The following is a 117731-nucleotide window of genomic DNA, read 5'->3' on the forward strand; positions in this document are numbered from 1 at the left end:
TTTTGAAACAATCAATTGTAGAGCATGCTATTGTTTAGAAGCAGTTTATAAATGTTTTTAGTTACAGAAATATGTAATTTTTCAGTTGATTCAGTTGTTAAATACATTTAGTGCAAGTTTTCCACGGATATTAAGCTTATATCACTTTTGGAAGCGGTCACAATTATGAAACAATTTTCATCATATTATGGATCAAAATAAAAATACACTTTTTTCATCGAATTCACTCAATGAACTTTATTCAAATTATGTAATAACATAAACATAACATTTTTCAAATCGTATGAAAGACCTTGTGTGGCTTTTGGTCTGTCTTTAGATGCCAGCCGTCCTTCTTCGAAGACACCTACCGATCAGCTTTTGGGAATGCTTTTCGCGATTTCATGACAGATATTTTGTCCTGGAAAAAGAAGCATAGGCTCCGAAAGGACTAGTATAGGATGAAGTTTTTTTTTCCGAATTGTTATTAATGATGTAGGTACAGTGGACTCTCGGAAAAGTTAATCGATGCAAGAGTTTAATTTAATCCCTGCTATGATGCGACTTTGTATAAAACAGTGGAAAGGCGACAATGAACCGAAAAAATGAAAAATAAACATAGAAGGAAAACGCGCGTATTGACCGAAAGCCTTGTTCTTCGAGCTTTTCAGAAATTCAAACTCTCTAAAAAGTTAAGGGAAAAATTAACGTTTTAGATTGTTGCATGAGAGCTAACATTCGCTTAACTTTTGCGATGAACCGTTGCGTATGAACCATCATAGCGTTTTACTGCCTTATGTAGCTTTCCTATACTGCGTAGTTCAGAAACAGAATTTTCCAAAAACTCAGCTCTGTGCAGCTTTCGATTCTGCTTGAAAAATGTTTGTAATAGGTGCTAAACTGTTTGAATTTGTAAAAATTACATTGGAATCAAAGTGATCCATAATTGTGAAAAATTACCTTGTTTTGGTCCCTATTATGGATCACTTACAAAATTACTTATTTTTACAGGAAAATCATTGGCAACCACCAACATTTCGGTGAATCGTAAAGAACTTAGCTTGATCTTTATGTACCAGTCATTTATTGCTCGAAAATTGGTGATTATGTCACATAGCAACCTTATGAATGAGGAACGTACTGCTTATGCTGATTGAAACAAACGACAGACATTTTGATAGATTCTCGATAACAACTTTGTACGCTCATTGAAAAAGCATCAATGTCGGGATTTAAATGATGTTTTATGTGGTAAAAGCTAGTTAATATCGTATATTTTGTTGCAAAAATGCTACAAACCTTCAAACAGTTTGTTTAACTGAATTATTTAACTTGAAACACAAAAGTGTTCCATAATTGTGGGTGATCCATAATTGTGAAGGGAGTGTACTAGGTTCGCCGCAGAGACCCCGAATGTGTGGTTTGTCCTTCGGTTTTGTACAACGTTGTTCTGCACACCACCAAAAATGGTTCTTCGATTCTCTTCAAGCAAAATCCGTATTTCGAAATACGACTCCGCAGGCCGTACTTCCTTTTAGTTTTGCGGCTAGCGTTGCCATTCTCTGTTGCCAGTAAGCCAAGGTACACGGAGTCGTCGACTATCTCAAGCTTATTTTCGTTGATTATCACGGTACTAACTAAGCGGCATCTCCAATCCAATATTCGCTGCCTAGTGTTTTATTCTGGTGTACTGATATCCTACTGTCTCGAAAATTTTCTACCGACAGCATCCACATTATCATCGGTGAAGCAGATCGTCTCTCCATCCGTCCGTTTATTGTGAAGGCCGCAAGCTGAAAATTTGATTCGTTGTAGACCGACCTTCGGTGAAGCCGGCCTAATAGTTTCGACGGAAGATGACTTGGGAAGGAGCTCGGCAGTTCTCTCCTTAGGACACTAAGACCGTGTAAAATTTAAAAACCTCTTCATCTTGCTTGATATTACGTCGTAAAATCTTCCACGAACTCTTCTAAGACCGAGTCATCAACATAGCTCATAACTGCGCGTGCTGTTACCTTCAAACAACTTAGAGTATCGTCGAGCACCAAAGATCCCAATAAACCAGGAGTAAAATTACCCTCTATGGCTAATCTTTAACTGTAGTCACTGTAACTGATAGTCCTTTTAGTTGTCAGCGTGTGAGCATACCGTTGGATGACCATACATGTTAAAAATATCCTTGCTTTCTAACTTTTGTCATCTATAAGCTTCTAGTTAGCAGCAAGACTTAGATAACCATAAAATTAGAAGAATTGTGCTCTAGTTACGACTGAACGAAGGACTACGTTAGCCAGGACTTTGCTTCAAAGCCTTGAATATGATGGCCCCGAAAAGGTCAGTTTAGTTTGAATGAAAAGGTGTCCACGTTTTTGGGTTGACGGGGTATTGGTCAATGGTCGATTATCATCATCATCATCAGCAGCAGCATAGAGCCGGGGTGGCTCGTGCTGTTTGGGCCACTTGTCAATTTCCCAGTCGTCTCAGGAGTCGCAAATCACTTTCGACCTGGTCAAGCCATCTTGCGCATTGAGCCCCTTTGTTCCTGGTGCCGATGGGGTGGTTGAAGAGAACTGTCTTCGTCGCACTGTCGTTCGGTGTCCTTATGACGTGTCCGGGCCACCATAGCCTACCGACTCTGGAAGAGAGTCAGCATAAGGTTTCTGAAAGGTCCTGTTTTGTATAATCGGGTTCGGCAGCAGTTACATAATGAAGCCAACCCAAGCATTAATTTAAGTTTTATTGCGTTTTTCTACTGGTGGAACTGACCAAAGACCAATTTCATAAAACCGCTAGAACTTTGTGATGACCGCTACGTTTAGAGCGGAGATAGGATAGGAAGAGAGATAGGTGACATCTAACTATGCGTGGACGGGGTCAAAGGATTGCCAATTAAATAGATAAATGTACTTGCAACAGAATTTATTACCGGAAAATTTAGTTTACGTTTACATCAAGGTTTTGAACATCAAAATCGACGATTAGCCCTTTTCACGTTTCGGGCGAATTCTTCTTCCAGCTCGAATGAGATGCCTCCTGGGGTGATACACGTACTTAGTTGACCGGGCCATAGCAACGTAAGGATTCTTCGCTTCGGCTGTCATTTGGCGCCATGCTGCCGCTCCTTGCCGAACAACTTCGACTGCTGATAGGTTGCAATTTCTTGACCGAAAATACCGGAGAAAGTTCAAATACGGATTCCTTGTCCGTTTGCCTCCGTAACAGGTGGACGTGGATGTGGATGTGGGGCACACACACTTCGAATTCATTGCTTCCTAGCTTGTTGGTGTATGAAAAATAAATGGCACCTTTTTCTTCACAGCAGCACCGGCTACTTAGATTGTGCTTGCGATGTTTTTTTTGGTAAGGTTTTGGTTCTGATGAATTTGATGAATAAAATATTGAAAATGCATTTAAAGTACTCTCCTCATAAGAATGGTTTGGTATCATAAGAATTGATCTTTCTGAGATATTTCTTGTTACATGGCCGAAGTCTCAGAATTTTCAATTCAATTTTAGGAAAAGAAACTCATTCGCATGGCGCAAGATAGCTAGGTTGTTTCAATTATGCGTTCTTTTTTAGCGCAAATTCGTTGAAACGAATCATGGAGTAGACTGACGTCAATCGCTCTCGAAAATCTCTGCAACTCATCGTCATCTTAAGAAGGTTGTTTTTTTTATCTCCGTGTTATTAATCGAAACTCTTTTTCCTGTTCCACAGGGCACTCACGCGTTACATCAAGCTGATGAGTTTGGTCAGAAAATACTCCCGCCAGAATGCGTCCGCAGCGGACATCTTCGCCGAATATGTCGCCAAACAGCCCGACAAGGCGTGCTACATCTTCGAAGGGAAAGAGTGGTCCTTCCGAGAGGTCAGTGACTACTCGAACCGGGTTGCGAACGTATTCCACACCCATGGCTACAAGCACGGTGATGTCGTCGGTCTTCTGCTGGAAAACCGACCCGAGTTCATAGCGATTTGGTTGGGTCTCTCGAGGCTGGGCGTTATCACTCCGCTAATCAACATCAATCTTCGCAAGAATGCACTGCTTCACAGCATAACCGTGGCCAAGTGCAATGCACTGATCTACGGTGAATCGCTTTCGGAGGCAGTTTCCGAAGTTAGCGAAACCCTTCCATCGTCGACGGCTTTCTACCAGTTGAACGATACCGCCCAGCAAACGGTCCTACCCAACTCGAAAGATATGACCACTTTGCTGCAGTCGGCTTCCAAGGAAACACCAACAACCGGAGTGAAGAAACCTAACCATCACGATCAGCTGGTGTACATCTATACGTCCGGAACCACGGGTCTGCCGAAAGCTGCCGTAATTACACATGCCAGGTAAGCCGCCCTCGCGATATGCTCCAGCAACTATTTTCCTAACCGACAAAATTTAACCGCAGATTCGTGTTCATCACGGCAGCCATCCACATCGTGGCCGGATTCCGCAGTGACGACATATTCTACACTCCTCTGCCGATGTATCACACAGCCGGTGGTATGATGAGCTGCGGGCAGGCACTGCTGTTCGGTGCGACCGTTGTGATTAGGAAAAAATTCTCTGCGTCGCAATACTTTGCGGACTGCCAGAAGTATAACTGCACCGTCGGTCAGTACATTGGTGAAATGTGCCGCTACATTCTGGCTACTCCGGAGTCTGCGACCGATAAAGCGCACAAAGTACGGCTGATGTTCGGCAATGGACTGCGGCCGCAGATTTGGTCGCAATTCGTCGAACGGTTCAACATTCCCCGGGTCGCCGAGTTCTACGGTGCCACCGAAGGCAATGCTAATATTGGTAGGTTTTTTTATTCGATTTCGAAACACTGAATCAGCGTTAATTTGCGATTGTTTTAATTCCAGTCAACATCGACAACACTCCGGGAGCAATTGGTTTTGTGTCCCGTATTATTCCATCCATCTATCCCATCTCGATCATCCGAGCGGATCCGGCTACTGGAGAACCCATTCGTGGTAAGGACGGACTGTGCCAGGTATGTTAACTCCTTACCAACCTAACCGTGAAACAAATGCTTAAAGTTTACTTTATTGTTTCGTAGCTATGCAAACCGAACGAACCGGGAGTTTTCATCGGTAAGATCATACCGAGCAACCCTAGCAGGGCATTTTTGGGTTACGTGGACAAGTCCGCATCGGAGCGGAAAATTGTACGTAACATCTTCCGCAAGGGGGATTCAGCGTTTCTTTCCGGCGATCTGCTGGAAGCCGACGAACGGGGCAACCTGTTTTTCAAAGATCGTACCGGAGATACCTTCCGCTGGAAGGGAGAGAACGTATCCACCAGCGAGGTCGAAGCGGAAGTAAGCAATGCGGCTGGCTATCGAGATACCGTGGTTTACGGTGTGGAGGTACCGAACATGGAAGGTAGGGCGGGCATGACTGCCATTCTAGATCCCGAACGTCAGGTGGATCTGGTCAAATTAGCACAAACATTGAGGGAAACGCTCCCTTCGTATGCACGGCCACAGTTTGTTCGTTTGCTAACCAAAGTGGACATGACTGGGACGTTCAAGCTGAAAAAACTCGACCTGCAAAAAGAGGAATTCGATCCAAATGTTATTGACGATGCTCTCTTTTATCTATCATCGAAAGGCACCTACGAAAGTCTGACAAAAGAGGTCTTTGAGCAGATAAAACGGAATGAAATTCGGTTCTAATGGTACCAGGTTCCAGATTTTTTTTTCTGTTCTTATCCCGCCCACATCCTAACCTGCCAATCGTAGCACTTTTCCAATGTAAGTTGGTTTTTGATTTGTTTTTCGTTTCATCAGAACAACTGTGATATTGAGTGAAAGTGACCGAAGCAGGTCATCTGGCTTCGCCGAATAAGAAAGTTTATCTTCCCGATTCCGATTGGTTCTTGCACGCAACCGCAAGTGCAACAGTGAAGAATGTGTATAAGCAATCTAATTAGTGCGTGGTAAATGGAATTTTGACTAATACATAACAGGCTTTAGTTTGCCACTTCCTCCCAACTTTCAATAGGCCTTATGCCGATGGACTGAACTATTTTAGCGTCGTTTTTCTGCTTTCTCGTTGGAAAACTTAATTGAGACCTGACCTGTCTAAGATAAAGGCAGAATTTGGAACTCATTGTCTAAAACCGATGGATTCTTTGGCTACTTCTGAAGAGTAGATATTTTTCTAAGTCTTTTTAGGCTCTCTGTTTTGTGAGAATTGTCATTCCTCGGTGCTAGTCGCTTGAAAAAAGGATGGTTCGTCTTCTGATCTATCACTTCGAAATTCGATATTGCCTGTTTAATGTTTTTCTTTGTTCTAAATAAATTCAACTGGTATACTTCGAAAGCAATCTAACTAACAGGAAAGGCCAGACAGCGGCGCTAGGTGAATAAAGTTTTTTTTTTCTTATAATTACTTATATGTACGTTTTATTGTAAATATTCCTAAGGACAGGCTGGAAAGGGACCGAATTACTTATTATACTATAGCAAATGATTTTTATACACAGTTATTAAGTGTTTAGCTTCGTTCTCTGCTTAGGGAGGAATAACTCGTTACTAGACTAGATAGTGTTGCATTTAAGTTGAGAACACTCAATAACAAATCCGACAAAGATTGAGAAATAAAGCTATCTTTACTCTTTTATTACACACGCTACTATCAAATCATTCCAATCGTATGTATCATATGTATAACGAATTAGGTCACAATCACACTTCTTTCTGATGATTGGCGACTATATCGCATTTTGAACATATTTGTGTAACTTGTAACACTAGTCAACTTTAGGTAATTAGTATGAAACGAATGTTAACTGGTTTAATGATCTTGTTCAAAACATAAAATATTTTTCATTGGACGCACAACTTACGGTTGAACGGAAAAAATAAATAAATAATCTGGGTTATCATTTACATTTAGTACTTGTTCACATTCGTCAATTTCCTTGAAAATAGTTGATATAGCATCATTTATTGTAAAAGGTTGATTTGAAATATAATTGCCTTTCGACTAATATACGAACAATGAGTTAAAATTATGACAGTCACAATAACATCAATTAGCTAACGTCCTCTGCAATTTAATAGTTCTTTTTGATATTCTGTTAATCAGTTATCAGTTCACATTTGACAGCAATACAATCGCGAGTATGTAAACAATTGCAAGCTACTAATTCCTGCACCTAGTAGAATTAAATTTGATTAGTTTTCTTTTTATTTAATTCCTGGTTTCGTATTCTACTAAGACGCTCCAAAAACTTCAGTCAAGCAACTAATTGTAAAGCAACGGATTAAACGCCCGATTTTCGGATCAGACAGTCGCTAATTCTTCCTCACTTTTAAAATTGCTGCATCACGTCACATGCATGAGTATTCCGTCAACTCTTTTTTCATTTAAGACATAAGTTTTGTATAAATTCTTGCGGTATGTTGATACAATCTGGCGACAGGCAGAGTTGGTCGCTTACTTTTTTATAACTGTTCACTTTCAGGACATCAAAGATATTTGATTTATCACGGTCCTAAGAAGTTTTGTTACGACGAGAGGATTCTATCACTCTTTCTGGCGTACTTCTCAAAAATACTGGCAACAATTCTCTTTAGACTTTATTACTTCCGCTGCGCTATAACGAATCACTGAATATATTCTCGTTCTTTCTTGTACTAAGCTAGTAGTCACACGTGTTTGTCTTTACTACGTCACTGAGCCCCCGTTTCCAGTCCTTTTAGGTTAACCTTCAACAGGTTATGGGCCCAGCATTTGGGGACAGTGGAATCTAGAAAGTTTTAATGTGCACGACGCCGATCGATAAAGTGAAGTTTTTCGGAACCCGGTTTGGGAGTTGAAAACAAAAATGGATTTTTCAAAGATAGGTGTCGCCTGGCTAAATAATCGGAACTACCGTTCGTGGGCGTTCACAGTTCAAATGTTCATGATGAGGGAAGGAACGTGGAAGTACGTTTCTCCTGGTACAGCTCCTGATCCGGTCACCACGGAATGGACCGAAGGTGACGAGAAGGCCAGAGCAACGATTGCATTACTGGTAGAAGATGGCCAGCACAGCCTCATCATGATGAAAACGATGGCGAAAACCACGTGGGAGGCGCTGAAAACGCACCGTCACAAAGCGATCCTGACGGGGAACGTTGCGTTGCTAAAGGAGATATATAACACTAACTTCCGGGAAGGCCAAAACATGGAGGAATTCATTTACGGGATGGAGGAGCTCTATTTTCGTCTAGAAAATGAGGGGGAAAAACTCTCGGAATACATGCAAGTCGCCATGATTCTACGCAGTCTCCCTAAGGCCTTCGACGCCTTCACCACCGCGCTGGAGAGCCGGTCGGATGCGGACCTCAAGATGGAACCGGTTAGGACGAAACTAATCGATGAAAACGAGAAGCTGTTCGGTGGAAAATCTTTGGAGGAGCGATTGTTGAAGGTGGAATATGGATCGAAGCTTGCCGCTGCCGGTGCTGCTGTGTGTTTCTTTTGCCAAAAACCAGGACACAACAAGCGTTACTGCAATGAGTTTCTGGCGCAAAAGAACGGCGGAGGAAGTGGCGAGAAAAAGAAGAATAAGTCGAAACAGGAACAAAAAGTGAAACAAGTACGCGGAAACGACTCAATGCCGTTCACGTTTATGGTGCGGCAAAATATGAATGCAAATCGATCTCGAACGTGGCTGATCGACTGTGGGGCGACGTCACATATGTGCAATGACAGTAGTGCGTTTCTCCGAATGGAGACTGGTTCTCATGCAAGTGTAATTGTCGCGGACGGTACCGAAAATCGCGTTGACGGCGCCGGAGACTGTTTGATCGATTGTGTTGCTGACAATAGTAAAACCGTTCAGTTGACATTGACTGGTGTACTGTACGTCCCTTCCCTGGACGGAAATATGATTTCGGTCAGTAAACTTTTATCGAAAGGTGTGCGGGCAGAATTCGATGAATCCGGCTGTAAACTGGTGAACGGGAAAACAGTGTTCGCCGTTGGTGACAGCAAAAACGATATGTACTTTGTGCGACCGTTTGCTGCAGGTGAAAACGCGAGAACATACGAAGGATTGCCAACACACATAGCACCGCCGCCTCGGCCACAGGAATCCGAAAGTGCTGGACGAGATAAACCGAAAGGGTTTGGCAACAGGTATGAAGGTGACGGATTGTGGCATTTGCTGGACCTGCAAGTGTTGCATTCAGGGCAAAATGGTTCGTCCTTCATTTTCCGAAAGTTGCCGAAAAGACCTCATCGAAAGTCCTGGACATTGTACACACGGATGTTTGTGGACCTATGAAGGTGACTCCAGGGGGTTGCCGCTATTACATGTCCATGATTGACGACCATAGCCGGTACACTTTTATCTATTTTCTGAAGGAAAAGTCGGATGTGGAACAACGTACCCGGGAGTACGTCAGAATGGTGGAGAACCAGTTTGCCCGAAAGCCGCGGGTTATCCGCTCCGATCAAGGAGGCGAGTACTCCAGCAATGCACCTCGACGTTTCTATGCGGAAGAGGGCATCAGGGCGGAATACACAGCAGCATACTCTCCGCAACAAAATAGCATTTCTGAACGAAAAAATCGGTCCCTGGGCGACGTGGGCCGATGCATGCTGTTGGTCGCTGGTATGCCGAAACGATTTTGGGCCGAAGCAATCAACACTGCCTGTTACTTACAAAACCGCTTGCCTTCAACAGCAGTAGGATGCACACCTTACGAGATCTGGTTCGGGAGTAAGCCCGATCTAAATCATCTTCGACTATTTGGGTGCAGTGCATATGTTTTGGTTCCAGCAGTAAAGCACAAGAATCTGGACAAAAAAGGCATTGAAATGACATTTGTTGGCTATTCAGGAGAGCATGAGGCCTACAGGATGCTCAACCCTGCCACCGGTCAGATCGAGATAAGTCGAGATGTTAGGTTCTTGGAGATCGAAAACGGGTCGATCGGTAACGGTAACGGACGGTAACGGTTACAGCCAACTGGATCCAGTGGTAGAAGAAGAAGCAGAAATACCACTGCATCTGGGACGTTCTCAGAGAACTACCGCTGGAGTGCCACCGGTGAGATACATAGAAGAAGCCAACATGGTGCAGCATAGCCCAACCGAACCCAAAACTTTTCATGAAGCTATTTCCAGTCCGCCAAGTGGAAATTATATACGATAATATCCGATTAAGCGCGACTCGCTCCGTACTGTTATGCGATTTCGTGCTGAAAATCGTATGTATGTCTGTTATTATCATGATATACAATAGAAAACCAAGTTGGTCTACTTTATCAAGGCTTAGTTACGACTTCGAATTTGTTAAGAGATATTTACGGTAATTTCCGTACATTGATATACGAGTTGGTGCTAGCCGGGGTACATTTTTATACTCATCTACGTCGATGACGTCATTGTTATCTGTGCTACGGAGAACGAATTCGATGAGGTTGTTCGAAGCCTGAGCAGTAAATTCAAGATCACTGTTATGGGTGACTTATCCTTCTTTCTCGGCATCCAAATTCGAGCAGTAAATGGACAGTACCGCATCAACCAGAAGGCCCCTCCTGAATCGTGTCCTGGAGCGGTTCGGAATGCAGGTTGCGAAAGCGTCGAAAATCCCGATGGATCCCGGCTTTCTCAAACAAACGGAGGAGAAGACCAGACGACTCCAAAATGCAGAGCAATATCAGAGTCTCATAGGGGCTTTGTTATATGCAGCCATGATTTCAAGGCCGGATATATCGATTGCTACTTCGATTCCCGGCCGGCGAGTGACAGCACCGACGGAAGCAGACTGGAGCGAGGCCAAGCGGGTACTGCGTTACCTAAAAGGTACCATCGACACAAAGTTATGCCTGGGCAACGATTACGGGAAACTCGAATGCTACGTAGACGCCGACTGGGCCGGCGACGTCAGCGACCGGAAGTCTAGTATAGTATGAGTGCAAAAGCGCAAGTGGATACAGTTTATACTGATTTGAAAGTCGCTTTTGATACCGTTAATCATACTATTCTTTTAACCAAGTTGGAGAAACTTGGGTGTACCACAAGATTGTGCAGATGGTTGGAAACTTACCTTACGGATAGGCAACTTTTTGTACAACTTGGCAACTGCCGGTCTGCCGCGTTTACAAATGGTTCTGGTGTGCCACAGGGTAGCAATTTGGGACCATTTCTATTCTATATCTACATAATTGATGCAGCGTTACTACTCAGTGAAGGTGGACGGCTTTTCTTCGCTGATGATCTGAACATCTATCTTGAAGTCAGAAGAATCGAGGACTGCAGAATGTTGCAGAAGCTTCTGGACTTGTTTAGTGGCTGGTACGTAAGGAATCAATTGTTACTGAGTGTGGAGAAATGTAGCATCATCAGTTTCCATCGCACTAGAAGCGCAATAGAGTTCGATTACGAAATTTCCGGATCCAAATTGAATAGGGTAGAACAGGTGAAGGATCTTGGAGTATTACTTGACGAGAAACTCACCATGAAGTCCTACACTTCTGCCATCGTTGACAAGTCCAATCGTAGTCTGGTGAATTCAATGAACCGATCTGCTTCAAAGCTCTCTATTGCTCTATTGTACGGTCAACGCTGGAATTTGCGAGCATCGATATGCACTTCGTCATCTTCCGTGGAGGGATCAGCAAAACTTAACACCGTACGAAGACCGCTGTCGTCTGTTGGGTTTAAGCACGCTAAGTCGACGTAGACAGGTTTTGCAATCTTCGTCTGCAAACTTTTAACTGGCGAATATGATGCAGCGGACATCCTATCGCAAATCGGACTCTACGCACCCTCAAGAGTTTTACGACCCAGAATGATTCTACAGGAAGACTCCTATTCAACGCGTTATGCTACCAACTCTCCCATCGCTTCCATGACCAGACAATTCAACTGCTTTGCTGACCTTTTTAATTTTGACGAACCATCAACGCGTTTACAGCCAACGAATTCTTGCACTTGACAGTGTAAATACTAACAATTAAGCAACTTTTAAGTATTAATTTTAACCCAAATTGTCCGAGGAATTATATGAATAAAATAAAAAATAAAATAAAATAAAATAAAAAATGGCACCCTCCGTACATGCTGCCGGTTGTAAAAAAAATCGGAAAGCTAACCAATTGGGATTTCAGGTAAGAAAGTAGCTGAAAGTTGCTCAAAAGGAGACTCGGAAACTTGTAGTTTATTTCTCTTGGCGCAACTATCGGTTGGCTGTGGGATAGAATAAAAACCAGTTAACTGTTAACACCCGGGTCGATACCGTGAAAGATATGGACATTCTTCTTGCTAGCAAACTTTGTTTTGCGCAGCACGTCGCAGTTACTACTGCTAAAGCTTATGCTGTACTAGGCTTGATCAAACGGAATACACAACAGTTCCAGGATGTCTGCTGCCTATAAGTAAGTCCCGATACTGTTCGAGTGTACGCAGTATTCTTGAGTACGGGGTGCTTGTATGGGCGCCCTACCATGCAGTTTAAATCAACTGGATCGAACGAATCCAGCGTAATTTCATCCGGTACGCTCTTCGAATGCTGCCTTGGAATGACTCAGTCCGTTTGCCTCCCTGAGAGCACTGTTGCGGCCTAATACGTCTGCCCACTTTGGCAAATAGGAGGAGTATGTTGCAACGACTATTTATCTTCGACCTCCTGCAAAACAATGCCGATTGCCCGGAGATGTTAGGACAGCTTCGACTCAACGTTCCGCCAAGGCGTACCCGACGAGCGGACTTCTTTAGACTTTCAATGCACCGTACTTTGTTTGCCAGGAATAATCCTATTGATGTGTGTTGTCGTGAGTTTAATGTTGTATCTGACTGTTTTGACTATAATGTGACAAGAACTACTTTTAAACTTAGAATTAGTATATATTAGACCTGTCTGTACGATACCTTCGAAGATCAGTATTAATAAATTAAATTAAACAGTGTTACTAGCAGTTTTGTTTATAACGGAAGTGCGTGGTCTTACGACATTCAAAGGCAAGGAGGCGTACAGACCTACATTTATGATCCAGGTCGTTTTAGTTCGTCAAATTGTAAATTAATGTATGAAATCTTATTAAAAACTGGGACTCGAGTGTTATTAGGTTTACTGGCAGCTAATTTTCCAAGCTTTAAAAGCTAGACAGTTTTGTCTGGGGATGGTATATTTTTTGCACGTGTCTACTGCTACTGCCGGGTGATGCCGCCAACAACTCGGAGAGTTCATGCTGTTCTTGAAATGTTTCACCGGCGAGTTCACTCGCGTGACGTTACACGTCACGCTGTGAAGCACATCAGGTAAATAAACATTATATCAAACATCAAGCTGTACAGAAATGTCAAAAGTTTTTATCGACAGCAGAAGCAAAAAAGAAAATCAAATCACACCATGCAACTCGCTTTGTGTCATCGTAGGTTTTTCTGTTTTGAGCAGAGTTGAAGGAAAAAAACGAGCAGTGATTCATTGCTGTGAAGTTCAGTGAAAGCAAAACTTTTAACCCATAATAGTTCCTTTATTTTCTAGTCATATAGGTTTTATCGAGTATTATTTCCGATAGTGCCACGATTTCCATTACGCTGCCTGCGTTTCGTTTCGTTTTTTTTCGTCGATTGAGCTAGACGCGAAAACACAAACCAGTCACTCTTATCACAAGTGTGAATTTATAATGGTTCTATTGTTTTGAGTAATAGCAGTTTTTCGTTGGTTCTGTGATAAAGAATTGTGCTTCGGTAGGGTAAATACCAGCAGCTGGTAAAAAATACACGACCTCTACGCCGTTCGGCAAAAGAAGAATGTTCCAACACAGCCCGAAGGCTTCGGCTCTGATGAACTGAACATGTTTCGCAATTATTGCCAATCGATCGAGCACGGTGGTGGCAGTTTGCTAAAGCAAAATTAAGCAAGTCGTTTATTGGTGGCTTTACTGCGTGAAAAAGGGTTGTTACCCACGTGCCTGAGCGACAATGTTCGCGTCGCTGAAAAACAAGATCAAGGAGGAAACCGGAAGCGATGTTACATCACTGCCCTCAAGAAGCTCGGGTCAAGGCGGGTCATCAACGGGCGGACAGCGCTTCCAACGAAGTAGACCGGAATCTTTTACCAGTATGGCCTCGATGGATGAGCTGAGTTTGTTCGAGCAAAAGGAAGCTGAGCTGAGTGCCACTAGGATACAGTTGCAGGAGCTAGCCTGCCAGTTTAATGAGCTTCGCGAGCAAGCACGTGCGCTCGAGGATGATAAAGTGCGTCTGGAGGATGCTAACAAGTTGCTGGAGGAGTCGTTGAAAGTCGCTCAGGTGCAGAAAGATTTACTTTGCGAAGAACAGGATAAAATACAAAACCTACAGCAGCAGGATATCTCGAAACTTCGAAGTATGCTTTTGTTCCGAGAACAGGAAGCAGTGGATCGAATTTCCCACCAGAAGGCGGCCGAACAGCAGGTTGAAAGTCTGAAGCAAGAACTGAACCGAGTGAGAGATATTGAGCCTATGGTGGAAGATTTGCAGGTAAGTTCGAATTAATGCGTACATTACCCTACGGTGATAAATGTTTTTATTATAGGATGAGTTGGAAAATCTCCGACATTCATCCTCGGTAGAGAAAAACAATCTTTTGTCGACCCTAGCCGCCGTTAATGAGGAGAACCGACATCTGAACAGTCGCATTCAGGTGTTGGAAGAAAGTCGCGCTTCGCTCACCTCCGGTGATACGGATGAAAGGGTGAAATCGCTCTTGCAGGAGCGAAAGTTACTGGAGCAACGCTTGGAGGAAGCTCATCTGCATCTGTCCGACATCAAAAGCAGCTGGAGCAATCAAAATTTGACGTTGGAAACGCAGGTGAACCGATTGTCGCGTCAAGTGGCGGAAGAAACCACCGAAAAGCACAAAGCTCTCAAGCAGAGGGACGACCTAATCGAGAAGTGCAAACAGCTGGAATTCGAGCTGGAAAAAACCCGAGATGAAATTGCGCAGAGAGACAACAAGGTACGGTTGAACTAAATGGGCGGAAAGTTTTTTTTTGACGGATGTTCTGTTTTAGATAAAACTGATGAGTGAAGAGGTAGACGAATTGAATTCTGCATTGCGGGAGGCTCGCGAACAGCACGAGGAAGAAGTTACATTTATGAACAGCAAACTCGTAAGTAGAAACAAGTGATATGCAAGTACTATTCACACGCCAGCACCAATACACGCCACGCACACACAGAACCACGTCCGAGGAAAACATGGGCCGAAACTAACAAGCACAGGGCGTTTATAAAAGGTGGTAAAATGAGTCAGGTTCGACGCTTAATTTACCTTATCAGTGGTTCGCATTAATTGGTACGGTGCTGCATATTCAGGTTGTTCTTATCTGAGGCCGGGTTTTGTTTTCTGCTGCTTTCGTTTCGGACATTTTTCCTGCAATTTAGCATTTTATTTTGTGATGTATAGTAGACTTAAAGTCTTAAATCAGACTGCGCTGGTGGTATGGATCGAATTTTAACTAACAAGGGCAATGTCTACCTATTTTAGTCATACAATTGCTTGTTTTGTATTAAGCTATATACTACCTGTTACCAAAAACAACTAAGTACAACAATAATAAAGTATTTTGCTGTTATGTTTATGTTCTGTTTGTTTCATTTTTGGTTTACTCACACTCACTTTTCGGTTTTTGCCTTTCTTCTACTTTCGCTACTTATGGTTTCGTTTCGTAAACAAATCGCACTTTTAAAGCATGAAAAGTTTGTTTTGATTTGTGTTGCGGAAGATTCATTCATTGCTGCGACTGAAATATTTCATGTTCATCAGTACGGCTGTTGCGCTAGGCTCGATGCGCCGTACAGTAGAGGACGTAGTCAAAACTTTCAAAATCGACAGTAATTTTGCTTCTTATGCTCTAGCATGAATAAGTTTTAAACTAAAATTTAGCATTTAATGCTTTCCCATTGGAGCAGATGGATTCCAAGTTTAAACCAGGCTGAGTAAACGAGTTCCGCGTTTGTTGGATGGACAGAAAACCGATAAACGTAAATCCTTAAAGTTCTGAAAATAAATTGCTCAATCTTGGAAATATGCTATCTCTTGCATATATTTCACATCTAATACTACGGGTGAACCGGTTAATGTTTTAACAAAAGCAATGTGACTAACTGACGACTGACGAGGGAACCGCATCTTCTCCTTTAACGAGAATGTTACATTCACTGGCGTTCCCATCCATAGACAGAAGGTCGGACACCGACCTTTCATCAGTAGCATGTTTTGACCCAGAAAAATCAAGTATTCGTAGAATGGCGGACCTATTTTTACGCAATCAATTTAACTATTGCGAAAATATCGGTTGATCAGACTAAAAACTCTGAGTTTTCTGGTTAAACCATGAGAGTTTTGACGTAGGACTACGTCTTATGGCAAGGTTTAGGGCAGAGTGTCATTCCAAAATAAAAAAAACATTCATTTTCGACTCGAAAATAGGCGAAAAAATTGCTGGTAACTTAACTTGTTAGAAAGAGATTGTCAACGTAAACTAAATGGCGTTTATTGCGTCCGAAGTACATTTTAATTGTTCTGTAAACATAACTGAGATGGATTTTTAAAACAATAAACAATTATAACTTTTGAGGATACAAACAGATACAGACAATCACAATTGACAATTGCTTTTAAAGGTTTTTTGTTGTACTTTTAAGTAGGAGTTGTTTGATCTGCCACCATTTGCCACCTTGGGAAATATTTAGGCTCAAAGAAGTACTATTTTTTCACCAAAAAAGCGCAAAATCTTCGAAACTTCAGAAAATAACGTATAATAATGTTCTATAAAAACGTTTATTTTAGCAAGATAAACCACTTTTTAGAACTCAATGAACACCTAAAAGTTAACCGGAATAAGTCAGGCTTTAAAACTATTTTGAAGGTTTGTCCACGAATAACGCTTCATAGATAATATCCATGACAAGTATGGTGTCATTGACAAAGGTGTTTGTATTGATATTTACTACAACTTTGCCGAAAAAGCGTGTAGGGCGCTATATCTCTGCATATTAGCGTTGATAGGAGGAAATGCTTATCAACTTAGGAACTATATTGGCTTGTTCATTATGCCTGATTTTTGTTTTCAGGTATAATAAATTCAAATTTGTCACGAGGTTTTCGAGTCACTTTAAATCTCGCATGTGCATAATATTTTTAGATATAAATTATCAAATTATTGTTGTATATGAGCACCAATGGCATTATATTAAATTTATTAAGAGGTATTTTTTAAAGGTATCTTTATTTTCGTAATTACTGGCTTTACCAGAAAATTTTTGAATAGTCAGGTTAGTCTCATATAACTCCCCCATCTACTAACAACAATTCCTTTCCCGAAATACTTGTGAAGATGCAGAGGATTCCCTGGTCTTTAGTAGCAACAAGTATTGGACTAACATTCCTTCCCATCCCTCCAGGACCCGCATTCGGACGTGGCCGGCGTCGGTATTGATCAGCATGCAGGGACCTGATAAGGTTGCACAATGAGGAATAGCGTGCTGTCCCAAGTATGCTCTTTCCAGCCATCATTTTGCAATTTTCATCGGTTCTGGTCAATAACGGAGTAGCAGCACACGGGCGGTATCCTATGCTTATGCTTATGCTTATGTTTATATTTACTACAACTTTGCCGAAAGTACCAAACCTGTATCTCAAAATTACGAGAAAATAAATTTCCATGTGCCTAGTTAATTTTCATTCAAAATGTAAAAAAAAGTTTGTTTCAAAGCCTAATATTTTCTGAGGTATAAACAAAAGAATCTCAGTGGATTTGACACAAACGAGATTTTGTTTATAAAATAGAGGTGACGTCCATGCATCGATTATGGAGAAAAGCATATTTTATCAGCAGTCAGTCAAATAAACAAAAACAACATGGCAATTAAATTTCAACTTATTAAGATCAAGCATACCTACACGGATTTAGATTCATAAATATACGGACTTTGGTTAATTTTAAACATGGTGTACGGATTTTGAATCATACATGAAAAAGTGTGCGGATTTTGAACCAAGAGCTGTACATTTTGTCTTCGATTTTTTAAAACTAGGATTAATTTTAGCTTCTTGTGATTCTAAATAATGTTAAAAAAGCAACATACTGTCAAAAGAAAATGTGATGAATTGCATATTACAATTCCATAATTTTATATTGACCATTTTAAATTGTCTAGTTCTTAGGTGAACGGATTTCGAAACGGCACGGTACTAACCGGGGCGGAGGTATAGTGAGTCTCGGCACTATAAGATGGCAACCCATCGCGAGACTCGGTAGTGTAGTCCCAGTACGGCAACACACCTAAATTAAATCACACTAACAAAATTCAAGCACATTCGGAGCGGAATCTTCGGCATCGACCTAGGCGACGGAACAAAGACGACGAATGGAGACTTTGTAGTGTTGGATGGAATGCAGGATCGCGTGATAGATTGGAGGGCGATCAACGAGAGAATGTGTGTATTGAGGATAAAGGGCCGTTTCTTCAATCATAGCATCATTAACGTGCACTGCCCACACGAAGGTAGACCCGACGATGAGAAAGAAGCGTTCTACGCGAGGCTGGAGGCATCTTGCGACAGCTGCTCGTCACGGGACATCCAGATCGTCATCGGGGATATGAACGCCCAGGTCGGTAGGAAAGAAACGTATAGACCGGTGTTAGGACCCCATAGCCTGCACACCGACACGAACGATAACGGCCAACGATGTATGAACTTCGCAGCTTCCCAAGGCCTGGTGATCCGAAGCACCTTTTTCCCGCGCAAGGATATCCACAAAGCCCTGACAAGATCACCTGACCAACGTACAATGAACCAAATTGACCACGTTCTCATAGAGGGCCGGTTTTTCTCTAACATCAGGAACGTACGCTCCCGACGGGGTACGGATATTGATTCTGATCATTACCTAGTAGCAGTACTTGTGCGCTCAAAGCTGTCCACCGTATACTGGACACGTCAAAGCCGCTCTCCTCGGCTGAACATCAGGCAGCTAGATAACCCACAAGCTGCCGAGAACTACGCGTGAGTACTGAATGAAACATTGCCTTCTTCCGAGGAGTTAGGTGCTTCAAACCTCGAAGACAGTTGGGGCAGAATACGCTCGGCCATCGAAGAGGCCGCTACTGCGTCACCTGGTAGTGAGCCTCGGTGTACACAAAATGATTGGTATGATGGGGAATGTCAACAAGCGGTGGAGGGAAAAAAACTGCTTGGAAAAATTATCTAAGCATTACTACTAGAGAGAACCTGGCCAAATACCGACAAGCTACGAACCAGTTGACCACGATCCTGAGAAGGAAAAAGCACCAAAAGGTGGACAGAGATCGTGAAGAATTAGAACAACTATTCCGAGCTAATGACACGCACAAGTTTTATGAGAAGGTGAACCTTGGAAGGGCTACACACCGAAACCTGACATGTGTAGGGACGAGGGAGGGAATCTAATTACAAACGAGCGCGAGGTGGTCGACAGATGGAAGCAGCTCTTCGTTGAACACCTTAATGGCGAAGTCGCAAAAGGAGGCGGAACGGAAATTAACCTAGGAGCGCCCATGGAAGATAGTAATGTCCTAGCACCTGACCTGACCTGGGTTATTTCGAGGTTTTGGGAGGACGAAAAGCTACCGGAGGAATGGATGGAAGGAGTGGTTTGTCCCATCTACAAAAAGGGTGATCGACTAGACTGCTGCAACTATTGCGGTATTACACTGGTAAACGCCGCCTACAAGGTACTCTCCCTACTACGCAACTACGGACCAAATTTTTACTATCCGATAGATCTTACAGAAATGTCGGAAGTACAACGTGCCCACGCATCACATCTTTTTGATTTCAAAGCAGCATACGATACAGTCGATCGAGACAAGCTATGGCAGATAATACACGAACACGGTTTTCCGGACAAACTGACGCGACTGATCAGAGCTACATTGGATCGAGTGATGTGTTTCGGACGCATCTCTGGAACACTTTCGAGTCAAGGTGACGGTTTATCCTGCATACTGTTCAACATCGCTCTTGAGGGGTGATCCGACGAGCGGGCATCGAAACGAGAGGCACGATTTTTACCAAGGGTAGCCAACTTCTAGGCTTTGCAGATGACTTCGATATCATAGCCAGGAACTTTGCGACGGTGGAGTCAATCTACGCCAGACTGAAAGCGAAGTCTAGGAGAATTGGGCTAAAAATAAATGCGTCGAAGACCAAATACATGAAAGGAAGAGGCTCAAAGGAAACAAATGCTCGCCTCCCACGGACGGTAACCGTTGACGGCGACGAACCAGAAGTGGTAGAGGAGTTCGTGTATTTGGGATCGCTTGTGACCGCGGACAACAACACTAGTAAGGAGATCCAGCGGCGCATCCAAGCGGGAAATAGGGCCTACTTTGCCCTTCGTAAAACGCTACGATCAGCAAGTGTACGCCGCCGCACGAAGTTAACAATGTACAAAACCCTTATTAGACCGGTAGTTCTTTATGTACTTGAAGCCGTGACGCTGGTCACGGAGGACATACGTGGTCTTGCCGTGTTCGAGCGGAAAGTGCTGCGGACGATATTTGGCGGAGTACAAACTGAAAGCGGAGAGTGGCGGAGGCGTATGAATCACGAGCTACAGGCACTGCTAGGGGAGACTCCCATCGTACATCTAGCGAAAGTTAGCAGGCTACGGTGGGCCGGACACGTCGTAAGGATGCCGGACGACAGTGCGACGAAAATAGTCCTCTTCAAAAACCCCGCCGGCACCAGGAACAGGGGGGCCCACCGTGCACGATGGCTCGACCAGGTCGAAAGCGATTTGCGACTTCTGAGACGAATAGGAAATTGGCGACGAGTGGCCCAAGACCGAGTTGAATGGAGACGAGTGCTTGAAACAGCACGAGCCACCCAGGCTCTATGCTGCTGAAGAAGAAGAAGAAGTGCTCCCTATTGAAAAAGTAAAAAATGAAGTATTGTCCAACTAGAAAACCGCGCTTCATGATTTATTGGAAGCGTGTTTTAAGAACGCTCAACGTTTTAACGTGTCTTTAGAAAAAAAAGTGACAAATTCTCCTCGTCCCAACAGGTCGAAAAATTCATTACGACGATAAAATTTATACTAATTTGATGTCTTTGCTTGGGAAGTACAGACGAAAAAGGAAAAAAATCCCTTCGTCACAAGCCTAACAGATCGAAGATTTTTTACGCACGATGATTGATAATTGGTAAAATAATTTCAACGTGAGCAAGGGTTGGAAATAAAAACAATCTTTAATTTTTGTAAGGTAACAGGACGGCAGTAGTTTTGTTCTTGATTTTGTTAAATCATTTCCAAATGCACATTTTTGCCATAGTAACTATGACGTTTTTTCGTGGTTTGATTTAAATATCTATATAAAGGCTAAATTTACAAATTTAATGCATGCTATCATCTTCATAAGAAATCATTAGAAAAAAGCATCAGCTAAAGGGTATTTCGCTGATACCACTGGGCTGTAAACAGCAAAATTTTAGATGTGAATGCCCAGTGTTTGTTAAATTTTCTCCCCCACTGGGTTTACGGCAATACGTTTATTTTTTGCTGTGTTGAAAGGCAGAAGGAGTCCTTGCTGGTACCTAATTCAACAATTCATGCCCGTGGACCAAACCACGTAGCACAAAGGGATTCTTATGAAAATGTTAGTAAAACTTCATAAAATATTCACAGATGGCACTAGGGGTAGTCCGTCTCCTGTTGCTCTCCAGAAAAAGCAGCAAAAAAGGAAAAATGAGACAGATGGAGAAAAATGGAAAAGAGCACGAAGGAAAACGTGACACAAACTGTATAAACGTTACATAAAGAGGAAAGACGCGAGAGAGGAAACGTGACAAAAAGGAGAAAATACGAGTGCAAGAAAGTGGAGAAACAGAAAAAACGGACAAAAAATGGGAATGTGACTGAAAAAGATGAAAAGAAGCACATAATAACAAAAAGAGTGGAACAGATGAACCAGAAAAACGCACGAAAAACGGGATAGAACGTTCAAAAGCAAAATGAAGAAAAAAGTCGGAAGTGAAAAATCGATACAGAACAGAATTTGATAAAAAAAAAAGAAAAGCGGCGAAACTGGCCAGAAAACGGAGAAAAACAAAAAAAGAAAGACGAAAAATGGAACATGGAAAATTTGGGAATCAACAAAAGGGCAAAAAACAGAACAGGAAAGCAAAAAAAAGAGTAAGACGAAGAGGGAACAGCGGGCAGAAAAATTGTAAAACGTGACAAGATAGGGAATACGGAACGAAAAACAGCAGAAACCGAAAGGGAAAAGAAAATTTGCGAGAGAAAGGGATAAGAAAACCGATGGGGGAAACAAGAAAATCAAGCAAGACGGCTTATAAAAGAAAGACATATGAGACAAAAAAATGAGAAAATAATAATAAGAAAAAAGTAACAAGGAAGAGAGAAAGACGAAAAAGGAAAACTGTACAGTGTGACATATATATATTCGAACAAAAATCATTTTATGCTTGCAGCGGCATACACAATTAATACAATCAAACTAAGACCATGGGTGTGTGTGGCATCATGACTTAACTCTTACTAGACGTAGTTTCATTTTCGTATTATGTCTCGTTCGGTGTGCACGTACCAGAGTTTGAGTTACGGTCGTTGATAATAAATAAATTGTTGAACTGTGCTACATGCGGCACTATTTTTCGTGACCTCAAACATCACGACCTAAAAAGAAGATTTGTATACTATACACTAAAAAGATTTGTCGAGACGGGATCTGTTGAAAACCGTTAAAAAACCGAAGGAAAACTGCAGAGACCAAAAAGGTTGTTCGAGAATGAATTCGTGCGACCGGTCCGCACTGAAAATGGCAGTTCAGCTGAATATCAAAGGGAAATCTCTTCGTCGAACTTTAAATATGGATCTGAATATAAAAACATTCGAAAAATTTAAAATCTATGGATTAACGGAAGTAACAAAACAAAACACGGCAGGAAAGACGCTAACTGCTGCTCCGTCGGCACGGTGATTCTGAAGTGATCTTTTCTGGTGAGAAGTTGTTTGTTCTTCACACCCCGCATCATGCTCAAAATGATCGGTTGCGGTCGGTTTTGATCACGGACATTGCACAAACGGAATGTTCCACGATACCAAAATTCATCAACGGTCATAGTATGGGGAGGCATTTCTAAGAAAGGAAAACTTACTCTTGTATTTACTGACAAGGGTGTGAAAGTTAATGCAAAATACTATCTGGAAATGGTCTTAGAACACAATTTGATACCTTACGTTCGGGGAATGTATGGTGAAGAAGATTACGGCTTTCAACAGGATGGAACACTGCAAATGGCCTCCAAGTTTCCCTGATTTGAACCCAATGGGGTTTTGTAAATGGCGTACATACAGCCGAAGCTCAAGGATTATAAATATCATAATTTGGATGAATATAAGTTAGTTATCAACCAGATATGGGATGATATTACGATGGAAGTGGTGCGTGCCGCATGTAACGACTTTAAAAAGCGTTTGAAGCGTGTTATCCAGGCAAAAGGCGATTCAACAGAGTAATGATTGTTTGTTGCGTTTTGTATCTGTGGCTAAACAATTTCTAAAAGTAGAATTCGAAATTCAGCATTTATTTACAAAACTACATGACTTTGTTTTTGTTCGAATACATATGTGTCACCCTGTAGGTGAAAGGAAAAGATAAAGACAAAAACAAAATTAAAAAGAAAGATGAAAAGAGGGTCAATTATCAAAAATAGGAAAACGGCACAGACGAAAACGAGAAGAAGAGGAGATAAAAAAGAGTTAGAAATATACGAAAACTGGATATGAAAAGAGGGGAAAAAGAGAAAAGAACAAGCTGAATACGGGAAAAAAGCACGAGGGAAAATAGAACTTAAAATAGGAAAAATTAAAAATTAAAAAATAAGAAAAACGAAACTGGAAATATGGGTCAGAAAAAAGAAACACGAGAGAAATGAGGACAAAAGGAAGGAAGTGGAACTCTGACTCAAAAATACTCAAAAATGGAAAAATGATACTTAAGTAACATATCAATGAGATAGTAATGTAATAAAACGTGGCTTGTCTAAGGTCATTCAAATAACACAGAAATGATAAAAAATAACCTCGAATAGGTATAAAAATAATATAATAGAGAATGGGTCATTCCACGTCAAGTGTCCGAGTACCATGATAATCGCCCTTCCCGGATTTAAACCAAATTTTGTCAGATTGTTCGTTTCAGCTCAGCAAGAATAAACCCTAAATTTGATGCCGGTTGGATGCCCCCTCGACTCATTGAAAATGTCTCTTATTTTCTTTTGCTTATATCTCTGGAAATATTAGGTTTAGAAAGACAATCTTGTCATGTTTCCAAAGGAAATTGAACATGGAATCCGAAAAAAAACTAGCAGTGCTGCCAAATATTTTTAAAGTCGCTTTTAAAACTAAAATTGCATTTTTCTCCCAATGAGTACAATTTGATGTCAAAAATTCCAACTCCATCGTGTTCCTCAGATTTTTTCACATAAGAATCACTCAAAATCACGAAGCGTTCTTTGCCGATCCAGAGTTAGACTAAAAACTAATATTTTTTTTGGATTTCTTGGGTAATTTTCTTTGGAAAGATGATATTATTCTCTTTCTAAATTTAGTATTTTCAAAGATATAAGCAGAAAAATAAGAGGATTTTACAAAAACGTGTCTTTGCTTCATAAATGGAAGTACTCCCATTCACCGAGGAGACGTCCGGCACCCAACTTAGGGTTTTTGCTTGCTGACTTGAAACGAACAATTTGACGAAATTTGGTTCAAATCCGAGTAGGTCGATTACAAGTTTGTGCCTTTTCTCGGTCACTTGACCCATGTACAGTTGTTACATTCCATTTTCAAAACTTGATCATGTTTTTTATACGACTGACTTCATAGTCAGCCGTTAAAAGCTGTTAGATGCGTGTCGTGCCGCGCGGCCAACTCCGATTTGCCGTTCTTTTGCCGTTTTTCGTCATCTTAATGCTGTTATTTCGACGTCTTCTTTCGTCTTTATCTCATCTCTCTGTCGCGTATTTTTGGAGTCTTTTTCTCGATGGTAAAAAGAACTTTCTGTCGCCTATTCGTCGTTTTTTGACGTCTGTTTTTGGCATTTGTCGCATTGTTTCGGCGATTTTTTGTCATTTTACCATCTTTTTTTATGCTGTTGTGGTTTCTTTTTGTCTTTTTCATCGTCTTTTATCATCGTTTTGCTTGTTTTTGTTGTCTTTTCGTTTCTTTTTTTTGCTGCTTTTGCGTCGCTTTCTGTTGTCGAAAATGTTGTTTATTTTTGCTGTTTGTTTTGTTTATCAGTCATGTTTGTTTCAATTATGGCATCTTTTTGATGTGTTTTCTTGCTATTTTCACCGTGTTTTTGTCGTCTTTCGGTGACGAGAAACAAAACCGCGAAAACGAACAAAAGTAACAAAAAAAAAAAAAGAAAAATATATACATAAAATGGCACAGTTTGGCTTAATTTCATGCCAATTTAGTTCTGACTCTTTACTTCGAATTGAACTGCAAGTTGGACTATAAATTGTACCTAAAATTAAACTGGAACTTCCAGTCTGGAAGCTAAAATTAAGCTCGAATTGAATTTTGACTTGAAATTGCATTTGTAATTAGAAATGAGATAGGACTTGAAATGGGGTTAATAGTTGGACCTGTAATATTAAGGCTTTAACTGGACTCGCAAATGCGCTCGAAATTGCCCGAAATGTTATTTAAAGTTGGACAAAATAAAACCTGAAATGTTGCATGACATTGAACTTGAAATCGGCATAAACTGGATATGAATTCGGACTTAAGTTAGGATTCATTTAGACTAGAAGCATTCGGTACTTCTCATTGAGCAGAAAGTTGGATGCAAAAATAAATAATACGAAAATAACGATGAAAACTAGTTGAAAGTTTAAACAAAAGAGATGGAAAAATGGCAAAAAAACATTTGAAGAAATCTCATCGAAACATAAGCAATCGATAAGCGATAAATATAAGTTTTACAGATTATTTCGTTTTCAATAGACAAATTGGATTTTATTTTGACGTTGACGAACAAAATGAGAGCAGACTTTACCTTCGACATGTGCCATAGATCCCTATACCTGAAATTCGTCATTGATGGTAGCTGGTTTCCTCCTTGTTTTTCAGGAACACTTGCAGGTGGATCTGAACAGTATCAAAGTGAACCTGTCCGAGACGGAGCAACGACTGCTGGACTCACTGGAAGGTTCCGACAGGTCTTTGTGTGGTTACAAGTCACAGATCGGCCTGCTGGAGGAGAATGTCCGTGACCTGAGCAGTCAGCTGGCAGTGTAAGTTCTAAACTGAACCTCTCGCACGGGACGTAATCATGTGTTTGAACTGATATCTATTTTTTTTTGGTAGAGAGAAACAGGAAAAGGTCGCCATCCTCATGCAAAACGCTGAACTTTCACAGAAAGAGGAAATTTTACGCCAGGAACTTCGTCAGGAGCAGGATGAATCGCAGGAGTTGCTTGAACAAACAGCGCTACTGCAAAGAGAATTGGACAAAAAGTAGGTCTTTTGTAGTAAGCAAATCTTCCATTAAATCGGATCTAAACGAATTTCAGAATTAACACTGTTAACGAGCTTCGCAAACAAATCGACGAGCTGATGAGCACAAACCTTGAGCAGAACGCAAAACTGGCTTCCCTAGATAATTTGCACTCGGAGTTAATCGATAAGAATAAGGTATACGACTTGTTTGACTTCAATGCTGTTCATGCTTCATACCAAAGCTAATTTTTCACGCAGATTATAAAAATTCTCAACCAACGGTTGGTAGACATGAAGAAAACGTTGCAGGAGGAAATCAATAGTAACAACAACAATGGAGGTAGTGCCACCGGAAACACCGGTAACTATTACCATAGCCATTCTGAAAAAGATTTGGACCACAGTGGATTCAAAGACAAATCGGAAACACCCGCCGTCGGGGTTGGCAGACAGCATGCAAACGGTGCCATAAGTCACAGCCGCAGCAGCAGTAGTGGTAGCTATCTTCATGCCAACCACAATGGGACACAAAAGAGTGCCACTGGCCCTGCCAGGGGAACAGTCGTGATGGATGAAGTGAACTTCCGTTACATGAAACATGTGATAATCAAGTTTCTTACCAGTAGAGAGGTAAGTTTGCTCCAGTTGATTTTGATTCTCCTTAGATTCTAGCGGTCTTCCTACCCTTGAACAGGTTGAAGCCCGGCAATTGGTGAAAGCTGTTTCGACACTGCTGCAGTTGACATACGAGGAGGAAAAGCTGCTGCAGGAAACGCTTGCATGGAAGAAAAGCTGGTTCGGGAGCCGCCCCGGGCAACATTCACAAATCTCAGTATCAACGATACCACCAAGCTAAGAACAGCCCTGAATCATTTTGATAAAACGATTACTATTCTATACATACATGCAGACACAGACGCATTACATACCTAAACACATTATGCTTAATTCGTATAAAAAGAAATGTTTTACGATCACGTGCAAAAGTTTCTCCCACTTAACAAAATAGTCCCAGTTCCGAAAACAATGAAAGCAAAAAAAAACAAACAGATTAGACACTTAAATATTACAATAGAAACAATCATTTGCATAAATAGAAATAGATCACCCCTAAGTAGCGCATATAGAATTCCGAAGTCGACGACTTAATATATCAAAGTAGTTTATTCGAGAAATAGAATCTTATTGCTCTAGCATTACCGGAGGGCTTCGCCAAATGATACATTGTTAGCTGGAGTGCACCTTATGCTTAGTCGTCCGAGTCTTTGTTTTGTTAACGAAAATGTGTTATTTGAACCGATTAGGTTCTGTTCAACCACTGAACTTAGTTGCAATTCAGGTTAAATAGATGAGTTTGATATTATTTTTAGATTTCAACATATACATCGGTACGTTTTGTTTCGGTTAAGTTTTTAGGAAGTTTATGTTCGACGAAATATTTCCGAACTCACTGGTGAGTTTCGATTGAAGCTGTGATTTTTCGTTGCACCGATTGACGTTTCACATATGACTGCATTTCAAAGTTAGTAAACAACAGGTCCCACTAGGCTTCCTTCTCATAGTAGCTAAAAAATAAACAAATTGTAACCTAGTGAGAATTTATACACCGCATTGGAGAATAAATACATTCAAGTAATTTTTTTGCCATGATTGAGAAGACGACACCCCATTAGCCATAAATACGATAGCCATACGGACGGTTGCCATACGTACGAATGCCATAAAGACGAATGCCATAATGTATGTTTGCCATAATGGACGGAAGCCATAAAGACGAATGCCATAATGTATGTTGGCCATAATGGACGGGAGCCATAATGTACGTTTGCCATAATTCATATATTCGGCTTTTTTGGTATGGTGGCCCAGAGCATTTCGACCAGTTCAAAGTTTTAAGAACCAGCATGAGCATGTTGCAAGAGATCAGTCAGATTCTACCAAGTAACAAATTTCTGATTTTGAGAAAGAATTTAACGTTTGCTACTCTGCATTGTTTTTGGTTTTCAATATTTCGAAATCATCTCATATCTCTGGCTGTAATATTTATATAATCTGACAGAGGTGGGCATAATTCCGCTAATCCGCTAACAGCTAATTAACTCAGCTAACATTTTGGTTAGCGGTTAGCGTTTTCGCTAATTTTTATAACCGTTAGTGTTTTTGTTAGCTTCCGCTAAATTTGTATACCGCTAAATAAACCGCTAACTTTTTTTGCAGAAGGAAAATTTGTAAGAAATATCGCACAGGCTTCGGTCGAAGGATTCCAAATTCCAAACTTTTGTATGTACTTTACCAGCCAAGAGCCGGGGTGGCTCTTGCCGTATCAAGAATTCCTCTCCATTGTACTTCTGGGTCCTAGGCTACTCGTTTCCAATTTGTTACGCGTCTCGGCACATGCAAGTTGGCTTCAACCTGGTTAAACCATCTAACTCGTTTGGCCCCTCTATTCCTATTGCCGGTGGAGCTCTTGAAGAGAACGTATTTTACGTTCGGTATCCTTGCGATGTGGCCGGCCCACCGTAGTCTCCCAACTTTTTCCCAAATAGTGACTACAACTCATATGTCTATGCCACTCTCCGCTATCCGTTTGTACTCCGCCAAAAATAGTCCGCAACATCTTTCGTTCAAATACGGCAAGTGCACTTCCGTAAACAAAGTTGTTGTCTCAAGTCCGTAGAGGACTACTTTTGTACGCGGACTCAAATAAATCGATATTTAAAAACTTCGAGGCCTCTTACATTCACTGAAAACATCAAGGGAGATTTTTCGATTTTCTCGGACATCACTCGTTTTATAAATGCATAAGTGCTCGGCCAAATTTCAACGCAATAAATTTTTCACAACAACCAAGGAAAATTATTATCTACAAAATATTTTTTTACAAATTTTCTACCTTCTGATTCTGTTTCCTTTTATTTTGATTTCATTGTATTTTTACTAAAAACTTGAAGTTTTATTACTAGATGCGCCACTACTGGTACGGTATAAATAACTTTTTATTAAGCAATCCAGAGAAAATATTATTTGGAAAGCATTTACATAAATTTTCACAGCAATGGAAAACTCCAATAAAAAATCGAGGAATCTATGTCATGGAACATGGAAATGTTTTGTACCCTTTTAATGTGATAATATGCGAAGTGATAATGTTCTTTAAACATTTGTCATGAATACCTGCAATTCTTTGCACGGAATTATCTCAAGAATTTTTTCTTAGACCTTTGAAACAAAAATTTTCTTTTATTGCCGAAATCAGCGCTTATCAAAGTAATGCTGATTCTACAGTGCTAACGAATTTAGCTGTTAGCGGTTAGCGTTAGCTTCCGCTAAATTGTTGGTTGATTTAGCGGTTAGCGGTTATCGAAGCTAACGTTCTGATTTAGCGGATTAGCTGTTAGCGAAGCTAAAATTTCGGTTAGCGGTGCCCACCTCTGTAATCTGATTAGAGTAAAATGTAGCCTAGGAAATTGTCAGTCGCTTGGTGTCATTAACCCATTGTTTTAAATTTTGCGGCTTGGTTCGGTCTGACTTAACACCGAACAATTTATTCAGTCAAAAAAAAGCGGCTTTTATTTTATAAAGGGTATCTCGATGCGAGGACTAGGGAAAACTAACTAGAGGACGGTAAACCTAGGAAAACGAATAGACCTAGACAGATGAGATTTCTGCGGGGGGGCTGCCCCCCCGCAGTGGCCGGCGCTTCCGACGGCGGGTCACCGGCGAACACTCGCCGTTGCCTGCGGCCGGCTCGCCCTGAATCATCTAGGAAACGTTAAATATATGGATTATCGCAAACGTACATTATGGCTCCCGTCGGAAGTGCCGGCCACTGCGGGGGGACAGCCCCCCGCAGAAATCACATCTGTCTAAGTCTATTCGCAAAGCCGCTTTTTTAATCTGAATCAGTTAGGCCTTTTGCGACTTGGTCGCGCTGGTCCTTTAAGCTTTGAACTGGTCGAAGTGTAGTTCTGGGTTTCCAAACCAAAAATATGAATTATGGCAAACGTATATTATGGCAAACGTACATTATGGCTTCCGTCCATTATGGCAAACATACATTATGGCATTCGTCTGTATGGCTTCCGTCTATTATGGCAAACATACATTATGGCAATCGTCTATATGGCATTCGTACGTATGGCAACCGTCCGTATGGCTATCGTATTTATGGCTCTCGTCCGGTCACCGATTGAGAATTGTTTTCCTTTTGTCGTCTTGTCGTATTGTTGAAGGATCAATCAACCCATACTAACAAAAAATAACAGAAACTTTGGCTTGAGAATGATGAAAGTTTACCTTTAAAAATTTACCATAGCTTATTCTTCGTCTTTGCTTTGAGGCTTGCCTGTAAGTCGTTAGCGAAGAAAGCGTTTTTACTCAAATTGTTTCATATGCATATTTTGTCGTTTAGAATTCAATAGGGTCTTTTTCTAATTCCCGTCGTAATAAGGAAAGTCATTCTAATTTTCATCATTTGCTGGATGGATTTAATGAATACTCCAAAAGTTCTTGTGCTGATTTGACTAAAACACACTTACCTTTCGATCAGCCACGTAGCCAGAAGGGGGGGCCCGGGGGCCCAATTTTGATTTTAACTGTTTTATGTGTATATTTTTTCGTTTAGAACCACAATACATTAAATGTATTATAATATATTATAGTTATAACCAATAAGATATGCATATAATGTATTAGGAGCCAAGATATGACTCCTGGCCCCCACCTCTGGCTACGTGGCTGCTTTCGATCCGTGTACTTTGAAATCACTGAAAAGCGACTATTGAAGCATATTTTTGAAATTACGCAACTGACTTCATTGCTAAAATTCGTCGTACCGTTTCAAAATCCGTCCATCAAAATTTTTCATCGTCCGAATTAAAAATAACAACAATGTTTACGAAGCTAACGCGCATGTATTTGTGTAGGACGGCATGACAAATGTTATTCTACAAAATTTCTGCAGGACAGGCAAGTTTTTCTGGCTGTAGAATAACGACAATGCCTTGCGTAAGTTATTTTCATTTATGAATGACGGAAATTAAAACGACTAGTCGACATTGTCTTCTTCGTCGCACGAAAAAACGTAGGAAATTTGGCTGGTAGGAATTCTTTAATGATAAAAAGCATTTAAATAGATCAGCTTACTTTGATTGATCGCATATGATAGACAACAAACTAAAATATTAGGGAATAACAAGTTTTGCATTGTGTGTTATAAAAATGCTGATAGTTTTAATAATTTGTGTTGGATAGGATGAAAATAGGCAATCACGACGAAGCAGCAACAGACCTAAAGTAAGGTTCATTAATGCATTATGTTCTAAACGACAAAAAGTTCATTTTAACACCTGTTTTCTCGTCCATTTTCAAGCCAATTTCTAAGGGGGGGGGGGTGACAAAAACTTTGAAAATGATTTACAATGGCCTAACTAGCGTTTCTCGATTGGTCGGTTAGCGAATTAGCGGTGCCCAACAGTGCATATACGTCTGTAATAAATGCTGTATGGCGGCGAACGGAACCCAGAACAGAAAAAGCTTTGGCAGCAGTTAATGCTACATGCTCATTGAATCGCAGTTTGTTATCTAAAATCACACCTAAGTCACGTATAGGGTTGCCAAGTGGCCGGCCCGACCGGTTTTTCACCTGCAAAGCCGGTGGCCGGTCAATCCTGCAAAAAGGTCGGTTTTCTGACATATGAAGCCGGATTGGTATTTTTTGCCGGATTTGTTAAATTTTCTGATAAATTTATTAGCAATTCTGAGTAGTGGATCATTGAAGATAACCAGTTTTGCAGTGACAATACTTTACTTCTGATGGTAATTAAATTGTCCACCAGCACCAGAAGCAACTAGTTGTCACTCTGAAACTAGCTATGCTATCTTCAATAATCCATTTAATGTTCGTTGTGGTTTCGATTCCGGCGACTACATAAATAATATGTGAATAACGCACATTACACATTCCAGGCAAATCCTCTAATAACATGCTGCGACAACCCGTCCCCCCCCCGCATTTTTTGAAGGCAGAACCGACCGGCCGGTTTTTGTAATTTTGAGACTGGGCAACCCTAGTCACGTATGGAATTTACCCGTTCGAGAACGGCCGAGCCAATCTTGTATGGGAACTCAGTAATAGTTAGGCAGCGAGTAAAAGATATTAGTTTACATTTCTTGATGTTTACAGCCATACCGTTTTCGTCACACCACAACAAGAGTTGATCGATGTCGCTTTGTAAGGCGGCGCAATCTTGGGCGGATGATATCACCCGAAAGGTCGGTTTTGAGGTCGTCAGCGAAGAATGAGTTTTCGGGTGATATCCGACATGCGAGCTCGTTTACGTATAGAGTAAAAATATGCGGGCCCAGTACACTCCCTTGAGGAACTCCTGAAGTGACGTTGAATGTTGTTGAGGTTTCATGCTCAACCTGTACAAAAGCTTTTCGTCCGGTGAGGTATGATTCCAGCCACTCAACTATCCAACTCGGGAACAAGGTCGAAAGCCTTCGAAAAATCTACGTAAAATGATTCTACTTGGCGACGGGATTCAACTGCAGGGAACAACGTGTTTGGTATAAGCCATTAGGTTTGTAGTTGTAGAACGACGTTCGACGAAACCATGCTGAAACTCGCTGATCAAAGGTTTTGTGGCATTGCTCAGGAAACGATGGACAATTGTTTCGGAGACTTTAGCAAGGCAATAAAGTATCGATATTCCACGATAGTTATCAACGAGTTGAATGCCTGATCCTGATTTGCGAATTGGAACCATTTTAGCAGTCTTCCAAATGGACGGAAGCGTACGGTCAGCAAGGGAACGATTGAAAATCAGAGATATCGGGGCAGCCAGTTCTTGCGCACAGTTCTTGATGATAGATGGAGTCAATGCATCCACTCCAGGAAATCCATCTACTCCAGGATGATTTCAAGTCCAACTTCAATTAAAATTTCAAGGTCAATTTTGAAATCCAATGTAAAATTATGTTTTGTGGATTCATTTTTTTGGTGGAAAACTATGTGCTCTCACATGAAAATTTTGTGAGAATATTTATTTCCTGTTTGTCAATTTATAGTCTTTTTATGTTAATATTTTTTTGAAACGATGGTTCTACAATTGATGGAGGGACGGTAGGGAAAGGTAATGAAAATTATTTGTGGATGGAGAGGAAAGAGTGGAAAGGAAGGGGGAAGGGGTTATAGGTAGCTACGCTTATCAAGTTGTGACTCCTACCTTTTGTCCAATGCTGGAAGGTGCATGGGTCGAACCAAGCTATAATCAGAGATTATAACCGGATTTGAACCCACAACACCCGCCAGGGCGTATGGCTGAAACCCGTGTACCTTTGAACCATAGAGGCGCTGGACAAAAGGAGACTGCGCAACCCGCCTTATTAATGTAGCGACGTATCTGGTTTTGGGGTAATTTTAGACACACAAATTGTGCCTCTTCCTCCGTCAACTGTAGAAATCACCGACCGGGCAGTTTTAGTCTAACTTGTTTTTACTTTCAGGACGATGAGTTTGGTCAAGTCTTTTTATGATAAAAATTTTCATGGTAACATTTTTTGTTGTTCGTGAGTTTTGGCTGAAACACTCGGTTTTCCTGAATTTTTAACTAGTTCAAAGATTTATATGCATCAAACAGTGCAGGAGGAAAAACGGGACAAAGATGTAGAAAAGTGGAAAAGAAAAGAAGAAAATGCGGATGCTGGAAAATGGAAAAACGCGAACAGAAATAAAAGAAATTAATAGTAAAAGAAGAAAAACAGAACCTGATAGGAAAGGAGGATAACCGGCACTTCCAAAAAGGAAGAATGGAACAGATAAAAATAAAATGAAATGAAGCGGAACGGAACACAAAAGGAGGAAACAGCGGTCAGAAAAAAGAAAAAAAACGAGAAAAAAAAGTAAAAACGTAACAGAAGCCGTGGAAAAATGAAAGAGAAAAAGATGACAAACGTGGTAAGAAAGAGAAGACGCAACATAAACAAGAGAAACCAAAAAGAAAACGAAGTATAGCACAAACAGCAAAAATAGGAGACAACAGGAAAAACGGCCCAGAGAAAAAGGTAAGAAGGTGGAAATAAGAGTGAAAGACGAAAAACGGGAGATAAAAAAGGAAAACCAGAGAGCAAAGGGAAAAAGGCTGCCTATATTTTTGGCGTGACAGAAAGGCAGAACAACGGATTATCAAAAAGAGAAAAAACGGAACAGGCAAAGACAAAAAACGAGAAGGATGTTACTTTTACTTTGTTACTTGGTAACTGGTAACTTGTCCAGAGCTGCTCAGCGGTGTGGTGGTGAGGGAGGAGGGATAGCGAAGGTTCGGGTGGCAAACCCCGGCTAAACTGCAACTCACCACTGACTCGCGGTACACTGATAGGGAACAAAGAAATGCGAATCTTCAATCGATGCAACACCAGAAGAAAGATTATTACAGGCCAATCCATGCTATTGGCTCAAAACGCTATACTAAAGTGAACCTTAAACCCCGATTAGCAAAACGACAAACAACTAACTCCTTTCGAGTTGAACTAAGCAGATTCACGAAATGGTGCAAAATGGAGCTATCTCTGTGTCTTGAGGAATACAGATTGAATTAGAATTTTTCTGTTTATTTCCCTCCCGTACACTCGTCAGTTTCCTCTTAATTACTAAGTTTTGGCTTAAATCTATTTACTTATCGTGCTGGTGTTACGGATGGCTATTTTTGTACAGGTCGTTTCACGACCAGGAAGCGTTGAATTTTCAGCAAATGCCGATCCCTGATCGGCGTATCATCTCCTACGCTCGCCGGCGTAGCGCTGGTTTCACGAACGGTCCTTTTCAGCAAATGCCGATCCCTGATCAGCCTACCACCGCCTACGCTGGCCTCGCGTAGCAATGGCATCTATGGTCTATCGCCACAATGGCGGATGTATTGATTACTGGAACAAACGGTGTCCTCTACAGAGGCTATGGCTGACGTATTGTTGGCCAAAACAAAGACTATCCTCAACAGAGGCAATGGCTGACGTATTGTTAGCCGGAACGAACACTATCCTCCACCGAGGCAATGGCTGACGTATTGTTGGCCGGAACAGAACTGTCCTCAACAGAGGTACCGGATGAGGTATTGTTCGCCGGAACAAGCACTCCGAAATAACCTTCCGGTTCAAACGTCGCCTTTGGTAGAATGTATCTGGAACCAAGATAAAAAGGTCCCTCTAGGACCTTTTCATTTATCTTTTTATAACTTTTAACTGTAGTTTCTGTTGTGTCGTCGCTTTTTACTTTTCTTAGCACTTTCAGAACACTACTTTTTACTAAGAAAGACTTTTATTCTCTATTCTTCACTTTGCACCACTATTATTTTTAAGTAAAATAAAAACTTTTTACGCGACTTACTGTCGTTCGCTGTTACGACAGAATCAAATTCTTTCAGCATAACAGCTGAGCCTTTTAAAGGATCTGTCAGTTGAGGTTCGGGAACGAAATTTTCCCGAACGTCAACAATGCCCTATTGTAATGGCAACCCTTCTTGTGATTTTGCACCGCGGCTTTGAATGCCCGATTCGTCTTTCCCTTTGTATCTGTGAGCGTACAAATATTGGTGACCACTCCGCCAAGACGCAAACCGCGCCAGGCTTGGAGTGATATCAGCTATATTGCTGTGAGTGGCAGTGGTGAATTCAGTAAAAGCGTACTAGTTAGAATGACCACTCCGCCCAGGACGCAAACCGCGCCAGGCTTGGCGTGCTATCACTCAAACCGCCATCTGCCTCTCGATAAAGCTTTCCAAAGTGAATCATCCATCCGTCCGCAGACTTGGAAGGTTATCACCCACCTCGTTGACAGCTCTCCCGGAGAGGGATGCTTTTACAAAACATCTACTTTTGAGTAAACTTTCCTCCGTGAGTGGCCTCTGCATCCAAAGACTTAGAGAGCTACCACTCCTTCTGTCAAAGTTTGCTCAGAGGTGGACTTAGGAAATAGGAATAAACTGAGCAACTAGGGACAACATTTTGGATTTTGGCGGAGCTAAAATATAAATTGTAACCAACGGTTACAAGGAAAGGAGATAAAAAGAGTTCGAAAAACACGAAAGCTAGAAACGAAGAAAAGAAAAAGGAAAGAGGAAAGATGAAAAACGGGAAATAAAATTACAAGAAACGCATGGAAAATAAGATGAAAAATAGTACTGAAAATAAAAAAAATTAAACAAGAAATGAAGCAAAACGGAACAATGAAACAGGATTGGACCGGGAAGCAGGAACAGACCGATTGGGTCGGATACACTGATTTTTAGGGTACAATTGGATTAAAAATTAAAGCTGAACTAAAGATTAGATCTGAAATTGAACCTGAAACGTAAAAAAAGCCTTGGATTTAAACATCTTGAAAACACGACAGACTTCGAAGCCGGTTATTGGCGTACAGGACAATTACGGGGTTAGTGCAATGATCCTACCGATTCTATCCAGTAAGCTAGTACTGCCTAGCCGAGATTCTAACGTACAACGACTGACTTGTCAGGCGACTATTGTACCTAGAAGCTAACTAGGCGGTTGGCTACATATTTCTTTTAAACATTATAAACCATCATTTCAAATCCATTAGTTGAAATGCAATGTGCAGTAAGAGACTCCAGTTAACCAATAAGCATTACCAATGCTATTCAAATGAAAACCAATAAGCATTTAAGTCACCCTAAATGCTACTTAAAAACTACTTTGGCGAAATTTACGGCTGCTTTACTCCTAAGCCTAACCATCTCATAGTACTGACAATGCTAATTTGCAACTGAAGAAGAATTTGAATAGAATTCTGCGTGGCAACTAACCAAAAATATGCAGTTATTCTTCTTATTTTTGATGCAGTAAACTTTTATCAAGTGAGCATGCTGAGGTTTTTGACGATTTTTTAATTAACACGGTTTTTTAATGACGATTTTTGAATTAACACGCATGACATTTTTTGGATTAATGCGGATGCAGTTTTTTGCAGTTTTATGCAGTTTTTTCAACATGCTATGTAACCCCCGTGTAAAAAATACTTGAGTATATCTGGAAAGGTAGACAGGGAGGGGGTACAGAAAATACAGAAAACGTGGATAAATTATTCTTTTCTCATACAAAAAATTATTTTATTTGCGCCTACTGATTTAGTTATACATCAACATAAACCAATGATAAATGTTCGTCTTCGAAGATATGTGTTGACGGTGCGATGAGCATCATATCTTGCATATTTTTTGCTGGAAGGATTAAGCCTTTAGAACTCAACCAAATGTGACATATTCATAAACAAAAACGTAGTACTACGTTATAATGTGACTTCTACCTTTTAGATTTTAAGATTCATAATCATTAACTAACGTTAACTACCGCACTCTTTGTCGTTGCACGAGGCGCCCCATCAAAAAGCTTCCGGTAAAGTAGACGCTAAAATGAGATCGATTAAATTTCACGTACCTACCGACATATTAAGACAAAGCTGCATGTAAGCACAATGAGTCTCTTTCAGTATTAGTCAAAAATATCGTTTTTATCGTGCATGTGGACAGCCAACCCAACCGGTTAGCATGTATGTTTGTACATATTACTAATACAAGCGATCAATCTAAGTGACCCGCGCTGGAAATTTTCATTCATTCGCAGAGAGTGTAGTGCAGAGTTAAACCTAAGCTGGCATTGTGTATGCCTCTAATGTGGTGAATTATTACTAGTTTTTGTCTCAAATTAAGTTGCATCTATTCATTGCAACGTAGTGCATCTTTTGCATTTTATCAATCGCCTCAGAAAATAGGCTCGTGTGTCGGTGATTAAAAGTTTTATTCCCACAATTCACTATTACCTATAGTAGTGCCTCATCATTGTGAATGGGCGAGGCGTAAACGACACGAAAAAAGAGAGGAAACGAAAACACAGTTTCAGCCAGCTAAGATGAGCAGCAACGGAAATAACATCGAGCTTCTGTGTATATCGGATCAACAGGTATTGCTCATCTCAGCTTAGGGTGTGTCTAGAATAAGTAAATAAAAAAAATCTCAAAACGAACTACCTTCAATAGTTTTGTTGAAAATTTTAACAGACAGATTTCAGTGAAAGTAAGGGTATGTTGTACAGCGCTGACTCATTCTGTTGATAAACATTTTTACAGCCAAATCGTTCTAGTACAACATCGTGCTTTGATGTTTTTCTTTCTGTTTTGATTTAATTATGACGAAGATGTATGTATTTATATACAAATCTAATGCTTTCAGCAAGCGCTCTCCGCCAGTCTGGCAGAAAAGAATCTGAAAAAGTTTCAGTATGCATTGCGTCGAGGTGCGGACCCGACCGTTCGTGATGACTTCACTGGATTGTCCGTGTTCGAAAAGGCATGCGAAACCGCCGGTTCTGCTAGGTTCATTGCGGAGTGTCTAATCTACGGTGTTGATACGCAACAGGTGAGTTTCATTCATGACAACCACACATTAGTTACATCGATACGTAGTAGGCTATTCCAGAAAGCACAAGGCTTGTACATTCTAACAAAACAGTACAGTTTTGACTCGTGTAATAACTTCCTACGGTGGCATTCCTTAGGGTGTTATTTACTTTATGATTTTAACCCAGTCGCGACCTATTTCGGGAGGCATGCTAATTAAAGACATTTTTCATTTGTTTATTATGCTTTGCTCATATTCGTGTAATTGAACGTTAATTTTCAGAATAAACATCGGTTCGCAGTGTTAGTGTGTATGTAATAGCATTATTTTTATTTATGAGCTTCAAGTTTGTATCAGCTTGCACGATCAATTTACTGTAAATCTCATTTAAAATGATTCATGCTTGATCAGATTTGGTCTGTGCAGTAAGTGCAAAGTTGGAAAAGCCCAACTTGGGCTAACCAAACAATTACCTTATTCAATTGGATGCAATATTGCTAGGTAATTATTCACACGCTACCGTTTATATTTCCAGCCGAACGTCAACGGAAAGTATCCAGTTCATTTTGCTGTGCTGTCGGAGGATGCAGAGCACTTTCGGGAACTGCTAAAGGAAGGATCCAATCCTAATCTGCTCTATCAGGAACAAACGGCACTGCATTTGCTCTTTGAGCGCTTAAACAACGATAACTGGAAACGTGTTTTCGTTTGCATCCAGTTGCTGATTCAAAGTGAAGCAGCCAGTGTTAACATTCCCAACGACGACAACCGGACACCGGTTGGAGTTTTTGTGAAAAACTCCAAAAATTGGCAGAAAAATTCCGAGGATTGGAGAAAAGAAATCCTACAGTATTGTTTAAAGTTTGCCACCGTAGATGTGGATACGTTTCGTAAAGGTGAATTGCGAAAGAAGATTCAAGAATATTTCCCGGATATTTCAATTCCAAGCTTCACAATGCAGACCAACCTAGCAGTTTTGGTGACGCTCATTAAAACCCTCAGTGAAGATAAATTTAATTTGGCACTCAAACAGTACAGATCCAAACAAACCAGTGATAGCGAATGGCAGAGTGATTTACAGGAATTGCTCTCGGCTGCAGTGCAATCCGGCCGCCTATCGTTTGTAAAAACACTCATAGATGACAGTTACCAATTCTCGGCGGACTCCCACTTATCGGAGCTGCTAGTTAAATGTTGCAATTTCGGTTATCATGAAATTCTGTTGTTCATTCTGTCCAAAACCGGGCACATAGCAGCATACGTAAAAGCTATAAATTCAGCACCACTACTTTCGCTAGTTATTAAGGAAATCAACACACTCAAGGACCGAGCAAAATGTCCATTCTTCAAGTGCCTCGGAATCTTATTGGATGACGATCGAATAGAAGTAGACAAGGTGGATGATAAGGGTTGCAGTGCTCTGCATTATGCTGTTAAATACAAAGTTGATGGCGCCGTAGATATGTTGCTCAAACATTCGGCCTACATCGGAACGAGTAACATGTTCAAGGAGCTACCGATATGTGAAATGAATGCGGAAATCCTGCGAGAGTATCTAGACTCGTGCGTTACTGCCAACGAAAAGCGTCCGGGAGATGACGACTATGAAATTAACATAGATTACTCCTGTCTTGTTCCACCGGTGTACAAGAAAAACTTTACAGGGGATACGAGAAAAGAGACCGGTTCGGGTGAAATCAACGACGAAATGCTGCCGATTGTATATATGGCGAACTCGGGCGATTTGAAGCCATTGTTGAAACATCCTGTGATATCGAGTTTTGTGTTAATTAAATGGTTAAGGCTTAGTATTTATTTCTACATAAATTTAGTGATTTGTACGACTTTCTTTCTGGCCTTCACCTGGTACGTTGTTGGATGTTACGGCCACAATAACGTCGATCAATGGCTCAAACTTTCGCTGAGAGTAATTTCGTTGGTCGGGACTACATACATAGCAGTGAGAGAAGTTGGTCAAATGTTGCTTCACGCGAAAATGTACTTCCGGTCAATCGAAAACTGGATGGAGCTTACGCTGATTTTGGCATCCTATACGGTTCTACTGAAGGAATTCGAACAAAGCGAGGTTCGGCAAATCATATCGGCAGTAGTAATTCTACTTTCCGCCGTGGAATTCACGCTGCTAGTCGGAATGCTGCCCATCCTGTCGATATCAACGCATATGGTTATGCTGAAGACAGTGTCGAAAAATTTCCTGAAGAGTCTCATTCTGTACTCCATAATACTGATTTCATTCGCTTTCTGTTTCTACACACTTTTTAACGTTAACAATGCTGCTAAATCGAAAGATGTGATAACCTTCCCCGACCAGTTAAATGGCGACAAAGACGAAAAGGAACCGGAAGAAGAGGACAAATTCAACACCTTCGGCGATATTGGTACAGCATTGCTTAAAACAATGGTTATGTTAACAGGTAATTTAAGTCTGAAATTTCAATTTCCATAATTCTTTATTAACGACAAACTTTTTTGCAGGTGAATTTGAAGCTGCCAATATCAAGTTTCAAACCAACGGGGTTAGCTATTTGATATTCCTGTTGTTTTTGTTTTTCGTTGCCATAGTAATATTCAATCTCATGAACGGATTAGCTGTCAGTGATACTGCGGTAATTGGGTTTATAATAAGCAATGCGTGTTGGATTATCACAAAAAAAAAAACTTAATTTCAGGCTATAAAAGCGGAAGCTGAACTGATAGGACTATCGCAAAAAGTGGATGTTATTTCTAAGTACGAAAATGCGTTGAAATTCCCCAATTCAAATGGAGTGGTGTGAGTTAAATTGCTCATATGAATGCTTATCCCTTCTCATTCTTATCCATTTACAGAACAAACCTAATCCATTACATTTTTCCGAGAACGTTTTTACAACTTTTCCCCGCATATTTACCGTACTATTACGTAATAGTAGCTCCCAATCAATCGAATGCTATATTCATACCACGACCGCAGAAGAACGTAGACTCGGAAGCTACCGCTTTGGATGTTGAAAGCCATATCGAATTGCTGCCGGAGAATGCACGAAGCAACGAACGGTTCAAGCTAAGTTTCGGTTGCTGCATTTTGCCTTCGTTCTCGAAGATGGACGCTAAAATTATGAAGTATGCAAAGGAAATTCTGCACTCACGAAACAAGAAAATCCATTCGACCGATAAGCTGGTAGCTTTCGATATGAGATTGTCAACCATCGAGCAGAAATTGGAGCAAATACTGCAGCTGATGGGAAAAGCTGTAAAGTAATCTAGGTTACATAGTTTACATCGTATTGTCAAATAAAGTTCCCCCTGAGTTTTTCTCTACAAGTATTATCGTATCAGGAAAAAAGCTGTACGTTTAAGTTTGAATCTGATTTATATTATATAAAGTGTTATTTTGCTAACAAAGTCTATTCAATTGATCAAAAGAGATATTAAAATTACTAATTCGAATGATAAACAGTGATAACATACCTTGTGTTTGCTTTGAAATCTATTTCAACGTTAATTTATTTATATTTTCATTGGTCTAAGCTCAATAAAATGCTATAAAAGTATTAAACTCGATTTTTTAAAGTCTTAGCAGAGACAAACAGACATTCTTCGCACGCTGTAACAGTCATTCTTTATTTTGTGATTGGGAATGCCTCCGTATTCGTCAAAGAGGCACTTTTTAATGAAAGGTGGGCATTATCACAGGGAAATGGAATATTAAGAATAGAAAAAAAAGAAAAAAGGAACAGAAAAAGAAAAAAATTGAAACCGGAAGACAAAAGGGATAAAGCGGTAAATAAAAACAGAAAGTGACAGAAAATGAGGAAAAGCAGGAGGAAAAACGAAACAGACGCAAACAAAAAACGGGATCGAAAAGGAGTTCAAAAGCAAAACTAAACGAAACCTGGAACCACAATAAAGAAAAAGTCGAACCTGAATCCGTGGAAAAACAAAAAGAAAAAAAGGAATCTCCAGTTCAGCGTGCAACCAGTGCTCGCCAGATCTCGCACCTCCTGGTCTTGCCATTTCACCTTGCCACCTTGTGGACTTCCGCTGGTAATATGCCTTTTGTATTGTTGACCTCTGTTGCCAGTGAGCCAAGGTACACGAACCGTCAACTAGCTCGAGCTCATTACCGTCGATTACCACGGTACAGTCCAAGCGGGTCCTGTCGCGCTCGGTCGCGCCCGCCAGCATTTACTTCGTTGTAGACGTATTTATCTTCAACCCAATCTTCTCTGCCTCACGTTGTAGTCTGGTGTACTACTCTTCCACCACCTCAAATGTTTTGCCGACAGTATCCACGTCGTCAGCAAAGCAGATAAATTGACTGGATTTAACTGAAAATCGCCCCCCCCCATTTCAATCGCCGCTCGTCTCATAACACCTTCAATTGCAATGTTGAATAACCAGCAGGAAAGACCATCCTCTTGTCGAAGTCCCCTGCGAGATTCGAATGGGTCCGACAATCCACCCGAGATTCTCACACAGCACTGGATCCCATCCATCGTAGCCTTGATAAGTCTAGAAAGCTTACCCGGAATGCCGTTTTCGTCCAGAATTTTCCATAGCTCTGGTCGGTTTACACTATCATTCGCGACTTTGAAATTAATGAACAGCCCAACTAGCACTAAATCGTACATCAATAAACGAAAATCATCGTAAATAATTGTTAAATTCGAAATCGTAACTAAAGCTTAATAAAGTCCTAATAAATATGGTGTAAAAGGTACTATGCCCCCTTAAAAAAGCAGGTGCGATAAGAGTTGTGTGGTAGCAACTGTTGCTGAATTTCTAAGTGAAATTGTGGAAAATGAGTCGTACATACGTATCCGCACTGGGCCGGCGCTAACCAATAGAGGTTTTCGTTTTCCGTCAGATCATACCCCTCCTTTTCTTATTTTTTCTTCGTAAAGTACTCCCAATACGAGTGACAATGCAGCGAAAATATATTTTTTTCGTTGACTCTAGAATTTACTACGATATTTTAAACAATGCAAATTGCAAGAATGTTGAATTTCTTTTCACCAAATCACGAATGTTGAGTTATAAAAAATTCGTTTCGGCTGCACTCTTCTCTGAAACAAAAACCATGGTATCTCGCACAATTTTGCAGAAACTTATTTACTTACTTAGGTGGCTTGCCGTCCTAAGACAAAGCCTGTTGAACAAAATTTCTCCATGTAACTCGGTTGAGGGCTACCGCTCTCCAATTCCTCGGACACCGAGTACTCTCCGCCAGATCTCGCTCCACCTGGTCTAGCCATCTTGCTCGCTGCGCACGTGGTCGTCTTGTTCTTGTTTGAGGCGAACACCAAATCCGGCATTCTTGCAACATGCCCTGCCCATCGTATCCGTCCAGCTTTAGCCACCTTCTGGATACTGGGTTCGCCATAGAGCTGTGCGAGTTCATGGTTCATCCTCCGCCTCCATACTCCGTTTTCCTGTACGCCGCCGAAGATCGTTCTTAGCACTTGTCGTTCGAAAACTCCGAGCACTCGCAGGTCCTCCTCGAGCATTGTCCATGTTTCATGCCCGTAGAGAACAACCGGTCTAATAATCGTCTTGTACAGGGTGCACTTTGTACGGGGACTTAGTCTGCTCGACCGCAATTGCTTGTGAACCCCATAGTAAGCACGACTTCCGCTGATAATACGCTTTCGAATCTCACGGCTGGTATCATTGTCCGCCGTTACCAGTGAGCCAAGGTAGACAAATTCATCGACTATCTCAAACTCATCGCCGTCGATCAATATACTACTGCCCAAGCGGTGTCGTTCGGCCTCGGTTCCGCTGACCAGCATGTACATTGTTTTAGACGTATTTACCTTTAATCCAATCTTTTCTGCTTCACGCTTTAGTCTGGTGTACTGTTCGGCCACCGCCACAGATGTTCTGCCGATAATATCCATGTCATTGGCAAATCAGACGAATTGACTAGATTTGTTGAATATCGTGTCCCGCGTGTTGATATCCGCTCGGTTCATAACACCTTGTAGCGCTATGTTGAACAGCAGGCATGAAAGACCATCACCTTGACGAAGCCCTCTGTGTGATTCGAATGAACTTGACAATCCACCCGAAATCCGAACACAGCACTATGTAGCATCCATTGTAGATTTAATCAGTTTGATGAGCTTCCTGGGGAAGCTGTTCTCGTCCATGATTTTCCATAGCTCTTTCCGGTCGATGGTATCATATGCGGCTTTGAAGTCAACGAATAAATGATGCGTGGGTACTCTGTATTCACGGCCCTTTTGGAGGATTTGCCCCAGTGTAAATATTTGATCCGTAGTAGACCGACCTTCGACGAAGCCGGCTTGATAAGTTCCCACTAATCTATTCGCAATTGGTGATAGACGGCGGAAAATGATTTGGGACAGCACTTTATAGGCGGCATTGAGAACGGTGATCGCTCGATAGTTCTCACAGTCCAACTTGTCACCCTTTTTGTAGATCGGGCAGATAACCCCATCTTTCCACTCCTCCGGTAGCTGTTCCGTATCCCAAATTCTAACAATTAGTCGGTGCAGACAAACGGCCAGCTTTTCTGGTCCCATTTTAATAAGCTCCGCTTCGATGCCATCTTTTCCAGCTGACTTGTTGTTCTTTAGCTGATGGCCTCCTTAACTTCGCCTATCGTTTGGGCTGGCACCTCTTCCCCGTTTGTTGCACCGTCGAAATCGCTTTCCCCGCCGCCATGGTTTTCCACCTGGGCGCCATTCAGGTGTTCGTCGAAGTGCTGCTTCCACCTATCCGTCACCTCACGATCGTCCGTCAGAATACTGCCAGTCTTATCCCGACACATTTCGGCTCGCGGCACAAAGCCTATGCGGGATCCGTTCAGTTTCTGCTAGAACTTTCGCGTTTCCTGAGAACGATGCAGCCGCTCCAACTCTGCATATTCCTACTCTTCCAGGTAGCGCTTTTTTCCCGAAAGATTTGGTTCCGCTGCATCTTCTTCTGTTTGTGCCTTTCCACGTTCTGTCGTGTGGCAATTTTGCAGAAAACGCATGCTTTTTGTAAGTGCCATGAAAAAGCTATTCAAATTTACCATGATTCTTGTACAAGTAATATGTTCTCAGATAATTCTACCACCTTTCAAGGTCATGTCTAGTAAATTTGACTAAGATTCTGTTATTTTTGTTATGTATCGGGGTAACGCCGAAAGTAACGCACAGTTATTTTGACCAGAACACTGCTTAAGCTAAACAGAAATCTTTTCTGCAAAAATTCACTGGTGTGTCCACTTAATTTTACCCTCTAATATGGTAACAATTACCATGATTCTTGTTTCAGTGTACGTATCAGCACTGGGCCGGCGCTAGCCAATTTGTCGCTCCTACTTTACCAACTTCGTCACAGCCGCGCTGCCACAAATGAAGTAATTTGCGGTTTCGTCACCAACGAGAATGACATTTGCTGAGGATCGCTTATGTAGGAGTGAGAGGGGAGCAAAGAGTGGAGGAGAGGATCCGGGAGTTTGGAATTTGATGTTGTTGATATTACTCCTACTGCAAACAGCCTCAGCGAGGGCCTCAGCTAATGTCAAAAAATCTTTATATGTGTGCGTGGTGGAATACTTCATATAGATATTTGTGCATGGGGGCCCATCAATTATTTTAGTTACTGTGATTTCTAGCTCTACTAATGTTGCTCAATTTCGAACTATCCCATAAACTATTTATGTTATTTAAAATATTGCTAATTGCAAGAAAAATTGTCCTATCAATAAGTGCGAAATCGCTCTTAAAAGTGCTATTTTAGCTTATATCGTTTCGGTCTCTTCGACGCACTTATTGCTTAGAATGTAACGAAAAAGTGCGCCGAAGATACCGAAACGATTTGAAGTAAAATAGCACTTTTATGAGCGATATCGCTCTGTGGATGGTACAATTTTCCTTGCAATCAGCAATATTCAGGGGCTTGCGATGGGTGCCATGTTTTTGTTGCCAACATCCTCAGCACATCTCAACAAGGTTGGCAGCAAATTTACCTGTCAGACGGGCGCTATTTCCTGCATTTCCTGCAAATAGCGCCCTTCGTTAAGTCGACTGTCAAACACCGTTCGTTAAGATAAGGATAGCACCCCGCTGGCAATATTGGACCGAGAATATAAAATACACCGGAGAAATGGCAGCGTCCCAAATTTATGCATGCACAAATATTCGTGTGTGGCAGCGCTGGCCACACCTGTATATCCTACATTGAGTCGCTGCTCTTCAATGACAGCTAAGGTAACGATTAGTAGTTACGTAGTACCAGGTGATTTCAGGGTTGGCGTGACGCGAATGCTTACCCACAGCGTGGCCAACAGTTCAGATTTGTCGGATCAAAACTTTTATATGTGAAAACCATGCAACATACCAACTTTTCCCTGATTTTTGTTTGCGTTTAAATCTTTAAATGTGACTTCGTAGAAAATTCTGCGAATTTCAGTTGGTTTTACCATCTTATGAAAATCTTGCGTGTAACGATAGCATTTTCCGTAGCGTACAATAATTTATCTTGAAAAGAATGTTGGCAACGTTGCTGTAGGGAATGCTGACCTGCCCTGTCTGCAGTGTAGAAGATAGACAGAACACGGTGCAGTCTTGTCACCGAGAAAGGAGTTTTGATTTGCCTCGTCTGCCACGAACTCGGGACCGTCGGTAGTAATTTAAAATCTGCCCATATATCGTAGAGAGTTGCGTAGTTTCTGCCGCGATAGCGTAAAGTATTCACATTCTTCCTCCGAATCAATCGTTTGCCGAAATGTCCGCAAGTGCAAGGTTGTTCTCCAAGATAAGTAGGTTTTTCGAACGAATTGTTAACTGTGCCAAATTATGTAACAATGAATATTCTAAAATTATAATGCTCAGTGCTTGAAACATTTCGACAATGTTTGGAACTGAGTAATCTTAACCGTGTGCTTGTCTTAGTATGTAAATACGTAGATATTTCATATTAATATTCGCGAGCAAATGTAGTTTTCCGCAATAATAAATTATCCACTGTGTTTGTGCTCTAGGTGGTTTCACTGGTGGTGTTCGGTTCGTCAGCTATGAATCAACACGCAAAAATCTGGCACTAAACAGCAACTCGAAAGTCATCTGCCAAGGATTTACCGGCAAGCAGGGAACGTTCCACTCGCAGCAAGCCCTGGAATATGGCACCAAGCTGGTCGGTGGTGTCTCGCCCGGTAAGGGTGGCCGTCAGCATTTAAATTTACCGGTTTTCAACTCGGTAAAGGAAGCGAAAGCTGCCACCGGTGCGGATGCGACCGTCATCTACGTGCCACCGCCGGGTGCGGCAAAGGCCATTCTCGAAGCAATCGAAGCGGAGATGCCACTCATAGTGTGCATTACCGAGGGCGTACCGCAGCACGACATGGTGAAGGTTAAGCATGCGTTGCTGGCTCAAAACAAATCTCGTCTTGTCGGACCCAACTGTCCCGGTATCATCGCTCCAGAGCAAGTAAGTATACACACACGTAATCGCTTTGTCGAGCAATGCTCGATACGATGGGTACAAAGGTCATTCGTTTTCTGATTAATTTGTAATCTCTGCGCACTGATTGTGAGTACGAGTTTTTGTTGATTGGCGGTTTCGTTTCTACTAGTGAATCGTCACTAAAACTATTTGCTATATTGTTGGCGGCTTGATAGCCACTGATTGTGTTTATTTTCGATAACGTCTTTTAGATAAAACCTGATAAAACTATTTTTGGTCATTTTTCCCGAACGTAGTTCTACGGAACAACTGGTTATGCAATATGACTGCTGTCATTTTGACCTACGTGAAGCTAAAATTTATGTCTTCGCGTCCGTATGGTTGTACAATTTCATCAACAAAACAAGTGTTTGTTTTGATGTGGGACTACGGTTTTTTTTAAATATACCTACCTATAATTAGATATGCACGAGCGTAACGGCGTTAAATATCAAACACTTTTTGCCGTCCATTGAAACATACCATTATCACTATTGTTTGTATTACGATTAAGTTTAATAAGAGAAATCAGACACGTACATACTTCAGTGTCCGTCCCGATGCGTGTGGCGTATTGTCCCATCCTACCAGAGTTAACGTGTTTCATCTTTCTGTTGCTCTTCGTTATCTATTACTATTACTGAATTGCATATGGAAAGGTCAAGACTAACTTCAACGGCTCGTAGAGTGCAATTAGACAATATTTATTATGTTTTTTCGGCACGTGTTTCACATAAAAATTTTCGGTGTTGATAATTATCGTTTCTGCTGTGTTTTTCAAGCTAAATATAACAATGTGTAAAGCGAATTCTGAATCTCGCAAAAATTTTTATTTTTTATATCTGTGCAAATCTTAAAAAAAGAGAACAACATGATAAAAATATAATTGATTGTCCCTCTTGGACTTTGATTCGAAAAATAGGAATGTGCTATTTTTTGTGAAAATGGAATGTTGCTCAGTACACTATCTTCAAAATTGGCTTGTTTGTATCTGAGAGTTTGTACTACGTGCTTGCATAAAAGCTTGTTTCGAAGCTAAAATGATCAGGGTTAATTTGGAAGTACATAGCTGATTATGTTACAGGCTTAACTTAAAGCACAAAAAGGCAAGGGATTTGTGTTATATGTAATTCCGAACACGTTGAAACACATAATCTGGAACTCGAGAATAAATGTAACATAAATATTTGACTTCGAAAGCAATGTATTAAAAAAACAAAGATGCTTGAACTTACGTGGCTTGCCGTCCTAAGACAAAGCCTGTTGAACGAGGTTTCTTCAATTAACCCTTTATAAGACCGTGGCAATTATATTGCCACCATCGAAAAATATTTGTTTTGCGTCTATAATGACATCAATATAATTATAGAAGCAAAATAAAAAATTTTTGTTGGTGGCAATATAGTTGCCACTGCCTTATAAAGGGTTAAGCGGTAGCCCACAACCGACCTCAGACACCGGATATTCTTCGCCAGATCTCGCGATTGTATGACATTAGTGCGAAAACCACTTGCCAGATTTTTTTACCAGAATGAACCTGTTCCTAGCAAACCATTGCCCAGAATGAGCCATTTCCCAGAAAACCATTCACCAGAATGGACCATACCACAGAATACCTGCATTTGCATGAATTTACCAAAAATATGAAACAATTGAGCGTTTTATTGGTTTTGAATCGATTGTCAGGTTTTCCTGGTTGACTTGCATCAAATATAATTTATTGGAAAGAAAACTTGTAATATAATCCAATCTAATCTCACACTAACGCAGCCAATTCTTGAATGCATCCTGGAAAATGACGATTACGTGAATCAAACATTTTTCTTGTTAACGGCCAGGCCAACTGCGCAGTATGTGCCGCAGAGAGAATTCCAAGGAATCAAGTGGAACCAGAAAAAATACCTAATTTTATTAAACTCCTTGAAATCAAGCGAAAGGAAGAAAGCGTGGACCTCCCGTACCAAACGCTTCCCATATACATAAATAATGATTTATTTACAGTCGTTGGGAGTATCTTTGCTAATAAGTGATACTCCGGACCCTCAGGCAGGGCCTTAAATTATCACCGAAATTCAAACAAAACAGAAAATCTTTTTTCTCAGCATACATTGTTTTTTATGCCTCTGAGTTTCGTATGTACAACTGCACAGTGATTTTTGTCATAGTATACAAGCTCAATATATCGTGAAAATAGAACAGGAGAAAGTGATTTTCAAATCCAGAAGGTGATATTCACTTCAGGTAAAAAAACAATTTTAAATGCAGTTTTAATGAAAAGAAAAATGTGTCCAACAGCTGAACGCAATAGATGCTCAACCACAATATAAATTTTTGACGTAGGACTACGTCTTTGTTTATTATACTGGGATGGGGTAGCACTTTGTGAAAACGAAAATAGAAGTGTAACGTTTGAATGAAAGATTTCAAATGCTAATAACTACTAAACTACTGAACGAAACTGAACAATTTATATGTCGTTGGATAGATAAAATGGCTAGCAATTTTATGGGGGGACTAGAGACCAATTTTAAGGAGGGCGTAAGAGGGGGGGGGGGAGCCCCCATACAAATGAAAGACAAATTTCCTCAAAACTCGAGAACTAGCTAAGCAAATGGAACCAAATTTGGCATGTGGGGGTTTTTGGAGGTAAGATTTTTTCTATAGTGTACTGAGACCCCTTATTCTTCTAAGAGGGGGGCTCCCTTTCAAATGAAACACAAATTTCCCCATAACTCGAGAACTAATCAAGCAAATAGAACCAAATTTGGAATGTGGGGGTTATTGGAGGCATGAATTTCTTTTATGATGGTTTAAGGAAAAGGACTCTCATAGAAATAAAACAGAAATTTTTGCGTATGAGCCAGAAAGGCAACAAGCTAGTTAAAGTAAGATTATTAAAACATGTCAAACTACGCATAATCATATTCAATATTTGCAATAATCTGTGGGCTGATCATTCATTACCATTTCAACCTTTATGATGCACACAAGTGATTTTTAAAAGAAATCTATATGTCTCATTGGGTGCAGGCCTTGTACTTATGAGCCCCCGTCCACGTATTTTCAAAACGACCATTGCATTCAATAAAGAATCGAATTAGAATATTCCGCTCTTCTCTTTTAAAAATTCAATTACACAATGGCACTAACAGATTCTTATACAGATGCCAGAAAGACAGTTTACATTAGTCCTTGATCTAATGCTGTGATATAGTCCTACGTCACCCTTTCGTACAACCCTTGGGGCTGTATACCTTGTAGTTTTTTTTTATTGATTTTCACTACTCAAACGTAAATATCAGTTTGTTACAATATCACAGGGCGCTGATATTCTATATTCTCGTCCATGAAGTTCATGCTGGCTGCATTTAGTTATTATGTACGCTTGATCAAAGTAAACAGATTTTCAATGCAAGGTACCCAAGTAACAATTTCAGGCTGATCAAGCACTTTTATAGCTGATTTTATTCAACCTGTGGCTGAACTATGGTTTAGAAATAAAAACCTTTTTTCAGCTCTTAAACATCTAAATCTGGTGATTTTAGCAAGCTTTAGACTTGTAAAAAGCTGCTTTCAAAGCAGTGATGAAGCTTAATAGAGGTTTTTGCGCGCTTTTAAATAGCCAATTTGCGCAATGCTGTCAATTCTATTTTTAGAACAAGAAATACTTTTGCAATATGCTCTTCCAGCCGCTTAATCAACGTCTCGTCAAACTTTATGAAGCCAAAAAAATCTATTTTTAAATTTAAAAAAATGGAACGCGTGATTTTTATTTTGCCGTGAAACATTGTCGAACGCGATATTTTTAATTTCGAATAAACTTTAATTCGTATAAGTAAGCGAGCTAATTAAAAAAATGCATGTCTTTTTTCCGGAAATTGAACCCGCCATCTTTTGATCCGTAAGCACTCACCGTTTGATCCGCCCCATTTGCATCTGCAGAGCAGACAGTGAGAATATCTTTACACAACTAAAGCCTAGCCCGCCTAGTGTGAAGCAGTCGATAATGTCGATAACTGACAAACTTTTGCTGTGAGCCGAATTGCGAAATTCTATAATCTGACACTATGTGTGCTGTGAGCCGAAAGAAAACTTGGTAGAAGTTTGTAAAGCTACTTTAACCACTTTAACACCCTTAAGAAGCCTCAAAGTAGTTTGAAAGCTGTGAGTCTAATGAAAGCTTCCACTCAACACTTTAACACCTTAAAGCAGCCGTAAAACGGTTTCATGTTTATGGCTGTTTATAAGCAGATTGTTTAGCAGAAAACTCCGCTATTAAGCTTGTTTATCAACTTTTGGGAGAGAACTGGTTTGAAAAACTTAAACTAGCTTAAACATCGCTTATTTAAACACCATTTGAGTGCTTACTTAATGCAGCTTTGATCGCCTTAAACCAACTCGTAATCAGCTATTGCTCTTGCAATTCAGCTACCGTTGTTACTTGGGCCTTCTCTGTCCGCATACGACCTTAGTTTCTACCGGTTGTCCGATTTCCACTAAGGAACGTGTCCCGGATGGTACCACGAGGAGGTAGAGATAGGAGTTGCTGAATAAGAGGCTGTGGAACCTCATGGTGGTTCTGGAGCGCATTATTCAACCATTTACCATCCATCTTTCAACATTACCGTAGATGCGAAATTTAATCAGCAAGTGGCACAAACTATCCTTCAGGGAGCTGTTTAGTGAGAAGCAGTATAGGTTATACGAAAGAACCTTTAAACCAGCCGTGGAATTTTGTTCAGCACGAATATCAAGGAGAAACATTGCCATTGGTCTTTGGTAGCGTTCCGTATAGCCCCTCAGGAGTTTGTGCGCCTGCGTTTGCGGTGGCAAAAATCTTTTAGGCAGGACGGTACTGAAGGAGCTCTTCAGTGGTGTACAGCATATTCTGTAAAGCCTTAATAGAGAGTTCATACTAGAAGAATAAATGAGTCCTCTTCACACATATATGTTAAAAAAGTTATTCAAAAAATTTAACTATTGGTTTTCAAATCCATCAGTATGTTAATTTTATAGAAACCTTCAATAGTTGTATCTTAAATTAAAATGAAGGTCTAAATTATAATTCCTCGAAAAAAATTTCCATTTGAAATTTTTTTCATGTGACGTCACACAACTTCATACCCCCCTCCCCCTTACTTCACAAATCGTCACGATTAGATGAATGGCCCCATAACCCCTACAAGTCAATAAACCTGGGAAAATTCATGCACCTAAGTTGAGGTGATCTCCCACCCCGTAGTGGCCGGCGCTTCCGACGGTGGGTCGCCGGCGAACACTCGCAGCCTACGGCCGTGTCGCCCTGAACCATCTAGGCAACACTTGCTACTAAGACGGTAAATAAATCTCACACCTTCGGGAAAATGTACCTCTTTGACACACGCAGAATATATCGGGAAAACTTACCTCCTTGACATGTCTGTCTTGCTCTACAGAGTTTGACGTCCATTAACATTAAACCCCCGATACTGCACCCAAGATCCACAACAATGGTCACTCTATAGAATTTTTATGAAGTTATTTCCCACCCAGTGCTTTTGGCGCTTTTCAGGCAAAGGCAAATGGGGTCGAAGAAAACAGTCAGGTCGGGGGAAAATAAACGAAACAGTCTATTCGAGAAAGGTGTATCACGGCTAAAAGTTTTTCGGGAAAATAGTTTACTCGAGAATATGTAAAAAAGTTTTCGGGGAAAAACAGAATGCTGCGTTAACGCATTCGTCAGCGTCAATTTGACATTGAACCCATGGGAAGACAGTAAAAATAACGCTGACGAGCGCGTTGATTCTCTTTGGCCCTTAACCTTCCGTTACTCGCGCCAACTTTTGTAACACGGATACTCGCGCGTTGTATTTTGTACAACACTCTTTATCTCGGAATATCTCGGAATCTTGGCTATATAGAAAGTTACTGTCTTCAGCAAAATTAATCAGTAGGTCAAGACCTTTCGGTTGGGGGTAGAATTTTATAAGTTTGTCACCAGGCGGGGCTAAAATGTATTGCAAATTGTACACTTTACAATTGCGGCCGTATACAGTTTGTTGCATTCGGAAAGATCATTTTATCGCTCCTAAATGAGATAACATTCTAAAGACTAGATTTTTTTACTCAGTTTTGTTGGAAAACCATGTTCAAGCATAATCGGCTGCAGCTCATTTCGTTTAACAGAATCGTACGCCGCCTTGATGTCTATAAACAAATGATGAGTCTGCAAGTAGAATTCCCGGAATTTATCGAGGATCTGTTGCAAGGTGAACATTTGGCCCGTCGTGGAGCGTCCCTCTAGAAAACCGCACTGGTATTCGCCAACAAAGGTTTCCTGCAACGGTCTCAGTCTAAGAAACAGCATTGCTGCATTTGAGTCGACGGTCCTTTTGACGTAGGACTACGTCTTACGGCAAGTTTTGAGATAGGGTGCCATTCCAAAAAATCGAAAAATGCGAGCGTCACGAAAAATGAAAGGTTTTGAGCGCTAATAGCTCAGCGGTTTTCCAATCGATTTTCAATATTCTTACACCAATCGATCGGAAAATCTTCTAAGAATTGACCCAAATGAAGAAAAGTATGGATTTTTGATGTTGAACCATTGAAAAATGGAAGATAATGAACCTATGTTGTACCAGAATTCTCGCTTCGTGATTGGTTGGAAGATTCTTTACGATGATCTAAACCTATACCAATTTGATATCTGTGCTTGGGAAGTAAGCCGAAACAAGTGACCAAGTTTCCTCATTTCAACAAGATTTCTTAGCACCGCGGTTCAACCTAGACCATTTTGATGTCCTTGCTTGGGAAGTATGCCAGAGAGAGTAACAAAGCCCCCTCGTGCCAACAGATTTCTTACGAACGCGATTAAACCTAGTCCAATTTGATGTCTGTCACCCCTATTCTGTATTTCGAACGAGTTTATGTTTCGTTCGAAACTGACATTTCGTTCGAAAAAATAGCGGCTCGAACGAAAGATCTTCATATTAAAAAACAACTCGAACGAAATATTTGCCAAGTCGATCGAAATATTTCAACTCGTTCGAAATACAGAATATGGGTGTGTGTTAGGGAAGTGTGCCAGAAAAATGACACAAGTTTGTCGTCCCAACAGATCGCTAATTCTTTACTGCGAGACGATTAAACCTCGGCGAATTTGATATCTGTGTTGGAAAAATGTGCTACAGCTGTAGTGTTCGGTTATAATACGACTCTGTATGAATACGCATGCTAAAATCTAGTCTCCAAAAACACCCACATGTAAAATTTTGTTTCATTTACTTGGTTAGTTTTCGAGTTATGCAGAAATTTGTGTTTCATTTGTATGGGAGCCCCCCCCCCTTTTAGGGGGGGCTAACCATCATAAGAACCTTCCCTGGCCCCAAAAACCCCTATATGCAAATTTTCACGCCGATCGGTTCAGTAGTTTTCGATTCTATAGGGAACATAGGCTAGGGACAGACAGACAGACGGAAATCCATTTTTATAGGTATAGATTAGCAATTTTTGACTAAACTCAATACTCGCCGTCATAATTTTTCTTGAATGATTAAGCGTTCGATTCGCTCTACAGCACCCAGTCAAAAATTCCTCAGAATGGAACTGGGCAAATAAATAGGCATTAAAACGATATGGTCATATCATGACCATAAAGCCATAAATTAAGTTTATTGAAAGGGAAATATAAAAAAAACTGTACGCTTTAACCGTTTAAGGGCATTTCATCAATCTGCACGTGTAAATAGCCTAGCTTTATTCGAGAACCGAAAATAAAATTTCATAAATCTTCGGAACCCATTGGGGGATATGTTCGGTATTGAAAAAAAGAAATTGTTTTTGTATTTCAATACTGCTCGATTTGCAGCCCAGCCCAAATGCCTTACCTTACTGATTTGTAGTTTTGTTGTCGAAAGTCAATTGAGCTTGCCTGCAGGGCCGCTTGTGTGGCTTCTTCCTAACCAATGTTAAGTGAAAACTTATTTTCGCTTTGCAATTAGCACATTTTGAAAAATCGAAGTTATACTTAGTTGATAATTTGATTGCCAGAATCGATGAAGTTATGATTCATGTAAAGAAGTACGTGACGTTCGTTCGTCCGTCAGTGTATTAGCCGCGATTCTCAACGCGACGGTCCGGAGAAAGACTCCGTTCCTATGGAATGTTCAATACAATACTGTTTTACATGTGTTAATGTGTATAGCTTTAGTTGATTCGTTGTAAACAGTACTCAATCACAGATTGGTCCAAACATGTTTAAGCTCGTCGTTTGTTGATTGTTGTGAGAAGCCAATTGAGCGTGTCCATAGGGCCGCTTGTGCTACGTTGCTAATTAATGTTAAATGAAAACTTATTTTTGCTTTGCTATTAGCACATCTTGTAAAAATAATATGCTTAGGAACTCAGATTATTGTTCAATTGGCTGAATTGATGATGCATGAATGATGTAATGAATCAATTAAAATTTACTCTTTCTCTCAATGACTACTCTACATTGCGAGTTCAATCTCGATGGTGAATCGACTGTATGAAATTCAACCTAAATATTCCCATTACAGCCAAAAATAAAGTCACCGACATTTGATGAGTGCCAACTTGAATTTTTGACTCACGTGCAACGTTTTTTTTTGTTACGACACAAAACAAAAAATCGGTAAATTCATATTCACCTTTTGTTTTGCAGTGCAAAATTGGCATCATGCCGGGCCACATTCATAAGCGTGGAAAGATCGGCGTAGTTTCCCGTTCGGGCACGTTGACCTACGAGGCGGTACATCAGACTACCGAGGTTGGCCTAGGTCAAACGCTGTGCGTCGGCATCGGTGGCGATCCGTTCAACGGGACCGATTTTATCGACTGTTTAGACGTTTTCCTGAAGGACCCCGAAACCAAAGGCATCATTCTGATCGGTGAAATCGGCGGAGTTGCCGAGGAGAAGGCGGCCGATTATTTGCTGCAGTATAACCAGGTATGGACATTGAAAGTAGTTTATTTTTCGTGTTTTTAATCCTGTTATTTTTTTTTCAAAATTCAGGGTATCAAAGCCAAACCGGTCGTCTCGTTCATAGCCGGTTTATCCGCTCCACCAGGCCGTCGCATGGGCCACGCAGGTGCTATTATCTCCGGTGGAAAAGGTGGTGCCCAGGATAAAATAAATGCATTGGAAAAGGCAGGTGTTATCGTAACTAGAAGCCCGGCCCAGATGGGCAAAGAGCTGTTGAAGGAAATGAAGAGATTAGAGCTTGTTTAAACGCAAAATAGGATATACTACTGTTGGAAACAGCGATTAGAAACTACTAAGGTAACATCCCCGATTTTTTTTCATCCGGTGCGCCATTTTTCTCCGTTGCTGATGTAATGCGATGTGTCACGTTATTGATCATGAAGCATAAATACATGTGCAAACCAAGAAGAGATTTTCAACTGGTCAAATAATATCACAAAGAGAGACAAAGACCTGACCTCACGCCACTCGTTTTTAGGTTTCTTTCCAAGTTTGTCATTTTTTTTAGTGTTTTACAACTATTCGTATACACTGACGTGCCCAGTCGTTAACAGCAGATGGGGCACCGACCTTCCAGAAATACGTTTGATCTAGAAATATCAAGTAATCGTAAAAGGGTTGTCGATCAGACTACAAACAGCAGAAATTCGGTCAGAATTGATGTTCTATTAGAGCAGTATTGGTCAAACTGCGGCCCTTCGTAATGATATGGGCGGCCCGCGGATTGATTTGAGGGATGGCGGACTTATGCCCGCACCACGCCCATGCCTGAGCACCACTGTATTAGAGGATCACAAGCGGGTTGTGAAAGCGTTTAAGCGGAATCCCAATGCTTCGATCAGGGATGTGACCAAAAAGTTGAATATGTCCAAGTCTTTCGTTCAGAGAGCCAAGGACCCGGAGCGACTGCATACGTACAAAGTGCTGGAGGCTCCAAATCCTGACGAACGGCAAAATATGGTAGGAAAGTCACGGGCCCGGAAACTGTACGCCAATGGATGATGAGACTTACGTCAAGACGGACTTTCGGCAGCTTCCGGGGCTACCGTTCTTCATCGCCAAGCACAAGTTCCGGAGGAAGTAAGGAAGCAGAAATTTTCAAAGTTTGCCAAGAAATACATGGTTTGGCAAGCGGTCTGCTTACCGGAACTAAGGCCCTTCAAATTATAGTTGGCTACTATGAAGCAGGCACTGCGGAAGCATCCGGAGAAGGCCAAATCTGAGGAAGATATGAAGAAAAAGTGGGTTTCCGTACAGAAGAAGCTGCAGCCAGATGTGGTACTGAGCCTTATGAGTGGAGTTAAGCGTAAGGTATGAGCATGCGGTTATGGTAATGAAGTTGAATGAAATAAATATGCTTAAAGCTTACTCCTTCTATAAGATATATATTATTGTCTGGATAATTTGATGTGCCTTTACAAGACAGCCGATTACGGTGCCGAAAAGGTGATGAAAAGATGACGAAAATATGATGAAAAATTGACGACCAACATGCGACAAAAATAACGTGGAAATATGATGAGAACACAATGAAACAGCAACACAGCAAAACTGCGAGAAAGGACATACGAAAAAACGGCGTTTAAAAAGTTTACAGGCAATAAAAAGAAAAAGAAAACAGTTTTGTCTTGATAACAAACAGAACCAAAGATGACAAAAAATGAAGAAACAGCGGCAATATGAAGACGCCAAAACAACAACAAAAAAACGGCAGGAAGCCATCGAAAATATGCATGAAACGACGAAAGATCGTAAAAAGACTATGAAAAAACAAACAAAAATACGACACAGAGACGACAAAGAGACAACCAATACGAAGAAAAGGCAACAAAGAGATGACGAAAACATGGCGAAACAACGGCGAAACAGTAACAATGTTATATCGAACGGACAACGATAAGACTACGAAAAGGCAGCCAATACACGACAAAAAAGACAGCGAAAAGACAGTGAAAAGACGACGGAAATATGACCAAGAAGTGAAGACAACATGAAAAAAAGACGACGGACGTCAAAAATACGGTAAAAAGACGCCAAAAAGTGACAAAAATGCCAAAAAACAATACAAAACGACGAAATTACTATAAATTGAAGCAGAAAATACAATAAAGTCAACAAAATAACTACAAGATATGCTAATAAAGACTACCTATGAAATCAAAAAGAAAAGTAAAGGCGATAACAAATGACAGAAAATCGCTGAAAAGAAACAAAAAGAGGATGGCAAGATGTCACAAAGCCAGATGACATAAATAACGGAAAACGATTAACAAACGTTAAAAAACAACAAAAAAAATCGAGGGTTGTAGTTAGCATTCACGCTCTTAACGGCCGAGGCCGAAGACTCAATCGACTCAAGCTGTTAGAGTGAGTAGGTACGATCAAATTGAAGATGCAAACAAAAAAAACGACAAAATGACGACAGCAAGAGGCGACGGAGTATGCCGTCAAACGGGGTAACTTGCAACAGCGGGGTAACATGCAACAACGCTATATCGATCCAATTGACTCTACTTTTTGATTTGTTACTTTAATTTATCTCGGTCACTAAATCTTGTTAACAGTTCAAAAAAGCCTTAGATGCTGTTATGTTGATTTTCTGCTGTTTTGGTGATTTTTAAAAAATCCCACAAGATGGTGTCAAATTCATCGTCAATTTTTCGTCAGTAAAACGTTTGTGTCGCCCACAGGCACTTCAAATAAAAGAAGCCTAACATACATTTTTTATAGTAAAATGAACAATAAGGAAACAAAATAATTGATTTATGATGACTAGTTTTGTTTACCTTACTTGTTACCACAATATTCGTAAAACAAGTACTTAAACGGGGTAACTTGCAACAGCTGGTAGATATAAAAAGCTGTGCTCCGTTACGTTCATGAGGCACGTTATCATTTAATTTTGCATCAAGCAATACTACAGCACACCTGAAGAGTATCAGATACTTTCGGTAAGTCGGAAATATGCCAGTTTTTCTCTGGATATACTGAAAATGGCCATAGACGAGCCCAAAACGAAAATAACCTCACTGAGAGAATCGACCAGCAATATGACAGTGTCTAATTATGATCGCTCGTAACGTAATGAACATTCATATATTACGTAACCGAGATATCGATGATTTTTAACTCTCTCGCTCCACATTATGACGCGATTTTGCATAGTGGATATACGACGTGTAATGCGTTGTTACACAACTCCAGTTTCCCTAAGTGCGTACCGCAATATGTGAATGGTCTTTAAAGAAGGCAGCTCTATCGGATCCAGACAAGGAATATCAACTGCATGAATAATATAAAAAGTTATTTCCGTAATTTCCTTTACGGGGCTCATAAAGTACACAAAATGATTGATTTGATGGGGAATGCCAACAAGCGGTGGAGGAGAAAAAAATGCTTGGAAAAATTATCTAAGTATTGCCACTAAAGGGAACCTGGCCAAATTCCGACGAGCTAGGAATCAGATGACCACGATCCTGAGGAGAAAAAAGCGCCAAAAGGAGGACAGAGATCGTGAAGAATTAGAGCAACTATTCCGAGCTAATGACACGCGCAAGTTTTATGAGAAGGTGAACCAAACTCGGAAGGGCTACACACCGAAACCTGACATGTGTAGGGACGAGGGAGGGAATCTAATTACAAACGAGCGCGAGGTGGTCGACAGGTGGAAGCAGTTCTTCGATGAACACCTCAATGGCGAAATCGCAGAAGGAGGCGGAACGGAAATTGGGGCGCCCATGGAAGATAGTAATGTCCTAGCACCTGATCTCCAAGAAGTCATACGAGAATTCGGGCTGCTGAAGACCAATAAAGCTGCTGGGAAAGACCGCCTACCGGCAGAGCTTTATAAACATGGCGGAGAAACGCTAGCAAAGGTTCTACACTGGGTTATTTCGAGGATTTGGGAGGAGGAAAAGCTACCGGAGGAATGAATGGAAGGAGTGGTTTGTCCCATCTACAAAAAAGGTGATCGGCTAGACTGCTGCAATTATCGCGGTATTGCGCTGGTAAACGCCGCCTACAAGATACTCTCCCAGATCCTGTTACCGATAGCACAAGGTTTCGTAGGGAATTATCATATCTTCTTTATACATCTTTATTGATTTCAAAGCAGCATACGATACAGTCGATCGAGACAAGCTATGGTAGATAATGCACGAATACGGTTTTCCGGACAAACTGACGCGACTGATGTGACTGATGTGATGTGTTTCGAACGCATCTCTGGGACACTTTCGAATCCCTTCGAGACGCGGCGAGGGTTGAGACCAGGTGATGGTTTATCCTGCATGCTGTTCAACATCGCTCTTGAGGGGATGATCTGACGAACGGACATAGAAACGAGAGGCACGATTTTTACCAAGGGTAACCACCTTCTAGACTTTGCAGATGACTTCGATATTATAGCCAGGAACTTTGTGACGGCGGAGGCAATCTACGTCAGACTGAAAGCGGAGTCTAGGAGAATTGGGCTGAAAATAAATGCATCGAAGACCAAATACATGAAAGGAAGAGGCTCAAAGGAAACAAATGCGCGCCTCCCACAGACGGAGTTCGTGTTTTTGGGATCGCTTGTGACCGTGGACAACAACACTAGTAAGGAGATCCAGCGGCGCATCCAAGCGGGAAATCGGGCCTACTTTCCCCTTCAAGCTAACAATGTACAAAATCATTATTAGACCGGTAGTTCTTTATGGATTTGAAGCCGTGACGCTGCTTACGGAGGATACACGCGCCCTTGCCGTGTTTGAGCGGAAAGTGCTGCGGACGATATTTGGCGGAGTACAAACTGAAAGCCGAGAGTGGCGGAGGCGTATGAATCACGAGCTACAGGCACTGCTTGGGGAGACTCCCATCGTACATCTAGCGAAAGTTAGCAGGCTACGGTGGGCCGGACACGTCGTAAGGATGCCGGACGACAGTGCGACGAAAATAGTCCTCTTCAACAACCCCACCGGCACCAGGAACAGGGGGGCCCAGCGTGCACGATGGCTCGACCAGGTCGAAAGTGATTTGCGACTTCTGAGACGACTAGGAGATTGGCGACGAATGGCCCGAGACCGAGTGGAATGGAGACGAGTGCTTGAAACAGCACGAGCAACCCCGGCTTTATGCTGCTGAAGAAGAAGAAGAATCGGTTGGCACTCCTCTCGTCCAGCGATCGACAACGGAAAGACATATTCTCCTGGCTCCCACACGATTCCTAACACTCGCTCGGTTTGCCTATTTCTGTCCCTACTGTAGTGTACAGCAGGATCCGGCCTTCCGTTGGCCTGTCCCGTCCATAATGTACACTGTCGGATCGTCAGCTGCATATATTTCTTGGGTGTCCCTACCGAACGCAATTCGTCGTTCGCGAAACTGGTCGATTACTACCGGCAGAGACTGCAGCATCCCCGGTCCCTTGAGCAATTCGGTGACGAGCGAAATTCCATTCGGCGAAGCTAACGCGTCCCACACCGGACGCACTTTTTCTGGTTTTCGTGGGTTTATTATCACTATAAACGGAAGATACCAGATCGCACTCTTTTTTGCTTTTGCTAGTTTCTCCTTTGTGACTCTATGCACGTAGCCCTCGCCTCGTACTCTGCTGTTTTCCGGTGGACGTTCTGTTGGACATCTGGATTCTTTCCCAGTTTTTTCTCCAACGCTTTTATTCGCCGGACCGCCATCGGATAACTGTCCGGGAACCTTTGTGCATCTTCACGCCACAGTAGGCGTGCCTTGAATCGGTCGTCGACCCGCAACGTCGTTGCAAGTAGTACCGGTGTCTTCCAGTTTTTCTGTATCTCATCAAGGTCCTCGTTGCTGACTGGTTCAATGGTATGAACGTTAACGAAACTCTCCGCAGCAACAGTGCAGTTTTCCGGTCCGTAAATGCTCCACCCCAGCTTCGACCTTTCTGCGATCGGTTGCCCAGGTCGACCCCCGCGGGTTTCTAATGGAGCGAACACGTGCAGGTTATCTAAACCTATAATCATGCGAGGCTCCTTCAATGCGTAACTAACCACCGGCAAGTTCTTCAGATGAGCGTAGCGATCCGCAATCTCCTCGTACGGCATGGATTGACTGGGCAGTTTCAACGATGCCACCGAACGAACGTTCTTCAATGGCAGCATTTTTCGGGATCCTCTAGCAGAGAGGTTGAGATCAAACTTCTTCGACCGACTCTCGTAACGTTTCACGTTATCCGTCCACGTTCCCTCCGCTTTCAAGTCGTTGACGATAAACTCCTCCACGAGCGTAGTGGACGACCCTTCGTCCAGAAAAGCGAGTACATCCATCGTACATAGTCCCGAAAATAGAGTGTAACCGGTACTACACGGAAAATTACGGCACGATTTAAGCGTCCATGGGTATGGCACTCCACGTTTAGCAACTGAACAACTCCTTCAGCCCGATGTAGCAGGGGATGGTGCTCACCGTGGCATCCAACGACGTTGCAACGCACTTTCAAATTGCAACAACTTTTGCCGTGAATATTTAAACACAGCGCGTAGAGTTTATGTTGCTCCACTATTTTCAATCGATCCGTAATGATAAGCTTTTTAAAATCACCACAAAAGCGCAACTTGTGATCTGTCCTCTTACAGGCCCAGCATGGCTTAAGAACTGTTCAATTTTCTTCGTTATTTGGTTCGAAACTATGAACATGAATGAATTCTTTGTTCTTCGGCTTACCTTTTCCAGAAGACTGTGCATCGCACAGGGTGAGCGTCGAGAACTCAGATACCTCCGACACGTCCGACACGATATCGTTCATGAAGTCAGTAAACACACGCAGCGGCGATCCTCTCTTTTCCCGTTTGAAGCGGACCCAATCCAATTTGTAGTTGGGCGGAAGTTTGTCTACCAACTCGTTCACTAACATTGGATTGTTGAGAGGATCTGATAGATGGGCAGCTTCCAGATGATCACAAAGTTGCTTCACCGTGATTCCAAATTGAATAAAGGATTCAAGGCGATCGGCTCTCGGGGCTGGAGCGCTGCGTACCTTCAGCAACAGCATCTTCAGGAGCTTTTCGGGTTTTGGAAGAACTAGCCGGCTTCTAACCGCTTCGAGTGCGCTTCCTTGTAGACTGTCCTGGAGCCGCTTCAAGTTGTCCAAATTTGAGAAACCACACGCCTGCGTTGAATACTCATAGCTGCTAATGAAGATGGGCCACAGCTGCGGTTCACCCTTGAAAATGGGTAGATTCTTGGAGAGGACTTGTCTAGCCGCTATTTGTTCCTTGGACAACGTATTTTGCTTCCTTTCTGACGGTTGTCGATTTTGTGATAGCCGCTGCTTTTTCGATGACTGCTTCTGTTGCTTGCCAGCCAACAGACGAGACAGCACTTCTCGTTCTTTACGAGACAGCTTAAACCTCCCGTGCGCTTCTTCTTCACTCTCCGAATGACACTCGACATCGTCGGATTCGTATTCGCTTGCTTCTTCGGACGAACTGCCATCTTCATCCTTCTCTTCAGCTATCTGCAAACTCGGGACATTTTCACCGAACTTTGTCTGGACGGGCCTGCTACCTGCTTTTCAGTAACGCTATTAACGCTATATTATTCATTAACGGGTACGGATGCCTTCCCACTGGTCTGCTTCTTCAGCCAAAATTTGACTTTCTGCTCGAAGGAAGGTTCAGCTTCTTTCGCGTCTTTTCTGACATCCACAACCACGCGAGCTACAACAGCTTCCGCAACAGCTTTTTTCGCCTCTGCGAATTCATTGAGCATCTCTCTGCGTCTATCTTGATATGCCTTCTCTTCAGCCAATTCTCGTTCCAGCATTTCGCGTTCCTCCTGCAACAAACGATCTTTCATCTCCTATTCTTGCCACAACTTTTTTTCTCGAAATGCCTACTCCTGAAGTCGTCGCTTTTCATTCAGAGCTCTCTCCATTTCCAGCAGCTTTTCCCGGAGTATCACTTCCTCCTCTATGGCCTTTTCTCTGGCACGCTGCTCCTTTTTCAGCTCTTTCAGGGCATCATCTAACGTTCCGCCATTCCCAAATGTAGATCCACTATCGCTTTTCGATTTCCCCGATTCGGCCGATTTTCGGTTACCACTCTTCACGGTTTTTTGCCCTATCGGAACTTGAAGCCTGTTGGCACACTTGCCGCAACTCCAATCCTGGTCCTTCACCGTTTCAGTGACGCCAGCATATGAATAGTGAGCCCATTGCTCACACGAATCGCACTGCACCAAGTGAAACTCCATATCCAATTTCAGGTCTAATCTAAATCTAATTTCATGTAAACTTTCAAGTCCAATTTCAAGTTGAATTTCTGCTCCGATTTCAGGTCCAACAGAAGTCTAATTTCATGCCTAGTTGCAACTAAAATTAGTCCTAATTTAAAGTTCAACCTTTTGTCCAATTTGGTTTGAAATTCGTGATCAATTCCTTGTCGTATTCAATTACAATTTCGTGTCAATTTTGAAATTCAATTTCAAGTCCAACTTCTCTGTCAGCAAAATTCAATTTTCAAGTTCAGCTACAAATGACAATTAAAGTACAGTTTCATGTCCAGTGTCGTGTCCAATTTGATGTTCAGATTTATGTCCAATTTCAAGTACACTTACAATTTCAATTCCAATTTAAGCCAATTCCAATTCAATTTCAAGCCTAATTTCATTCCCAATGTAATGCCTAATTTCAAGACTAAGTTGGAAGCATCACACAGTTGGCAATCGTATCCTTCGGTATCCATCTTTTGAGGTTAAATCACGATAAATTTTTTGATTTTGTTGGGATTCTTTCAACCGTTTAATAAATATCAGCGTATTCCTTCACGACTGATCAAACTGTAAATACAATTTTTATTTTAAATTTAACTTTAGCGTTTTAACTTGTTTTAAACTTACAAATTTAGTCTTCAGATCCGTTTTTATCTTCCTCGTGCAGATTAGATCCAATCTTTCTGATACGGCGATACCACAAATCAGCTGAATTGTACATAATTTTCTAATTAGATTCACTTAGGCTTAGGCTTTCAATTACTTACTAGTATGATATTTTAAGCAAATTATGTACGTCACTAACTCTTACGGCACTAACAATGACTTGCTCGTTGATTTGCTGTAAGTTTATGTCTATTATAGCACTTTTAATTAGGAATGATTAGTTTTACTTACGGAGTTTTTTAACGTAGCGGTAAGATAGGTTAAGTTAGTTCTAAGTCTCAATCTAAGCTTTACTTCTTACTCGATAAATAGATCATTTTTATATTAATAATTCAATTTGCTGTTCAACTCAACAGCGCACTATGGGCAAAAACGAGAGAAAAAAGGCAGGCTTATAAAATATAGGTGATCTTATGTAAAATTTTCCGGAGAATCGCGTGGTTTCCACCCCTTTCCTGTTTGTCGTCGGAAAGTGCCCCATTTTGCACATTTTCCCATATTTTTAACATTTTTCACTCTTGTTGCATTGTTCCAAGCAAGGTTTTGAGAAAACAAACCGGAAAAATCTACTAATTTTGTGTAAAAAAGTCCGCAGAATCGAATAGGGTTTATCTCATTTATTTTAGAGCACATTAATTTTTTTGGTTGAATTCCCTTTTGGTATGGTTGGTTTGATAACGGGAGCTCAACCAAAAAAAAAGTGCTCTAAGCTAAATGAGATAAACCCTATTCGATTCTGCGGACTATTTTACACAAAATTATTAGGTTTTTAACTTTTGTTTTCTCAAAGCCTTGCTTGGAACAGTCCAGTAAGGGTGAAAAATATTAAAAATAGGGGAAAATGAGCAAAATAGGGCACTTCCCGATGATAAACAGAAAAGGGGTCGGCACCACGCGATTCCCCGGAAAATTTTACTTAGGATAACGTATATTTTATCAGCCTGCAGGCCGTGTCTTAATTGCATATGTTTTTTCTATCGTTTTTGCCCATAGTGCAGCGGTTTGTTTACTTTCGATCTTCCTACGTGTTGCAATATGCAGTGAAACACACATCAACACAAGTTGTGTTGCCAAAAACAGTGAACTGTTCGCTTTTCGATTTTCTGCGTGCTCGGCGATTTTCATCGCAACACTGTCCAGTCAAGCAGTCCAGTCGAGCAGTCGAATCGAACAGTCCAGTCCAGCAGTTCAATCGTGCAGTTAAGTCGAGCAGTCGGGTCGAGTAGTAAGTCAAGCAAATGTGTCAAGCAGTCGAGCTGTTCAGTCAAGCAGTCAAATCGATCTGTATACAATCAAGCAGTTGAGTCGAGCAGTCTAATCGACCAGTCCAGTCGAGCAGTCTAGTCAATCAGTTGAGCAATCGTGCAGTCCAGCAGTCGACCAGTGAGGTGACTGAAAATACAACCCATTGCTACACAAGCCTGGCGTCCTGTCAGGGACCTGTTTTTAGTTACCGATAAGCCTCTTATGACGTGCTGTCAGAGACCTGGTTTTCGGTACAGACATAAGCTTCTTATATAAACAGAAGATAGATATGCTCACATTTGTCATTTCATTGGAAGAGTAGTAAATGCGAGTAACCCCCGGGTAAAAGTGAATAATTGAAAAACAAATAAAAAATTGGAAGATTGATGACCAAAGAGTGTATTGTGTTGTGGTAAGGATGTGCTACTGATAAAAAGAGATCGAAGTGGTAAAATCATGAGCAACATGTCAAAAGGTCTAATATGCAAATGAGAGATTCTCTTCTTGTTCCTACGATTTTACGTAACGATTAGCTAGCTAATAACGCCAGCAATCGTTTCAGGTAACGCACATACCTTAAAATGCATTCGCTTCGCCGTGATAGGTGTGAGAGAGGAGACACGAAAGGAATCTCCCATTTGCACATAGGACCTTTTGACATGTTGCTCGAGAAATGTCTTCAAAGTGAGCAAAGGATTCGTAATAAACAGGACAGCAGTAGTTTTGTTCTTGATTTTGTGTAATTATTTCCAAATTCACATTTTGGCCAGAGAAATTAGGCTGTTTTCTCCTTGTTTGGTTTGATCTATCTCTACTCTATACATCAGGGCTCAAATTGGTGCGATTTGAATTTACAAATCCAATACATTCTATGATCTTTTTGCGCAATGATTCGAAAAACAACAACTAAAGGCTGTTTCTTGCTGCTACTGGGATGTAAATAGCGAGTTTGAAAGACTTAGATACCCAGTGATTGATATCTTTCCATTCTCCTCCGCTGGGTTTACGATAAAACGTTTATTTTTTGCTTTGTTGAAAGGCAGAAGAAGAAGTTAGTTCACTTATGTGCTTTAAATACTCACATTTTTCTTTCAGGCTATCGGATTCCGTTGATTATTAACATGTTGATCGTTGATCGTTAATTAACATGTAGCTCTCTGATATTTATGGAATGATCTGCTTAATCTCGGAAAACTTAACTACACAGCAATTCATTCCTCTTCGTCAGCTTCCGGCGTAGTCGACTCTTCCTCTACGCTGCAGTCTACATTCTCCGCCACATCGCATCGCTGCAGTTCTTCGCTGAAGTACTGCCCGGACGGACAGTACGAGGGATACCCGTAACCGTTCAAACACTCGTAATAGGCCGCACAGTTGAACGGATTCCTAACCAGTGTACCGTCCTCAACACCGTAGCATGGACCCGGAGCGGGGCTGGGCCCTACATCGTCAGCACATTCGGCTTCGTCGGCCGGTACGCACTGTAGCTGGTTTCGATCAAAAAGCATATCTTCCGGACAGGGCGACCGGAATCCTGCATTGTTGATGCAAATGTAGAACCAGGCACAATCCGTTGGATTGGCAACTTTAGTTCCGTCTGGTATCCCGGAGCATATGTTTTCGGTAGGGGGCACGGTGGGGTTCAATCCGTGAGGACATTCGGCTTCCAACGGTGAGACACAGCTTTGCGAAAAGTCATCGAACCAAAGTCCAAACGGACAAATCTGTGCGAAGCCAACCTCATCGATGCATACGTAGAATTGATTGCAGAAGTCAGGATTCAGGACCTGGCGACCGTTTTCCAGTCCGATGCAGATACCTTCAGTCGGTGGGACGTCCGGTGGACGAGTCTCTCCATCGCAGTCTACAACGTCAACGCTCTGACAGGATTGTGACGCTTCCGAAAACCATAAATGGCTACCGCAAATCAGTGGATAGGAAATTCCATCGACACATTGGTAGTATCGATAGCAGTAAACGTCGTTGGAGAGGTACGATAGGTCTGGCACTCCGTAGCATCGTTCTTCCGGTGTTGGTGCTGCAGTCGAAGCTCCCAGCGGGCAGTAGACTGAAGCGGGAAAGTTGCACGTTTCCCGGTAGTCATCGAACCATAAACCATCCGGGCAGATCTGCGGGAAAGCTTCTTCCCCCACGCAAAGATAGTACCTATCGAATTGATCGTTTAATTAGTTCTGTGAGAATGAAACTAAACCAGAGAGATACTTACTGATTGCAGAAGCTCCAGTTTCTTTCGAAACTTCCGTCGGGAACCCCCGCACAAATTTCTGGAGTTGGAATGATTGGTCCGGGATTTCCCGGACGTAGTTCGCACTGGACGTTTTGCATTAAATCACACGTTTGACGTTCTGCATCGAACCAAAGTCCGACTCGACAAATCATTGGATAAGAGATTCCCTCTATACACTGGAAGAACCGGTAGCAATAGTAATCATTTCTAACGCTGCCATAATCGGGTATGTCTAAGCAGCGTTCGTATGGTGATGGTGTGGTTACTACCGGAGCTAGTGGACAGTATGTAAAGGAAGGTGACGAACAAATCTGGTGAAATTCGTCGAACCATAGCGAATCGGGACACACCAGAGCATAACCGATCTCATCTACGCAGACATAGAACTGATTGCACGCTCGTGGACTGGAAACCTGCCGTCCGTTGGCTCGACCGGAGCAAATTCCCGGAGTCGGTGGAACAACCGGCGGATTTGGATTGACAATGCAAAAGACTTCCTGGGAGTCGGCGCAGATTTGCCGCTCTCGGTCGAACCACAAATTACCGGCGCAATGCATCGGGAATGGTGCTCCATCGATACACTGGAAGAAACGGTAGCAGTAGTTCGGACTAGGAACGTACGTGTAGTTTGGGATACCGTCGCACAATGCCCACGGATGGGGTGCGGTTGTAGTCGTCGTGGGAGGTCCCAAGTCGCAGCTGGTTTCTGTCGGCGGCGAACAGGTTTGTTCGGCTTCATTGAACCAAAGTCCGTAGGCGCAAATCTGTGGGAATGCTACTCCGTCGACGCAGGTGTAGAACTGATTGCAGGCTCGTCGATTCGGGACCTGAACGGAGTTGGCTACTCCGGTGCACACACCCTGCGTCGGAGGTGGGCGTGTTTGTTCCTCTTCGATTGGGCATGTGACTAGCGTGGCGTTTCGGCAGCTTTGCTGCCGTTCATCGAACCACTGTTCGTTGGGACAGATCATTGGGAAAGGTGAACCACTCACACACTTGTAGTACCGGTAGCAGGAATCTGGGTCGCGTAGGTAAGCGTTCTCCGGAATTCCACGACACATGGCGTACGGATCTTCGCTGATCGGTGGACGTTCGGGTGCCAGATGGCACTGGGCGCGCCCTGCAAGCGAACATGTTTGCTGCTCAACATCGAACCACAACCCGAGAGGACAAATGATCGGCCATCCGACTTCGTGAACACAGAGGAAATATTCATTGCAGAAGGTATGGTGAGGTACTAGTAGGCCATCTTCGATGTTTTCGCACGATCCGGAGTAGTCTGGCGGTCGAACGTCGGGTGGCTGGATGCCGTCACATTCAATGTATTCCGAACGATCGCATGTCTGACGTTCCTGGTCAAACCACAGTCCGTCGTGACATACGAGAGGATATGGAGTTCCACCGATGCACTGCACGTAACGATAGCAGTAGTCTTCGTCGCGGACGAATCGATATTCAAAGACGTTTTCACACACTGCAAACGGATCGGGTGCAGGCGTTGCTGGTCCGTGCGGGCAGTTTACGTTCGCTGGATTGCTGCATATTTGATTAAGCTCGTCGAACCATAAGCCTACGGGACATATTGTTGGAACTCCGACTTGGCCGGCACATAGGTAGTACTGGTTGCAATGTAAGGGATGCTGAACGAGGACACCGTCAGCCACATTCGTGCAGATGCCTGGAGTTGGAGTAGTTGGTGGTGAAGAATCATCAAGATCGCACTCAAATGTACCCGGTTCGACACAGATCTGAGCTTCCACTGAAAACCAGAGACCGTCTCTACAGGTGATTGGGAACGGAGCACCCTCTCGGCATTGAAAGTAGCTGTAGCAAAATTCGTCGCCTGCAACGTAGGCCAAGTTTGGAACGCCATCACAGCGGCTGAAAGGAGTTGTTGTAGTCTTTGGGGGCATCGGTGGTCCCAGTGGACAATCGACAAACCCTGGTTCGCGACACGTTTGACCAGCTGCATCGAACCACAATCCCGCAGCGCATAGTTTTGACCAACCTAGCTGATTAACGCAAATGTAGTATCTATTGCATACCGTAGGGTCCGGCGTCAGATAATTGTTTGGCGTAAATTCGCATACACCCATTACTGGACTTTCATCCGGTTCGAACGGTTCCATGTCACATTCTACATCTACTTCCGATGTACACTCGCCTTTACCGGGTTCAAAAAATTCACCAGTAGGGCAAAGCATGGGGTAAGCAAATCCATGGATACACCTGTAGTAGCGATTGCAGTATTTGTCACTAGGGACAGAAACAAAATTTTCCACGTCTCGGCATCTGGAAGCTCCCACTGGACCATGCGGACAGTCCACATCTGACGCGTTGACACACAGTTGCTGCTCTGGATCAAACCACAATCCCAGCGCACAAACCACAGCCGTCCCCTGCTCTCCGATGCAGATAAAGTACGTATTGCAAAAGTCCGGATGAATCACCAGATGATTGTTCTCCACGTTTTCACAGATTCCTGGCACTGGTGCAGGCGTAGTGGGTTCTTCCACATCGCAGGTCACCAGCTCCGGACTACGACAGCTTTGCGTTTCTTCATCGAACCACAAATCACCGCTGCAGCGCATCAAATAGGCATCGCCACTGATGCATATAAAGTACCGGTAGCAGAACTCCTCATGCCGAACGAGGCTAAAGTTTGCCCGGTCTTCACACAGATCATCCTGTCCGGAAACTGCCGCTCCAAGCACTACCAACACCAGACCAACTATGGTCCATGTAACTGTGCACAGAAAGAAGAAGCACAAAACTCAGAACAAATCATAGTAGGCAGACGTGTTTTACTTACCGTTCATTTCTCGCTGCGCGATTAAAAACCCAAAAACCGAAACTGACCGTTACCTAATCGAAATTTGGTCTTAAATAGCCGACTAATGGCCTACAATTCCGCCGGAAGATGATATAAAACAATCAAACCAATGGGAAGATAAGCGACCCATCGTAAAATTCACCGTCTGGATGCACCGAATTCCGCCAAAATAAAGGTGTTTGCAAGTGATATGACCGAGTAAAAACGAATTAATCTGATTATCCAATGGCTCGAAGTCGGCACCGGAGAGATTGTGGAAGGACTTGCCCACCGTATCTGATGACGTAATAATTACCGATCGAACGCAGTCAATCATAAAGACCAAACTCGGTATCTTTATGGCGTACGTCGTAACGATACCGATTGGCCATTTTCCATTGCAAGCTTCCGATAATCCCACACACGTGCTGGAAGACTTTGCGCTGAATTTGCAATCAAATCATTATTGATTGGTGGGACCTCTTCTAGTGCTGCAGGTCCATCCAAATTTCCCCCCGGTCAGCCGAATCTGCTCGGCTGAACCGACCGACCGTCGTCGCCGTGTGGACTAATCTCACTTTATCGCTGGATGGACTCTCCAACGACGACGTCGTCGTCGTCGTTGCGTGTGGGGCGGCCGGTTCCGCACAAACATTTCGTAGGTAGTACGTACGGAAGCTAACTAATTACAAACTTTCGCTATTAAATTATCCCAGGGTTTTATACTACAACCGTGAAAGCCCGAGCGAGAACACGGTCGTTGCCCTGCTGTCGAATTATGGGTGCGGCGAGTGCGTAATTATCTGGAAAATGGGCATGGAATTGGTACGCACAATGTGTGTGTGCTTAGATTCTAATGTTACTCTAATTCGATGTTCGTTCCGGTGCCGACCGAAGTAGGTGGCAAAGGATATTTCGAATTGGTACGGGTTGCCGAAGGATTAGATTGGTGTGGCGTCCGGCAAGGTGATAGGTTTGTTCTTCCCCATCTGGCTGATTTCGTATGCGATCGCATGAATTCGATACGACGTTGGAATTAGTTCAAATATTAAAGAAGCATACGTGAGGATCAGTTTGCTGTGTGGGAGTTTTTCTTGTAACGATTCAATCGGATTGCTCTAGTCTTTGAATGTAAAAATATATTTTTTTCATAGGCCAGCTAAATGAAATACTCAACAAATATTCCAAACGTCTGTTCATACACTTGAGCCGGAAATCATTTTAGTTTTCCAATTAGCCAACATTGTAGCACACAGGAGTTAATGACTTCTTGTGGCATCGCTTCCAGTAATTTATATGATTTATTATATTTTCAGCACAAAAGGTACCGGTAATTCGTTTTTCAAAAATCACAGAAAAAGTAAAGCCTTTTGCTTTTGGAAACAGACCTTTGGCGTTTTAGTAACCAGCTGGGTTACTGCTACGATGCTGCTGACTTTTTTATAGCCTCTCCCAGTTGAGATTCGAACGTGCATCGATGCGTTATCGGCGGTGACCAGACATCCCAAATATACGAACTTATTAACCACTTCCAGTTCATCGTCATCAACAGTCACTGTAAGTGGGAGGCAAACTTTGCATTCTATGAATCCTCTTTCTACCATATATTTGGTTTTCGTCTCAGTGATTTGTAACCCAATCTTCCTTGCCTCCGTTTTAAGTCTGGCGTAGATTACCTACCCCGTCCCAAGGTTTCTAATAATGATGTCGAAGTCGTCTGTGAAGGCTGGGGGTTGGCTGCTCTTGCTGAAGATCGTCCCTCTCGCATCGACGCTCGCTCTCCGGATCACTTTGTCTGATTATGATGGTGCATTATCTGCCATAGCTGTTCGCGCTCGATTGTACCGTATGCTGCCCTGAAATTCACGAACATATGATGCCTGTGCACGTTGTACTCCCGACATTTCTAGAGGATATGTCGAAAAATAATAAATCTATCCGTAGTAGCACGGGCCGCCATAAAGTCCGCCTGATACTGCCTGATAATTACAGCAATCTAGCCGATCGCCCTTTTTTGTAGATGGGACAAACCACACCTTTCATCCGCTCCTCCGGTAGTTTCTCCTCTTCCTAAATCCTTGAAATTATCCAATAAAGTATCGTTGCTAGCGGTTCTTGGCCTTGCGGTACACCTAATAAATAAGTCATTAAGTAGACATCAACATAGTCGACATAGTCCCAATGATGGATGAGTAACTCAATCTAATAACAATCACAGTCAAGAAATTTCAAACACTTACAGTTTTCTTAGTCGTCATTTAGGGAAAAAAAACTGTATATTTATATATTTCCCATAAATGGAAGACAGTCACATCTGCAAAAACGTGCAACTTCTAAAAACGTTTTTGAAACCGCGATAATTTTTTTTTAATATTGGATCGATTTTGGAAACAAATCGTCCAAATCGTCATACAATCACTTGATGTACATAACAGAATTCTTTTACAAGCAATTTGTTCACAAGTACCTAACTTAAAATTAGATCCAAAACTTAGAAAAACTGTCGAAGTTACTGATATGCGTTTATTTGTGCTAGAATAAGCAAGAATAAACGCATAACAGTCACAGCATGCCTTGATCCTTGCGTTGCCGTTGCTTGGCAGTATTTTCAAGACCTCGTGTTGTTGTTGTTGTGATAATTCACGTGCTCGTTCAATTTAATTGTTCAAAATGTCCGTTTTGACTCAAATCTCTTCCTGGCCTTTTTTTCCTTTTATTTGTAACTAACTGACCCGACAAACTTCGTATTGCCACAAATTAAACTGTGTTGTACATAAATCGTGAATCTCGGATGGCCTTTGTTACAATATCGAGTTTTGCAAGTTTCTGTGGAGTTCACGGGTGTTTTAACATACAAATTTCCCTCACAGTAAAGTAGAAAACAACTCCCGCAATTGCTTAGCCTGATAAAATAAAGCGGATAGCATTTAAATATTCGCCATCATTATAAACCATTTCGCTGAATACCATTTTGCGGAACACCAATTCGCGAAAAACCTTACACGGGATGTACCATTGCACGGAATATATTTTCGTAGAAAGTACCATTTCGCAGGGTTGACCCAACTGAAGGAAAGTAATAGAGGTCAGTAGATCTAGGAAAATAAATAAACCTAGATAGAGGTGATCTCTACGGGGGGCTGCCCCCCGCGGTGGCCGGCGCTTCCGATGGCAGGTCGCCGGCAACACTCGAGGCCAGTGACCGTCTCGCGCTGAATTATCTAATGTTACTATTGATAGTTTTTGGTGGTTTGTTATTGATTAATGTTTTATGAAAGAGTCTAAAATTTCTCGAGTTTGATTAGTTTTTGATTTACGCAAAAAGTTCCGTTTTATTTGTATGATAGTCCTTATCCCCCTACCACAGGGGTGAGGGGTCTCAAACCATCATTAAAAAAATTCCTACCTCCAAAACCTCCCACATGCCAAATTTGGTTCCATTTGCTTGATTAGTTCTGGAGTTATGAGGAAATTTGTGTTTCATTTGTATGGGAGACCCCCCCCCCTCTTAGTGGGGGGAGGGTTCTCTAACCATCATAAGAACCTTCCGTGGCCCCAAAAACCCCTACATGCAAATTTTCACGCCGATCGGTTCAGTAGTTTTCGATTTTATAAGGAACATTCGGGCAGACAGACAGAAATCCATTTTTATAGTTATAGATTTGTTGTTTTGAGTTTATAGTGGGATCGCATGATGGGGTTTGTCCGACTCAAAAGCTGGTCGCCGCCCTGTGTGTCCGGAACACTCTCAAAACGTGTCCGAGTATGACCAATGTGATCCTGGACACTATATATGACAACAAATGAACTAGTTTTGCAATTTCGAGTACCGACTTAGAGATGTCACAAGTTGTATTTTAGTTAAATTCAGAAACTGATCCCCGTAGAGGAATCCGGAACATTCACGGACATGTTTAGATGTGGCCAATGGCGTCTTGAAAACTTTATACGACTACCAATAGTCTAGATTTGCAAATCCGTGTGCTTATAGGTATCACATGATGGGTTTGTTGTGATTCAAGGTGCTTCTATGTTCATGTTCCATATATTCCGGAACTTGTTTCGACTATAACTTCGGAACCGTACATCCGATTCAAATTCTCTTCAATAGTATTCCTCTAGGCCATAAAATCTTCCGTTTGGTAGTTGTTGCAGTCGAATCGGTCCAGACATTTGCAAAAAACAGATGCCTATTGATATATTTTTACTACTGTGACTGTTATGCGATTATTTGTAATATGGGACTGACAAAATTTGATATTTTTTTCAACATTTTGGGAACAAAGATAATTTTTTTGTTTGAAATATTGAAAGAATAGTTAATTTAAAGATGATTCCAAGGTTTATCTCAAAAGTGGTGAAAAGTCAGATGGGACTGTTATGCATTTATGGGACATAGAAAAGTTCCAACGGATCGTTTGACGTGACAAATTAAAATCAAATGCGTTTGCAACCCGATTGAAAACTCGCTGTAGACCTGTCAATGAGCTCCGTTTCGTCCGTAGTAGGTACGTTGCAAGGAACGTATCGACAGCAAACAGAGCTCTTGCGATTTTCCTTCATATCTGTAGTGTCTCCAAGTGTATTAATCGACATCGACTTTCATAACTCGGCAACTGGACCTGATTTCGCCATGGTAGACGACGGAGAGCAAAGCGTAAGAAGCGGCGCTGAACTGATTCATTCCATTGCATCCCGTTTTGGTAATATGGATGCCAGACAACGGAACCGCACTAAAGAGTCGAACGGACGAGTAAAATGCATAGCATAGTGCCTTGAGGAAATATATGTCAGTGAAGCTCTTAGCGATGCGAAATCCTAATGTTCTGGATGCCTTGTCTATAGGAAATGTGCCGTTTAAATCTAAAATAACGAGATCCTTTTACCTGGTCGACACGTTGGATTTCTGTACCACGTAGCTTGTAGTTAAAAATGACGGGTTCTCCAATACCGGCCAAGGAAATAATGGAACACTTCTCAGGATTAACGAGCATGCAGTTCAGATTGCACCAATTCGTAAAAGTCTCAAGCTCTTCATATCGTTGGCGAAGGATAAACGAGGACCTTTGAATACTTAGTTGACATTATTGAAGTACAATAGGAAGATTAACGGTCCCAAATGACTACCTTGTGGGATTCCAGATGAGGCTGGAAACGCATTTGATTGAAAACCCGCAACTGTCCCAATCAGTTTACGACCTACGAGGTACGAACTGGACCAACGCAATAATATGCCACTGATACCGAGTCTTTCAAATTTAGCAATCGTAATGGCATGATTGGCATGTTTGTCAAACATCCCAGACAAATCAGTATAGATGACATCCGTTTGAGCACTTTATAAAATGAACTTTTCACCAAATTGCTGACTGGGATTCAAAAAAAACGGTTTTTGTCCGTGGATGACAGCTGACCTGTGGGAACTCATTCGACTTAAAGACAAACTATTGAAGCGGAGTAGACGAAATCCCGAGGATTTTCAAGTCGATTCAAGTCGATTATTAACACACGTGTCAATTTTGTTACGTAAACGGAAGGCACAATGCAAACGAAATTATTTTGAAAATCTATTAGCAGGCAGTAGTCAGAAAGATGCATGGAGAATTGTGAATAGTGCGTTAGGAAAGGGACAAGAGCGCAAGCAAATTACATCAATTCATAATGGTGAGACCAAAATCACTGACATGGTGCAAATTTGCTCGTCCTTTAATAACCTCTTCTGTAGCATCGGGAGCAATTTGGCCTCCGCTATACACAGAAACCGAGACACCCATCTAAGGTTGGACTGCAAACCCACAACAAACTTCTATGTTTCTAAATCCAGCTACCATTAATGAAATCATCATTCTGATAAACAATTTGGAATCCAAGAAGTCACCTGGTCCTGACAGTATACCTCCCAACTTTGTAAAAGATCATCATAGCATATTCGCACCGTTATTAACCGATGTTTTTAATGAAATAATTTTGATTGGACAGTTTCTGTTGGGGAAGAATAAATGCTTAATGCGAGAAATGTAGATTCAGGCAAACTGAAAATTCTTGATATTAGGCCAAAAATATAGACTTAGCGAAGGTGAGAGTCGAACTCACAGCTCCCAATCTCCAGTTGAGCGTGTTGTTTAACCAATTACACCACTAAGCCGTCTATACTCTGTGGTCTTATATCAAGGTTTTGTTATGACGCTTGCCTGATTGCATTTATTCTTCCCCAACAGAAAAGTAAAAAAGCCGACTGCTATACGTCGTTGAAAAGAAAAGAAAAATGTATCCAGAATGTTTGAAAGTTGCTCGTGTGGTCCCAATTTTCAAATCCGGTGATCCGAAAGACCTGAACAATTACCGTCCAGTCTCTTGCTTATCTGTGCTCGACAAGATTATTGGAAAATTGCTTGTAAAGAGAATAAACGATAATGTGGATCATTACAGATTGCTATACGCTCATCAGTACGGGTTTCGCGAAGGCTCTAGTACGCTCAGTGCCACTTGTGATCTTGTGGAGGACATATATGATTCGTTAGATAACAGGAATATAGCTGGCACTTTGTTCATTGACCTTAAAAAAGCCTTCGCCACAATAGACCATATCCTATAAAAATTAGAACTTATTGGAATACGAGGGATAGCAAAAGCGTCACTAAACAGTTACCTCAATAACCGCTAACAGTATGTTTCAATTGGCGAACATTGAAGTGAACTGCGTCAGATACCTACTGGAGTTCCACAAGGCAGTAACTTAGGGTCTGTATTGTTCTTGCTGTTCATAAATGACATCTCCAACCTGCCGCTCAAAGGAAAACTGCGTCTTTTTGCTGATGACAACTGTGTCTGTGTCCTACCAAGGATCCTCTATTGACGCAATACAGGAGCAAATCAGGCACGATCTTCTCCTGCTACGAGGTTTCTTCAGTGCAAATTTGTTTTCGATGAACCTAGGAAAAACGAAATACATGCTGTTTCACTCTGCGTACCGACGATTACCGCCCCGTGCAATTTTGGAGATTCATGGTGAAGTTATAGAGGAAGTAGCTGAGTATACTTTTTTGGGACTAACCTTGGACTCAACGTTAAGCTGGTCAGCACACATCAACCAACTCAAAAGTATTCCAAGTAACTGGTTAACCAAATTGTACATCGCACTAATCCATTCAAGACTTCAGTACCTAATAGCAATTTGGGTCAAGCAAACAAAACCAGATTGAAGGAGCTACAAGTCATACAAAATCGCTGCCTCAAAATAGTTTTCAAAAAACCGTACCTGCTTCCCACTGAGTCGCTCTACACGGACCCCAGTGACCCGATCCTGCCGATAAGAGCTATGCATGAGATGCAGCTCATTACTTTCATGCACCAACTACTATCAACGACAACAACCCATCACAACTTGATAATCAGCAGAATCCACAGTGAACGTGCCCCAAGACAAGTCGGAAACCTTGCCCTCACAAGATGTAGAACCCAAGTTGGAAAAAAGAGGTTTACGTATGCCGCCAGTAAACACTACAATGCTCTGCCAAATACTATCAAAACCAGCAGAAGTTTAAAAAACTTCAAACTTTTAATGAAACAAACCTTCAAACAATAAATCCGTCGATTCCTCACCTAATTACATCGATGCGCTTTATTTCTTCTGCTCTTTCCATTGTCTCCTAGGTCCAACACCCGCCACCCACCACCAACAAACGCCACCCATCGATCATCGCAGCCCATCACCGTCATACCGTAATTATGTATAAAAATCCAGTGTGAAACTTACAAATGTTATTATCTCAGCACACTTCCTTAAAAGAGCTTCGCTCACTGGAAGGTGTCTCAGTTATTGTAATAATGTTTATAAAGTGAAAAGGGTTTTTATGCCTATTGAAGAAGTTGCTCGAAAGGTACAACACTTCAACAGGCTTTTCCCTGGAAAATATAGAAATAAACATTGAAATAAACAATGAATAAACAAAAAAATACCAGCAAATGTCCTTTTGCAGCTCTTGCAGCTCTACCATGCTGCATCAAATCCCTGACGGTACCAATATCTGGACACCTTCTCTAATTTATCCTCAATAAACAATAATATATACAATTTATGAGGTGTAGCTATATGGATTACTTTGCAAATATATCTAGGATCCTTTCAACATAATCGGTGGTTAAGTAGGCTGCGCGAAATAACTTTAATAAATCCAAAAGTAACGTTGGTGTCAAACAGTGCCTTTTTCTGCGAGTTTTTTCAGATTACTAAAAAGTAGTGCTTTCGCGTTTTAAGGTTTTGGGAACTTATTATTACGAAGAAACCAAATTGTTAGGCTTTGCATCAACAAAGAAGGGTAGTTTTAATTAATCGAGACGGTGTCATTGATTAAAGTGGTGAAATAAAGTGTATTTTTATAAATAATTACGCTGTCCGGACTTAAAACCATGTTTTTAAATCCGGACATGTATGATGGTAACTACCTTATGTTTTTCTTAGAAAATGAAAGGACACGTTGAACCAGGTAGAAGGTGTGGTAAGAGAAAGAGTCTCGATCCACGGAACCGTCAAAATTTTTGGAAATCCAATATACTTTAAGGCATTTAATGTAGATATACTTAATCATTTTCGTTCTCTGATTATGTAAGGGTCAGTGTAGCACTTGACTAAAATCGTACCATTAATGACACCAAAGTGGCATTAAAAGTAAAAAAATGTATAAAGTTATGATTTTTAATACTACATTTTAGAAGTGATTAGTTGTTTACTTATAGGTATACATTTCTTAGACAAAACATGACAAAGTTTTGCCTGTCCGGAAAATGATTCAAAAGTGTCCGAATATTGATGCACTAAGATGTGAGGTGTCCGGATTTATGAACAAGACAAGCCAGTTTATTTCTCTTATTTTAATGTATTTTATTGAGTTTTCGTTGTAAAATTGACGTGTTATTGCAAATTTAAGCTTTACATTTGATTATAGTACAAAGCAGTTACTAGAATCACAGTGACTCTGTGCTAGAATGTTGCGAAATTATTGTTTACGGAGCATATTAAACATATGACCTGCTTAAGTGTCCGGATATTGATGCAGCATGGTATATCAATCATAGAAAATCAAACACTTTGTAAGTATATTTCATTGAATCTCAAAATGACATGTGATCGAAATAAAACCATAAAGTAGGCCGACCAGATGTCCCAGATTTTGATAACTTGTCCCGGATGGCCAAGCGTCCCGTTTGTCGTGCCAGTTGCATGTTGAGACACTATAGGTGAGAGAGATTTTTTACTAGAAATTCCGAAGAGTTTTCCAAGACAACCGTACTCACGAAAAAATATTGAAAAAGGACATTCAGTTGAGAAAATTAAGTAATTTCGTTGTTCTAAGCGAATCTGCTCTGTTCTACAAAACCAATTTTTCAAATTAGCAAATGTTCCGCAAACATTTAGAAAAAAAATCTGATCACTTTACCATAAACATAAAAGGAAACATTGTCAAAAGTACCAGCAAAACTATGAACAAGCTATGAAACCTAAACCACCATCAGTAGTGCCTGTCAGCTGAATTAACCAAACATCTAACTCTTTCTTCTCGCCTCTCGTAAAGCCGGAAAATTACTGTCTTGTTTCCTACCGTTATGACTATGTGACACAAACATCCGACGATCGCCGCGTGCTTGCGTTTGCGGACAGAGGGATTGGGGCGAACCTCGCACGGCACGGTGAACAAAAACAATGGTCCACCGCCCATTTGCTGTGGAAACTTTCCCTGCACACACACACACACACACACACACACCAAGCGGACAGGATGAGTCTGGTTAAAGTTTCTTTCAAGCTTAGACGTTCTCCGAGACAGTAGAAATAAAATTTACCTTCGGTTCGTTGGGATACAACAGAGAAAAAACCTTGAAACATAGTTTCTTCGCGACTTTTTCACAAAAAGCTGAAGTGCATGTGTTCACTCTAGCATACTTCGAAGTAGGATACATGAGGGGAAAAGAAATTGCCCTATGTTTCTCTAGTAACGCTTTGAAGGAAGAAAAAAGATCCAGAATTGTGCTCTTACGTGCCCCCTGCACTAACCTACCCGTGTAATCTCCTGCACTTCTGGAGAACATCAGCAAATATTCCCCGCAGGGGTCCCATTCAAAAAAGTTCGCACATTTCAAAACGTTTTTTTTTATTTTCAGACGAACTTTTTCTCCACAGGAACGAAGGATTTCCAAGCGATTTGTGCAATCGACATTGAATGAAGCGAAGAAGATTTTTGACGGCAGTGAACAAAGAGGTGAACCAGGTTTTACTTTCAATAATAATCTTTCCCATCCTTCTGCCATCTGTCTTCTACGGAGGAATGTCACTGGCACTTCATTTTCCCATTGTGTCAGACTGGTTCCCATGGCAGCAACCGTCGAAAGCAGCACAGCAGCAGCAGCAGCAGCAGCGGTAAAAACTTGTCTAACTTTTATCGCGAATTGGAGCGAAGTATTTTTTTTTCTTCCTTTTTTGCCTTCCCCGGAAGTGGCACCTACCTACTCACACGAGTTCCAATTGCCAGTGAGGCAGAACCGAACAGAAAAGTGGGTGGAAAAAATCCTGAAACAATTCAGCAGGGAATGTTGTCTTCATCATTGGCCTCTTTTTCTCGTTGGTTGGTCGTTTTTTTGCCTTTTCCTTTGAAACATCTATAGAGAAGAAAAAAAAAACAAACAAGCGAGAAGGAATTCGGATGCTGTAGCGTTTCACTTGAGATGTTTGCTTGCCTGCTAGCTCCGATTGCCGTTGCCATGTAGGTATTCAAGACACTGTGAAACCTCCAGCCGAATGAAGAGATTCGATTTTATTTCCGAGAGGTGTAAGAGTAAATATATGCGCTTGAAACGATTTGTTAACAATATCCTGCCGGAATGGAACGACTGGGTGGGGTTGATGATGCGATGCCAATAGCGGAAGAACGATGATGATGATGATGATGATGCGGAAGGACGTGTGGAAGCGCAATTGATTTTATACTTGCTTGCCAGTAAAAAAAAAACTGTTTACATTTTGGAGGTTTATCTGAAATTGAAAATTGATGTTTGATGTGGCTGCCACTCGAGTGATTTGCCGATAAACGACCTGATGGTTTCGAGACGGCAAATTGAGTGGAGAGAAATCATGGGCTCTATTTGGAGCCGGATTTCCCGCTCTCCCGCTTGGATAATTTGTACTTCTCTGGATGAAATGAAGTAAAAGCTATTTGAGGTAAATCATATTCCCCTAAAATGAGACGCCTCTCTGCTTTGCTACATTGCACTATAACATAAAAGGAATTCCCAAAACGAATAAAATTTAAGACTACATTTAATTGAACTTCCAACTTTTATTCTGCTAACCACAAAATGCTTTTTAATTCTAGGATTTTTTAAAATTAGGAAAAAAATCCATCTAAATCTACTGCACTATGGTGTAGTCACTGTGGCTATTTTTCTAACCTTTGGCATATATCAGGTTTGACCGCAATTAAGTTTGAAATTTAGATTTAATATTTATGTAAGCTTTTTTTAAATATTTCCAACATTTTAATAATCGGTTAGTTCTCCAGCAACGCAAGCTCGATAACCTGGTAAATTCAATTTCGAAATTGTTCTTTTTAGTTGATCAATGTTGGTGAATGGTTGGAAAATGCGTAACACAGACGCGATAGTGGTCCTCAGTCTCTTATTCAGCAACTTTTATCCCTATCGGGTTACCAATCCCGCTGGAAACTAAGGTCGTATACCATCAGGAAAGGAGGCATAGTGTTGTCTCGATACCACCCAATAATAAATTCCTCCTACTTTTCCCCCGATTTAGTAGGTTCGCGTCGGCTGAATCGCCCGTATTTGGACCCCACGAATCGGTCGATTGTTGCAACGACGCTTTTGGGAGTTTAACAGGGCGATCTATTGATTCGTCGGTATGTTTAATCGATTGACTTAAACCGACCAAATTATCTAATCTACCTAATAGATCTAGTGATCTAATATATCTAATATTTTGATAAAATTTATCAAAACAGACGAAATAGGTGGATTGATTGATGTATGTAATCGTGTTCCCAACAAAAGCAGGCCAAATCGGTAGATGAATCGGATGAGGGGATACGAACGCCCAGGTCGGCAGGGGAGCAATGTATAGACCGGTGATCGGGCCCCATAGCTTGCACACCGACACGAAAGATAACGGCCAGCGATGCGTCATCTTTTCAGCTTCCCGAGGCTTGGTGATCAGAAGCGCTCTCTTTACCCACATAGATATCCACGAAACCACCTGGAGATCTCCTGACCGACGAACCTCGAACCAAATCGACCATATTCTTATCGAGGGCCGGTTTTTCTCGAACATCACCAACGTACGCTCCTTACGGAGTGCGGATATCGACTCGGACCATTACCATCATTAAATTTTAGGTAAAGTTTTTTGGTTGGAGTGGACCAAAAAATTCGTTTTTTCTTTATATCTTCTTTCGTGTTTATTTCTCATAAATCATGCCTTCGAGCACTTTCACACGCATAGAAAACGCACATTTTGTTAGAAGGAATCAAATCGCTATCTTCTTCGGTTCTCAAGCTACAGACATTTATGGCAGATAATGCACGAGCACGGTTTTCAGGACAAACTGACGCGGCTGATCAAAGCTAGTCTGGAACGAGTGATGTGCTACGTGCGCGTTTTGGGGACACTCTCGAGTGCTTTCGAATCGCGTAGAGGGTTGCGGCAAGGGGATGGACTGTCCTGTATGTTATTCAATGTTTGCCTACCACGGACAGTGACTATTGACGGCGATGAACTGGAAGTGGTTGATGAGTTCGTATATTTGGGATCTCTGGTCACCGCCGACAATAATACGAGTAAGGAGATCCAACGACGCATTCAAGCTGGAAATCGACCCTACTTTTCCCTTCGCAAGACGATCAAGGAGCATACGCCGCCGCACAAAGCTGACGATGTACAAAACGCTAATCAGACCGAGACCGGTAGTCCTCTACGGACTTGAGACAGTAACTTTACTTACGGAAGACATACGTGCACTTGCCGTTTTCGAACGAAAGGTGTTGCGGACTATTTTTGACGGAGTACAAACGTATTGGGGAGAGTGGCGTAGGAGTATGAACCACGAGCTGCAGACACTACTTGGGGAGATTCCCATCGTACAATTGTCGAAAGTTGGGAGACTACGGTGGGCTGGACACGTCGCAAGGATGCCGGACGACAGTGCAGTGAATTCCACCGGCACTATGAATAGAGGGGCTCAACGTGTTAGATGGCTCGACCAGGTTGAGAGCGACTTGTGTGTGTCGAGACGCGCAACGAATTGGCGTCGAGTAGCCCAGGATCAAGTACAATGGAGAGGAATTCCTTAACCCGGCACTTGGCTGGTAGAAAAAATACCAGTGACGAACAGTGGGGCCATTCTGAAAAAAGACGATCAAAAGTATTTTCTCGCCTTTCCTGACGTTTTTCAGCTTATGTGTCTTCGGTAAAGTTACTTAAAATACACTTTTACATCTTTTTACTTCTTCTTACATTTCGATATTAAGGGGATGTCACACTTAAAAAAAATATCTTTTTATAGGAACTAGATAGCAAGTTCATGTGATCAACAAAATTGTAGAATTATAAATTTTATCAAACTTTGCCGAAGATACTAAGTATTTACATCGTATGTTTTGTGAGATATAATTGGCTTTTTGCAGTGCAGTGAGCTCTTAAAATCAGTTTATTAGCTTTTTACCCACAAAACCTTATCTAACTGGTTTGACAAGTTCTATAAGCTTTTTGATATCATCACTATACATAACTTTCTAGAAGATGTAAATATCGTATGTTGCTTTATTTGCTTTATAGAGTGATTTTAAGCAAAATTTTTATTATATTTACAAGATTTACAAGTAACTTGTTACGTTAATAGGCACTTACTGGCAGTTATAGTTGGCGCCGCTTGAACCGCCGTAGAATATTGTAGAAGTATGCATAAAAATCACGGCCGGGTCTGCTCGGGCATATTGGGTTTTCCACCTCTCACCCCTTCTTATCGAATTGTAAGAAGAAGTAAAAAGATGCAAAAGAGTATTTTAAGTAACTTCTCCGAAGACACCTAAGCTCAAAAACGTCAGGAAAGGAGAGAAAATACTTTTGACCGTCTTTTTTCAGAATGGTCCCACTGTGTGACGATGTGATTAGGGACCTGGGATACAATCAGAGGGATCGTTCCCGTTGGTCAGCGACTACGCTTCGGGAGATCGGCTGATCACTTCTCAGAAAAGCAAGAAAGGTGGGAGAACAAGAGAGTTAGGAAAACAGTTCGTAAAAACATAGAAACCAAATTTGAAAAGTTATAAACGTTTAAATTTCCTTGAGCACGAATATTGATCGCATCCCTGCCTAGGTAACAATTTGGGTTTTATTACACTCTCATGATGGCTTTTAAGACCAAAATTAGTCTTGAAAACCACCATAAGAGTACAATAAAACTTACATTGTTGCTTGGGCGGTGGCTACCATGTAAACTCGGTTCACCTTTGCAAAATTATACAAAAAATATTTTGAATAAAGAGGAGAAATTGAATTTTGGGAACAATTAAAAATAGGAGTGCTTATTTGAAGATGCAATTTGGAAGAAACCTGGTTTGGAAAGATCTTGGAAAATTTGAGTTTGGATTACGACTGGAGCTGGATACTGGACTCGGACTGAGAAAACGATCTAGCCAGGGTAAACCGTTTTGAATTCCCGGCAGACGACTCGTCGTCTGATGCATAAGTCGGGTCTGTAGACGTCTGGCCAGAATCCCCCTTAGAATGTATCGAATTGTAGCATACACTTCGCCATAATAATGTTTAAATTTGATATATTTATACGAAATCGTATATAGAAAGGTCCGTAGTTTCAATATTAAGGGAAGGGGCTGCAGGGGAGCAACCTCCGGCAAACTGATTGGAAGATACCACATACAAGAAGAGCCACCTCGAAAATAACAATTTTCGAGGTGAAACCCTCCTCAACTCAGCGTACAAAATTGTTTTATAGGCCGTGGCCACTAAACTACACTAATCTTTCACTAAGAGGCGAAACAGCCGCAGGCTGAAAACCTCTCTAATATAGAATAAAAAAATCTTTCACTGGCGAACACAATTTGGATTTCTTACGTGATGTTCCCCAACGAATTCAAGTTACTGATTCTTCGTCTGTCTAAAGACTTCCAAGCAGCATACGATGCAGCAAAACAGAATTAGTTATGAGAATTAGTAGTTGTTATTTGAGGTAGCTTTTGTATAGATTGGGCCGTTAGAGGAATGTTACAATAATGTTTGCAAAAAAGTAAAGCGCAGATAGCGACTGCAAACGAGGTCTTCTATGGAACGCGTTTAGCAATTCACACAAAACTTGCTATCAACAAGACGTTGATTCTTCCAGTGGCACTCTACGTGAACACTGCAGCACTCTCCTGCAGGCTGCCAGCCCTCAAGCTCTTGATGTATTCTAGTGTAGAATGAGTAAAATCCTGCGGTCAATATTTGGCGGTACTGAAGTGTGGCGTGGCCCATGAACCAAGTCTGCCAAAAATGTGCATATTGTCAAGGATCAAAACACGCCAGGTTGCAAGGTCCTGGCCACGTAGCAAGAATGCCGGTTAAAGACAAGATTCAGCAGAGAACCTGAAAGAAGCCGACGATGTCAAGGAAGTGTCCGCCTCCGTTGGACGTGCGATGTCGATGAAAATGCTGGAATAGCAAGTGGTCGTAAAACGAGAGAACGTTAATTCAAATTTTGGACGTAAAACGAGTGAAAGTTAATTCAAATTTTGGACGTAAAATGAGAAGACATCAATTCAAATTTCGGACATAAAACGAGGGGACGTTAATCCAAATCATGGACGTAAAATGCAATAACGTACAATGAATGGACGCAAAACGAGATTCTAGTGTACTATGAATCGATATAGTAGAAAGGTGAAAATACACGATTGTGAAAAATCTACAGATGAATGTTTTTGAAAGAGGTAAGAATAAACTGGATCACTAGCTGTTTCCGGGTGTGGATTTTTTTAAAATTTTACTCGAAAATTTCGTTTTTGCAGGCTAGAGATATCCTCGTTTGTCTCAAGTGAAGTTTGGCGCTTGTTACTTATTTTTATCAATCAGCCAGCACAGCGAAAAGTGCTATAAATATATTTAAGAAATACCCAGTCACACAATCCAGTGGAATAAGGTGAGATTTTGTTTTCTTCCTATCCAATCAAACATACCCAGCCAAATAATATTTGCTCTCCACCGGTGAAACCAGCCGTCAGCAGCAATCTTACCATCTTCCATATCCGGTCGTTCGGGTTGACCCATTGCAGAGCACGGACCAACCATTTCCGTTAGATTTATCTGCCGAACATACCCACCTGGCGCGGGTACGATCGCCGGATCCGCTTCGGTTGGTTGCAAGCGCAAAATCAAAAATCCTCGAAAGTGTATAACGTTTTTCCCTATCTTATTCTTCTTCAGCTTCTTCTATCATTGCCATCAGCAAGTGCTAGACAATCATATTTCCTTTTATTGAAAGAATTCTCAAAGAGCTTTTCCTGCCTTCTTCCGTCTCAGCACTCACTCTTCCAGCAGGACTGCGGTGGATTTTGCATTCAGGTGCCGTGTTCTCGTCTTCGCCATTCTACGTCGCAGGTGAACCACGCTTTCCGCACTCCACTGTCATGCGGACAGAAAGGAGTGCTCCGGGTTGACTCGATTCGCTTCGGCATGATTCGAGTATGATTTATATCCTACCGGTGGGCGCGGGCGGGTAGGGTAAGGAGCCCGATGCCGGTAGAATAGGAGCATCGGAACGGCTCACATTCAGGTGTTGCATTGCGATGCAGTCGTTGAGTACCTACCTGGGATAGGATAGGAACTGTAGTCATCTGCTTTCGGCGAGTCAGCTTGTTTACTTTGGAAAGAATTATTGAATATACGATTTCTGCATTTTCAGCGGATTTTTCCCCCATCGAGAGAGTGTGTTCCGGTCGTGTTATTTTCTTTCTTACAAGCGAGAATGGTCTCAACCATGCTCACACGTGGTGAGGGTGGACAGCTGCTCGAAATGCATTATTCGCGTGTTACAGAGTGGATTCAGGTGTCGGTTGAAGTGCTATTATTGATCGGGTACAGATTAAATTTTCCACAGCTTACCAAAGGAATATAAATTGCGATAGTTCCGCTCGGGTGATTTTGGCAGAAATCTTCCCCAGTGACAGACGATGATAAGCACAAAACAAAGATGTGAATCGGCACAGTCATTCGGGTCATATTATGAACTTATTGTCCTTTCAATATTTCATCGCTCAAACGTACGGTTCCTAAAGCAGAGGTAAACTGCCCTATTTCCACTGCTATAGAGAACGCAATCCCAGCCCAGAAGAGCCAAAGTGGGTGAGAAAAATCCTTTTTGCTAATATTTATTCTCGACACCATTCGAAAATCGTACTTTTAACTCATCAAGCTTCGCTTTTCGTGCGTCCGTGGATCAAGTTTCGACGGTGAGTTGTCCCCGGTTTGTCGGCACAACTCTTTTTTGATCCGGCTGGGGGATGATGTTGCGGACCGGGGCCGGGCGAAGAGTGGACAGAGTGCTCGTTTGCGGTTAGCAAAATACACATTGAACCCGCAAAAAGCTTCCTCTTCCAGTCGTCGTCGTCGTCGTCGTCGGTCGGTGCGTTGACACATCATTCGGGGACAACATTTGGCCGTGCGGCTCGGAATCCATCCTTCTCACTCGTATTAATCCATAATGGAAATATTGGTTTTCGTCGAGGCAGAAATGGCTAAAATCGTTGTGATATTTTTTTTAGCTCTTGTTTTATAAATTTCTGCTCGGATAGAATTTCCCGCATAGCCGCATTCGTGTGAATGACTGCGAGGGGCCCGGAGCAACGGGCGAAACAAAACAGGAGGGATCAGGTTTGGTGGAAAATGCGTTGAAACAAACGAACGAAGCGGCCTGGTTTCAAATTCGTTTGCCTGGCGATTGGAAAATGTTTTTGGAGCTGCGAAAAAGCGGATAAATTGCATTTTTTCCCAGTCGATATTGGTAACGGTTTATTTAAAGGATTTGCAAAGGATACCCGCTCGAATGAGGAGATTTAGGGGGAAATTATCACTTTTACCCATTCTCGGCGGGGAAGTTGATCGGCTTTTTCGCTTCGATGGAAACAATTCTATTGAAATTGTAGATAGCCAGCATTATGCGCTCTAAAATGTAGGAAATATATCTAGTAATATCTAGTGGAATCTTTCCAGAAGAGTTGTTCATGTAGACATATCTGTGTACAGGATCCGTAAATACGCGTGCAATAATATATTATTTTGAAGCAAAAACAGTATTTGGCATGTTTGGTATTTTGTCCTCGGAATATTTAATCCGCGTTTTCGTTCTTTGTTCAATTTTTGATTAATTTTTTCTCACAGTGACGATGATTGTATAAATTGGAAAATACTGCTTTTTCCTATCCCCATTTTCCCTTCTGGATTTCCTTTAACTACTTGTCATTTATATTTTCACCGACACTAACTAACGTGCTTAGATATAAATAGAAGGTGGGGCACCGACCATTAAAAAGAATGTTTCGACCGGAAAAAATCAACCAAACGTAGAATGGTGGATCCGTTTTTGCGTAATTGCTTCCGGCTGATTCTGTACTTTCGAGTTAACCCACAAGAACTGTTTGACACTGAATATTGAAGTTAAAACCAGACCTAAAGGGTGACCCTGGGCGTTTCTTCCGTGATGTAATTTGATGTGGGACACCCTTTAAAATTGAACATGAAATTAGACACGGAGGCATACTTGACATGGAACAAGTAATGATTAACATTAGTTGTAGATTTTAGCAAAGTCACACAACAAAGGAAGTCACAAGGAAAGGGAACATGCGGCAAATCAAAATTATTAGAATTTTACGGACTTTATTGGCGACGGTTCGTCATCCATCCTGTGCCGAACGACTTCGTTTTGGCGGAGTTAATGGTAAGCCCCAATCTCGTTGCTTCCCGTTTGAAAGGCCTGATGGTCTCTTCTACTGCTCTAACTACGGTTGATTCCGATGATTTCGACGTCATCAGCAAAATCAAGAAGCATTTAAGATTTCGTGATGATAGTCCCGTTCCCACGTTTGCTCTTAGTATTAAACCTTACAAGACAACGTTGAATAGCAGGTTATAGATGGCATCCCTTGGCTTTGGTACATCTAACGTGACTGAATCGTACGACGCTTTGAAATCCACAAATAGATTATGAGTCTGCAAGTTGTACTCAAGCAACGTGTCTATTTTTTTAAATTTTCAGCCCTATTTTTCCACACGCATTTCACTCGTTTTACTTATTTTCCTTCCTGTTTTCCGTCTTTTCTCTTCCCTTTGTCCCCTGTTCTCGTTTCCAGCTTCCGTCTCTTCTTAACTCATTTAATCTTTTTTCCTTCTCGTTCTTTCTCCTTCGTTTGTTCCACTTTTCCTCTTTTTAATGCCCCGTTTATCCGTCTTTGCTGTCACCTTTATTCTGCTTTTGACTCGCTTTTTCGCTTTTCTCTCTGGTTTTCCCTTTTTTATCTTATAGTTTTCGTCTTTTTCTCTTCCTTTTTATTGGTTTCCTCTTTTCTGTCTCATTTTTCCGTCATATTTCTTCTTTTGTATCGCGGTTGACCTCTTTTTCCCACTTTCGCCGTTTCCTCTGTTGATTTTCATTTATCTCTTGCTATTCATCTCGTCTCTTTTGGTTTCTCGTGTTTTCTATTCCCTATTCTCTTTCTTGTCTCGTTCTCTCTTTTCTTCTCTCGTTTTTACTTTTTTCTGCCCGCTGTTTACACTTTCTCTGCTCCTTTTCTCTTCGTTTCTTGTGTTGTTTTTCGCCCTTTTCCTGACTTCTCTTATTCCATTTTTCTTCTCTTTCCTCGAATTAAGGCTCATTTTCTGTCATCTTCTGTTCCGTTTCGACTTTTTTTATTCATTGCTCCGGTTTTGGTTTTTTTCGCTTTCTAACTTCTTTTCTGTCTCGTCTTTCGTTTTCGTCAGTTCAGTCCTTCCTCTTATGTCCTGCTCTTCTTTCTTTTCTGTCACTTTCTGCGTTTCTTTGCTGCTTTATCTCTTTTGTTTCATTTATTCATTTATTTTTTAATGGGGCTTTCAACCGGTGGTTGGTTCGCTTATTCTTTTTTCTATTCTCGTTTCTCTGTTTTCCTGCTCCCGTATTTTCTCTTTTCCTTCAAGTCTGTGTCAGCTGTCTGTGGACTTTAAGGTGGCGTACGATTTAGTTAAACGATGGTTGTGCGCACCGCTAAGTGGCGACGACACGCATCTCGATCAACTGCAGCAGTGTGAACAGTGTCACAGCATAAATGTCAAAACCGAAAAAGTAAACAAATTAAAGCAGAAAGAAGAAAGAAAACATTTTCAAAGGAGAGTGAATAAATTTAACAGAAGAAATTATATAGTGCCGTTTGCTGGATAGCTGGAATTTTTCGGATAGTTATAGCTACACCAGGTGAGGACAATAGTTTTACTTCGTGAAACCATTCATTTACTAAACACGTTATTAGATTTTGCAGAGCCCGCGAAGATAACCTGAAAAGAGAAGACAATATAGCAGAAAACTATAAATGTAAGTAAATCAAAAAGAATTTAAAGATATAAAACTAATGCAAATTAATAAATAGTTTCAAGCCGCTAGTAACAAAAACGTCGCTGTGAAAAAGTTTATCGCTAAAAGGGAGTAGTCCGAACAATGATTTTCCGGAGAAACTAATTACGCTGATTCGTGCGACGCAATAGACAAAAAAAGAAGAAAAACCAGGATAGAAAAGGACAAAATTGGAGAGAAACTCTGATATCTGAAGACCAAAACCATGAAACGGAAAAGAAAAACAGGACGCGACAGAAAAGGGACGGGATAGAAAAGGAAAACAGATGAAAATTGGGAACGAACGAACGAAGAAAAAAGTCAAAAGTCGGACAGAAAATGACAAAAAATTACTCAATAATTATAAAAACGGGCCACAAAAAGAGAAAACAAAAAACGATACAGAGAAAAAGCACGGCTCAGGAAAAAGACGGAAACTGGTCCGAAAAGAGAAAAGAAAAAGAACAGAGAAAGAGGAAACTACGGACAAGAAAAAGGAAAAAGAGTAGTGAAAAAGAGGGAAAACGAGACAAGAAAGGGAATACGGAAAAGAAAACAAGACAAATTAAAAGGGAAAAGAAAAATAGCTTGAGAGAAAAAAGAAAATCGTGAGAGGAAACGAGGTAAAATATCGGTTATTTTATCAAAACGTCAAGAAACAACCAAGGGCCGTAAAGAAATACCCTGTCCTCGGATTCTTCATCTCAGTTTTTTTAAGTTCTAACTGTGGAATGTGAGGATAAACTGAACACAAAAAGTGGAAAAGAAGGGGGAGAAACGAGGAAAAAAAAAGCAAAAACCAATGAGGCTGGACAGAAAAAGATGAAGAACGAAAGAGAAAGGAAGAAAAATGAGAAAAAGAAGGAAAAATGAAATAAAAAGAGAAAAAACGGGCCACAAAAAGAGGAACAACGAGCCAGAAAATGATGGAAAACACGAAAAAAGAGAAAAAATGGAATAGAGGAAAATCAGGGTTTAGGGAAAGGACGAAAAGAAAAGGAACAGTGAAAAAGGAAAGGAAAAGAAAGGAAAGACATACGAGAATAGCGAGAGGGGAAAAGAATATCGACAGAGGAAACGAGGAAAACGAGAAAAAGAGGTCAAACAGAATATAAAAAGATGAAGTCGTGACATACTGTAGAAAAAAAAGATGAAAAGTGAAACGAAAAAAACGGACTAAAGGAAAAGGTAACACGGAAAAGAAAAAGACGAAAAAAGGAAAACTGGAGATAAAGGTGAAAAAAGGGGTGCAAAAAAACAGAATAAACGTAATGTGATATGAGAGAAACGGGATATCAACAAGACGAAAAACGAAACAGACGAAGACGGGTACAGTTAAAATGCTAGAATGCACAGTTTGGCGAAAATTGGAGAAGAGAAGACGGAAAACGGGAAAGAAAATCACAAAGAACGTGTAAAAAAATAACCATGTGTAAAAATGAAACCAAGAAAAGAATAAAAAGGAAATCGAGAAAAACGGACCAATGAAACAGGAAATATGGGACAGAAAAAATGGAAAACGCGAGAGAAAAATGTAAAAGTGGACTGAAAAAAAAACGAATAAAAAGGAGGTAAAATATGTGAAAAATAAGACGAAAATTGTCAATTTAATTTTGAATAAAACTTCGTGTCCATGTGCGGTTTGAAGCTAAAATTGAACTTGAAATTAGTCTGAATTCAAAAATTATTTAATGTTCTATGTCAAGTCCGATTTGAATTCTCATTTCTAGTGCTGTTCCAAGTCTAATTTTTAGTCCAATTTTACAAATTCTATTTAAATTCGAAAGTCCGGAGTTTTGAACCTAATCTGCCGGTATTTTTGTGATAAGTATTTTTGTAATAATGTGCCTCCCCCCCTCTGTTATGCTTCCCAAACCTTTTTTTCAGTATGCATATGAAAAAGTTTTTGTTAAACGAACGTTTTACCATACATTATATAACAGTTACCTGAAACCATGTAGCACTGAAGAGACATGATGCTTCGTGTGGAGCATTATTCACAATTATCACGACGTATATATTATTCCAAGTCAAAATCAAAACCGCCAGTACCTCACCCACAATAAATTACACATATCCTATCGTAAAACAATTGATCGCCGGATTTGGGGAGAAAAAAGTTTACCCCAGCTCTGTCAACTGTTTCCGATCGAGAAGAGGAAGGAGTTGATAACAAGATTGACAACAAATCGCAGTTGCTGTCCTGTAACATCCGTACGTTAGGTAACGTGGAGGGTGTCGCTATTGACGCTGGTCTGTCGGTAAAACTCATAAATTTTCCCAAATTGAAAGACATGAACCGTATCGCTTCCACTCACTCCCCACACAGCAGCCGGTTCTGTTCGTAGACGAACCAGTAGAACCGACGACGACGACGTAAATAAACGGTGACCGACCGGAAGTGGCACCCGGAAAATATGAATCACTGCGCGGCGATGACGTTTAAATTAATTAAAAGTCAATTTAGTTTCTTACGAAACGATAACAACCGCCTCGACGTTAGCGGCAGTAGCAGCATCGCATCATTATTGGTAACATTATTGATGGTAAAGTTTTGAAGAATCATTAGCGTTAAATGGAAACTGGGTGTGGCTCATTTGTCAGCACCCGTCCGAATGGCACACAGCTTGGCACAGCCGGGCACAGTGATCGCGGAGCGGAGGATATAATGAATACGTTGGGTTTAAATTATTTTTACTAATTGATTACTGCTGAAAGTTTTATCCATTTTGGTCCGAAACCATCGCCAGTGTGTCAATAATTTTGAGCGCTTCGCCGGAATCAATCTATGCTGTAAATAGTGGCAGCTAATTTGAGCATAATGGATTTCTGTCGAGACTTAAGCCTTTTGCCAGTAACAGGTTGCCAGTCAATCGGAAGCTTGCCAGGTCGGTTTTATGCGTGAAAGCTGACAAGAGGCTTAGTAGCACTCCTGAAAACATTAGGCAGTTGACCGAACGAAAGTAGGAGTGGAAATATTCTTTGCAAAGAATTAAGATCCTGCTTGAAGGAGATGCTGGCATGCTTGTTTGAGCTAGGCGAAAAAGTAAAGGGCAGATTGGCATTATGAGAAACAAGTTTAAGGTAAAATTGGATCAAAGAGAACGTTCGCGCAGGACAGTAAATCGTTCAGACCTTTGAAATTCCTTTGAACGGTTGATATGATAATCCAATGACTGCTCTCGTCGCTGTTCCTGGTACATCCTACATCCTGCTAAAACTCACACCGAATGACAATTGTTCCACTGGGCTACTGTTGAATTACGCTCTTCCACACTACGATAGATAAACGAAGATGTAACGGCACCGCTCAGGTTTTTGCTACGGATGTTGAAATTCATTTAACTTTCCGCCTCGATTTTTCTTTCGCGTGAAAAAGTTTACTTACAGCGGCCGCCTCGCGGGAGCGGGAAGCAGTAAATGTAAATTTTCGAGACAAAACTCAGCCGTAAGAGCTGACTGGTAAGTAGGGGGTAAAGGCGGGAGAAAAGTCAGACAGGAAAGACAACTTTGATCAGGTGTAATACTTCCCAAGCCAGACGACGGGACGGGACACGACGTTCAATCGGATGTTGCCGGTTGCCGGGAGCGTAATGGAACGGGCAACGGTCGTCGGCGGCGGTCTGCGGTCTGGTACGGCAGGCATCGGAAGTTTTACTTACCGTCGCCCGGGCTGGTGGCGGGCGGTGTGGTGAGAAGTTTTCGCGGATGAACAATGATGGCAAATTGAGTGAAAAAAGGCAGAACGGCGAATGGCGGAGAGAAAATTGAAAAAAAGTTTCCGATTTAAATAAACAGTTAGTTTGAAGCGCGAAATCTGAGGACGATCGTTTGCAGCCGCGGGGCTGTGAGAATGATATTTTGTTATTTAAACGTTTTTTCGAGAGTAAAATATTCCAATTTGTGTGTAATATTTTGCGGTTTAAGAATAATATTAACTCAATTCTTATTGATTGAGCCATTAGACTTAGCTAGCCAGCGATAAAGAATTCTCTCAACCAACGCCAAGTTGCGCTTAGCATAAAAGTCATTTCTATTTGAAAAGCTTTCCTTTTCACAACAAATAATTTAATTTTGTAAAGGTACAGCGGATTGGACCTCCATAAGCATAGGCATAAGCGTAGGATACCGCCCGTGGGCTGTTACTCCATTATTGACCAGGCAGGATTGATGAAAATTACAAAATTATGGATGAAAATGCATACTTGGGACCAGTGCTGTTAATATTCATCAGCATAACGTTCAAACTTCTGGATTATCAGTCTACCTTGCATTGAAAATCTGCTTGCTTTGATCAAACGTACATAATAACTATATACAGCAAGCATGAACCTCATGCACGAGAATTTAGTTATCAGCGCCCTGTGATATTGTAACAAACTGATATTCACGTTTGAGCAGTGAAAATCAATAAAAAAAATTTATGTTGTTATTTAGCATCTATTGCGTTCAGCTGTTGGACATAAGATTTTTCTTTTCATTTACTGTATTTAAAATTGTTTTTTTCCTGAAGTGAATATCACCTTCTGGGTTTGAAAATCACTTTCTCCTGTTCTATTTTCACGATATATTGAACTTGTATACTATGATGAAAATCACTGTGCAGTTGTACATACGAAACTCAGAGGCATAAAAAACAATGTATGCTAAGAAAAAAGATTTTCTGTTTTGTTTGAAATTCGGTGATAATTGAAGGCCCTGCTTGGGACAGCACACTATTTCTCATTGTGCAACCTTATCAGATTCCTGCATGCTAGCTAATCAATAATGACGCCGACCACGTTTGAATACGGGTCCAGGTAGAATGGAAAGGAATGTCCAATACTTGTTGTTACTAAAGACTAGGGAATCCTCTGCATATTCACAAGCATTTCTGGAAAGGAATTGTTGTTACCCTACTAGCACGGTTGTTACAAAGTAGTTGTGGTAACCGAATTATGACTAATTTCAGTCGTAATTCGGTTGTTTCAACTGAATGGACCTAAAATGTGCTACTTGGGTAGTAGAAGGGGGAAGCTAGACAAACGTTCGCCTTAATGGATAATGTAATTTGTCGAAAGCCACGCGCGGTTTCGGTGTGGTTTCATTAAAACGCCCTCGAAATCTCTTAGCACCGATTAATTCGGATATTCAATTGTTTCAATCGAGTACATGCTACAGATGACGTAAACTGCTTCGTCTATTCCGGCCAATGAGTTGAGAATGACGTGTAAAATTGTCGGCACACGATGTGTTGTCTTAAAATGTCATCGACACATATTGGAATACCCGACTCTTCTTCAATAGACCCAATATATTGGTAACGATCAGTATAAACAACGGTATAACATCACTAAACTACGCGCGAGAGACCGTGATATCATAATGAGTTTAATGCATCGGCAACGAGAACTATCTGAGACCGAGAGCGAATTCGAAGGCCGCCTGCACGAAACAACACGACGTCTCCCATAGAATCGAATGCATGGTGATGGTGACAAAAGCAAAAAATTTCCTTTCTCGAGAATGCCACCACGCAACAACCACGAGCTATATTAATATACTTTAATACATGTATGCATGATATAGGCAATACAAAAATGAAAAATCAAACACTTATCTCAGGTTCCTAATAGCTTTAAACAGCGTAAACGTGCCTAATTTTACGCACCGCATATTTATTTATTGCTCAACCTAAAACACTACAATTTAGCACTCTTTGCGTCGGAAATCACGATACTTGAATACTACTAGATATCAATCATTTAGATCAAATCTGTGAAGGTCGATTACACGGACCACTGCCAGTTCGCATAGAATGACTCATATAGCATTTTGATCCTGAAATTACATTTTGATAACAAATTCAAAAGTGGACTTTCATGTGATACTACCACCGGAGGGAAAAACGTGGCAGACATTTTCAAGTATATGAACCTGTCGAAGTTTGTTAAGAAACATCGGTCCAGGCGGATTGGTTAAAGGCACCGCACCGGCTGCTTTTGATATGATATGTAAACGCAATGCCGGTGCTGTGTACTGGCTCGCTACCTGAGAAAAAAAGAACCTGAACGCGGTGCTTCGGCTCGGTACCGCTGAGCACGGTGCTAGCGAACCTTGCATGATTTCATTTTTCGTTGTTTTCCATCATATGCATTCATGTTTTGTGTACGTGACTAAGCTCCTAGCTGGTCGCAGTGGTCTAGTCTTCTATAAACAAAAAAAAAGCTCCTAGAAAACTCGGGCTTGCTACTCAGGTGCTGTGCTCTAGTTCGGTATGACCCGTTAGGCTGTCACAGTGGCACTCGTAAACTCAGTAAACGGTACGATAAGGTGTTTACTTACATATATATTTAAACGGCAATAAGCGCCTATGAAGGATGCGAATGAATTGATTGCTCGGCTGCCTTGCTCTGGCTCGGTGTCGCACGGTGCGCTTCGAACCGTATCACATACAAAAGAGAATTGGCTTCGTAGAGCGGTGCCATATTCGTTTCAGTAGCGAGTCGGCCTCCCAGTTGGCCTCGAGGTAAGATGCTGGCCCAATAAGCCAATCGTCGTATGTTCGAATCTCGGCTGGGAGAGGCTGTTAGAGTCAATAGGGTCTTAGCAACTGGCCCTGCATTGTCCTGTACTCTAACAGCTGGCTGCGAAGTCTGTCGTATAAAAAACAGAAAGTCAAGTTTTGATAACGAAAGTAGCACCTAGGCTTTGCTTTGCTTTAGCGAGTCGGCAAAATGCACTGATATCGGGAGGGGTGTTAGCTATATATCGAGAAGAGCATTTTAGCACAGTTCGCAGTGCGGTGCGTACTTTTACGAGTTTGGGTTCACCCACCTATACAGTGTGACGACATATATGTATTCGAATAAAAATAAAGTCATATATTTTTGTAAATAAAGGCTGAATTTCGAATTTTAATTTTAGAAGTTGTTTACCCATAGATACAAAACGCCACAAACAATCATCTTCAATGGGAATATCATCCCATATCTTGTTGATAACTAATTGTTCATCCAAATTATGATATTTATAATCCTTGAGCTTCTGCTGCATGTACCGCCATATACAAAATTCCATTCCTCGATATGAAATTCGTCGGATTGGCTTTGCACCACGTCTTCACAAGATTTGCAGTCTGGGCGGGCGTTCCATCCTGTTGAAAGCTGCAATCTTCTTCATCATACATTCCCCGAACGTAAGGTATCAAATTTTGTTCTAAGACCATTTCTAGATGGTATTTTGCAATAAGGCCATTACAAATATTTTTTAAAGTTTTTGTCCTTCCGGTGTTCGGCCACTGAAGGGGGGAGCCAAAAAAAAACAAAGTGAATTTTTTCATCGAGCAAAAAAATATGGATTTTAAGAATTTTTATTTAAGGTTTAAACGTGACAACCGAATCTATTCTTGCTTATAATATATACGTTATTATTTTCTATGCAAAAATATACGAAAAAAGACAAAAACGAAGCAAAATTTTTTTGGACGATTTTCGGAAATTCTATTGTTCGAATTTCCATTTCTGTTTCGTGCTAGAAGCGTTAATTCAACTCGGAGACTCATTTTTCGAGTTTTTCAGACTGTAGAGCCCACAGACAATTGATTTTATAAAAAGAAATTTGACTCATATCTCACAAATTATTTTTTTGTCCCCCGATTTTTCAAGTCAATTTCCAAGGGGGAGGGGGGGGGGGGGGTGACAAAAACTTTAAATATGACTTGCAATGGCCTAATACATAACTAGTAAAAGTATCGGGCCCAATATAGGAAGAACACTTCACGGCAGGTTAAAATAGTAATAAATATAACGCAAACAAATGACCACCAGTAAGTCTAAACAATACTGTATACACAATTAGAAATCTTTACCAAATTCTGATTAACTTAAACATTATGTAGTAAAACAAATTGTACCAAAATCCAAAACCAGATAACACTGTAGGCTAAAAGAAATTAGACAAAACAAAGAATTTAGACGGTCAACACTTTGTAAGTAACAAACAAATTATAACTCAGATAACAACAGCTAATAAAAGTACCCGTTCGTAGAGGCCCTGATGAAGATCCAAATCCGGATCGAAACGTTGCACAGTGGTCCAAACAGCGAAATACGTGATCGTTTGATATAGCGCCGAAACGTGAAGTTGTTCGCATATAGTGTCTTTACGAACATTTCTTGGTATAATAAGCCCCTTGTTGTGAGATAAATCTTTGGGTGATTAATTCTGTTAAAAGTGAGATACGAAATTTATTTTCTCGTATATTCGAGATACAGGTTTGGTATTTTCGACAAAGTTGTAGTAAATATCAATACAAATAACTTTGTCAAAGACACCATACTTGTATCTCTTCATGGAAATTGTCTATGTCAAAGTAGTACTATTTTTCATCAAAAATGCGCAAAATCTCCGAAACTGCAGAAAATCACTTATAATAATGTTCTACAAAAACGTCGATTTTAGCAAGATAAACAACTTTCTAGAACACTATGAACACGTAAAAGTTGACCAGAATAAGTCAGGTTTAAAAACTGTTTTTAAGGGTTTGTCCACGAATAACGCTTCGTAGATAATTTCCAAAAAAGTGAAAATATAGTGATGAAAATTAATTGGTTAGAAATCTCAGTATTTATTGTAATTATGGGCCTAAAAGTACGTGCTTCGAGTTGCAAGGTCTTATTACGGCTAGCAGGTTAGTTGAACTAATTTTTTTTTGTGATGGTTTCCCGAGTCTATGGGAACATGTTGGTACACTGAAGAAGGGAAGGGAAGGGTGATATTCGGTGCCATACTGACTGCCATAAATGGACTCTGACGACCTTGTCGTTAAGCCTATCGCCTATCGGTAGTTATTTACAATTTGTTCGGTAGGACCTCTAAAATCTCTTTCACGTTTGAACGTCAATCACGGTCCAATCAATCCATCCGAATTAAGATTGTCTTGTGGGGTTTTATTCTATTGACTTTGCTTCAAAACTAATCAATCATGAAGTTCAGATCATTCGTATGATTTTGAAAATGTCATTAATTTTCCAAAATCAAAAAACAACGTTGACCGTTATTATTATAGTTCTTCTAGTTCTATTAAAATGTCACCATTTCCCCCATCGAGTTAGCACTCCACTTGCTGTTAAGCGCATATTGATTTATATTAGGACCTTTTCATCGCACTATCACGAGATGATCAGCTGTCAGTCCGGAAATTTACACCAGCGATGATGCCGCCTGGTTGTCAGCTGCCAGTCATGCCGCACAGATAGATTCAGTCTCGGTATAGCTGTACGTACCGTTACCGGAGTATCGGTATTATAAACCCGTCCGCCATGGTCTACCCGTTGTTGACTCTAGCATAAGACTCTCAATGCCATGTAACGAATATAAATAATAAATTGACAAGTTGACATTTTAAAATATCGTTCGAGCTGTTGTACTCACTCGTCTCCATGGAGTTCGTTCCCAGCCCGCGTTCCTCCCATCTTTTATCGTTCACAGTTTCAATGCTTGGATGTTGGGTTGTAGAGGTACTTCGAATGCAAGAATTAAATCAGAAACCCTCGCCTCGGATGGACGGAAACCCGGCTCGGTATGAACTGTAACCATAGTAGCAGAGAAAGCCTTCTACATGTCTGCTTGCACACTGCTTGCATCCCGTGGGGACATCAAACAACAATAGCTCCGGGTAGGAATTCGTTCATTGTCCCGCAGAGCTTACCGTGGCATTGTCATTTCGGATGAAAATAGATTCGAAGGACGGCAGCAAAAAAAAATATTGCCCGTTGCATCAGCGCGTGGTCCCGATGAGGGACGTGACATGCACTGACACGAGATCGGGTTTGGCCACGGGTTTACCGGGAGGCAGCACGTAAAGGGCTAAGCGGCGGAGGAAGTTTGACGGGAAACAATGGCAAAAGCTGTTATGAATATTTGATTGAATTAATTCTTGCATATTCATTAAACCACGTTATTTACATGGTATCAATTAGGTTCTCTATTTTTGTCCGTACCGTGTTTTCCTCGGTGTGCAAATTGCACCTTGATCGTTCGACGTTGCATTTCGAGTGCTAGTTTGCAGTGACATTCATTCAGAAAAAGTTCCCTTTGATGAAATGCTGTTTGTCGTCAGCGTCGTCGCATCGTGATGGGGAATGTTTTCCCATCATCGCTTTCATCTAATATTTCGAAGCGAACGCGTGGCTGCACAAATTTAAATTAATTTCATGGATTGATGCACCAAGTGGAACGTAATTACGCCGGCTGGAGCTAGCAATAAAATGGTAATTTGTTTGTTTCGGAAAAGGTGATGAATATTTAGGACGAAAGTTACGATTGCAAATAAACTTTGCCCGAAGTCGATGTGGCCACAATCTAAAGTTTCGAACCGATGACGCAAACGATGTCCAAACTTTTTCAAGTGCCATGATTGCCGTAAATTACAAACACTGACCCAACCGCAAAGTGTGGTCATAGTTGCAGGAATGCAAGCAGAGCGGAACGAGCAAGCAAGGATGGCGAACGATCAACAATGCTTCGTATGCTTCTTCGTGCAAGAAAGAAACTTTGCTTCCGCCCGCATCCCTTGACAGTTTGCTTTCTTATGTTTTCTTTTGGGTCGAAACTTTTATTAATTGAGATGAACCGTGCTAGTGGGAGTGCATGTACATGGTTTGGCCGGAAAACTACAACGGGAAACTTTCCCGGAAAAGCGAACCGAACTGAACCGAACTTTTCCGCCATCAATGAACGGCGAGAGAGAAAAAAGAGTCATCGCAACTACGAAACGCAAAAGTGGTAACACGGGAAGCGGAAATCACTTCTTCACGGTCCATTCGAGCTGAAACTGGAGCATTCAGTCAATTGGTTGAATGGGCTGGGGCAGGGAGGGAGGGAGGGGTGCGATAGCACGCTGCCAGCGTGACAAGGCCGACCGGTGAGGTCGTGGGATGGAAGCGCAGTTTCTTTCCAAGTGCACTTCATTAACCGTCGATTATGTTTTCGAACTGTCGACCACCGCCCGACCCGACCGACCGACCGACCGGTGAAGGAAGTTTTCGCACGTTTTCCACCATTTTCCGGGTACTTAATTTTTCATTACGCGTTGCTTCTTGAGTGGGTTTAGTTTACGGGTATGCGGCAGAGTGTGTGGAAGTTGTCGCAGTTAGGTTTTTTTGCACTGTACAGTAAAATTTTTTCCCACCGGTGTTTGTTCATAGATTTTCTGAATTTGGAAAGATTTACTTCCGATCTGTTGTCGGTAGAATCGACTTTCAATAGCGCTTGCTAGAAATTGATGTAGTGCCCTGTAATTACCCTGAGGCTCCAATCAGCTGTACAACAATCACAGCTTAATAGACATTCTTTATAAGACCCTCTTTAATCAATTACTTCATTTCATTCTTAACATTTATAAGTCACCAAAATGGAAGCTTGAAAACAGCCCAAACTTGACATATCGAAATATGTCACACTTTGAGAAAAATTACAAGGATGTACCTCATGCTATTATTATTATGTTTATACCAAAATATTGTTATGGATTTTCTAGGTTTGAAACCTTTAGTCAATTCTGGTGTTAACTCACTGACCTTTGGTTCATGTTAGATGGCTTTCTAAGGCCTTCATAGTTGCTGATTGATCCGTATCAGTGGAAGACCATCATAAGTTCATTAAAAGTAGTCCGGAGGTGTTAAACAGTACAGCCTAAGTGGCAAATTTGCAGGTCCAAAATAAGACATTGGTTGAGTATTTAACTCACTTCTCAGTTAGCCCATAGTTTCGATTTGTGTTTGGCATGCAGTGCCGTCTAGTTGAAACCACATACCAGACGACGCTTGCATTTAGCGGAAACGTGGTGGCAAACTTCATCTTTAAAAGTGGCTTCTTGCATATATATTTTGGGATACCATGCAAGCATTCATGTACCATTAAACTTTTTTTTTGTCCCAGCAAACTTTCCAGAATGGCATCTTCAGAAATGAGATTATTAGGGGGAATTATGTGAAAAAAAATTACGGAAAACTATTATTTTTCGGTCTTCCAGAGTAGGGTCCCCCCTTAAATGAAGTAAAATTCTGTACTCTTAGAGTTAAACCATCAGGCCACAGTTACACATCTTTTAATGATTGGTGATGATTTCGCTTTTTGACCATTTTTGCATAACTTGTAGTAAGTACTAGTCAACTTTACTTGAATTGGCTTGAAACTGGTATGCAATTAAAGTAATTAACTTGCTTACAACTACGGTTAAACCGAAGAAATAAATACCTATTCTGAGTTACCATTTACAACACTGTTTCGCATTCGTCAATTTCTTGGAAATTGTTGATAGAAATAGTTCATTGTGATAGATTGATTGGAAGTATAATTATCTTACAACTTAAGCCAGTTAAAATATCAATTAGCTAACGTCCTCTGCATCTTACCTGCATCTGCATCTTCCTTTCGACACTCTACTTTACAGCTATTTGCATAATTGACCGAAATACAGTTGAAACCAACTGACGCAAAGTAGCTAATGAAACGTTAAAAAACTATTCTTAGATGAGACAGTCGCTGATTTTTCACGCTTTGAGAATTGCTGCGTCACGTCACATGCACAAATTATCCTTTCGGCCCTGTTTCGATGCAAGACAGCAGTTTCGAACAAATTTTGGCAAAAGGAAAGTATGACCGCTCACTTTTCTACGGCGTTTCACTCTCAAGACATCAAATTGGACTAGGTTCAATGTTTTAAGATAAAATCCATTGAGGAAAAGGGTGGTTTTACACTTTATACTTTATTTATGCATGCACACGGAAAGAAATTTGATTCCGTTGCCATGAATGAAATCATGAAATGTGAATTCCTGCCACATCATGACTGAACTGCCATATTAGACAGCACAAAATCATGAATAATAGTTCATGATTTTGTGTTGTGGTACTGCAAGAAGTTCGTGATATCATGATTGTTATTCATGGTGTACTTTCATAAATCATAAGTTAGAAACCTGGAATCATGAGTCATTTTGCTCGTTTTGGAGATCAAATTTCTATCCATGCAGGTACGGAAGTCCACAGCCTCTTATTCAGCAACTCTTCTCCCTACCTCCTTGTGATACCATCCGGGATGCGTTCGTTAGTGGAAATCGTACAACCGGTGGAAACTAGGGTCGTATGCGGACAGGGAAGGAGGCACTCATGCACGGGAAGAAATTTAATCTCCAAAATGCACAAAATGACTCATTATTTCAGGTTTCTAGCTTATGTTTTATGAAAATACACCATGAATAATAATCTTGATACCACGAACTTCTTGCAGTACAACACAATGCAAAATCAGCAAAACGCAAAAACTCAGCCGCAAACGGAGCCTGTGGACTACCAGGGCGCCCTCCACAGAAATCTGCCCTTACCGCACCATGAGGGTCTGGACGGTGGAAAACCCGTTCGCGAGAGGAGGCATCCAGCGTTCTCCACCAAGGCTGGAGAAGGATGCAATTAGGAGCGCTAGTAAGGTTGGCAAGGGCAGCGCTATGCCTACCACGCCGAACAGAGCTAATTAGGGGGGGTGGAAAAGAATAGAGACGCAGTATGGTAGCAGCGTGCAGGAGAGGCTAAGAAGGTGACCGTGACGGCATCGAAGGCAGTACAGACGGACGCCTGCCCGTTGATGGAGTGTCGCAACGCGACTCAGGAGGCCACGGAAAGCGCTAGCAGCAGCAGTAAGGCGTCCGCCAAGCGTCTGAGACTGTCCCCGGGGGATAGCACCCCTGGAGAACCGTAAAAACGCTTGATTGGTAAAAGCCCTCAGGCTAGCGGGTTGGCAGAGCTGATCGATGAACCAGCGAGAAGCTGGTGAAGGTCAAGAGGAGGTTAAGGTTAAGAGGAAAAGCAGCGGAGGCTCCACTAAAAAAACAGTTCAACCTAAACTGGCAAGGAAGCGAGCGAAGAAGAGCGACGCTCTTATCCTGAAAACCGTCGAAATACTCGGAGGTGTTAAAGGCCATGAGAGGAGACGCCCTACTCTGGGATCTGGGGGCGGACGTGCAGTGCATCCGCCGCTCACACTCGGGCGATATGATCCTTGAGTTAAAGAAAGACGCCGCCAAGAAGAGTTCCGCACATAAGTCCATAGCGGAAGGAGTGCTCGGGGACGGAGTGCAGGTACGTGCTCTCACACCAGATGTGACTCTCCAGCTTAAGTACCTGGATGAGATCGTCGAAGTGCGCGAGGTCGTACAAGCTCTCAAAGAGCAAAATGGAGTGGTGGTGGCAACTGAGGCGATTCACCTACGCAAGAGTCCGGCCGGGACCCAGGTAGCCACCATACGACTTCCGCTCGCGGACGGAAACGAAAGGGGGGGGGGGGGCGTTATACCTACTGAGCGTAGCACGGACATATCATCGACATAACTTTCGGCAGTCCTGGTCTGATAGGACACTGGAGGGTAGACAATGGCTACACTCACAGTGACCATCAGGCGGTCCGCTACGGTGTCGGTGAAATTTCGTGCGAAGAGAACTATGCAAATAGCTCGTTCGGACGAAGGTAGGGCTGAATGTCGAGTAGTACTTGTTGCTGCACGCGCAGCGCTTAAGAGTGAGATAAAAGCCAGTAAACGAGCCTGCTTTGAAAGGGTCCTATAGGGTCGTAATGTCAAAGACCAAGGGCGTGATGGTGCCGCAGAGCGATCACCAGAGATGCTGCAGCGGATCATCGAGGGCGCCTCTTTCCGCGCCACGAGCCAAGGCTCTGGCCTCAGGCCGTTGAGTCGTCCCAAAGCCGGCGTTCCAGTATCTCAGACCATTGCGAAAGATGGTCGGCCTCTCAGCCGAACATCCAAAGAGGTCGGGGAGGAAGTGATGGTTACGAACGAGCAAATCATTGAGATCGCTAAATCCCTAAAGGTGAGAAAGGCACCGGGACCAGACGGAATCCCGAATCTGGCCATTAAAGCGGCTATTTTAGAGGCTCCCGAATTATTCTGAGCAGTAATGAGTAGATGCCTGGAGGATGGCCTGGAAGATGGATAGATGGAAGCGACAGAACCTGGTTCTATTGCCGAAGCCGGGAAAACCTCCGGGTGTCCCCTCGTCATATAGGCCGATTTGCCTACTCGATACTGTCGGCAAGTTGCTGGAGAGGGTTATCCTTAACAGACTCGTACAGTACACTGAGGGTACAAACGGTCTGTCAAGGAATCGGTTCGGCTTCCGAAGAGGCAAATCTACGGTGTATGCCATCTTGTCTGTCACTAAGACAGCCGAGGTGGCAATCCAGCGTAAGAGGACAGGTATCCGCTATTGCGCAATTGTCACGCTCGATGTGAGAAATGCGTTTAATAGCCAACTCGCTTCGGAACCGGTGTCGCTGTACAGGATCCTGGAAAATTATTTTCAGAATCGTGTGCTAAGCTACAACACGGAGGAGGGTCGGAAGTGCGTTCCAATCACCGCAGGGGTTCCGCAAGGTTCCATACTGGGCCCGGTGTTGTGGAACGTTATGTATGAAGAGGTGTTGAAGCTAAAGTTCCCGGTAGGGGTTGTGATTGTCGGCTTTGCGGATGACATCACCTTGGAAGTCTACGGTGAATCTATCAGAGAAGTCGAGTTGACGGCTGCCCACTAGAGTGTCCCAAAATAGCACTATGTCAGAAAACCCGGGGGCTCACCCCTCAAATGATAGCTTAGGGTGTCACAACAAAACTTTTATATGACGTCAACATTGGTTGCTGCGATTTAGGGGTCGCACATTTGAGTTTTATGAAAAAATTGCATTTTTCAGGAGTAAATTCAGAAAAATGTTTTTAGAAATGTTAAGGTGAAGGTCGTCAGAGGCCAGTTGCTTTTTTTACTGATTTCAGTACTTGTTTTCACTATCGTTTTGTTTATGGTAAGTTGCTAGTAGTAGGTAATAATCTTTTAGGAACAATTATGAAACGTAGAATCGCGTATCTATTTTTGCTATTGAACTAGATCCGACAGTAATTCTATCACATAAAATGTTGTTTACGGTGAATTTTATTATCAGAGAATTTTATAAGTATATTTTTGACACTTTCCAACCTTTAATTTAATAGCGATAATTATTGGTCAATTTCATGTTCAACGTAAATATGGCATCACTCCCGTTTCCTTGGTAACGTATCAACAACGACGGCCGCGGATTCGGAATTGCAATCGAAACGAAGTAAAGGTTTTCATATCAATTCAAGTGAACAGTTTGGGCAAAATCCTTATAAGATCTTACCAGATAACTGTTCGGGAGGTAAATTAAAGTTTTCTGTGTTTAAAGTTAAGTTTCGCGAGTGATGTGATGAATGGAACGGCCGATAAAAATTAAAGAAAAATCGGCGAAAAAGTGAAATTATAGTGATAAATTTTAATTGGTCAGAAATCTCAGTATTTAGTGTAATTATGGCCCAAAAAGTAATAGAACCTATAGAATTCAGTGTTTAGTGCTTCGAGTTGCAAAATCTTATTACGGCTAGCAGGTTAGTTGAACTAATTTTATTTTTTTGTGATGGTTCTCCGAGTCTATGGGAGCATGTTTATACACTGAAGAAGGGAAGGGAAGGGTGATATTCGGTGCCATACTGACTGCCATAAATGGACTCTGACGACCTTGTCCTTAAAGTAAGTGAAAAACCCGATTTAATCCACCTAGTGGTGAAAGGAACCTTTGTTATACGGACTTATTTGCTATTTGAGATAGAAATCGACACGTCTTCGGAACATAATTCATCTATTGGTTATCGTTGCGTAGTGCGTTGGTTTACATAAAATTTTTGAAAATTGAAAAGTTTACAAAATTTGAACAAAATAAGAACACCTTTAAATTTTGATAGATCCTTTTTTCATGAAATTGTTGAGTAAGGATAAGTAAGTTATTATTAACCTGAGTAAGTGCAAATAAAAGTAAGTTGTAAGAGGAAATCTTATTCTTTAACATATACATTGTCTAGTAAAGGTCTAGTTTATAGGTTTTTGAGCTATGCATAGTTTCCTGTAATGCCATTCTATTTGAATCATATCAATAGAGATTTCTTGAATAATTTTCATCAATTTTTATTAACCTTCGGTTACTGACGCTGTTGTATTTTGTACAACACGTGTAGGTTTTTGAACGCCATATTGTTATAAAGTTACAAAACGTTGTTTAACTAACGTATATTCTTCAACAAACTTATTGTGCGCAAAATGTCATAATTATTCAATGCATTAATAATTTAAATTGTTGGGAAAATGTATGCAGCAAAACTATCAGCAAATGTGAAATGTTTAAAATGTATCCATCTGCTGGTAGTCGAGTAATTCGGAGTCAAAATTAGAGTATTCTTTATAATCAAAGTTCTACAGTTCCTAAACAAGCAAACATACAGGTATACTATTTTCAGCAAAATTGTGTATTTTTACTATTTGTACAATTTTGTAGTACATGAAAAAGTCATACAACAATTACAAAAAGAGCGAAAATAGAAAAACTGATTTTACAAATTCATATACAATAAATAAGATTTTTCTATCTTCGCTGCAGAGATAGAAGGTTACTGTCTTTAGCAAAATATCTTGTAATAATATGCTCTATAACTTTGCAGAACACATCAATGTGTTATATAGACACTGAAGAAAAATATTTTATTTATTTCACTTTTAGGGGGATTAATCAAAATTTGAACTCCACCAAACGATAGAGCTTTCAATTTCAAGAAACTCTTCCAAAGGTTTGATAAACCTAAAACCAAGTTTTCCCAGTCAAAACTCTAGTGCACATGTTTTCTTTGGTTTGGGGCTATTGTGCGCGCGAGTAACTGCGTTGCAAAAGTTGGCGCGAGTGTTCGAGGGTTAATATCTTTTGACCGGTACAACCAATTCTTATGAAATTTTGCATATATATTCATAGTGTCAAAACCTCTCGTTTGATATTAAAATAATTGAAATTAGGTTAATTATCTTGGTTAAAATCTGAATTAATTTTTGTTAATTTTGGTGTGGTGTATACGGTTGCTCATAACTTTCAAATTAAACGTCCAATAAAAAAATCATTCAATAGTGATCTATTAGGATATATTATCTTGCAAATGAGACTAATAGCGCATAAATCGGTTTGGTCATCTCTAAGAAACAGGCGATAATTATTACCTTGTCAAAACAGGTTTTTTAAGCATTTAACTTAAACTGCTTGTTTGTTTTCAAAAAAAAAATTCCTGAACAATTTAGTTTTAATAAGGGCTTTCATTTGATACAATTTGATACAAAGATCGTTGAAATCGGTCATGTAGTTCCGGAGAAACCCGTGTCACGTATTTTTCACATTTTTACTTATAACTTTTAAACGAAATGTCGTATCACGAAACAACTCAATAGTGATCTACTAGACAATAACACCTTTCAAACAAAAGTAATAGCGAACGATTCGGCTCAGCCATCTCTGAGAAACAGGCGATAGAAAAAATCATTACATACATACACACACACACACAGACATTGCTCAAATCGTCGAACCCTATCGATTGGTATATGTGACTTGGCCCTCCGGGCCTTGGATCAATTTCGGGTTTTTCTACCAATTTTTAAACCTTTGTTATAGTATAACAAGGGTAAAAAGGTACTTAACTATTTTTTCACAATCATTGGGATCTGATATATTTATAAAAAAGTTCTGGTGGAATGTCTGGAGTCATATTTGGTTACAAAAATTTATTGAATTTGCCAAAAATTTAAAATTTTCGAAATTTCATTTCAATAAACGTTAAAACAGGGTATCGAACAGTCCAACTTAGTCCAAAGGATGTGTTCTAGCTCGGACGTCTGGGGAGCGGTTAATGCGGCTGCTACCCAGGTACAAAACCGCTACAAAAGCCGATCAACGGCAAGTAAATAGCCTAACTACCATAGTCCAGTAGTTATATAAGGGGGTGCGTTAGGCACAATATCCCCTCCCTGAAGTAATACCGATAAGTTGGTGCCAGGGGGGATTGAGGCTGGGGACTCGAGTAGGGTTTTAGTGGGTCTGGATCCTCACGCCCCACTAGGGGGGTCGGGATACCTAACCCCACTCCCTGAGTTGTCTTCTCAGGTGTCTGATAGTACCGTATCTTCTAAGGAGTTGAGCAGATTTCCCTATTCGTAAAAACGCCAAGTAGAGTACAGGACAGTTACGGGGCACGTGCAACGATTCTACTGACTCTAGCAGCACCGCGTTCAACCGAGATTCGAACATACGAAGACTGTTACACCAGCATCGCATCTCGTTACTAACTAGGTGGTTGAACATAGGACTGAAAAGTTTTTCCTTTTTATACAATGTTTGTAAAACAGGTATTTGCGGTAAATTTTTGTTGAGCTTAAAACTTAAAGCTTTAATTTAAGGAGTGATTTCTTAAACCAAACCGTAAACGTTCGGCGAAATTTGGCTCTTCTGAAAGTCATATTGAGGTAATTTTTCCACGCAAAACGATTTGTTTGCTAACGATTGCTTGGGCATATTTGAAGCTTTTGACAAATATTTGAGTTTCTACCATTTGGTATGCTGTGATAACATTGCACTATGGTCCAGAAAGCCAAATTAGGTGGAAAAAATTGTTTACTCAGTAGTCGTTGATTTTAGACTATTTACGTCTTAGCAACAAAATCTTGATTTAGGATGCCGCTTTTTTTTGGCATGAGCTATTTTAGGGTGACCCTTAAATTAACCAAGATCCAAAAATTATCTTCAAAACGAAACAAGATAGAGCGATATTTACTTCAACAATTTTATAGCTTGAAGTATTTTGAGTAATATTGCAGAAGATGAAATCCTTCTATCTCGAACCGTTTCCATATTAAAGCGATTTTCCTGAGTCAGGTTAGGGTGACCCTGCTATTTTGCGAATTTTCTCCATAACTTTTTTATTTTGCCTTTCTCGCAAAACACTTCTTCAGATGACTTTTGAGGCTCAATAAGACGCAACTTTTGGTGAAAAAAGAAATTGGCTATCTACTTTACTTCTACACTTATATTAATTTTTATGATAACAATAGGCCGTTTTCAAATGTTAGTATCTCAGAAAGGTGCAAGCAGAATTAAAATCGGTTAATTGCGTTTGAAAGATCGTGATTTTTTGTGCATAATATCAAAAAATTGGAGAGTGGATTTTTGTCTATCTCAAATAAATCAACTTTGAATATGTGTGGTTTTAACATATTTAAGTATACGAGTTGCGCCATAACTCCGCAAGGCCTTGACTGTTCTTGATTAAACTTAGCGTACATGTTTCTTGACATAAGTAAATCAGCACAGGGTGTTGATAAAAGCGGGGTGGTCGCTAAAAAGGGGAGGGGGAGGTACAAATAAGTAAAAGTGGCTGTAATTATCTTGCATTTAAACCGTTATAAGTTGTGTGAGTGGTTCAAATCTAAAAGAGAATGTATAAACTTAACCTCATATTTGTTGACTTAAACTTCATAATGAGGTTAGACTCCACTGACGCAAGTCTACGCCAAACAACTGCTGGTACTGTGTGCATACATTCTGCTACCTACACACTCGCGAGTGTACAGCCTCATATCAACTTTCTACACATCCCGCCCGCGAATCCAAAGCTCACGAGCTGTCCATAGGTCGTTAGCACGAGCGGCACACTTGGATGTATGGATACGGATTTTACTTTTCTTCTTCATTTTACACCCTCGCTTACACACGCGGGTAAGTGTGCGGGCCGCGAGCGATGATAGGTATCAACTGCTGGGTTACAATGACGAGCGTAAGCAACGAACGTGGCTGATAACTAAATAGCAAAGCATTGCAAAGTCTAGGTGCTACATTCCGTTATCGAAACTTGACCTTCTGTTTTTTTTACGACAGACTTTGCAGCCAGCTGTTAGAGTGCAGGACAATTGTAGGCCAGTTGCAACGATCCTATTGACTCTAACAGCCTCTCCCAGCCGGGATTCGAACATATGAGGACTGGCTTATTAGACCAGCATCATACCTCGAGGCCAACTGGGAGGTGATAACTAAATACACTGTGGCAAAAACTTATCGCAGTGTATGAGAATATCAGAAAAGAAATCCGAAAGAAATGTGTTCGTTAAAAGAAAATCGTGAGACAAAATTGGACCACACGACCGAAGATAATGAAAGAGACACAAAGCCTTCCTTATATTGTTCTACTTCCGTAGTTGTGACCGTCCCATCTTTTCACACGCTCTTCATCTTATCTCCCAGCCACTTTGACAACTTCTAACAGACCAAATGCAAGATATTATTATTATTATTATTCTATATTTGAGAGGTTTTCAGCCTGTGGCTGGTTCGCCCCTTAATGCAAGATGATCGCAGTCACTTTTACTTATTTGGACCCCCCCCCTTTTTAGCGACCATCCCCTTTTTGTCAACCTCCTGCGCTGATTTACTTGTATCAAGAAACATATACGCCAAGTTTGCTGAAGGACAGTCAAGGCGTTCCGTAGTTATGGCGCAACTCGTTTACTTTTATATACTTAAATATGTTAAAACCAAATATATTCAAAGTTGATTTATTTGAGATAGACAAAAATCCACTCTCCAATTTTTTGATATTATACACAAAAAATCACGATCTTTCAAACGCAATTAACCGATTTTAATTCTGCTTGCACCTTTCTGAGATACTAACATTTGAAAACGGCCTATTTTTGTCATAAAAATTAATATAACTGTAGAAGTAAAGTAGATAGCCAATTTCTTTTTTCACCAAAAGTTGCGTCTTATTGAGCCTCAAAAATCATCTGAAGAAGTGTTTTGCGAGAAAGGCAAAATAAAAAAGTTATGGAGAAAAATCGCAAAATAGCAGGGTCACCCTAACTTGACTCAGGAAAATCGCTCTAATATGGAAACGGTTCGAGATAGAAGGATTTCATCTACTGCAATATTACTCAAAATGCTTCAAGCTATAAAATTGCTGAAGTGAATATTGCTCTATCTTGTTTCGTTTTGAAGATAATTTCTGGATCTTGGTTAATTTAAGGGTCACCCTAAAATAACTCATGCCAAAAAAAGCGGCATCCTAAATCAAGATTTTGTTGCTAAGACGTAAATAGTCTAAAATCAACGACTACTGAGTAAACAATTTTTTCCACTTAAGGGGGCATAGTACTTTTTCAATTTAAAAAAATCGAAATTTTTTTTAATGATTATTTCTAAAGATTAACATTTTGGTCATATGTGTTTCAAGTCATTTCGATGAATTCCAAAAATTGACAAAGTTACAGCTATTTGTACCGCGCATGTCTGGAGCGATTACACAGCGAATAAAAACTTCAACGTCGTTTTTCTCGAAACCAGGTTTTGAAAGTCGGTACCATAAATATCTCAAGAACGGCTGAAGCAATTCTCATGATTCTTTCTTTGTTTCAAAGCTAACAAAATTATCTAGTGTTTGACCCATCCTTTTTTCGATATTACAATTTTTGTATTTTTAAGAAATGTTTAAAGTCAATTTTTTCGGCTAAAAACCTTACTTTTATGTTTGAATGTCCGCCATTTTGTTATGCGTTCGAATTTTAAAAAAAGGATGGGTCAAACACGAGATAATTTAATATTCTTTCATGTCGTTTTGGAATTTTTCAATTCGGATAAGCCCCCCAGCCTCAATCCATGGTACCGCAAATCATGTTTTTTCCGAATGATCATGTTCAAGGAGCCGTAGGGGAGAGGGGAAGAGGTTCACATATGCAAACAAAACTGCAAATATTAGAATAAAGTGCAATGTTTAGCAAGCAATAAACCCGAATCGATTCGCTTTTCGCGTTACCGAGAAAAAAATATTTGAAATAAGGCAAAAATATGGTGTAAAAAGTACTATGCCCCCTTAATTTGGCTTTCTGGACCACAGTGCATTGATATTCTAAGATATTGTTCAAAAACCGAGTAGTGGGCAACAATGGCTTTTGAAGAAGACAAAGTTTCTTTTGCAAGTAAATCAATGGCGTTCATTTTGAAGAAAATTTTAAAGAGCAATATCATTCATATAAACCTAGCTGCATTTGACGGGGATGAGAGGCAGGAATTTCATCAAAACATAATATTGATTTGCAATACTTTTGCATCTCTCTTCAATTCCAGCATATTACAATTTGAAAATCTCTGTCTCAGTCAAAAACATGTAGATAACCTGCAATTTCACATTCTGAACTCTTGGCTGTTCTTAGTGAATGTCAATAACTTGTCGATAGTCTGAGCAACGGCATTGACTCGTGCACTTTCTCAATAGAACAACCAACAATAAGAATCAAACTTAACATCTCTCCTATCGGCACACCGGTGATGCTGCCTTTGCCTTCTGAAAGGAAACTTCAATGCTGCACTTTAAACGGCAACCTATCGATGCTTCCAGTCAATACAAAGCGCGGCGCACTTCATTCCGTTATCGATGACAACGGTTGGAACGGTGGAATCGATCGGAACAAAACAAAAAAAAATCCTAGGATGCACTATTACATCTGCCTGAGCGTGCTTTCCTCCACTCGTGGAAAGCAACCAAAGTGCGGTCGTGCAGTAAAACGATAGACCCGCAAGCGGCGAGGCACCGCATGGAGTCCACGAAAACATCACGGAACGGTATACGGTGCGCTGAGCAACGGGAATTCCCTTAGATAAACATCAATGGGAGATCTCGTTATCGTATTATATTTTGTTTATCGCTCGGTTCCAGCATTCGGTGGAAACGCTATCTCGCTGGTAGTTTCGTCCTCCTTGCCTCCGCGCGGTATCAACTCGTGTTACTACACTGCTCTTTCTAGGAACAGAATCGCAATCACATCGACACCCACCAGGACGGAGTAGTAGTTCGCACATACTCTACCTACCCACTATCTAGTGTATGCCGAGCTGGTCCCAGAGTGCAGCAAATATTGAGTTTTGATTCCGAACGATCGATCGATATTCGATGAGTGCTGAGTCTGGAGTCTGGGCGGGTTTTTGTTTCCAATTCTACACACTCACTCCGGCTGATGTTTATTCACTGCTGGTTGCCGGTTTCGAAAGTGGCGGTTCGGTTGGTCCGACCGACGAGTGCGAGAGCGAGTGGCGGAGTCGAAGAAAAACTTTTCGACCAAATAAATTTCAATAGTCAATGTTACGACGAGAAAGCGAACAACTATATTGCTCAATTCGGTACTCCCTTCAGTTGCCACTTCACTACTAACCCTCCAGCATCCAGCTTGCTCCCTCCTCGTCTGTAAATGCTTCATAGAACATAAATGGATGGGATGGCGTTCCGGGCAATTGATTTCGAGTGCCGATGCTTTTGGCTGCTGTTTCTGCACTAGCCTTCGGAGTCTGGAAGCTGGAAACAAGCGAATGCATTCATTGTTCAATTTATTTGGAAATCAATTTTGCTCAAGTGCGCGCGGGTGTGGGAAATGGACCGAAATCATCGTTTGGATGCGGGAACAATCGGTTGACCGTATGGGAAAATATGTTGCCGGACCTGGCACGCAGGCGAGACGAACCAGAAGTTTTTAAAGAGCTGTGGTACAACACCCACCCACACACATACACACGGAAGCAATATAAAATTTCAACCTCCGAATGGCAGGCCCAAGTGGTTGCCGGTTGATGAAAACTCGT

At 41.3% G+C, this 117731-nt stretch overlaps 5 protein-coding genes across 5 annotated transcripts in view; 4 read left to right on the forward strand and 1 right to left on the reverse strand.

Moving 5' to 3' along the window:
* The window catches only part of LOC128742052 (long-chain fatty acid transport protein 4), a 15095-nt gene extending 8410 nt beyond the window's left edge, over positions 1 to 6685 (forward strand). The window contains exons 2-5 of the mRNA XM_053838245.1: positions 3698 to 4321; positions 4384 to 4778; positions 4844 to 4974; positions 5041 to 6685. Coding sequence (XP_053694220.1) covers positions 3698 to 4321; positions 4384 to 4778; positions 4844 to 4974; positions 5041 to 5658 — 1768 coding nt within the window. The 3' untranslated portion in view covers positions 5659 to 6685. The remainder of the gene's footprint in view (positions 1 to 3697; positions 4322 to 4383; positions 4779 to 4843; positions 4975 to 5040) is intronic.
* A 6639-nt stretch (positions 6686 to 13324) lies between these two features.
* LOC128741268 (golgin subfamily A member 1) lies at positions 13325 to 28087 on the forward strand. Its single transcript, XM_053836952.1, has 8 exons — positions 13325 to 14452; positions 14508 to 14930; positions 14986 to 15084; positions 26122 to 26285; positions 26359 to 26508; positions 26565 to 26685; positions 26749 to 27120; positions 27185 to 28087. Exons 1-8 carry the CDS (start codon positions 13913 to 13915, stop codon positions 27344 to 27346), a joined length of 2031 nt encoding a protein of 676 aa, XP_053692927.1. The 5' UTR covers positions 13325 to 13912; the 3' UTR covers positions 27347 to 28087.
* Positions 28088 to 38149: 10062 nt separating this feature from the next.
* On the forward strand, positions 38150 to 42385 carry LOC128741829 (transient receptor potential cation channel protein painless). Its single transcript, XM_053837912.1, has 6 exons — positions 38150 to 38463; positions 38733 to 38918; positions 39436 to 41335; positions 41397 to 41527; positions 41591 to 41691; positions 41748 to 42385. The coding sequence occupies exons 1-6, from the start codon at positions 38413 to 38415 to the stop codon at positions 42157 to 42159; spliced, it is 2781 nt and encodes a 926-aa protein (XP_053693887.1). The 5' UTR covers positions 38150 to 38412; the 3' UTR covers positions 42160 to 42385.
* Positions 42386 to 47463: 5078 nt separating this feature from the next.
* LOC128742434 (succinate--CoA ligase [ADP/GDP-forming] subunit alpha, mitochondrial) lies at positions 47464 to 57741 on the forward strand. Its single transcript, XM_053838796.1, has 4 exons — positions 47464 to 47676; positions 47899 to 48344; positions 57022 to 57306; positions 57373 to 57741. Exons 1-4 carry the CDS (start codon positions 47643 to 47645, stop codon positions 57586 to 57588), a joined length of 981 nt encoding a protein of 326 aa, XP_053694771.1. The 5' UTR covers positions 47464 to 47642; the 3' UTR covers positions 57589 to 57741.
* Positions 57742 to 68693: 10952 nt separating this feature from the next.
* Positions 68694 to 72549, reverse strand: LOC128739258 (uncharacterized). Its single transcript, XM_053834735.1, has 3 exons — positions 72543 to 72549; positions 69710 to 72476; positions 68694 to 69648 (listed from the first exon to the last, which is right to left on the reverse strand). Exons 1-3 carry the CDS (start codon positions 72547 to 72549, stop codon positions 68694 to 68696), a joined length of 3729 nt encoding a protein of 1242 aa, XP_053690710.1.
* Positions 72550 to 117731: the final 45182 nt, after the last annotated feature.

Source organism: Sabethes cyaneus, chromosome 3 (genome assembly GCF_943734655.1).
Source record: "Sabethes cyaneus chromosome 3, idSabCyanKW18_F2, whole genome shotgun sequence".
Taxonomy (NCBI): domain Eukaryota; kingdom Metazoa; phylum Arthropoda; class Insecta; order Diptera; family Culicidae; genus Sabethes; species Sabethes cyaneus.

Bases quoted from the DNA above. Each gene is read 5' to 3' on its own strand.
- LOC128739258 (XM_053834735.1), bottom strand. The intron at 69,649-69,709 runs GTAAGTATCTCT...TCAATTCGATAG, and splicing joins AACTGGAGCTTCTGCAATCA to GTACTATCTTTGCGTGGGGG.
- LOC128741829 (XM_053837912.1), top strand. From the start codon at position 38,413: ATGAGCAGCAACGGAAATAACATCGAGCTTCTGTGTATATCGGATCAA. The intron at 41,528-41,590 runs GTAATTGGGTTT...ACTTAATTTCAG, and splicing joins TAGCTGTCAGTGATACTGCG to GCTATAAAAGCGGAAGCTGA. The intron at 41,692-41,747 runs GTGAGTTAAATT...ATCCATTTACAG, and splicing joins CCCAATTCAAATGGAGTGGT to AACAAACCTAATCCATTACA.
- LOC128742434 (XM_053838796.1), top strand. From the start codon at position 47,643: ATGTCCGCAAGTGCAAGGTTGTTCTCCAAGATAA. The intron at 47,677-47,898 runs GTAGGTTTTTCG...TTTGTGCTCTAG, and splicing joins AAGGTTGTTCTCCAAGATAA to GTGGTTTCACTGGTGGTGTT. The intron at 48,345-57,021 runs GTAAGTATACAC...TTTGTTTTGCAG, and splicing joins GTATCATCGCTCCAGAGCAA to TGCAAAATTGGCATCATGCC.
- LOC128741268 (XM_053836952.1), top strand. From the start codon at position 13,913: ATGTTCGCGTCGCTGAAAAACAAGATCAAGGAGGAAACCGGAAGCGAT. The intron at 15,085-26,121 runs GTAAGTAGAAAC...CTTGTTTTTCAG, and splicing joins CATTTATGAACAGCAAACTC to GAACACTTGCAGGTGGATCT. The intron at 26,509-26,564 runs GTAGGTCTTTTG...AACGAATTTCAG, and splicing joins CAAAGAGAATTGGACAAAAA to AATTAACACTGTTAACGAGC.